Below are 144,179 nucleotides of genomic sequence, written 5' to 3'. Positions count from 1 at the left end.
GAAAAATAGCAACCATAAGCAAAATGAAGAAGAACTGTTTGAATTGCCTGTCAAAATTCATCAGAAAAAGAGATTTGACACAACATTGGAGAGAAGGTGGTCAAGAAATATTAGGGGGAACAAAGATACCTTTACATGTTGATTGTTAAAACCGAGATGAAAACCTTTCTTAAAAACAGATATAATTAGGTGATTATTTTTTTAGTGAATAAGTGAAAAAGCCAAATTATTTTTTTTTATTTAACAGATCTTCTATTTAGTTGTTTATTGTAAGGAAAGCAAGAATAGTTTTTTCATTTGCCTATATGGCTAACAAGCTCGGATGCAGATAACCAGAGCCCCTAAAAAGGATATCTCAGACAGCCACTAGGCGGCTCTGGTAGTAAATGACAAGGTGAAGCCCTTGTAAGGTTATGTGTACAGTATATGAAATGCTGATAACCTCACCAGAAGGAAACAATTATTTGAGGCCTGTATTTATTACATACGTTTGTAATGTTTGTTTCATGTTCAAAGTAATGCTCAAAGTATGATTTAACACTTAATACCACAATCATACTACAGCCTTCTGCATGTAAATTAAAAAAGAAATTATAACACATTAAACTTGCAAATCTAGATCTTGCCAAAACATATACATAAAAATGATTATGGTATGAATGTGTACCTTGATCTTAATGACCAACTGGCTAGTACTTCACCACCATTCCACATCATCAATTACCCTTCATAAACATAAATCAACTGGTGATGTTTTGTTGCTTGTCTTAGTAATGCATTACATGCTTTGTTTCATAGATCAGCTAGAATACTTTTAAGAAGCAAATGCTATTCTTGCAAAAATTTAAAACTATAACTCCAAGGAACTTATATACATAATTATTCACATATTATGCCTTGAATTACCTCAAAATCTTATCTGCTGCTTGCTAAGGTTAATACAGTAGGTTTTTGATCAACTTGGAGTAATATCGTTGTCAAATATGTATCATTAAACTGTTTAATAATCTACTGTAAAAGGATGTTTGAGAAGGAGAGCAAAAGGGTAATATAATAATAAATGGAAAATTGCAAGCAGCTCTGCAGGCTTCCAAGCAAGCTCCGTTGACATGCTCTAGTAAAGTAATGTCTTTAGGAAGATTATGGAATGCACAGTATATTTATTTGTGTTGTCACTAGAACGAAAGAGAAGAAATGCCAACAAATGTCCCTGTTATAAAATCCTGTAATATAGCAATGTAGATGTAATGTTGTTGTGTTTCGGTATTGTCAACTAACAAGTGCTTAAGATGATGCTTGCTGAAAGAGCTGGGAGCGTGCTTGGCCAGCAGTCTACACCTATCACGGGCAACCAGGAGGCTTCCAGGTAACCTTCAGTTCCTGGTGACAAGAAGAGGCAGTAGACTTGGGCAGACCTTGGCAGCTGGTTTCATCACTAATATTGGAGATTAAACCAACAAAGTGGACCACTTTAACTACCAGTAGTGGATATTAATTATTACCAGTGGGTAATTTATACAAGTTTCTTTGGTACAGCTAGGCCCACATTTTACAAGTAATTTCCACTGAGACAAGTGCTGATTCCATAAGTGCTGTAAGACGTCAACAGTCCAGTGGTTTTTCCTCACTGATGAAAGATGGTACCTCATGGTATTATTTGATTGCACTGCGTGTTGCCATCAGGCTCCATGTTCTGCCTACAAGCATTAGAATCCTTTACACGAGAGAACTTGAATTCCATTTCATGTGTACTTGATTGCTTCTTAACCCCTAGTGGAGTGCAAAACTGACTGAAGACTGAACCAGGGATAGAGGTTAGAGTGTGGAAATGGAAACTCTGATTAAGGTGCTACTCTGGGGCTTTTACATCTTGGTATACAGGTACTTGATGGGAAATGGAGCAGAGTTCTACTACCACAGCCTCAGTGCTGGTACTTGCTTTTTTTTTGCATTTTGCCTACTTTTTTTATTTCTAAATATGATGCTTTTTATTGTTCTTACTCTGCTCTTTCTAGCAAGGAAGAAATTAGCGTCTCCATGACAACCCCCTCATCTGCCCCACCTAAGGAAGAGCAAGGGAATGAATATCATAATGACCTCCTGCACTTTTAATAGTAAAAGATTGAGACTACAAGAGAAGTGTAGATTATCTGAAATCAGGGGACTTGATGGGTTTTATAGATATACATGGAGGATTCTCGGGTCACTTCATAGGGACCTTATGGGAACTCATGAGGGGAGTGAAGCGGATATTAATTCTACATATATAATTCTAACAGATACTGTATATGCTGTAGGTAAAATGGAAAATACTTTTAGTTTGCTGAAGCTCATGAAGGTTAAAAAGGCCTGTGGTATGTTATTGTTAAATTGTACACTTTCACCCAGTGTCGCATTTTCCCAAAGAGTCCACCCTTTCTTGAGATTTGGGACCCCTACTCCAGGATGACTTTTAGATGTTTAATGCAGTCAAAGGGTGGGCCAAACATGATGTCCATATCTAGGGCATTTCCAGGTTAGGTCATTCTCTTAGGTTAGATTTGACATGGTACGTAAGGAAAGAACAATAATAGACACAAACATACAAACCTAACATTCTCCACATACGAACAGCAATCCCAACTTCCTGCAAAAAGTCCTCCCTTGGGGCCCTGCATCTGCATGCTTAACAATCTTGTGGTATTAATCAAATGATGTACCAAAACCCCATGCCCTGACATTCTCTGAGTGAGATTACCTGCTTTAGTTAATGTATAAGATAATTTTTTGGCCTTTTACAATGTCAGAATAATTTCATACAGCCTTATCGGCACCATAGATGCAGAAGGAAGTTGCGATGGTGTTCTGGACCATGGGCCTTCTGAGGCACTTGGGCATTGGGATTCCAGCCCATGTTCACACATAGTGAGGTTACTGTCTCTTTGGCCAATCCAAAATCCTTTCAGGACATTTGGAGTGTAGTCAGCAGGGCCTGCAGTTCAGCTCACTGTGCCCCTCTGAATCCCAAGCTTCCTGAGACTAGTAGTGTCTCATTTTCAGAAGCCACAACCCATCCAGTTAGTCAATTCCCCTCATCGATCCACAAATTCAGTTTGGCATCTGACACGGTGCTCGCCTCAAGATGCTGTGAACTTCTTCTTCCATCTGCATAGGTTTCTCCTCTTCCATCATTAGATTGTTTGCATTGATACTGGTGTTTTTAACTACTTCTTCTACTACTAGACTAGTAGTAGAAGTTTTAACTACTTCTACTACTTCTATGCCTTTTCCCAGGAAAGTAGCTTCCCATCTCACCCATATTGCATCAGTTATGGTTCTCAGGCTGGTGTAAGTGGTTGGCACAGCAATTGGTGATTGGTGTGTAACACCACCTTCTGTCATCCACCAGGTCTTCAACAGTAATGACAGCCCATGCAGCACAATCAGCAGCAGCTGAACATCTTGGCCTTACATTGTAACATAGATGAAATGGAAGACCTTGGTCAGGAAGACCCAGTGCTGGAGCACTGGCCACTCTCTCTTAGAGTTCAAAGAACAAGTCTTCTCCCTCCTCTATTCAATTGAGAACTACAGTTCCAAGCTTTAACTCTGGTGATACAATGGCTGGGCCTTCTTGGTATCGTCTGGTATAAGCTGCTGAGAATAATTGAACAGTCCGAGGGCATTTCTTAGTCCTCTTGCTATGAAGGGCTTTGGATCCCAAAGTTGCATTAAGTCAAAAGGTTTGTAGAGACTTGTGTAAAAAGATTTGCGGCTCTGGTTTTTGCTGACATTTAGTGTAACTTATCCATCCGTCCATTTTCTAACCACATTATCCAGTAGTACAGGATAAGGTTGCTATACCAGCAAGCAACAGGCTCAAGGCAGGATTCAACCTGGATGGTTGAATCCATCAACAACAATCCATCACACACGGATACACACATGCACACACTCGCTTTAGAGCCAGTTTACCCAAAAGCCAATGAACTTACCAGTAAGTCTTTGTGGGAGAAAACTGGAGAACTTGGAGGAAACACAATGTGAACACTGGTAAACATACAAACTCTATGCAGATAGGACCCTAGGAATCGAGCTGGGGGCCAGGTACTACAAGGCAGCAATGCTAAACACTGTGACACTGTACCGCCAAAATAAGCTAAATAAAAAGATAAAAAACTTTGGGGCAGCAGTGAGACAACAAATGGCTGCTGTTTCAGAACACCTACATTGGAGAAGAAGTCTAAGGTTGGCTGACAGATTAATGATTTTAATATACTCTGCAGAGGGATATTAACAAGAATTAATGACTGCATTTCACCAGAAAAGGAGTTAAATTGATTTTAACCACTCAAGAAAAATTGACTGTATTTTTTTTTACTTAGAATGATTCTGATTTGGTTACTTTCTTGACATCCTGAGAAAAATGTTCAGCAAAGAAATTACAGGCAACTTCAGCCTGAAAGAGTGATAAGAGCGTTATAATGCTACCCCCATGAAAGCAAACTAATTAAGCGTATGACACCTTACAACTGAATCATCATAACATTACACAAATACAGTAGGTTCCAGAAATCCATTTGATTAATGTTGGAAAAATTCATTTATAAAGAAAAGAGGTGACTTATGACCAGGAAATGAGGCATTGTCAAGCGAAAAGGCAAAACAACAAAATGTTTATGACACATGGAAATTAAGAAGATTATTTTGTTTTTTTCCTGCAGAACAACCATAAATAAAAACAAATCCATTTACAGTATATATCCATAAAACAAAAGTAGAACTGGAACAAATGTAGGAGCTTGAAAGGGTGAACAACCTACAATCGAACATTTATCCAGAAGTGACCTCTCGTAATTCAAATACTTAGGTTACATTAGTCTGAATTCAAAGTGCACTGAAATGAAACACGTAAACAAGATCCATTAAAGTGATGCTAATAAAGGTGAGTAGAAACCCAAGACTACTTTTTGTATCAATTTCAAGTAAATTATTTGTGGAAAAACTATTTTATAAAATAAAAAAATATTTTAGAATAAAAGTAAAGTGGAGACTATGTATACAGCATACGTTATGTCAAATTTAATTTACATTTAAGCATTTCAGCTACTGTATAATCCTTTCCTAAAGCCAAACCCCAGCTAAGAACTGACTATATGTGTATAATTAAATGCAGATGGATATTTACAGTAGCTGTGATTCTTGTGCCAGCAACTCCTTTCACTTCATCTATGCATTTACTCTAAATACAGGAACTAATTATATATTTTTTTACATTTGTCTATTTAGAAGGAACCAAACAATGAACTTTAAACCCAGACAAGAACTCACTTCATCCACAAATGAGGTGTAATATGCAGCTGGGTCCCATTCGGCATCCATTTTGTAGACTACAGACCAGAAACGTAACTACTGTACAAGGGTAATTCAGGTGTCTCTTACTGTTATAAACTACATTACAGCAACAGTCATCATAATGCTTACTATAATGTCTCCACATACACTGTTTTCAACTGCATTTGCTAAAAGTCTTAAAACATGGTTTGGTTAATGAAACACTCCACCATATTCAACTCTCCTCTGCCACCTTAAATGCTTTCTGGCCCAGAGAAGAGAGATTTCCTCTCTCGGGTGTTAAAATATGAGCTATGAACTGCCTCCAAATATGTACTGTATATATTTTTTTATGCAGACAGTGCACTACGAATATTCTGCTGATGCTTGTATTATATCTTCCTGGAATTCTTTATGCTGTAGCCAAAGTCATCTGAAAACAATTATAGATGAATCAAATGGATGTGACGTTCCTGAGAAGAGTAGTAACCCTTTGCCTTCTAGGACATGGCCTGCACAAAAACAACACAATCAATAAACCTATTTCCTCACTATTAATATTATGCACAAAGCCTTACAAAATGTTTCCAACTCCTTCTTAAACTACCACATGTTCATTAATTATAAATGTTAGTAATTAACTGAAGTTTGGGAGGGACAAAAACAAGTTCATCTCACGCATTTCTAGATATATTAAACAAATGTCTTCCTTCACATTTTTCTCAAGCATCCCTCCTTCACGCCATCACTACCTTGCAGCTGCCCCTTGGTTAACTCCTCTCTGATTTGGGTTTGAGTCTCCTTATCTTGTGGCCAGGAGGCTGCCCATTAACCATGCGTGTTAAACCATAACTATCCAGTGCTATAATCCAAAAATTCACAAAACATCCGATTGTTGTCCATTCTTTCTGGCAAAATCCCTCCAACTCTGACTCTATCTTCTGCAAAGTCAGGACTTTGATTGGGCTGCCTAGTGAAATTAATTGTTGTTCTCGTCTTGTCAGACCACTCCCTATAGAACTGAAAGTAATGGAGCTTTGGATCATTTTCCTGCCAAAATGCATAATTATTAAGACTTAACACTTTAAGATTTTTGGACTCAAGCATGTTTTCCTTTAGGATGCTCCTATACTTCCTACCATGACAAGCTTCTTCATCCCTGCTGGTGCAAATCATCCCTCAGTGGTTCCAGTCCTGGTGACCCACACACCTGTTGGTTTTTGTTCCAACCAAGCCTTCTGTCAAACCATTCATTGACATTAAGGTGGGATGGAATGGAAACCAGCAGGTTTGTGAGCCACCAACTCTTGGATTTGCTCTAATATGATACTGCTACAATTGTGCTTAATGTACAGTATCAACATTGACTCCAATCTCAGTCACGAAACGTTGCAAATCATTCAAAGTCACCGTTGGCTTCACAGTGGCGTCTTGCACAGTTTTTCTGCTTGCCCGGGTGCTCAGTTTGGAAGGACAGCTTAATGTAGGTAGTGTCAGACATTCCTCTTCTTAATGATACATGTCAGACATCTCACATGGAAAATGAGTGACTTTAATTTTTTTTGGCAACTTTTTCCTGATTCTTCACTACTTTATACCCGACTTGATTCAAAATCTCCTTGGCCTTTTCGGTTAGTTTGTTGTATACAATAACTATCTGAACTGTGGCTTGAAATTCAAATTCAAAACACCTAATTGAGGGAACTTACTGAGACAGATGCATTACTCTGAAGGTAAACTGTTGTGATGACACACAAAGAGGATTACACTAATTGCATGACTTAAAATCTGTAAGCCTGTAAATACTGTTAATCTTTCGAACAAGCAACCGATTTACGGGTGACAGCAAAGCTGTTAAATACAGTACTACACAAAGGAGAATCTTCTAATTTTCTTCGAAATTTAACTTATTTACATGTCATGTCATTTGACAGTGTCAATGTCAAAGTGTTATGATGGGAAATTCAGAGAACAACAAAATATGGACATATTGGTGACAAGGTGACAGAGGTACAATAGATTTACAGAACACCGTAAGTGCCTGTAAAGTACACTGTTGTTTTGCTGTAAAAAAATGAAAATGGTTTTGTACATCAATGTATTTTTTCACATGGATTCTCACAAACCAGACTTTGAATAACCAGGATTTAAATAACAGGTGCTTATTTTTTTTACTGAAGATTTCCACAGACATATTAGGCAGGTTGACCAATTCATACTGTACTAAATTATTACTTAAATGTTTTAAGAAAAAACTATATCTACATTTAGGTACTCTTTTATACCTGAGCTGAAACTACACCCGTCAAGACCTTGAGATTGTTTACCAACTGAGATAAATTATCTATACGGCTCTCTATCGTCTTTGGTGTTAGTGTCCATGGACCTAGTTCAAGGACAATATGCCATTGTACATTCCCTGATTTTCTAGAGGCATTTGACACTTTAACATGTAAGGGGATAGGTCATCATCAGATACGTTAATCATTCATTTTCTCACTGGAGTAGTCGTGGCTTAGGATGTAGTACTGTATAAAGTGAGGCACCACACTTCGTCATAAAAGGCTTGTGCATCTTTTAGAATCTCTCTTCCAGCCCTGCCTCTCATATTCCACACTAACAATGATTCTAAGCATAGCCTTGATCTGGGGAGTTGTAGTTTGGCTTTGTTGCTGCTTGTGGCTGATTCTGGGGATCCGCAGAAGGTAAATACACTACTGGCTTTTTTGTGCATCTGGGTTTTGCACTATTGTGCTATACTTACACCACCAATATTCTGTAGTGTCTTATACTCAATGCTCAAAATTGCTTTGAAGTTTGTGGAAATAATATTTTACTTTGTTTTATTAATTTTTGAGTGCACCTAACGACAAAAAATACATCTTAGAGATTCACCACAGACTGTGTGTAGTGTTCATACAGTACCTTCAGCACAAAACCAGAGTTTTGAAACAACATATTTGCCATCAGCACAATTGAGCATTTCTCTTTTTTGGACTGCATGTGGCTCTTTTATTCTGTGACACATTTTTAATATGTTAAAACTGTGGGTGTGAGGAAAAAAAGACAACATTTAAACATATCAAACCCATCCCTTCATTGTGATAAACATGCTGTTTTCAAAACCTTTAGGTATTCTCCCATTCTTTCAGTTTCCTTTAAGGAACAGCCCAGCAGGGAAAACATGGGCAGAGGGTGACAGGGTGATTCAATTAAATCTGTTTAATTTGTCAGGCGTCCAGGAGAGCCCCCGGTAGAGAGTGGTCTCATTCCCTACCTTGGCTGTGCCCTCCAGTTTGGTGCCAACCCACTCGAGTTCCTTCGGAGCCGACAGAAGAAGTATGGGCACATCTTCACATGCAAAATCGCAGGCCAATATGTTCATTTCCTCACAGACCCTTTCTCATACCACTCTGTGATCCGCCAGGGTAGGCATCTGGACTGGAAGAAATTTCACTTTGCTGCCTCTGCCAAGGTAACAGATTGATACTTTAAATGTACCTTAACAGAGATTGTTTTTAATCATCAGGTTATTGTTCATAAAGAAGCACTGCATAAAATAAAATAGGTAAATAGGCTTTTTAAGAGAAGGGAATACCATTTATTACAAGAACAGACAAATTGACAGTGTTAGAATGCATCTAATCATGCACAAAAAGGACTTTTAAATAAACTAGATAACTGAGTATTTCAGAATGGTTTCAGAATAACTTGTATCTTTTAACATGTAACAAATACAAAATGTCAATAATAAATTCTGTTTAATTTTGTAAAAGCCAGATACAGTAGGTAGAAAAATCTCATATCTCCCATTTCTTTTATGAAGTCAATCTCTCTGAGTCAAGTCTCAGTGCAACTTAATAAAATAAAAATATAAAGAATGAGGAGTTTGATCACATTAATATTTATTTTTCCCAGGCTTTTGGGCATGAAAGCATGGATCCAAACGATGGCTTTACCACAGAAAACTTGCACCAGACGTTTATCAAGACACTGCAGGGGGATGCTTTGCAATCTCTGGTTGAGAACATGATGGAAAACCTCCAGTGTGTCATGCTGCAGTCAAGCACACTGAAAATGAACTCAAACGACTGGGTCACAGACGGGATCTTTGCCTTCTGCTACAAGGTGATGTTTGAGGCTGGCTATTTGACCCTGTTTGGCAAAGAGCTCAATCCTCAAGAAGACAAGAACCTTGCCCGACAGGAGGCTCAGAAGGCACTGGTACTGAACGCCCTTGAAAATTTCAAAGAGTTTGACAAGATCTTCCCAGCTCTTGTCGCCGGTCTGCCCATCCATGTTTTCAAAAGTGCTCACAGTGCAAGAGAGAACCTGGCGAAGACCCTCCTTCATGAAAACCTCAGCAAAAGGACGAATATGTCTGATTTAATTTCTCTCAGAATGATTCTGAATGACACCTTGTCCACCTTCAATGATATGAGTAAAGCCCGAACCCATGTAGCCCTGCTGTGGGCATCACAAGCCAACACATTGCCAGCCACTTTCTGGACTCTGTTCTATCTCATCAGGTACGTATTTTTTCAAGCTGGCGAATCTAAAGTAGACCAGAATAAGGAAGTGCTAAGTAGATACATACAGTAGTGTAGATTTGAACTTTGACAAATATATTTATTTTATTTTGCAATAGTGTCTCACTCATGTTTAACAGTCTGCAATTATGTTAGCAAAAAAAATAATGAATAATGTAAAAACTTGTGAATAATGGATAGAATTTCTAATATAGTATAGAAGAAAACATTGCTGGTTATATGAAGAGCTAACTAGACTTTCAGGATGCCTAACTTGCATAGACTCAATGCTACCTACAGTTTAATCTTCCACTCCTTCACAGGTGTCCTAAAGCAATGAAAGCTGCAAGTGATGAAGTGAAGAGGATACTGGAGGATTCTGGCCAGAGAGCAAGCATAGATGGCACCCATATCTTTTTAAACAGGACACAACTAGATAACATGCCTGTATTGGGTACGTCCAGCTTAATTAAAATGTGTATTTTAACCCACTGTAGTTTACAGTAAAATGTGAGACTACAAACTAATTCAATTTTAAAATGTGAAATGTTAGATTAACCTGATCTCTTCTGTTATTCATGATATTGTTTTTGCAGACAGCATCATCAAAGAATCGATGAGGCTATCCAGTGCATCCCTCAATGTCAGAATTGCCAAAAACAACTTTCTGCTGCACTTGGATAACAATGAATCCTACAGCATCCGGAAAGATGATGTGATAGCCCTTTATCCACAGTTACTGCACTTTGATCCAGAAATTTATGAAGATCCTCTGGTTTGTCCAAAATATTTGCTCTAAATATTTGCATAGATAAGGCTTACAATACTGTACCACTAATCTGAAATTTGCTTTGCCAATAGATCAATTGCACTGAATTGTTGTAGAAGCAAAATTTTATTGAATGAGGCTAAAAAAAACATCATCACACCTTGGAAGTTTGTGTGTTTTCTTTTATTTGTATGAGAGAGAGGTTAAAGAGAAAAAAGTTTTGGTTTATACTATCTGCCTCATGTAATAATATAGTTTCAGCTGAAAGCTAAACTCCAGATGGAGAGGTCAGGTGAAAGGGATGGTCATTGCCACTGAGGACTTGAGAGATGACAAAATGTTCTGCAGATGCAGTTCAGTAACAGTGGTCCTAATATGTTCATGTGACATTTTATTTTGCTACATGGTTTTTATGCATTTCTTTTCATTGTGTTGTGTAGTGTTTATCAAGGAGTTATGGCAGTGTTTTTTAGCTTTATATTTCAGTCTACTGTATATGAAACATTCATGAATATTTACCTTTTACTTAGCTGTACCTTTTACTTAGCCTAAACACTGTTTATGGATTATTTAATCACACGATAATATTGTTTTTTTTATTTATTTATCCACAGACATTTAAATATGACAGATACCTGGATGAAAATGGACAAGAGAAAACATCCTTTTGCAGGAATGGTCGCAAACTAAGATATTATTACATGCCCTTTGGATCTGGAGTGACAAAATGTCCTGGAAGGTTTTTTGCTGTTCATGAAATCAAGCAGTTCCTGTCTTTGTTGCTTTCCTACTTTGACATGGAGCTTTTAGATCCAAATGTGAAAATCCCTCCATTGGATCAGTCTCGTGCCGGACTGGGTATTTTACAGCCTACATACGATGTTGATTTTAGGTACAGACTGAAGGGTTTATAAAAAAGTGCTTATTTATTTCTGAAATGCAACTGTAAATACTGTATATTATGCTCATAACTGACCCATACTTGTGTACATAAAGTATATATACTGTATATCAACTTTAATATTTCTGTGTTATTGTTTTGAAAATAGAATTACAAGAGACTCATTACCATGCATTACACAACTCCTTCTCAGTAATATTATATTTTCATGTTATGATGTAGAATATCAAACTTTGAAGAAACATACATCAAACATGTATCAAAGTGAAAACTATTAAATCCAACAGGCACAGATGATTAAATTATACTGACATACATTGCTTTACCATTATGAAAAGTGCTTGGCCTTGCTGCTACTGACAGTATAAACAGATTCTGTGTTGTTCATTTGGCTCATTTACAAATGGTGATTCAGTGGTCGGGTTTATTCACTAGGAGACTATATAGCTCTCTATAGAGTTCACACGGGAAGTTATTTTGAGAGATAGAGTAAAGAGTTATGACAACAGGAGACAGGTAAGTACCAGCGATGCTGAACCCTCACTACAAGGAACAAGGCCAATTTTCAAATTGTATCTAAATATATGTTAAAGGCATGATAGTTTTAATATGAAGAGTATTTCAATCATCTGCTTTGGTCTTTATGTGTCAAGATTTTTTATCAAAATAGATATTGAAAAAGATTATTTTGAAATGTTTTAAAATATTATTTAAACCATATTTTGAGTGAGCCATGTCATTCAATGTTATCTACAATGGAAAAATTGTATTTTATTTTATAAAATTTTGTTATTAAATGGAAAATGCTTTTTTTTATTGTAACGCAACCTTACTGTTACAACTGCAGAAAATATACTGAGAATAATAAAGTAGTTTTTGGAACTTAAACAAAGGATATGCCTAAATTTATATGAGAGTTTTAATGTGTTAGAAATTATTTTACCATTTTTCCAATGACTTTTTTAAGTTAATAAACTATTCAAACAATATTTTAGTTATGATTCCATGATTTAAACCACGCCAGGCACTCCATTGTATGGAAATACATAAAAGAAGAATGTTAAAACATATATAAACATCCAACTTTTAATTAATTTCCATAGGATTGAGGCATTGTGTTACACTACCATTTGAGTGTCTTGTATAAACATTGGAAAATGCTTATTGAGATTAACATTTACAGTGTTGGAAAAATGTGCAAGTATGTGGTTTTAATATAAGAATGAGATTTTTTAGATTCAGTAAAATACCACAGTCTGAAAGCTTGTTTGGAGTACCTCTCCAAATGTATCAGAGCTGAAGTGACATACAATAGTCAGAAAAGTAAAATAAGGGCTTTATTACAAGGCCATGCAATTTTACTGGAATGCACAAGCTCTTGAACTCATTTTTACCCAATTTAAACCCAGTTAAACTGAGAAAAGCATTCTGACAGACATATTTTTCTTACCGCAATGTGCCACATGGTGTTTATTAAATTGATTGATTTAAATCTAAATTGAAACCAGGTTAGCTCATTTGGAGAGAGTAATGTGACTTGCTGGAATGAGCTAGTTGATCATTGTTGTTTTCCACCTTTTGATTCACAGATACCAAACATCATGTTTCTCTCTCCACTACTTATTTTGCTTTTCAGATGTACAGTTTTAATGTCTTATAGAATACTGCCCTGCACTTAATAGTAGTTATTAAACTATAACCTTTTCACTTAATTTCCTTAAATTCCCATTCCTGCTCTCATACAATGCTTGGGCTACTACTGCAACCAAGGATGTTGTTATGTAATCATGTGTTTAGAGTTTCACCACACATGTGCAATGGAAAACCATTCGAAATCAGCCAGTGGTCAGCAGCATCAACATATTCATATCATTTTAAGAAAGCAAACAGCATTGTTCAGCTAGATATTGTCTGACAAATAATTTCCTTAATAGGAAATCATCTAATATCCTCTGCATAAACAAAATAAATTCATATCCTTTGTTCAAACATTTTTCAACACAATAACATTCCACTGTATAATGTGGTGTGGAAAATTAGGATTTTCTTTATAGGTTTTTGGTTTTAGAATGCATTTTAGAATGTTGAGAATATTTTTTTCTTTCATTTTTGTTGTGTTAGATTTAGCATTGTGACAAATTGTTGAAATGAAAAATACCAATGGGAAAAGCATCTACTAAGTGAAACCCTGTTTGAGTTTGTCTCGGTGCTTTAATTTGTATTTTAACTGTTAGATCACATTCAATTCCTTATGAAGAGATAAGCTCCATTTGCTTTGTTGTGTAGAGGACATGGAGCCTCAGTTCAGTAAATGTTTTGCCATCTTGGTAGGAGCTGGTGAAGATTGCATATCATAGCTCCACTAATATTTACCAAATGCCTTTGGGAATGCCTGGTTACATCAAATAACAATGTGAGCCAGACTCAATGCAGACAAACTGTGCACAGACTGAAGTCTACAAGACGTTAACTTTGAGGCCAACATAAGCTGCTAAGCAGCACATTTACCTTGAGGGTTTCTCTTTCAAATTATTTCTACATAGCCTGACTTAACAAGGGCAACAAAGCGGTACAGTGGCACAGTGGTTAGCATTGCTGCCTCACAGCCTGGAGCCCTGGATTGAATTCTGGACCTAGGGTGCTATACTGTATGTTTGCAGTTTGTACGTTCTTCTGTGTTCACATGAGTTTCATCCGGATCCTCCAGTTTCCTTCCACAATCCAAAAGAAATACTGGTAGGTAAAAGAAATAATTGGCTTCTGGGAAAATTGGTCCTAGATGTGAGTATGAGCATTTCTTTGTGTTTGTGTGTGCCTTGTGAGGGACTCACTGCCCGTCCAAGGTGTATCCTGCCTCATGTTCATTGCTTGCCAGCATAGGCTCTGGTTCCCTTGCGACACTGCATTAGATAAAGTGGTCAGAAAATGGATGGATGGACAATGATTGCAACTGATTGCAATCAAATTGTTCTAAGTCTTTAGAAACAGGTGATTTCATTGTGTCTTATATGACCTGCTGAAGTTGGGCTCTACAGGAGAAGGGTGGAGCTCATTCAATGTCAGAGCAGTGAGGTGAGCACTATCTCTTCATGGCTTAAAGGTTTATTCTTTCTTAGAATGCCTGTCAGTGTGTGTTACTGTGTGCTGCAAATTGCATGGTTGTGGCAAATAGTTAAATAGTCTGGAAACTGCTTGGTAGACAGTAGTAAAAAAAAGGTTAACCCTTAAGGCTTATTCTCCCAGCTGAGGAACAAACTGTCTCACTGGAGGCAGCAGAGGGAGCTGGTGAGTGGATGCTGAATAAAAGACCACAGGAATGAACAGAAGTAGGAGAAAAAGCTGCAGGCAAAAAAGTTCCATAAGCAGAAGGGAATACAGCAGGGTAAAAGGTTCCTGCTCTTTCAGGGCTCCCATAGAAAAAATGCTTGGCACAGTTAACTGCAGAAGTGTAGCTGACACAGGAGCTCACTCAATGTCAGAGCAGTGAGATGAGCAGAGAGAAAGCATTAAATAGTTTGTTTCTGGAGCTAATTGAATGATTGGCCATCCGATTGAAAAAATGAAGGTGGCCTGGAAAGGCATCCCGTCCCAGCTGTGTTTGCACGGGTTCAGATCCTGAGACCTTGTGAAAATGTGCTGGTTGTCAGTGGCAACCCCCGGACTGGAAATGATCCTAGCCCAGGTGTAACAGTGAGAGTTTGAATGTTCTCTGTGTTCATGTTGGTTTTCAGTGGGTGCTCCAATGCCACCTCCCAAAGACGTGAATGGCTGCTCTAAATGGCTGCTCTTTTCCAGGGCTGGTAATTTCTAGTACTGTCAAGACTATGGGACTATAAGCAACAGAAACAGATGAGTAAAATGGCCTCTCATCTATGGCCAGTCTGATTAGATTCTGAATATATAATAAATATATGTAACCGGGTGATTACAGAGTGGATATTTGAAATCTGACACTGAAATTGGTAGCTGTCGCTTTAAGACACGCACGTATGAATGACGTCAGTGCGCCAGTAATTGTGGAAGTGGACATCGTAAAGTTGAGCTTGGTGTGTGGCTCTGTGTGATGTGAATGCAGAGAGCGTGTTAAAAGAAGACTGTGATATTCTGTGCGTCTTGGATTTAACGAGATTAAAGGAAATTGCCACTACCATATCTTTTCCTTTGTCTTTGTTATTTTAGTAGCACTTTGTGCATCCTGGTGTGTGTATATCTCCATGTATATCTATGTGAATCTTTCGGGTTAAAGGTTATACTGCATCAAATCTAAGTTCTGTAACAGAAAATAATACAACCACTCATTTTTATGATTTCATGCAGATCCAGAATAAAAAGAATCCCCATTTAAGTTTATTGTAGTACGGTGTGTTCTTTCCCGGGCTACATATATCTTAAAAATGTTTGCAGCTTTTCCAGAGAAATGAGCTCGCCAGAATACAACTAACCTCCTTGATGGAGATTCTTTTTTTGGCAGACCATGCTGCACGTAGGATTGGTATGATGACTGGAACCATATGCCATGTGGGATTTATTTATGACAAAAGCAATCATTTGATTTAGACATAAGGATACATTTCTTATATTTCAAATTTAATCTGAAGTCATTAAACATCCCAAGGTAGTATTCCCAAGATCAGGGATGGTAACTCCAGCCTACTCTGGACTTGCATTTTCTGTCCTGCTGAAATTTCTCTTTAACTAATTTTTGTGAATCAATAATTGAATTTGTTGGCACTCAATGACTGCTGTGTTACGCCAATCAGGTGTTGCACTCCAATATGAGGTGGTTCCCATTCCATATTTAATAATTCATAAGACTCTTAAAAATAAGAAATTAAACATGCTTTCATTTTTCTGTTAAGCCTCAGGTCTTGTATTAATTGCTGTCCACTGTCACTAGTCTTACTATATGGGTTACTTAGTGATAATGACCCCAAAAACATTAGGGTGGAATTCACCCCTCCACCACACACACAAAGAATTGATTTTTAGTTTTGAATGGACTTTGAATGAAAGTGATGTCATTAATGATTGGATGTGCCAGTTTAATAGATAGGTAATAGTTAGCAAACAAGAAGCAAGAGATAAATGCTGCTGTCTAGCAGAAAAGGTGAAGTCAGGGCAGAGAGGGTTTACTATAGGTAGAATTCCAAGCCATTCAGATTTTCTATCTGCCTACTTTTAAAATGATTGATTGTTCATTTTTTCAGGTATGCCAGATATATTATAATAGTGACACTATTGACCCACTGTGCAATCTTTCTTTCCCTCTCACTGTATAAGGATATACAGATGCAGCCATTCAAAACAAGCGGGGTATGCTGCGGTATAACGCGGTGGGCGTGTCGCATCATAACGTGGTATAATGCGTAATTTTGCGTCCTACCGCAAATTACCATATGCAAATTAGATTGTATTAATAGTATCCGGAGTCACCTTGTAAAACCGCCAGGAGGAGCTAATAAAGCTTAACCTCTCATGTACAGCATTTGAGCTTTTAAATTTAAACTGTGTATTACAGTATGTTAATCATCATACATTAAAAAGTTGGTATATTTTATGAAAGCAAGATTGCTCAGTTGGGCAAAAGTATACAACCTACCTTTATCATAAATATTTTAATTATGCAGAAATATTTTATGCATCAAAGTCTTTACCGAAGATATTACTAATAGTATTAATAATGAATGACCTTGGACAAGCTGTAAACTCAAAGTATTACCCTGGTCCACTTTCTTTGTAACCGTCTTTGTAAACAAAAAGACTATTTTTTCATTGACAAAAAGTAACACCACAGCTTTTTGTTGATCCAATCACGTATTCGTTTCCAATCATATAAAGTAAGTTTTGAGAATCTCCGATTCACCATGCCTTTCACATGCTCATAAACGATATTAATTTAGGAACCACATGTAAGACTTCGGTGCTTAAAATGTTTAGGGAGAAATGGAGTATTGGTGTGTATTTTTTCTTTAAAATACCAATAACAGCAACATACTGTACAGTTTACATAATATTGTAACGCATACGGCTGTCAGTGGTGTGTAAGAGCCGGCTTACCAGAGCGGTGACATCACCGCCCTTCCCTGTAATAGCAGGACTAGAGCCACTGGGCTGTAGAGAGATCTCTCTTTAGCTCAACAAGCTGGGTCCCTGTTGAGTGATGGCGGAGGCCCGTGTTCGTGTCCCCCCCGGAGCGGGGCTGACTTGTGTAGGCAGAAGGCAAGGGCACCCACCTGAACCCCCGTTGCGTTACAATATGTTTATGTTCCTAAATTAATATCGTTTATGACCTTTATGACCTTCGTTATGCTCCTCTGCGTTTTATGCTTAGCTACTAAAATTTCTCTTTAGTGGTAAAATTCCATATAAATATTCAATACTAAGCAGATTAAAATGTGCACAGTAAAGAGATTAAATGATAAAATCTTTTCACTAACGACCAATACACCACATTATTTTCCGTGTCGCATTAACGTTGGAATGTTTTTTTTACAAGTGTCAAAAGAACCGATACACAACCTGTCTCCACTATAACTCTTCGGTTTACAGAGAAATTCTGCCAGAGCCTCACAACATTGTCCAATAATACTCTTCTTGTGTCTAATTTTTACTTAAGCAGGATTTGAGCTACAGACCATAACAGACCAAAAAACAGAATCCACCTGCGATTCGGGTGTTTACAAAACATGTTTACAAAGAAAGTGAAATACAGTAATACTACCAGCTATATAGTTACATAGATTTAGATATTTATATCCTTAAATTAATATCATTATTAATTTCTTTAGATACGTGATTACATATTATATTCTTGATTATAAAACAGATAATTCTGTCCTGGAATCTGACTGGCTGACACCCTTCTGAAGCGGTACCATAATCTCTGGTATACGGACACCCCAGAAATTTGACTTCTTACTGTGTGATAAATTTTAAAGACTACTTCTTAGTGTAGATAAGAAAGCGTAGATAAAAAAGCTTGGATTCTCATGTATCTGATACAGGTATCTTTTAATACAGTCTTTGTTGTGCTCTTGAGGATCCTTGTGATATTTTGAGCTCTGGTTGAATGATAAGTGTCGCAGTTTAAATAATTTTTGTTGTTAGAAATTATGAAACGCTTTGTTAAAAGCAAGGGAGTTTTTATGTCCGTTATAGTAAAAGAAAATGCCTGACAAAGTAGGGCTTGGACAGTTTCCAAGTGCTTGTACAAATGTGCTAAAGAAATGAACAAAAAAAGTAATTTATTCCTTTATCATATTGGCTAGCTAATGTCCTGTCCTCGTTAGTTAGATCAACGAAATGTTGTGGTGTTTGTCAAAGAAAAAAATAAGTCTTTTTGTTTAAAATGACGGTTAGAAAGAATGTGGACCAGCGTAATACTTTGAGTTTACAGCTTGTCCAAAGTCATTCATTATTAATACTATTAGTAATATCTTCGGTAAAGGCTTTGATGCATAAAATATTTCTGCATAATTAAAATATTTATGATAAAGGTAGGTTGTGTACTTTTGCCCAACTGAGCAATCTTGCTTTTAATAAAATATACCAACTTTTTAATGTATGATGATTAACATACTGTAATACAGTTTAAATTTAAAAGCTCATGCTGTACATGAGAGGTTAAGCTTTATTGGCTCCTCCTGGCTGTTTTACAGTGTGATTCTGGATGCTTTCCGGTATGACATCAAATGACACGTTACACCGTGTGATACTGCGTGATACTGCGTTTTGATGCGACACACCCGTGAAGTGAAGTACCCCACGTGTTTTGAATGGCTGCATCTGTATTATGTAAACTGTATGTTGCTGGTATTGGTAGTTTAAAGAAAAACATACACACCTAAGTCCCTAAGTCATTCCCTAAGTCATATTATTTGTGATTGTTATCAAGTTGTGAATTTTGCAATGAAATTATAGTATTTTATGATAAAACAATGCAAACAAAGCATAATATCACTTTTTTAAATGCTGTACATAATTTCTTTGCACCACATTGGGTTTAGTAAATGTCACAGAGAAACTAAACGAAAATAAAAGGAAGAAACATATTTCAAATTACAAATTGTTATGGTAAGGTGACCCCTTGAACAAGAAATATTCCTACCTACCTCGTGTATGACTATGCCACCTAGCAAATACTAGCAGGGTGCTAGGCTCCCTATACTCTACCACAGGTTCTGTTTATCTCCCAGAATCACCAATGCATGCACAGACCAGCAACAGACTTTAGTAGTATTTCAGTGCCCTTTTTATTTTCTAAATAAGCTGGCCTGTTTCATTGCTCCTTGCCTCCTGGTATTTAAGGTCTCTGCACAGGACCTCCGTTCCACTGCCAATGTCTCAATTAGTTTGCAGTTCCAGGACCAATAGTTCCTCTCTTCTGTGGTCTGGCAGGCCACAGCTTTCCTTATGCTGTCTGTAATGTGTCGAGGGGCTCATACGAAGAGGAGCCCTCTGTTCAGGCTCAGATCATTTTATCCCTGCCATCAACCTCCTCCCAGGGAGTTTTCCACTGTCTCTGTCGGGGTCAGGTATGCCCAGTAGATTATCAGAAGGAAACGTGGTTTTTTTAGAACTATGATTATGCAGACCTTCAGGTGCCATGGACCCTATCACTTCCTTATTTGATTTCCTGCTCTCCCATCTGCCCAAGATTTGGTTCGAACTGGCTCAGCAACCCCTACACCTCTGTGCGTCAGGATCTCAGGTGTAGTAATTAATTCATGTCTGGACGACCAGTGTGTTCTTAAATGAAGGAACAGAGGAATTGTTCCTTGCCCTACTGTCGGCATTAAAAAACCTGAGGCTGGAAACTTTGGGTGGAGGCATGTATTTGACACAATCCTCTCCACTATCCAGCTTAATTAATCACAGCCTGTTCCTCATAATTCATGAAAATCTTGTACGGCCAGATACATACAAGAATGTTTCAAAAATTAAAAACACTTTGTAACTGTTTTTGCGTCATTGGAATGGCATCATTTTCTCTACATTGTGTTCTTGTTTTCCAACATACGTATTCTACTGACACACATTCTTCTTTATGCCATCCCAGTAATACTATTTCTCTTTACTGGAAAAAATAAACCATTTGTTGGGTCTTGTGAACACGACTGCAGTAAATCTTTAAACTTGGAGACCATCTGTCAAGAGTTCATATAACTGAAAATCAAATGAGCAATATTTGGATTTTAGGGATCATGTGCTGAGAACTGAAGTCTGTACAAACTGTCCAACGAGCTCTTTAAGTGTTTGCTTTTGTCTTATCAGCAAAAATAATGATTTCTGTTCTCCTTGTTTTCGAGTGATTCTGACATTCAAGCCAGCACTTGAAAAAATGTTCAAAGAAACTAACTACCAAATTATAGGCCAAGTAGACAACATTTGTTTGTAAGGTCAATATGAACATTTAAGGTTCAAGGCTTTGAAAATATTCAACTAATTTGCTTCAAACAGCATGTTTTTAAACAACTAACACTTAAGACATTTTCATAAGGTTTACTATGTTGTGCTGAAGTAACAGAACATCCCTTTAATATAAATATAAGGGTAGAAGCAGTTAAATGTTTTAACACAAAAATGATTGGGAGTGTTAAGGGCATGAAATCTGTGATGGCATCAGATGAATAATAATAAGATACAACAGAAGTGGTAACTTTCATTTCAAACTTTAGAAAAGGATACAATATTGACAGAGAGGGGAGACATTGCATCATTTTTAATTACTTGCATATTTAACCTGACTCATGTCTCCCGAATACATTTAGTATAAGTAATAAAATAAGACTTTCACTACATGTAACCCTGGTGAATGTGATCTCTTGTTGCCTATTGAAACACAAGGGTTTTGGTTCATTAGCCACAGAAAGTACTACTGAGCAGGTATTCAGATGTCATTCTACTGTACATCAGATTTGTCATTCTAGGTTTGGCAACACTTAGTTATTCCAAACTCAGTGGAACTCAAAAAGAAAAATAAAGCTGGAAATTAAACTAAAAATCCCCAAAACAAACACACATTCAATCATACTTCTCACGAACTGAGCAGAGCATGAACAAAACATCTCTGCTGCACTAGGTGCTGGATTCAAATAGGGTGAAGACATAACAAAGGGTTAAATCAGACATTGAGCAGCTTCACTTTATTATTTATTGTATTCTCTGCATTTGGAATAAATGCTGTTTCTTTTCCTCCAGGCTGTATAAATAATAGTTGACAGGTAGAGTGATCAGTTGCTTTATATTTTTATTTGACTTGTTCCAAGCACATAATGAAACTGATTACATAACAACCTGTACCAGGAAAGTGGTGGGAAAAGCACTGAACAGACCAGATGCTTGTTTTTTCCCTGTCATCACTGCGTATTACCCAGGAAGATGTGTTAATGTGCAATAAAACGAAAGACATGTGAATACATGCCACAATTTTTTACTAGAGTACTTACACTAGGTACCTTTCCAACGGTACTTTTGTTTTTGACTTGATGAATTTAAAAATTAAGTGCTTGCTTTTGTCTTATCAGCAAAAATAATTATTTATGTTCTCCTTGTTCTCGAGTGATTCTGACATTCATGCCAACACTTAAAATAAAAATTGTTTTGGCAATACAAATCCTTCATGCTATCTAATGAAAGGCTCCTGAAAATCCTCCTCAAGGCTTCTTCATTTTCTCCAGACTTTATTTTCCCCATTAGGATGTACAAAGTGACTGTGCCTGGATCCCTGGGCAAGGTCCTGCAAAACCAAGAATAGGAGACACTTCCTCACTCAGAGAGATGCGGTTCTGGTTGAAACTGATACACAGCTATCTTTAAGAAACAGTAAGATGAGATTCTTGGATCAAGAAACTACTAACTACCAAATAGGACAGATAGGCCAAGAAGACTGTCAATGTTATCACTAGGGACGTGTGAGAATAACTGGTTGGACCCTATGCGGTGCTGAGAGAGTAGTTTGAATGAGTTTGGGGTCCAAATCCCAGGAGCGAAAGGCAGAATACGAGGTCAAGGTAGGAAGGCTTGGTCAGGTTTCCAGAGTGTCAGGTTGAGAGTATTCAAATCCAAAAGACGCTAGACAGAGACGAAGTCGAAGCCAGAAATTGAACAGGGTTGGGTATCCAGAAGTCAGGTCAGAAAGATAACCAAATCCAAAAGACTCTAGACAGAGACGAAGTCGAAGCCAGAAATTGAACAGGGTCGGGTATCCAGAAGTCAGGTCAGAAAGGTACGCGCACAAGAGAAAGTCAAAAGTCGATCTCAACAGTGAGCGGGAACTGAGAGGAGTGAGAGGGTATAAATAGGAAAAGGCATGAGAAGTGATAATAGCTTAACTAGTGCGCAGGTGTTGACGGCGAGAGGTGCACGCGGGAATACAGTTCGTGACATAGACTCCTCGTTTATAACCTTTCTTATGTTTTTATGTAAAATGTGAGTTTGGGAGAGTCCTTTTTCCTGTGTTTAGATGTGACAGACAATTGAGTGATTTTCCTCTGAGACCACCTTTGCCTTTATTATGGCAGCCATTACAGAGACCTCACAAATTTCTCTCCTGCACGGCCCACAATCCACCTGGACCTATTAATACAAAGAATTCCAGTAACCACCACAGCAGAGTAACACCTTCTGGGCTTTTAGCCCATAGGCATCTCAGCTTTTTTCACACCACAGGGGAAGCTTTTCAGTTTGCTCAGATCGCAAACTTCAATAGTTTGATATGATAGATTGTAATGTGTAGCAGATTAGGAGAAAGACAATCCACACTAACTGCTGTATGCTCCATACCACAGTGACAAAGACAACTATCCCAATGTTTTTGAAAAATCAGCAAGAACCCAGTTAGAGCACTGTACTTACTACTTCCTGTTTCATTGGAATGGATGTGGCACAAATGCTGCCTTATTTGTGGGACAGCAACACAATGAATGAAAATGATCTAAAATCTGAATTAAAAGTGGCAACATATGTCAGAATTCAATATTTCATGGTGTTTTGTCAACATAAGTCATCTTGTGGCTAGCAGGGTACACACATACACTTTTGCTGTTCAGAAAGAGTTTCCCTCCAGGACAGATCTGCAGATACATACTTTACAATAACAGAAATAATAGAGACGCAGGGATGAAAAACCTAAGAAGAAACAAGAGGTTGACATCCATCCAAATCTCACATAATCTTAGGCAAAATTAGTTTCGAGATTAGTGTGGTGCAGGTAGTCAGTGCATAAACACTTATTAAACATATTAAACCTTTTAGGATAAGAAGAATACACAAGTTTAAAAAAATAATTAATATACTCCAGGTTCTTTATAACTATAATTTCTAAAAATAACATTAAATATAGCAAGAACATGGAACTGCCATTAAGGGTTTTTCAACAAGGAAAAGGCTTTTTAACACCACACTACTGTATGTCACGCAATAGACCTATCTATTTGTTTCTGAAAATTTATTGTGTATTCTCAATTTGTGCCAGGGATTGACATGGGATGGTCAGTCTTTTAAGAGCAGTTTATTATTAAATATTAGGCTTAAACACAAATAATCTCCTCTATCCTAGCCAGTTCTTTATTCCTAAATAATTACTATTACTCAATATATAATTTGTAAAAAAAAATGGATTTGGTATTTTCTTTATAGGCAAGAAGGCAAACCCCCTCAAGAAAATGGCTGGAACACTTTTCTTAGAGCTACCCTGGAATTTGAAGAAATCCCCTGGCTAGGTCATCGCTAACGACCTAGCGTGGTCCCAGCATGTAACTGGAGCTACAAAGAAGGCACAACAACACCTTTATTTCATCAGACAATTGAAAAACTTTGGACTGCCTTCAACTGTCCTTTTACAGGTGCGCTATTGTGCTATTGAGGATGTGCTAACATGTGGAATTACAGTGTGGTTTGGCAGCTCATTGTCTGACTGGAAGGCATTACAGGGGCTTGTCAGGTCAGCCCCGTCCATCGCTGGAGTACAGCTCCCCTCTATTTCAGACATTGTTACTACTCGCTGCCTCAGGAAGGCTGGAAGTATCACTAAGGACACCAGTCATCCTGGTTCCTCATTTTTCTCCCCCCTTCCCTCTGGTGAGCGTTATAGGAGCATAATGGCACGTATGTCCAGGTTCAGAGACGGTTTCTTCCCTCAAGCTGTCAGATTACTGAACTCTACCCCTGCCACTGGCTCACACTTAAGGTTTTTTTTGTTTTTTTCTCCAAGATGTATGTTATTTAACTTGTTGTTGTTCCTGGCCTGTTCTGTGTTTTTGGTGTTTCCTTGATGTCTTTGTATAGGAGCATACATGCAAATAAGCATTCATTGCACTTGTGCACATGACAATAAACTCTACTCTCTACCTCTTCCAGCAGCAACCTTAGTGTTTCCCAGGAGGTCTCCCATCCAGGTACTGAGCAGGCTCACACCTGCTAAGCTTCGGTGGCCTATCAGTTGTGAGTTGTAGGGTGATATGGCTGCTGGCTGGCACACAAACAGGAAGCAATAAATTGTGTGCCTTAAAATCTGTATATATTGTAAATCATTTGAACAAGAAACTGATTAAGGGACATAGCAAAGATGCTGATCGCATACAGTCTCCACTAATCTTTACGACGCTGTTGCACTTCTCTTTTGGGTTACTGTGTTACGCACTTACACTGTAGGTTCCTTGGCGAGTTTTTTGCCGTTCTCTGGCACTTCCGAGACATGCACAATAAAGAACAGACATCTGCAAAGCCCGTCCGTCTCAATCTCTGGTTTTCCACGGTGTAACAAGAATCGTCTAATTTTCTGTAAAAATCTAACTTGCATTCATACTATCAGTGTCATTGTCAAGTCATTGTTATGACTGGATTTTCCGATAGCAAAAAAAAATTGACAGGGAAAGAATACATTAGCAAAGCAGGACATGTGCCTGTAAAGTATTCTATTGTTTTGTTGTCAAATGAAAACAAAAGTTTGTCCATATATTTCTTTTTCATTCAGATTCATTCTATTCAACAATCATGTCCAACAGGCAAGTTGAACAAATCATGCTCAATTAGTATTTAAAAAATTTAAGGAAAACCTGTACCTACACAATAAAGTACTTATTAAAACCTGATCTGAAACTACACGGATCAAGACCTTGAGATTGTTTATCAGCTGAGATACATTATCTACAGTATATGTCTCTCTATCTTCTTTGGTGTTAGTGTCCATGGAATAGTTAACAAATAATAATAGACTGTACATTCCCCGACTTTCTAATAGCATTTGGCACCTTAACATGTAAGGTGATAATTCATCATCAGAAATGTTAATTATTCATCTCCTCACTGGAGTAGTCGTGGCTTAGCTTGTAGCATATAAATTGAGGCACCACACTTAGTCATAAAGAGCTTATACTGTACATCTATAGGTTCTCTTCCAGCCCAGCCTCTCGAATTCCACACTAACAATGATTCTAAGCCTAGTGGTGATCTGGGGAGTCTTGGTTTGGCTTTGTTGCTGCTTGTGGCTGATTCTGGGGATCCGCAGAAGGTAAACGCACTACTGTCTTATTTTGTACACCTGGGTTTTGCATCTTTGTACTATTACAAATTATTATAATTTATTATAATTATACACTAGAATTAGTGTCTAATTCTTAATGCTCATGTTTTTATATATGTGGAATAATATGTATTTTACTTCTTGTTTATTGACTTTCTAACTGCAGCTAAAGACCAAAAATACATATTAGATATTTATTACAGACTGTGGTGTAATATTTTTTTTTATTATTTTCTCTCCTTGAGCACAAAACCACAGCCTGTGTTGGTGTTTTTGAAACATCATAGTTGGCATCAGCACAATTCTGCATTTCTCTGTTTTGGACAGTAAGCGGGTTTTGTGTCACACCCAGTACACCTAGAGGGCGCTCTATTTTCCTCCTGTTCCTAGTTCCCTGTGATTATTCTTGTCTTTCTGGTGTGTCTTGTTGTGTAGCCTATTTATTTCCTGCTTCTGCTCTGCTACTGGCTCAGCATTGACGTTCGGATGTCCTGAGACCCGCCTAGCACCAGGTCGCCCCACGTCCGCTACCTGAGGGCATAGGTTTCTATATGGCATTTCCTGAACAGCTGAGCCCGGGCTAACCCCCGTCTCGCCACTACGCATAGGGTCTTTTACGCTCTCCTGTCATTCCATGGTTCGTCCCTTCCGACATCCGTGACATTTGGGTATTCTGTGACACATTGTATCATACTAAAATTGTGAAAATTAGCAAAAAAGACAATGTTTAGACTTATCAAGCCCAGCCCTTAGCTGTGATAAACATGCTGTTTTCAAAACACTTTGGAATTTTCCCATTCTTTCAGTTTCCTTTAAAGAACAGCCCGGCAGGGAAAACATGGGCAGAGGGTGACAGGGTTTTCCTATTAAATCTGTTTAATTTTTCAGGCGTCCAGGAGAGCCCCCATTAGAGAATGGTCTCATTCCCTACCTTGGCTGTGCCCTCCAGTTTGGTGCCAACCCACTCGAGTTCCTTCGGAGCCGACAGAAGAAGTATGGGCACATCTTCACATGCAAAATCGCAGGCCAATATGTTCATTTCCTCACAGACCCTTTCTCATACCACTCTGTGATCCGCCAGGGTAGGCATCTGGACTGGAAGAAATTTCACTTTGCTGCCTCTGCCAAGGTAACAGATTGATACTTTTAATGTACCTTAACAGAGATTGTTTTTAATCATCAGGTTATTGTTCATAAAGAAGCACTGCATAAAATAAAATAGGTAAATAGGCTTTTTAAGAAAAGGGAATACCATTTATTACAAGAACGGACAAATTGACAATGTTAGAATGCATCTAATCATACACAAAAAGGACTTTTAAATAAACTAGGTAACTGAGTATTTCAGAATAGTTTCAGAATAACCTGCATCTTTTAACATGTAACAAATACAGAATGTCAATAATACATTCTGTTTAATTTTGTAAAAGCCAGATAGGTAGAAAAATCTCATATCTCCCATTTCTTTTCTGAAGTCAATATTCTCTCTATATCGCAGTGCAACTTAATAAAATAAAAATATAAAGAATGAGGAGTTTGATCACATTAATATTTATTTTTTCCAGGCTTTTGGGCATGAAAGCATGGATCCAAACGATGGCTTTACCACAGAAAACTTGCACCAGACGTTTATCAAGACACTGCAGGGGGATGCTTTGCAATCTCTGGTTGAGAACATGATGGAAAACCTCCAGTGTGTCATGCTGCAGTCAAGCACACTGAAAATGAACTCAAACGACTGGGTCACAGACGGGATCTTTGCCTTCTGCTACAAGGTGATGTTTGAGGCTGGCTATTTGACCCTGTTTGGCAAAGAGCTCAATCCTCAAGAAGACAAGAACCTTGCCCGACAGGAGGCTCAGAAGGCACTGGTACTGAACGCCCTTGAAAATTTCAAAGAGTTTGACAAGATCTTCCCAGCTCTTGTCGCCGGTCTGCCCATCCATGTTTTCAAAAGTGCTCACAGTGCAAGAGAGAACCTGGCGAAGACCCTCCTTCATGAAAACCTCAGCAAAAGGACGAATATGTCTGATTTAATTTCTCTCAGAATGATTCTGAATGACACCTTGTCCACCTTCAATGATATGAGTAAAGCCCGAACCCATGTAGCCCTGCTGTGGGCATCACAAGCCAACACATTGCCAGCCACTTTCTGGACTCTGTTCTATCTCATCAGGTACGTATTTTTTCACACTGGTGAATAGTCTGTTATTATGTTAGCAAAAATAATAATGTAAAAACATGTAAATAATGAACTCCTAATACAGTATATTCAGAAAATCTCATTTACATCAGAAAGTGTCCATGAAACAAAGATGGCAATAACTTAATGCTGTCTTGTTATATCAAGAGCTAACTAGACTTTCAAGATGCCTAACTTGCATAGACTCAATGCTACCTACAGTTTAATCCTCCACTCCTTCACAGGTGTCCTAAAGCAATGAAAGCTGCAAGTGATGAAGTGAAGAGGATACTGGAGGATTCTGGCCAGAAAGCAAGCATAGATGGCACCCATATCTTTTTAAACAGGACACAACTAGATAATATGCCTGTATTGGGTACGTCCAGCTTAATTAAGATGATAACTTTATCTTAAAACACATAAAATATTTAGGCGTATATATAAGGTGGCATTCAAGATAAACTGTAGTTTGCAATACAATGTGAGACTGCAAAATAATTCAATTAAAAAATGTGGAATACAATTCAATAGATTAACTGTTCTCTTCTCTTATTCATAATATTTTTTTACAGACTGCATCATCAAAGAATCGATGAGGCTATCCAGTGCATCCCTTAATGTCAGAATTGCCAAAAACAACTTTCTGCTGCACTTGGATAACAATGAGTCCTACAGCATCCGGAAAGATGATGTGATAGCTCTTTATCCACAGCTACTGCACTTTGATCCAGAAATTTATGAAGATCCACTGGTTTGTTCAAAATACTTGCTCTAAATATTTATATAGATAGGACACACTGTAAGACGCTGCTAATCTGAAATATGTCTAGCCAATAGGTTGGTAGCACTCAATTGCTGTAGAAGCAGTATTGGTAATATCTGAATGCTTTTCTTGAATGAGGCTAAAAAATTGTCATCACACCTTCATAAACTTCATGTCAGCAGCCATATCACCCTGCAACTCACAACTGACAACCCACTGAAGCTTACCAGGTTTGAGCCTGTCCAGTACCAGATTGCTGCTTGAAGAGGTGTTAGTGGGGTCAGCAGGGGGCGCTCACCCTACGGTCTGTGTGGGTCCTAATGCCCCAGTATAGTGACAGGGAAACTATACTGTAAAAAGGCGCCGTCCTTCAAGAGACACAAAGCCAAGATCCTGACGGTCTGTGGTTATTAAAAATCCCAGGGCATTGCTCAAATGAGTAGGGGTGTTACTCCGACATCCTGGCCAAATTCCCTCTTATTATTATTATTATTATTATTTATTATTATTATTATTTTATAATTATGATTTGCCACATGTACAGTAATTGCTAGGCTGACACAATAAAAAGCAGATGAAAACTGTTCTGCATGCCTCAGTCCTTGGTTTCTCGCAGGAACAATAATAATATGGTTTTAGCTGAAGGCTAAACTCCAGATGGAGAGGTCAGGTGAAAGGCATAGACATCACCACTGAGGACTCGAGAGCTGACAATGATTCAGTAACAGGGGTCCTTATATGTTTAATTACATTTTATTTTGCTTCACAGTTTTTATACATTTTCTTTCATTGTGTTGTGTGGTGTTTATTTAGGAGTTATGGCTGTGGTTTTTTTAGCTTCATGTTTCAGTGTGTATAAAATATTGAGAAATATTTACCTTTTTCATAGCTGTATGGCACATTAAAAGAAGAAAACAAAACTGTCATAACCTAAATACTGTTTATGGATTATATAATCCCTTGGTAATATTGTTTTTATTTATACACAGACATTTAAATATGACAGATACCTGGATGAAAATGGACAAGAGAAAACATCCTTTTGCAGGAAAGGTCGTAAACTAAGATATTATTACATGCCCTTTGGATCTGGAGTGACAAAATGTCCTGGAAGGTTTTTTGCTGTTCATGAAATCAAGCAGTTCCTGTCTTCGTTGCTTTCCTACTTTGACATGGAGCTTTTAGATCCAAATGTGAAAATCCCTCCATTGGATCAGTCTCGTGCTGGACTCGGTATTTTACAGCCTACATATGATGTTGATTTTAGGTACAGACTGAAGGGTTTATAAAAAAGTGCTTGTTTATTTCTGAAATGCAACTGTAAATACTGTATATTATGCTCATAACTGACGTTATACATTGCTTTACCATTATGAAAAGTGCTTGGCCTTGCTGCTACTGACAGTACAGTATAAACAGATTCTGTGTGATACATTTGGCTCATTTACAAATGGAGCTTCAGTGGTTGGGTTTATTCACTAGTAGACTATATAGCTCTCTGTAAAGTTCACACGAGAAGTTATTTTGAGAGTAAAGAGTGCAAGTTATGACAACAGGAGACAGGTAAGGACCAGCGATACTGAACATTCACTACAAGGAACGGAGGCCAATTTTCAAGTTGTACAGTATGTGTTATAGGAATGATAGTTTAATATGAAGAGTCTTTGATTTATCTTTATCTGCTTTGGTCTTCATTTGGAAAGATTTGATCAAAATAAACAGTTATTTAAAAGGTGTATTTTGAAATCTTTGTAACGCCCCCGGGGTTCGCCGACGGAAAGAAACAGGCCAGAGGCTCTGGCACGGGTTGGCAGAACATTTATTAAAGACACTGAGGGAGAAATACACACACAGGGACTGGGGGGATACAGCACTGAACCTCACCTTCACAGACGCAAGAGGGAAGCGTCTCCAGCCCTCGTCCCACTATATACGGGCGGGTAGTCCCGCCTCTTAGCCACCGTTCCCAGCCTGCCTTGCGTGCGCATGGCTAAAGCGCCCCACGTGGGTACTACACATATATTATTTAAACCACATTTAGAATGAGTCATGTAATATTATTCTATGTTGTCTACAACTAAAATTGTTCTTTTAATTGTAACGCTACCTTACTGCCACGACTGCAGAAAATCTACTGAGAATAATAAAGTCGTTTTTGGAACTTGAACAGAGTATTTGACACAATTTATACAGTTGAGTTTTAACTTGATGAAAAAGAATTTGCCATTTTTTCAATACCCATTTTTTTACATGAATAAACCATTCTTTTCATGATTTAAAACATGCCATACATCCAATTTTATGGTAATACATAAAACGTGAATGTTAAAACATGTAACTTTTCATCTATTGCTATAAAATTGAGTGTCTGGCATTGTGTCACATTACCACTGGAGTATTGTACATTATGTAAACACTGGAAAACAATTATTCAGTTTATGTTAAGTGTTGAACAAATGTGTGAGAATGTGATTTTAATACAAAAATTAGAATTTTAGATACAGTAAATACCACAGTCTGAAACATCTGGAGGGGACCTCTAAACAAGCTACCTGTTACGACCACGCACGGCACCTAATTAACCGCTCTCTGATCCAAGATTTCCACCAAGTCTTCCTGAACCGACCATCTAGGGTGTCAGGAGCTGCCTTGAGGAGGGGGGTACTGTTACAACCACGCACGGCACCTAATTAATCTAATCATCTAATTTATCCCTCATACCTGTCCCCTTTGCTATTTAAACCTTCACTTCCCACTTGCCAATGCTCGGTATTGGAGTCACTCACCTTGGTGAGCACTTTGCTACAGCAAACTCTTTCCACGCACTTTATCCTGATAAACTCTCCTAGCCTTTTGACTTTTGGCTTTGGCTCTAGGATAATTGCTTTTCGGACCTCCCTTTCGGATCTGTTTGTTCCTCGAAACTGGACTAAGCACTGCATAGGGTTCTGCTTACTTGACAGCATCGGCCTCTAACACTACCAGAGCTGAAGTGATATAAAATAGTCATGAGATTTTACAGCTCATTACAAGGCCATGTGATTTTAGTGAAATGCACAAGCTGCAGAATGCATTTCAACCCAACTCAATTAAACAACTCAATTAAACAATTTTAACTTTAATTAAAAGTAAAGTTATTTTGAGAAACAGAGTAAAGAGTGCAAGTTATGACAACAAGAGACAGGTAAGGACCAGCGATACTGAACATTCACTACAAGGAACAGAGGCCAATTTTCAAGATTTACAGTTTAAATCCAGTAAAACTGAGAAAAGCATTTTGATTGGTTTAAATCTAAATATTAACCAGGTTAGCTCATTTGGAGTGAGAAATGTGACTTGTTGGAATGAGTTAGCAGGTTGTTGAGTTGATTTTTCCTTGTTTGATACACGGAATTCTGTGACACCAAATATCTCTCTTTGTGACTACTTATTTTGCTGTTCAGATGTACAGTTTTAATGGCTGACAGAATACTGCCACACCTTATTTCACACGTAATAGTAGTTATTAAACTATAACTGTTTCACTTAACTTAACTTAATTAGTTTTTGTGATTTGGTCTTGTTTGTTTTATCATTTGGCTGTTTTGTGATGTATATCAATAAGCGGCTGACCAAGCTAAGGTCAAAGGGTTTTCCTTTCACCATTGTTTCAGGTTCTGCACTGTATAAAATTCAAGGTGAACTGTTTTTTTGCATCCACCATACTGTATATATCTGTTTCCCCAAGATCCCATCTATCTAAATAGATGACTACTTGGCCATGGTTTCTTTTTTTGCTTGTGAAGTTAGTAAAGATGGAAAGCAATACACAATTCTTTGGATCGCAAATGTGTGCCCATGCCTACAGATTATTAGATTTCTTTTCAGGTTTTCAGTGAGGTTACTGAATTAAAAAGAGAAATTAATTTATTAAAATATTGCTTCGTCTCCCTAAAAATGAAATGTATTGTAACGCTTACGGCCGACAGGTACTGTGTAAGAGCCGGCGTACCAGAGCAGGTGACGTCACCGCCCTTCCCTGTGATAGCAGGACTACAGCTACTGGGCTGTAGAGAGATCTCTCTTTAGCTCACGGGGCTAGGTCGCTGCAGAGAGACGCGGAAGTCCCGGGTTCGAGCCCCGGACAGTGTGGGGCCGACCTGATGCGGCAAGGGCGCCCGCCTGAGCCCCCGTTGCGTTACAGTATTATTAAAGTTAAAAAATGAAAGTTAATCTATAGATCAGAAATGTGTTGGATATTTAATAATGCGTTAAACTCTGTTGAGTAATTAATAATATTGCTTGTTGTAAATAAAGTTGTATTGCTTAATAATATTAAAAATATTAGCGTGGAAAATATTAGCGTGGAATTCCCCCTTTCACCACACACACACAAAGAATTGATTTTTAGTTTTGATTGGACTTTGAATGAAAGTGATGTTGTTATTGATTGTATGTGCCAGTTTAATAGATAGGTAATAGCCAGCAAACAAGAACCAAGAGATAAATGCTGCTGTCTAGCAGAAAAGGTGAAGGCAGGGCAACAGAGGGTTTACTACAGTATAGGTAGAATTACAAGTCATTCAAGATTTTCTTTCTGCATCCTTTAAGTATGATCATTTCTGAATTTTTTAGAATTATGCTAGATATATTATAATGCTGACAGTACTGACACAGTGTGCAATCTTTCTTTCCCTCTCATTGTATAAAGATATGTATCCAACTTATACAGTATATACACAGCATCATACATACAGAAAAGAGAAGAGAGAAAACACAACTGTGAAGGCTGTGAAGCCTTCTTCTCTTTCCAGCACGGAATAAACCTATTACTTGTTCCTTTGCAGACTACGCACGCTGACGCAGCGACCCACCTGAACTACTTCCATCATACATACATACATACATACAGTGTATGAATCAACTTTTTTTATCCATTGGAGGTTTTTCCCCACAGATCTAATGAGATTTTCCCAGCTCTTGGTCCAGAACAAAATAAGCTCTTAATTTACTGAATGTTATAGTAAAAGACACAATAATTAAAATGAAAGCTTTTCCTGTCAAATATAATTTTGGGATTCCAATCAAGGTTTATTTTGCAAGAGAAAAAAAGTGGAGCAAATGTTTTGAAAGTAGTCACAATAATATCTTTCACATGTTTGTCTTTAAATCTTAATCCTACATAGTTGTTTTAACGAATATCCTTGCTCCATCCCCTGGAGTGTCGCTATCCCTGGAGTGTAGATACTTTGCTACTTCATATTGAATCAGAATAAAATGAACATTTTTGACTATTAAGTAAAAGCCAGTGTTACGTTCAGAAAACAGTACAGCACACCATAGCAGATTACATGGCAGACACTTCAGACATTATCCCCACTGACGCAAGTGTGTTGCAATATACTGTAGCAAATGAAGATCAAAAACTACTGGGGCTACACCATTCCAAACATAGTATTGGTATAATGGTTCACCAGACACCAAACCTTGACAAAGATTATTTGCAGGATGAGGACTTTGAATTATTGAACCAGAGTCATTTGCAGAACTACGTTCTGATGTGGATTTCATGCATTGTGGCAGTTTTTCTTATTTGAAGAATTTCAGGATTGAAAAACACTTAAATATCAAATAGACATGACAATACGTCTAACACAGTACATAATAAAAGTTAAGAGCAGATTTATACTGTAACATAGATGATAATCACGCAGACCATTAGTAATAGAAGCAATTTTGATTTTTAAGGACTTTATTTTCTTTTCATGAATAAATGCAGATAATCACAAAACAGAAAGCTTTACATTAATATATATATACTTAAAACAGTATATATGAACACACTTCATTAAGTTTAGACAAGGTAACAGTTACATAGCAACAATTTATCTTGCTCTGGTGCATTTTTTCCAAGTCATTTTTCATCACTTCCAAAACAGAACAAATCCCATTGTTTACCTTCACATGATAATCTATATCACAGTTCTTGAGGTACAGTCCTATGCCCCCTATTTTCCACAGAGTTTCTGCTTCCTCCTTCCCTTCTCTCCACAGATCTCTGAGGTAATAGTTCTCTCTAATAATAGACAGGGCCAGGCTACCCACTCCCCTGATTGTAACGTCAATGCCTTTGAACACCCCCATGTTCCTCACTCTCCACAGGGCGTCTTCCCCACTGTTCACCACAGCCCAAATCCTGTCAAACACGTCAGAAGGACGTTTGACAGGAGAGATGTCGTTTATAATGAAAGCAGAAGTCAGGGAAATGTGAACCTGAGATATACAGAGTAATATGGAGAAACACTAGTACTACGTGTACATAAACGCTGTTCATTCACCCAAGTCGCAGGAGTTAACAATGTCCTTGCTAGTTCCCAACTATTCCAGACAGCTTCCCATCTATCCTATCATGCACTCGCTCAGTTCCCCATCACCGCCTGATGAGGGTGCTACAATACACTGTCCAAATCTTTTTTTTGTATCAGTTAAGAATTAGGTGAATTCTAGTTAAGAATTAGGTGGTATATTTGCATAGTCTTAATGCCTTGTGATTCATTTTTTATTTCATGATGCATGAGGTTTCTGTGGGTGTTGTATTCTTCACCATTGCTCTCTGTTAGCTATGTTTCTGTGATTGCAATCACTTTATAATTGCCTGCTGATGCAGAAGTGTGCACTTCTTGCACTTGTGTTCCTAATACTCTTGGCATTTAGTTATAAGCACTTAATTACCTGTTTCTCTGATATTTTGTTTTCTTTATCGCTACTCTTGAACATTTTCTTAGGATTCTGCCTCTTCCACTCTAGTAAAAACATTTTTCGATTTCTCTATAGGTACTTGTCAAATATCTAGAACATGGTTGATAGATACAGTATTCATTTTTCTCTGCATGATACATGAAAAGGTATATTCTTGTGAGTCATACAGTTCTTCTGTTAGGTCCCTATCATCACCACTTATACGGTAGGTGCTTCAAGTTCAGGAATAAAACAATTATTTGCAATTAGTGAATAGTTAGCTGAATTTTAGATTTAAGAGTGATGTTTAATTATAGGTCTATGTAAATAAAATTATATTGATATGCTGTAGAATATTTAAACAGGTATAAAAAACATACTGTAGAGTAGACGTTTCTACTAGGCAACCAAGCCTAGATGTCTTGAAAATATTGAAAATATTGTCTGGTTCTTACTTTTTTCCCTGAAACTGCTTTAAAAGGTTCAGTATATAAAAATATAAGGGTATCAGTATCAGAAAATCACTTAAATAAACATTAAACGAATCTTGTGTAGCTCATTGCTGCCACCCTGTGTTAATGCTGCAGTTCTAAACTGATTATAAGTATACATATATACTTTTACTAATGCAAATTTCAAGTGTGTTTTTTGAGGAACATAGTCAGAGGATATAATTCCAAACTTGCTTCTATTAGAGAATTAGTATTTCTAATTAGTTTTCTTCTGAAGCAGATATTTAAATCAGTACTTTTAAATAAGCATCATTTTAATGCATGAACCTGTGTGGAAATTCATGTTGAAAACATCGAAATATCATTCATATTTCCAGTGAGAGACATGAAACATGAAGTGCATAAAATGCATATACAGTAGTAGATTTCTTGGGTTTCTTTCATTAGATTTCTTCATAGTATCATATACAGTAAGTGCTGTTGAATGTCATTAAAAGTATCTTTAATCTTTGATACCTTAATACAATTGGACGTGTAAAAGCTGCATTTTTGACAATTTTCAAAATCTTAGAACTTTATGTAATTCTTTTGAAACTGTGCATGAGTGTTATAAAGCCAGCATCCCCTATAGTGGCAACACAGTGCACTTGCATAATGTAAGTCCAGAGCAGAACCGTAATACATTGGCCACAAGACTGAAATCCACCAACGTACCACTTGTGGTGTTGTAAAACCTACTATGCATCTTACATAAGCCTTTCTTTTGAACGTTTGAATATTCGAAGCTTTCTGTAAGTCATGTAATTTCTGATTTTTATCAAATTGAGAATATGCAATGAAATTAAGGCATTTAATGATAGCTAAAACAAGGAAAACAAAGCATAATATCACTAGAAAATGCTGTACATACTTTTTTTGCACCACATTGAGTTTAATAAATGTCACAGAGAAACTGAACTAGAGGAACCACAAACATGAAAGGAAGAAACAAAATATTGCAAGATGGATTACAAAGTAACCACAATTCATGAAACTTTTGTATGGCCAAATACAAGGGTGTTTAAAAAATTAAAGGCACTTAATTACACGAAAAATCAGGCATCACTGGAATGGCATCATTTTTCTACATAGTGACCTTGTTTTGCAACATGTATTCTACTAATTTATACCTTCCCAGTAATACTATTTCTGTTTACTGTGTAAGGAAAAATTATACCACTTGTTGGGTCTTGCGGACACTGCTACAATAAATCTTTAAACTTGTCAAGAGTTCAGAAAACTGAAAATAAAAGTAGCAATATCTGGAGTATAAACTGTATCTAAGGTCCCATGTTGTTATTTTGCAACAGAACAACTTTTACCACTAATCCACTACATTTTATTCAAATACAGTAGCTTCTGAAGGTGGTTCTTTTCACTTTACAGTACATAGAACTCCAGACTCCATTTACTTAGCAAACATTAAGCAGTGCCTAAACTCACAGGGTAAGGTATTAGTGACTTTTATTGTGAAAGGTGGGATGAGATATTGACAGAGAGGGGAGCCATTGCATCATTTTTTGAATTACTTGGATGTTTAACTTGGATAATTCATGTTTCCTGAATACATTTAGTATTAGTAATAAAATAAGACTTTCACTACATATAACCCCGGTGAATGTGATCTTATGTTGCCTATTGAAACACAAGGGTCTTGGTTCACATCAATAAGCCACAGAAAGTACTACTAAGCAGGTACGTAGATGTCATCCTACTGTTCATCAGATTTGTCATTCTAGGTTGGGTAACACTTCGAATTTGTGGTTATGGGGCAAAAGATGATCTGGGAAGACAATGAGATTGGGGGGCAGCTCTCCTTTCTCATCAGTGGGGTACCAGGATGGAGGTTTGGGTATTCATGTAAATACCCAACCCAGTGGAACTTCAAAGGAAAAGTGAAGCTGGAAATCAAATTAAAAATCCCCAATACACACATGCATCCTCCTAACCAACTGAGCAGACCATAAACAACTATTGAACATTCAGACAGCAGAGATGACAAAACATGCACTAGGTGAAGAATTCAAATGGGACGAACACATTACATGGGGTTAAACTAGACACTGTAAGCCTTCACTTTAATAATGATTGTATTGTCTGCATTTGGATTGTGTGTTGTTTATGTTCCATCCTGTTGTATAAAGAATATAGGTAGAGTGATTAACTCATCTGGATTTTTTCCAGTTTGTTCCCAACACTTGAGCAACTGGAAAACTGATTAAACTGGCTAGATTTCCTATTTAATGTGCAATAATACAAAAGATGTGTGAATACACACTAACACACTACAGCAGTTTGCTATCTACCTAGCTTCGTTTCAAACAGTACCCTTATTTTTGACCTGAATATTTTCAGCATTGTTTACCAAATTACGACTCTCAAGGAGGACAGACAAATCAAAAACAATGTTTAAAAAGTATGTGCTTCTCCTTTTAGCCAGAATGTACTGCAACAGGTTACAATTAAAACAAAAAGTTGTATGATTGCTAATTTGACAATGTTAGAATTTCTTTTTGGTTTTTAGATTGTCTAATCTGTGAATGACAGCCACCTCAATACAACAAAAACAAGTCCGAAGATAAAGTAAAATTTTGTCTTAAATTCAAAGCTCCGTGAAGTCTCTCCCAAACAGCACAAACGATGAAACCCAACTAATTTGTTTATTAGTGCGTTTGTGCAGATTTGTGCCGATGAAAGTCGCTTCTGATATAGTGATTGAGCAATCACGTGATCATGTACAGTGATTTTTGCAGTATCCCAATTCTCGCACTGCGCCCTAAGCCTTTGCTCCAAGTCCGCACTTCTGTGACGTAAAGAAAGTGTGACGTGAAACACCCTTGCATAACGTCACTCTCAGGATACGCAGCTTAGGGTCAAAATGTTGTCTGCTGTTGATGCTTCTTTTCCAAAAGGCCAAGTGCAGATCATTTTTTAAAAAAACTTTTTAACTAGCTCGCAGTTTGATGAAATTGAATGGTGACGTCTCATGTTATAACCTATCAAAGCGGAGAGAAATTGCCATGGAGAATAAAATATTCACATGTTAGTAAAATGTATTTTTTTTTACAGTTTTAAAGTTCATAATATATTTTGAAAAAACATTTTGAAATTTCATTTCGTCACCCCAATTCGACTGATGAATATTTGTTTACCTGTGGTGTATTTTGTACACCGAATATTTAATAGTACGCGTATTTAACAGTATAAAGCTTTGAGATATTGCCAAGTTTACCTTATTTAGTTTACTTTGAATGAACGTGAATAAATGCGTTATGTTTCTCGTACTGTTATTTTTGTACTGGGACAGATTATATGAAATGTATTTAGTAATATAAAGCTTTGAATAAACACAGAGTGGTATTTTTCTTAGTTTACTTTGTCCGTTTTGAGTCGAGACTGCCCAGCATGAATGAACACGATGAACGCAGCCCACTGAAACTCAGCAGGTGTGAGCCTGGTCAGTACCTGGATGGAGGACCTCCTGGGAAAAACTAAGGTTGCTGCTGGAAGAGGTGTTAGTGGGGCCAGTAGGGGGTGGGGTGCTCACCCTAGGTGTTACGCCTAGGGTATGTGTGGGTCCTAATGCCCCAGTATAGTGATAGGGACACTATACTGTAAAAAGTTGCTGTCCTGTGGATGAGACGTAAAACCTGACTCTCTATGGTCTTTAAAAATCCCAGGGCATTTCTCAGAAAGAGTAGGGGTGTTACCCCAGCGTCCTGGCCAAATTTCCCCCTGGCCTTCACCAATCATGCCCTTCTAATAATCCCAATCTCTGAATTGGCTTCATCACTCTGTTCTCCTCCCCACTAATAGATGATATGTGGTGATCGTACTGGCGCACTATGGCTGCTGTCGCATCATCCAGGTGGGGCTGCACATTGGTGATGGAGGGGAGTCCCAGGTACATTTAAAGTGCTTTGAGTGGAGTCTCTAGAAAAGTGCTATATAAGTGTAAGGAATAATAGGGCAGTGCAGAATGAAAAATTCTTTTAAAAATCTGACATGGTGACATGCACTAAGCCATTGGAAAAGTAGCATCAACAAGAGACAGCATTTTGACCCTGAGCTGTGTAACCAGCGACTGACGACAGCGATAAAGTTAGCTCGAAGTTCGATATTCATTTTGAAACTGTATTAAAGTGATATATATATATACAGTATATAAATGCTCAATAGGTGTTCATGCGAACCACCTGGACATGACCATAGGAATAGAACAGCACAGAGACAAACTCAAAGTCTCCAATTATCCAGTCTGTAAGGACTGGGATTAAAGCTTGTTTTATTTCTGAAACCCTTTTTTTAATGACCAATTTTCATTCAGGTAAGGGTCAACTACTGTACATATGCGATACTGCTGACAGAAGGAAACATCCTCTTCTGTACTTCAAATCTTTTTTTTAAATAGCACCTATTATGTTCAAACCAAATGTTTCAAACAGAAGACTGATCTTTCACAGCCTTGCTTTGCTTTGTTAAACTTTTTCTGTGGATTTTTTAAATATGGCACCATTAGACAGGCAATGCACTGGGATGGGGGTGCTTTTCACGAGTCAATAGTGTCACGCCCTCTGCAGCCAGAGGGCGCTCCTTCTCTGTCCTGTCCCTAGTTTCCTGCCTGGCTGGCCTTCCGGTCCCTCTCTTTCCCTTGGGCTATATATTTCCGGGTCTTGCATTCTGCCCTCGCTCAGCATTGACGTTCGGATGTCCTGAGACCCGCCTAGCACCAGGTCGCCCCACATCCGCTACCTGAGGGCATAGGTTTCTATACGGCACTCCTGAGCTCTTTGCACTAACGAGCCTGGGCCTTTTTCCCGTTCCGCCGCTACGCATATGGGTCTTTTTCCGCTCTCCTGCTCTCCACGCTTAGTCCCTTTGGTCGTCCGTGACAAATAGCTTTTGCACAACCACAGTCACGATGTCTTAACCAAGTGTTTGACATACTAGGCTGGTCCCCTGACCTTTCACGGCCAGTGGCATAAAAATGACAAAGTGAAGGCTGTGAAGACATTTACAATACACTTTATGCACAATGTAGGTGTTTTCATAACTCTAGGAGGTTTCCTGAAAACGCTATTAATGTTAGCACGTCTTAATACTTCGTAGATGAGTCCTTTTTTTTAATCTGAAGAAGTAACCAGTTTCTCTTAAATAAATATGAAAATCAAAGGATGTTTAAAGTTTTGACATGTCTTTCGAGACGCGTATTTAAAAACTTTGGAATTAACTTCCTGTTTTTCCTGTAAAACCATTGTTTTGTATCTTTTTATTTGTAAACGCGAAAAAGAACTAAGATTTTTTTTAAGGGGCACAATGTACTAAACTGACCCAGGTACAGTTCGTAACACGTCTGCAAAACAGCATTGGAAACTCTACTCAGACCGCTGAAATATTGGACACATTTTTATTTTCACATAAGACAACTGAAAATATATCTAAGGTCTTAAAAAACAGTCACCATCCATGTCCTTGTATTTACAGTGCTCTTACTTGCAAACATAGCACGATTTTTTATGCATTTTTGGTCAATCCTTGGTGTAGAATACAGCGTGAGGGCACACCTTAACCTCTGAAGACACAGATCTGAGTATCTTTGTTAAGTCGTCGGATTTCTGCTAGCTGAAATCATGTCTTTTGCTGTATGCAATGTAATGACTCAGGACACGCTTGCTTGTCGTGCTCTGTGAAGTCGCTCTCCCACCAAACGGCACAATAACTGAAACCCACCTTATTTTGTTAGTGCGGCGTTTGTGCCTGTTTGTGGCGTTTAAATAATTGTAGCTTTTGTGCTGCTTTCATTACCGAGATATAAGGCTTTATTTTTTTCGGGTAATCACGTGACTGTCTACAAGGACATTTATAGGTACCAACACACTCGATGCTTTTAATTATTGGACGTGATGAAAACAACGGATGCAATCTTGCTTCTTATTATCTGTTGATGGTAATTAAAAACTGCTTAATGTAAAGTAAATTGGGAATCTGTCAATGAACGTTTACTTATTTAGTAGATTTATTTTTGTTCTACGTTAGCATAAAATGTGAACACTGTTTGAAAACAAGTCTATGGTGAATGTAACTACTCTCTGTACCTATAGGATTTACCTACTCTCACTACCCTGGTAAAGTCCAGCTGACTTTTGTCGTGAAACTAGACACTCCTCTATGTCATATTAATACCAGATCTTAACTTTGCCAACACATTTGTAGAAGAACAATTTTTCCATTACCATGGAAAATGAGGAGAAGTGGCCCAAGCCAACAACTAGACTGACTACCAGAAGGTAATATACTGGAAATACCCCATGAAGGATCAGAATGACCAGAACACAAACAAAACTGTCCAATTCCCTGTCGTGGGCCCTGAGTGTGGGGTACTATACAGTACCTGCAGAACCGAACCAGTTGGAGTATGCACACGGTACCCCAGAGGACACACTTTCTTACCAAGACGGAGTATGGAACAAGCTACCCAGCCATGGAGCTGAAGCTGATACTTTGCTTCCTTCAAGAAACAGCTGGATGAGATCCTCAGATCAGTAAGCTACAGTACTACCAAATGGGACAGACAGACTGAATAGCCTCCTCTTGTTTGTAAACTTTCTTATCTTTTAATGTAAAATCATTGACTATGGAAGCTTGGGGATGTCCTTTTCCTGTGTTTAGATGTGACAGAAAGCCTATTGAGTTATTTTCTTCTGAAACCACCTTTGCCTTGATTCTGGCAGCCATTACAGACAGCTCACAAGTTTCTCTCCCACCCAGCCCACACATCTGCCTGGACCAGAGTACCCATAGAATTCCAGTAACCATCACAGCAGAGTGACACCTTCAGGCTTACAGCCCAGTCACACTGATGTGGTGGAATCCCTCAGCTTTAAAACAAGCTTCAATAACCCGATATAATAAGATTGTAGGGTGTAATAGATTAGCAGAATACAATTCACACCAACTTCTGCTTCTACACCACAGTGACAATGACAACTGTCCCATTGTGTTAGAAAAATCAGCAAAGACCCAATTAGAGTATATTTCCTATTTCATTGAAATTATTTTTTTGCATTTTTTTATGAACTATATTTCTTTATTTTTATTTAGTTTATTCCACTTTATGATAAAAGGACATTTTCACTTCTTCCTTGTCACAGTTTAATCAACTTTATATTATTTACTTCAGTTGAGTTTATTTTTAATTTAAAATAACATTCGGTTGTAAGGTTACTGAAAATATTCTTTAATTTGCCTCAAACAACAAACTTTTAAACAACTAAGACATTTTCATAAGGTTTTGTAGGCTGTGTTGATGCAGGAGAAATTCAATACAAATATAATGTACAGGTAAAGCAGATTAATATTTTAACACCAAAAAGTATGGGGATGCCAAGGGCGTGCTCTCTTGTGAAGGTGTCAAGTATGATGAATAATAATTAAACCAAATTTAACAAAATTGAGTCATGGGGCTGGCAGGCACCAAGCTGGTTTTGGGGGTGGTGTTTGGAGATAAACTTTGCTCTACTGCTTACCACGGTCTGTCAAAATCAATAGCAGTTTGTTCTGAACCTCACCGTGACTGAATAGAACAAATTGGTACCATATACACATAATGGCTGTTGCCGTGGTCTACGTATTCACGATTTTACTGTCGATTATATTAACATGGTTCACGCTTTGTGTCAGAAAAAGGTAAGAGATGATTTGTGTATGTACTAAAAAGTTACTGTTCTTAAATACGCTAATGTTTAGTAAACGGAAGCTCCAGTTTTCCTCAAGGAAATTTTAACGCAGATTTTTAACCACGTTATAAATTGCTGTACAATGTTCCGTATTGTGCCTGTTTTTAAACTTTCTTAAACACTGTAACGTCTAGGTAGTGTGTATACTCTGAGATTAAATGTTTCTACTGTTACGTTTATAACGAGTGCTCTATATGTATAATTCTTAAAAACGATAATACATAGCTTTTGAGAAGCATTCTACAGTGCACCAACAGAGATGATAATTTTGCATTATTTGCATTTGCAGTACTATCCTTGTGCTCCGATTTCTTTCGTTTTAAAATACGCGTATATTTAAAGACTCGGACGTTTTTCGGTTGTTCTTGTACTGTACCAACTTGAAAAGATTCGCACATAGCTAAACTGCTCGAAATGTAAATACAACCCACAGATTACATTTGAATCTGCTCCACACTGACACGAACAATTACTAAAAGCACAAGAGCAGGCGACTAAAAACGAAAAGCTCTAGATTCTCGACGATTTCATTTAAGAAACAGTATTTGAAATATTCACAGTCGCTATCGACATAATGTAATGTCTTCAGCACCAGGTGATATTTGGTTTCGTGTATTATTTTAAGATAATATCAGATCTCTGAAAAATAAACTGGTGGTTTGTTTCTCACCTTGTTTTTTTTTAATTAGTCTTGTTTCTCATCATAGGCTTGATTGTGTGATGCAGCGCTTTTATTAGTGTTGCAAGATTAACATGAACTCTCTATACAGTACACCTACAGTACACGTAGAACTCAGTTCAAGCCATACTGTACAGTACACTTCATTTGTTGTATACAGGATGTTCATCAGGGAGAGTGATATAGTCCTCTTAATAGATCGATATATAAATAGATACATAGAAAACAAATAACAGTGTTTCTAACCAAACATAGCGTACTTAATAACTCAGCGGTATACAGTAGCACAGAGCTACATTGTGTTAACTACTGTACTGGTAGATGCCTTAGGTTAGTGATAATGTTTGTTTCAAAAGTGGTTTCATAACTGAGAAAAATATTTTTTTATAATTTTAAATGACAAACTTCTAATGATATATGTTGATACATGGACTGTTTTAATAAATTAGTTTAGTCAGTTCATTATTTAACTGTTTTATGCATCATAGAGCAAATTAGATTGTAATTCCCATAAGTGGGATTGTCAAAACTAAACTTGTACAGATTTCTTAAGTTGCCGTAAATGGTTACTTTCTTAGCATTATACTAATATGGCGTTTTGAAATGACAAAGTAGTGGTCATACACTTTTGAACGTTTTAACCTGCCTGAGGTTTTCTTTTACAAAGGAGGAAATTAGCAATAAACTGACAGTTAACTTGCTCAATGTCCTTAGACAACTAATGACTTATCTTACTTGGCATCTTTAACCCATGGAGATATGGCCCCTTAGGCAAGAGATAAACCCAACTACAAGCTTTTGCCTTGAGCTCAAACTGCAATGTATTCAACAGTGGGGGGTTACAGGTTAGCTGTACAACCAAGCTGGCCTCTTCATCTTCATTCTATAATGTGTCATTTTTACTGAGTTCTTTCATTCAGCTGAACCTAGTGTCAGGGAATATTCACAGTTCTTAATAAGTGTCTTAGCTCATGCACCTGGGCAATGATAGTGGCTGTTGTTGGGCGACTAACAAAGATCATTGTTGCTGACCCTCTTTTGCATATCCATAGAGGGCCGCTTAACAACAGGTAGCTTTCGCATGGCTTCAAGCCACAAATGCTTATTAGTGGGACAGCAGCAATGAGTGACAGTTATTTAAAATATGAGTTAAAAGCCCTGGGTAGTATAGTATAAACGTACACTACGGCTGTTTGAAAGAGGGTCCCTGCAAGACAGGTCTGCAGATATATACTTTGCAATCAGGAATGAGAGAAAAGCATGGAGGGAAAACTCAACAAGCAATAAACACTGTTGCAGAAAAAATACAAAAGCACAATACATAAACAAGGGATGGTATAAATTTAATATAATAACCTAAATTAAATATACAGAGAACATGAACCTTTCATTAAGGTTAATGCCATACACTGATCTGCTTGTTTTCAATCTGCTTAACTTATTTTGTATTCCGTACTTTTTCCTGACGTGGCATGATCATTATTTTAAAAGTAGCCTGATGATGTTATTATTCAATATATAAAGTAAATTATACAAATTTAAATGTACAAATAACATGGAATGGTATCACTATTTTTTATAGGCAAGTAGGTGAACCCCCTCTAGAAAATGGTTGGATCCCATTTCTTGGAGTTGCCCTGGAATTTCGACAAAATCCCCTGGAATTCCTCCGATCGAAGCAAAGGAAATATGGAGACAGTTTCACTTGTAAATTAGCTGGGAATTTCTTCACCTTCGTAATGGATCCGTTCTCATACAGTGCTGTGTTTCGGCAAGGGAAAAACCTTGATTTCCAGACATTTGCCATTGAAACATCAAGAAAGGTAACCTGAAGCAAACAGAATGTGAAGGTGGTATCAGTCTGTTCTGGTGTTGCCGTCTTGTAAAAGGTAGAAAGAATTTTAGATTTTGTGAAACAGAAGATTAGGTAAAACAGAGCACTCATTAGCTTGCATGCTTATTCTTTGCATGTCCTCAAAATAAATTATCTAGCTGAACAAAGGCTGGTGAACCTCCCCTCACCTCTTACCAAATTATTCACCATAGCAACAGCAGAGCCCTGGCAGAGTAGGAACACAGGGTCCTTCTCTTCAAGCCAATCTTACTTTCAAGGGACGAGAAGAAATGCAAGGACCGAATACAAACCACAGTGGATAGTTTACAATTAAAGTTTAAAATACACAGATGGATTAAAAAAAAAATATTTAAATGGCATCATTGTGTCATACCTTCATGAAGGCTCTCATGCTTTTGAAAAAAAAGGGATATCGAGTAATTCGCTTCACCCAGGTGACGCTACAGTATGTGATGATTTGACTTTGCGTCAAAACTGGTGTATTCAGTCATCTGTAATAGGTGACGTTGTTTTTATTCATTACACTTCATTTTATTCATTATTCATTTATTCAAGTTTTTATTCATTACGCTAGGCTAAACACAAAACTGGAAAAAAATAACATTCATTTTTTGCATCTCTTTTCTCTAACTTCCCGTATGAGAAGTATTCCTCCATTGGCATATTGGTATATTGTCCAGCTGTCCATATATATTTGGAATCTATATTTAAACATACTGTTAGAGATTTAGATGTACTGTACTTCTGCTTTTCTTGTTGGGAATAATTTTAATAATTATTTCAACAATAATAATACTTTTATAATAGATGTTGGATATTAAGGGAACATAATGACTGGACACTGTTTTCCAATAATGAGAAAAGTGTGACAAATAATACTTATTCAAAATATAAATTAAAATATCGTAATATGAAATAGAACAAAAATCTATATATGAGACCAGTATATTATCTTATACCACCACCTAATACTGATGGAACTATTTCAACTCATATCCTCATTTTCATAGTGCAGGACTGATGACAGCACTAGCACTGTTTATGTTATAAAATACCGGGAACAGCAGCAGTTGTTTGGGAAGTCCATAAAACTCAACATTCTTTTTAGGTTAGAACAAAAACAGAAACAATGACCACATGTTCGCTGAATAACACCAAAAGGAGAATTAAATAAATATTTTAACCATGATATCCTGTAACTGCAAAATTCTTTTATAAAGGACTGAAATCAAATGTAACTTAAAAGGAATTTTGCAAAAGTGATAATATCAGGCAAATGAGCAGATTGGCGCAGCGGAAGCGTGCTGGGCCCATAACCCAGAGGTTGATGGATCGAAACCATCCTCTGCTACGCACATTTTTTTACATCAATTTCCCTACGGGATTAATAAAGTATTATCTATCTATGTATCCACAAAGCAGAATTTTAATTCTATTATAAATCTCAAATGTGATGCTTTTCAACTGACAAGATGAACTCTACACTAGTTTCACCTGCCGTATGCCCACATACAGTACCCCCTGCTCTCTGCCTCTTCTTATCTGCTCTGTCTATTGCTCTCCTACACCTTGTCTCTTTGCAATTTTCCCTCTCTCTCTCACACCTGGAGAAGTCTCCACAGCTGAAACATAGTGTTTCTTTTCTTAACCTTTCAGCAGGGAATGAACCTTTAATACCAGATTTATTTTGTGTATCCCCCTCTACATTCTTGTTTTCCATAATTCATATTTTACATGCATTCTCCTCATTATTATTACAGTATGACATCAGGTGTATTGTCACTCTTTTCAGTTTTTCCAGATGTGATCATGATATCTTAAAAAAAAAGTTCTGGTTAATTTTAAACATGTCTAAACTTCACTTGAGCAATGAACATTCCTATATTTCTTATATTTTAAATAAACACATAACAGAAAGGGAAATGTGCATATTGCATATTCGATAAAAAACAAACACTTTGCTTGATTGAATATACAAATTTTGAGAAATTGTAAATATATCATTATATATCAAATGTATCATTGTAAATGTATCAGTGTTTACTATAACAGCATTAACCGATACATATGCTGTATCTTTACAGTTGCTTTATAACAAGTAGTCCATCCTATCAAAATGTGTCGAAGTAATTATTAAGACAAGTGGATAGTTTTATAAACTATAAAAAATATTATATTAGAAAGGAATATTATTGACATACAACCCTCAATATGTGGAAAATGTATAAACAAATCATTAATATAATTTCAAACATTATATAGATTTCGACCTAAAAATGTTTTTCACTTAAAACTTAGAGATAAAGGGAAGAATTCATATATGACATGAGATGCTTGAATTCCACTCTACATGTGTAAAGTGCAGACCTCGTTTATCCGTTGGAACACATGCGGTCAATATAATATTTAAGAAGAATGTCTGAGGAAACATGAATGCATAACATGAGAGTTTCTGTTCTGTCCACAGTGATGTCATGATTTCCTAATGCTGTATTTAAGGGTGTGTTCAATGCTGGGTAGACTTCAAGCTGCAATGTCCCAACAAACTGCTTCAGATGTTGTAGGAGCAGCACCAGTGCATTACTAAGAGAAAGCAGGGATGTACAGTTTGTTGTAAAAAGCAGTGTGTGGTAATAGTAAACAAGCTTGGTAGTAGTTCTTTAATGGTCTGCAGAGGCATATGTCCTCCTCAAGTGACACACTTGGGACTCACTAATGGCAGCCTAACAAGAACAGAATACAGGGCCAATATGCTCAAACCCGTCATGCAAGTGAATTGCTCTAGAAACAATTCGGATAACTTACTCTGGGATTCCACAGGGGGATGTAGCTTAATGAGTATGCCTTTGGACCCATGTCAGACAGGTTGTGGGTTCAAGGACCTGCTGCAGAGACTGCTGTGTTACTGCTGGGTGAGGTACTTTACCCCGGTTGTATAGGTGAAGACCAGCATTGCTTATACAACTGCACTTAGCACTTCAGAAACCATGATGAATCCTGGCCAAATGAGCTGCTGATATGGACTATATTTTTACCTCTGGCATTCCAGACAAACTTTATCGGTTAGAACATCTATGAGGTGCATACAGCTTGCGTTCATCAATGCTAACAGTTATCATACAAGTTATTAACTTTGCAGCTTGCACTTACATTCCTTATGTGACATTATGGAGACATATACTGTAGAATATGAAGACTCAGTTTCCATGCTCGGTTACTTTATTGGAGAAAACTAATTGTCTAAGTTTGTTTTCTCCTCAGGTGTTTGGTCATGCAGATTTCAATGATCCCATCTATAACAGAAATTACAAAGAAATACATGCCTTATTTCGGCAGACACTTCAAGGCCCAGCCTTGCATAACCTGACTTCTAGCATGATGGAAAACTTGCAAACCGTGATGTTGAGAAATAAGACCTCAGAATGGACAACGGAAGGGCTTCAGAGTTTTTCTTTCCGGATTATGTTTGAAGCTGGCTTTCGGACATTGTTCGGAAGAGAGGAAAAGCCCTCAGAAATGGAAAATATGGAGCCAAAAAAGTTCCAGATGACTACAGCTGTGGATAATTTCAATGTGTTTGACAGAGCATTTCCTGAAATAGCAGCAGGATTCCCAATCTACCTGCTCAAAAAAGCCTACACAGCAAGAGAGGCATTAACTGAAAGGCTTCAACACAAATACTTGAAAAAGAACCATGGTCTGTCAGCACTGATCGAACGAAGGATGAATCTTTTTGATCAGATGCCTTACCTTGATGAGCTGGGAAAAGCAAGAACACACACAGCCATGTTATGGGCATCGCAGGCTAATACCTTGCCTGCAACATTCTGGAGCCTGTATTACATGCTAAGGTAAAGGTGGTTTTCCTTATCATTCTTATGATAGGCATGATGTTACCATAGCTTAACTGTTGACCAGAATATACTCTGTGAGAGTTCTGCTTTTCTTGTGACTTCGTAAGATGTCCAACCAAAACGTCCACTATTTCTACACCACATGTACAAGAACAGTTGTTTCTTACCTTTAATGCTTGTGCCATGTATGTCCTGTTGTTGTTTTTTAAACATGACACCAAGATATCACCGTTTTCTCCAATTTCAGTGCTTGTAAAAGCCATGGGGGTTGTACTGCATTTACTGGAACTACTTAGTATAGTCAAGACAACCCAATTCTTGTGACTATTTTTACATCAGTACTGCGTTTGGCTACACTACAAGACTGTCCTTTTGGCCCCATTCTTTAAAATGAGATTAGCAAGCTGCACCATTGACAATTGCTATGCAGAGTAGCAGTATATTGCCAGTTCTCTGTTGTACAAATCCAAGAAAGCAGCTGGAAGAGATATATCTAAAATGGTCAGTGCTATTGATTGCAAAGGGGAAGCTTCCATTTTTGGCAATTAATTTGTTTTAAATATAATTATTAATTAGTTAATGATTGGCATTATCTTATCTGTAGAATTGTGATATACTGTATGTGAAAAGGAGTGAAGTCTGGAGTCCATTTGTTGTGAGATGAGAAATGTATTTTCCTGCCTGGACCCTTTCCTTCACTAAATTCACTTAAAAGGGAATCAAAACTGCAACCAAAGGTCTAAGTCATTTTGTTTTTAAGAGCGTTGTGTTTAAACACATAACTGTATGCATTTAAACAAACATCATGATCACGTTATGATTTGATTCACAGGTGAGCCTGCACTGATCTGAGAAATAAGAGCCTGCCAATAAATGAGCAAATGTAGAATTAATTTCCATTGTGTATGTTGTTTTAAACAAAAATGCATTAGAGAGAATTTTTCATTCCCAGAAATCTCTATACTGCTGGGACAGATGTTTAGTTACTGCTCTGGTTTAAAGTGCTTAGGTTGTACACCATGTTTGGAAATGTTGTCCTGCTGGAGACGTAAACATACTGTATCTTTAACGTTTATTTTAACTAAAGGTCACCAGAAGCCTTGAAAGTGGCTCAAACTGAAGTAGAGCGTGTGATTCAGGAATCGAATCAAAAGCTGGATAAGATGAAAAAAACAGTGGTCCTTTCTAAAGAACAGCTAGACAGCATGTCAGCCTTAGGTAAGTTTTTTACATGTACTAAAATGACAAATCAAACAAGTATCAATGTTATCCTTGGTCAGTGAGATCCTGTTTATTTTGTTAATTTAGCACAGTGGCTTCAATACCTAGTTTTAATACCATCTATACAGTAGAACTGTTTAAAATAAAGAGTCATACAAAACACAATTTTAGTACTTTGGTCTAATCCTAATTAATGCAATGTAGATGAAACATCATGAAAGTTTATTTGGTGTTATTTGCCTGGCTGAGACCATAACAGCCTGACTGTAAGGTCAGTCATAAGCCAGGGAGCTGCTGCAAGGGTAAAGAATGGGTGGAAACAGGAATGTGAACAAAGTTGTGCAAAAGGGTAGCTCAGGAGGTGAGATATTTACAGTATGAGCACATTCCAAATTTCTTCATATACAATGCAGAGTTCTTGATTAGACAATCTGCTAAAAGCTTTTATCAGAATTGCAGGATAAGACATTATTGAAACCGCAGGTTATAATCCAACATTTTGCCAGCCTTTGCAGCAGCCCCTGGTGTAAAGGGGTAGTGTGCACCTGACTTTGATATTCCATCCTTGCAATTAACAAACGTCTTTGCTGTTCCTGCAAGACTATGTTGTAGAAGTGGAAGCTGTGTTTGTCCTAAAACTTTTAAAATCAAGACTTTAAATTCTACTTTTTGGGATTGGGGTGTAATGGGGGCAATAACTGTGACACCACTATTCTAAGCATTCATATCCATCAAATGCATTAACAGTGGATTTCCTCCACAAATAAACAATGTAGCACAAACTGGAGGATACAAGAAAATGTGCATTTAAACCAATAACAAGAGGGACAACTGTACCCAAAGAGTTTTGGGGTAGGAATACGGAACAAACTACCCAGCCATGTTTTTGAAGCCTATACACTTGCTTCTAGTTGACATTCTTGAATCAATAAGAATAAGCTACAGGCTAGATATGCAGGATGGCCTCCTCTCATTTGTAACTGTTTTGATGTTCTAATTGTCCAAGGATACAATGTCAAATCACATTAAGTGAACAAAGCATACAGTATGCAGAATTTATATCAATCTGCCAATGTCTTTACATGCCTTTTAATTAGATTTATTGCATTTCTCATTTTAGGTAGCATTATAGATGAAGCATTGCGACTTTCAAGTGCATCAATAATGATCCGTGTGGTGACTGAAAATTTTGTTTTGAACATGGATTCTGGTAAAAATGTATCTATCCGTAAAGGAGATCGTATTGCAATGTTTCCTCAGATGATACACATGGATCCAGAGATCTATGAAAATCCCACGGTATGTCAGAAAGAGATACTGGTTATGCAAAGGCTAAGAAACACACAGCTATTCGAAATGAACTGCAAGAGGATGAAGCTGAACATTAATATCAGACAGATGAAGCTTTAGACTATATAGTTTAATAAAAGCTCATAACTGATGAGAAGCACAAAGCTTTTAAACTCCTGTGAAAGATTTGTTTTTCCCTTATGTAGTTATGATAGTCTTACTGCTGTACTGTATGTGCTAAATATCAGTATTGAAAAAAAATGAATATCTTTAAGAAGTAATTAAAGAATTTAGTTTTATCTGTTTTTTCCAACTACATTTTTAGTCTTTATATATTTATGAATAATTCAAAACTAAGAGAATATGAACAAGAATATGTAAAGGCTCATTCAATGCTGAATGGTAAAGAAAAGAATGACAACATTTTGGCCGTCCCTCTCTCCCTCATACCTGAAGAAGGCTTCACCTTTACCTGCTTTTTACCTTTCAGTGTGGAATGAATCTTTACATGTGCTGACGCAGCTGCCTGCTTGAACATGAACAAGAACGCGTTTCCTTGCAGCCTTACTGTACATAATCATAGCCTTACAGTATTTTGCTTGCACTGTTTGCAGTTGGGACCACAATTTTGAATTGTGGGAATTTTGTGTCAAGATGCAACAAATGTCTGTCTGCAAAACTCTCTTGGCGCATGCCTTACAAAATAAATATGAAAATGGATTATGTTGAGTCACTTTTGGCTTCATACAGCTCACAGTCTAGAGTGAGTAACTAGTCATGCAAGGCAATACATGTTTTTTACATTATAAGATGTTCCCATAAGGAATGAACAGGGTAGCTCCCCTTATGAACAATTGAAGAACATTGAGACATTGGCAATTACTTTATGTGTATGTACTGAGGTGGTGACATTTAAAAAACAACATTTCTGTGCATGTGCATGTTGTAATTACAGCTGTGACTATGCAGTATGTTTTATTTCCCATGATTAAGATTATTCTTTTTCCCACTAGGAATTCAAATTCAATAGGTTCCTGGATGAAAACGGACAAAAGAAGACATTTTTCTACAAAAATCAGAGAAAACTTAAAAATTTCCTCTTGCCATTTGGATCTGGTGTCAGTGAGTGCCCTGGACGCTTTTTTGCTGTTAACGAAATTAAACAGTTTTTGGCTCTAGTCCTTTTCTACTATGATATGGAGTTAAAAGACCCTGCTACTCCTGTTGATATAGACTGTTCCCGGGCTGGTCTAGGTATACTTCCTCCAAAGCATGATGTGTTTTTCAGATACAAGCTAAAAGACTGTATAAGTGAGTGAAAGTGCCACATGTGTTCATATTACTGTATTATGAAAAGAGATAACAATACAAAAAATGAAAAAAAAATGAAAATGAGATTGTGCTATTCAGACCTGTTTTCAGAATTATGTTGCATCATTTGCATATAATAGTCTGTAATGCATGAGAAAAGTTTGTAGGAATGTTAAATTGGTACTACTTTGAAATATTTTACATTAAGTATGACAGAAATAATCTGTTGTTGGTTAAAAAAATTGACTAAACACTAAAATGATGTAAAGATATTATATACAGCATATATATTTATTTTTGTTTGCAAAAATGGATACTGTCTCAGTAAAAGCTATTTTGTTCATTAATTTTATTTGTTGAAAATGTTCCTGCTTTTAAAATTCTAATCTATAGTTATTTATGCAACATACTGTACAGTTCTATTACTGTCTTTCTGTTCTTATTCTAACCTATTATATGTTTCAATTTCTGTTCTAAACCTGCAAAAGTTACTGTACCTGTATGTTCATAGCAAATATTATATATGGGTGAGGAGGTAAGAAAAGAAATGTTGAAGATGGAAAGAAAATAAAAATTGACCTCTTAATGCACAGATTGTCTGTCTTTTTTTGTGTATTATCATCTAAATTTGGCTGATTTACACTGGAAAGAGAATACCTTTGGACAGAAGCCTATTAACGCCACAGAGAAAAAAAAATGTATTACGTTTAATTAAACAATTGTGCATTTAAATAAGATGTTTATTATGTTATGCTTACAATACACAAGCTAGTGCATTTCGTTTGGCATTCCCGTATCTCTTTACATTAATTTCTGTGCAAACTGATACAGAAATACTGTTTTTTCTCTCTTCAAATGACACGCTTCCTGCATTTTGCATGCAATTTCAAGTGATAATATATTGGATGGAAGCATAGGCTTAAGGATTTTGAGGTATTGGAACTATCAACCAACAGTAATAGTAACAGAGCGGCAACAGTAGGCATACAGTATGTTTTACTGTCAAGTCATCATAAATATATTTTAGGTGGATAGCTGCGTCAGCATGCATAGGCTGCAAAGGAACAAGTAATAGGTTTATTCCCTGCTGAAAAAAAGAAGAAAGAGAACACAATGTTTCGGCCGTGGAGCCTCTTTCAGGTGTGCTTCTTCACACCTGAATAAAGCATGGAATAAACCTGTTACTTGTTCATAAATATATTTTATTCAGTGTTTGGCAAAAACCTACTTATGGTATTTTTCTGCAGTTTCACATGAAGAATGTTACTTGTTTGTAAGGCCATGTAATTTCTGTTTTTCATAGAAATGGTGAAAAAGACCAGCACAAAAACGAGTGTAACATTGTTCTGTTGTTAAAGACCCTGAATGCTACTTCGCATGGGACAATTTTACTGCATTTGTAATTATCGAATTGTGGTGGAAAATTATCTTGTTTAAAAGCAATAAGTATCTCTTTTAAATGAAAAATTATCTTGATTAAACGCAATACATATTTTTGTTTCCCCTTGGCACAAATAGGCTTTCATAGCCTTTGAGAATTTCTCCTTAAATAACTGCCTACAATAAGTGACTGCAAATAAAGCTTGTCTGCTAAGGATTTCTGGGTCTCTCCTAGAGATTGCTACCCACAACTAACCAGCAGTTTGCGTTTTGAAAAGGAATATTGTAATGAATGATTTAGAAAATCTCAATATTTAGAGGAATCTTCTCTACAACACAGCTGCAATTTCTGCTCTTATCTCATTGTTCTGCTGTGGTTATTACTGCTTTAGCAGCAGTGGCTGTGGAGTTAAACCCCAGGTGGAACTGTGTTGCTGTAGCTTTGAGCACAGTGCCCAGTGCTCTAGCCATTGCAGCTGTAGAAATGTACAGTATGTGTAAAAATAGGTAATTATAAGCTCCCGCAAGACAGACGATGCTTTGTCAATAATTCAGTGTGAAATTCTTGCTGTACAGCACATATCCAGAGTGGTTTCTCATCTTGGTAATGCTTGGGAAATACAAGGATTTAGGAAGGCCAGGGACTTTCTGGAAATTAATCTCACAGATTCTGGGAATCAGGGAGGAAGTCTGTTCTTGGTGTTGTGCTGTGATCCAGTGCCTGGCCATCACCAGTAAGAAGTAAATTCTATCTGAGGGACATTCTCATTCGTCTGAACCCACACAAGCCCTTTTAACTGCTGAAATTCATTTTGCTTCTCTCTGACATTTTCTCTCTTCATTTGCATTCCAATTAATGTCTTCAAAAGATGGTGTATCTCACAATCATGTACAAATCAAAAATCAAAACTGCTTTAACTGGCTTCCACGCAATTCACTTTAAAGGTCTGGAAATTCCAGTTCAAAGGTTTGTACTACTAAGTATTGTAATGAAGTGTAGACTACCAAAGATAACATTTAGCCCTGGGGTTGGGACATAGAAAAAGACTAATTAAGTTTAGTATTAAGTTCAGTAATAAAAACTGATCCAAACTACTAAGGCCATGGCATATTTCTAAAGGATTGATGTGGATGTGGAGAGAGATCTGCTTTGTTTAGACTGCCTTGATTCCAGCATTGTTATCACCAGGATGCAGATCCCTTTCCTTAGCTCTCTTCAACTCCCCACACCCTCCCTCTGTCATTTCATCCTGCAGCTCCTGCAGTTCACTCTGCCAGCTCCTCCTCCCCTTACTTCAAGGAGAGCTGCAATGCAATTTTTATATGTCGGGGTTGTCAAGAATCAGCACTGAGGAGTGCATTTCAAACCACAATGAAAGTAAAATGTGCACATTCTACTTGTAACTTGTCAAGCCTCCAATGTCCATCACGACATAGATGAAATTTTCAGGTGTGCGCAGCGCTATACAGTAGTCTGTGATTCAAAACGAGGCAACAAAAAAGCCGGTGATGTGTTGCAGCCTCATTACATTGTAAACAAACAAGTTTATGTTTGTTTACAAACTCTTTTAATCCGATATAATTATTGCCCTCGACTGCGAGACAGTTTTGCAGATAAATGGAACTTATTTGTAATCTCCGCATGCAGATCATGCTGGATTTCTGTGGTGAAATATCTATTGCGCAACCTGTACTTCGCTCATACGTCGCATCGCATTAGCCATTGCAGTGACTAGCGAGCAGGAAGCACATCGTGTCAGAATTCATGTGAACTCTTGCTCTCGCCCGTGGCGAGACCGGGGGTTTGCAACAACAACACGGCGACTTACAGGACTTTCACAAAGTTCACGATTTTGTGCTTAATTTGTAACATTTTTCTATATGGTGAACGAATATAGTTTGTTACCGAGATTTAATAACCGGTCTGCGAAATTAGGAGTACAGTGTCCCTTTCAGTCCCAAAGTCTACCTTGAGACCTTGAGAAGATCAAATAAGGTACTGCCATATTAATAATTAGAACCACAGAGAATTTGAAAATGACCTAAAACCCTAAAGGCTGTTTCAAGAGCATCCACAAGTCTTATTTCCATAACTTTTTTTTCTCTCTCTCTCATTATTTATCCGTTTTTTGATACAGCACCACGAAACCAGATCTCAAGCAAGCAGCAGGCTTTCGTCTGGCCTGTACAATATGGCAGTGTCCTGGTGTCACAGGAGAAAAAAAAATTCAAAACTCATGTACACTAGGACTTTTTATCTCCTGCCATAATCTGGCAGGGCACTGCCATAGTTACTAGGATGGGAAACCAGATTGCTCCTTTGTAAAGCAGAAGTGGCAGCCCTCTGGACTAGAATTTCCAGTTTAAACCTGTAGTATGGTGACAGGGGGCATTGCGCTGTAGGATAACTTCTCAGGGTTTGTACGGTCAGCTACTTCCTCCCTAATTAAATTGGAGGATCTTCCCTTTTAACTGATATGATGTGCTGTATAGTGGAGCTGCTGCAGTAATAACCACCACACAGCCTCCAGACAATTAACCGATACTTCTGCCTACCGTCCTCTCCAACAGGATCCGACCACTGACTACCCAGAAAAACTTTGCAGACGACCACACAGTGCGCCATCTAACCTATAGAATGTGCAGTGGTGGATGAAATTAGTTTCTTTTTTTTCTATACAGTATGTTAAGTGCTTTGGGACCTTTGGAAAGTACTATAAAAACATTATTAGTATTACTATATCACAGATTAAAGTTTTGTAGTGTGCATGGTTTATTTCCAATTGCTGTAAGAGGGAGCTAAAAGTGGAAACACATTTTCAAATATTTTAACAACTTCATTTTAACTTAAATCTATTTTTTTTTGCCGGCTTGTTCAATCTTAGATTCCAAGACTTACTATTTTAAATAGCAGACCTCATATAAAAACTAAGCCTGCGTTTTACGTTACTGACTTCAATATAACTAAAATCAAAGGCATTTTTTATTTATTGGTTACGTTCAGAGCCCAACATACCTTCAACACTACTGAGATGCATGTGCGTCTATTTAGTACATGTGACTTTAAGTCATTGTTCATAGGTGAAGTACGGGCTAGAAACTACAGAACATCATACAGGAAAAAGACAAGGAAGTCATTATTTTCTTTTCACATTAAGTAAAACTGTAGGCGTATTTAGAGGAATACCGATTTTTGGAATATCGTTACTTGGATTGTTTTGTTTTTTCACAAGTATCTGTTCAGAGAAAATACTTGTATAATTCTAAGGCTATTATGCCAGTGCACTGGGCTGGCTAAATTGTATTTCCCGCATTTGTATACACATCTACTTCATCAACATTTTCATTTTCGTTGAACGAACTTAATACACCTGAAACATCATACTGCGGTTTTTGTATGGCAGGTACAAATAATATTAAAGATTTAGCATAACGGAAGAAGAGGGTTATAGAATCAAGATAAACGCCTAGGATCTGAAAAATGATCCAATTAACATATTCGTCACGTTGATTAACCGAGCGCACATCATGGGGTAAAGTGTCATTGCTGATACCGGGAGACTGATCCACTAAGCCGGGGCTCTGCAAGGTCGCAGGATTCTGCGCATCGGCTGTGAGGACCCCCTTTTTAAATGTGCACGTAGTCCTTCCAGTGTGACCGGAAAGAGAGGCTGATATCACTGGTGTTGTATGTTCTAAGGGGTACCAGGAGGCAGATAAAAATTTAACATACGATTCGCATCCACAATTACAGTAGGTGAGTGCACAATGTTATTTTGTTACAAATTGGGCCACCAGATAGAATTGCAGTGGTTTAAAAAAAAACACTTTAATTTTTTTGCCCATGAATGAACTTCGGCCAAATGAATAACGGTGTCCGTGGGTTTAGAGCACTGCATATGTACAGTAAACGCACAGAAGAACAGAATGATGGAAAAGAAAAATGATCCCGTATGCAATATATAGCTATATAGATGTGACGCGCTGTATAATGGATAACCATAGTGTTCGGAAAATTACAAATACTGTAAATCCGTTCATTCGCTCATACAGTTGACGTCCTCTCACCAAAATAAACTAGAATATTCCCTGTGTTTACATTTTGTCGACATTTAACTTTCACTATAAATCAATACTTCATTCATATGGTAATATTGCCTATCCAGAGACTGTACACACGTATGCAGTATTTTGGTTCTTGGTGATGTTAGACTTTTCCCCCCAATACACATCTGCTGAAACGTAATGTGAGGTTAAAGGCCTTAATAACATGCCTCCAGTGTGCTACATATTTATCTTTTGAAACAGTATACTATAGTTACAGTAATTAGTAACCTGTATTTATACTTACATTCGAAAAGTGTGTTTAATTTTTTTCCAATTAACATGATAATAAATTAAAAGCTAACATGAATTTCGTTCAGGGATCTTGCTCTCGAAAATGTGGTCAGTGTAAGTTTGGAATAAATGCTTAAAAAACAGTGCCCAGTAAAATACACTATGGCTAACACACAGATTGTTTGTTTACTCTTATCTTGATATACTTAACTGTTCTTTGATAATATTGTTTAGATTTGTCCCTAGGACATTAATATCACTTGGGTAAATTAAACATGAGGAAGAGCAGTATTGGTGCCCATGTTACCTGAAATAACATGTGGTCACTTAAGCCCTTATTAATGTGAATATTGGTTACTAATGAGAACATTAGATTACATAAATTCATTTACAGTACAGTACATTAATTTAAACACCAAAAGTATAGAGAAAACAAATTGTGCCATTAGCTGAAATGGAATCTTTTTCTAGTCAGTGCCTTGTTGTTAATTTCATTTTACATGTAGGAGTTTTGCTAAGTTTGTATCCTAGGCTGTTAGGTTTTGGAACTTTCTCTGGCATCAAGGACATGGCCTAAGCTGAAAAATAACTTAAGTCATATGACAGACAACAGCACCGTAAGTGTTACATTTTATGTAAAAATGTATTTTCATGTTCTGGGTGTAGATGTGCAGTTTGAGATTTTGCATTTGTCCCTTTGAGCAAAGGAAAATTCCTGTGGACAACTTTGGAGTCCTTTCTCATGCAAAATAACCTAGTAACATACAGGACACTGAAGGGACATGGCTTAAATGTAGGGAAATGAGATGTTTTCTTAAATACGCTAATGCACCTAATTGTATGAGCATAGCTGTGGAGGATTATTTATTTATTGAGTACTAAGAAAATGAGAGAGAACCTTTTTCTACTTCCGAGTGTGATATGACATACTGTATGTGTCAATGCACGTAATCAAATGCAGAGGGTTAAATGCAGTATTTTGGGCTCTGGAACTTTTTGAGTGTGTCTTGTTTATTTTATTTAATAAATGTCTTTGTCATTAATAAATAGCTTTTGACAAACCTATTTCACAAGCACAGTATTGAGCTAACATATAACATCATGAAGCTATACAATTCTTTCTTATTATCAATTCTTATTCCAACCCGATAACAAGAATACGTTATGTCAACAAACAAAAGCTAGAGTTGGAAGCTCAGAGCTCATAGATAGTACAGTACCTTAACTCAGATTAAATTTGATGCTAATTGACCTAAATGTTTTGGGAATGAGGATGCTTCACCTACTGTACAAACCTATGCTTTCTACTTATTAGTTACAACTTGATAATTTGAGTTTTTTTGTAATATATATTTTTGCTGTATCTATATTTTAAAATTACTATGTCCATTTGTTTGATTTCATATGTTAGTAATATGATCTTAGTGAGAAACTCACGGTTCTTCCTGTTAACAATGATAACCAATCTAAAGAACTGCACGTGAGTACACTGGGATCAATTAATCTCCAAATGTCCACACTTGAGATCCATACCATACCTTAGTAAGTCGGTTTTAAAATATAAACTAACAAAATGACTAAAAGAGTTTGGTTACAGTTCCTGTTCAGGAAGCACTACAGAATAGCAGTGACTGGTTTAGATACCTTAATAGAAAGTCCTGGGTTCAGGTAGCCACTGTAAGACACAGCTGTTCCCTGATTTCTCCAGTCTGGATGAACAGGTGTACCAAATGTGTTCACTCTCTGTGTGCTCACTTCTACAGAAACAGGGTTAAGATCTTTGCTGCTAAGTCAGCTCACTGGGCTCATGTATGGTCAAAATAGGTTCTTCCTGTAATGAAATAAGATGGCACTTATTGTACTGAGAAATGATCAGTTACTGTATGGAGAAGTTGGCTCACTACGCTCATACTAGTGCATCTGACATTTGGATTTGGAAGGATTCAGACAGAAGACAAAGGAGTATTGGTTTAATTTAGGAAAAACTAAGAAAGATATCAACTAAAAAATTATAACTCTGAAGTTCTAGTTCACTGCTTAGATACACTGTACTGTATATTGTAAACCTGCCTTGATTTTGACATCTGACCCTGTAATTACTTTATGCAGGTTTTTAAGCTTCAAGATAATTGTATGAGAAACACCCTGTATTGTAAATAGCCATACAGTACTGCTAAATACAGTAGCATTTTAATAGTTGAGGGTAAATAGTGTTGGTTTGTATTACTGTGTTCTCTAACTACAATACTTTACAACTCGACTAGTGATTTAATAATAAGGCGTTAAGTTATAGCTTCTAATTCACCTATTTAGTCAAAACAATGGCAAAGTTTTCACCTTTACTTCAGAGAGATGAATGCCACAGATATACATTGTAAGAATGAACTCTGTAAGAGGTTTACAATAACTTTTTATTTATGTCAACTACACAGTCTAGGAACAAATGATGAAATTAATCCACGAACATTTGAACATTGTGGGCACTGAAGATTGTGAGAGATAACATTTTAAATGCTATCTCTTGCAATGCAAAACTGTTTTACCACTCGTGTAAGATACAGTTTGACAAAATTCCACATTAAAAGCAGTTCTGTACATTAATCTGTTCTAGGTGTAATAAGTCCACCATTGTGTGGTTAGTGGCCTATGTAGTATATCATTACTGGATTGTACTTTATCTATGGTGTACTGTAAGATACAGTTTGATAAAATTCCTCAGTTAAAGCAGTACTGTACATTAATCTGACCAACGTGTAATAGGCCCAACATTGTTTGGTTAGCACTACTGGATTGTACTTTATTTATGGTGTACATTAACGTTTTATTCTGTGTTCATGTCTTCAGTGAATTAAGGACAATTTAAAAACCCTGTGCTGATTGTTTTCTTTCAACATTAAGTTATACAGTAGTTTGTGTTTCCTGGCAGATTGGAATTGCATATTGTAATTACTGTTCTACCTTCTCCTTAAGGTGCCATTGGGAATGTGTAAGAAATGTGTAAAAAAATTCTCACTATGGCCTCTCTGTATTCTCACTATAGAAAGAAGTAAAAAGTGCAATTTTTAAATACTGTATGTTTTTAAATGAACTGAAAAATTAAAACTTTTCAGTCTTCCATAATACTGACCTTATCTCTTCTAAATCTGTTTTGAAGGCAATTAATTAGAAACAAGTGAACAATGTCTCTGTACCCATCATTGGAAGACATGAAGGTTGATAAATTCATGCAGGTGAGTTTTTGTGAATTGCCTTAAAATACAGTAGATGGTCATGTTGTGTTTTATACAGTATGGGTAAATGAACTGATGATGAGTTGTACAGTATACACTATGCCTTACACATAGGTACACATTGCCTTGAACAGAAGGACAAAAACTCACAATATGCAGTGCCTCACAATATTTTTTAGTTTTAAACCGGAGGTGTCAGAAAACCTGTAACATTCATGTTGAATATTTCAGTATCTCACTTTATCGAGATAATTTTTGTCATGGTCTTTTTTAATTGCCTTTTCTAGGCTCAAAGTTCATTTGCAGCCAGATCATCATTGCCTCCAGCATTGCCAGAAACATCTGATTTGAATTCGACTGATGTGGACAATGGTAAGACATGACGTGGTCTGTGCATATAAGCAAATAGTGTTACACATACTGTATGTATTTTTACTGTGGGGCATGGTGATTATACAGGCTTAGCAAAACATTTGTTCTCAGCATTCAAATTACAGAACCATTTATTTATGCTGGAGATTATCCCAGCCTTCTTATATACTGTAGTTTGGATTTATGTAAGTAAGGTAAGTAAGGCCAGTAAGGCCAGTAAGGCCAGCAGCCATATCACCCTGCAGCTCACAGCTGGCAACTCACTGAAGCTCAGCAGGTGTGAGCCTGGTTAGTACCTGGATGGGAGACCTCCTGGGAAAAACTAAGGTTGCTGCTGGAAGAGGTGTTAGTGGGGCCAGCAGGGGAGGCTCACCCTGCGGTCTATGTGGGTCCTAATGCCCCAGTACATTGACAGGGACACTATACCGTACAAAGGGGCTGTCCTTCAGATGAGACGTAAAACCAAGGTCCTGACTCTGTGGTCATTAAAAATCCCAGGGCGTTTCACGAAAAGAGTAGGGGTGTAACCCCGGCGTCCTGGCCAAATTTCCCATTGGCCCTTACCAATTATGGCCTCCTAATCATCCCCATCTATGAATTGGCTTCATTACTCTGTTCTCCCCACTAATAGCGTGTGGTGAGCGTTCTGGTGCACTATGGCTGCCGTCACATCATCCAGGTGGGGCTGCACATTGGTGGTGGAGGGGAGTCCCCATTACCTGTAAAGCACTTTGAGTGGAGTGTCCAGAAAAAGGCTACTGTATATAAGTGTAAGCAATTATTATTATTAAATCCACATTATTGCTTGCTATGTCAGTATTTTACCGTGTATTAAGATTTAGATCACCAGTTAAAACAGTTGTAATTACCTTATCATCTCAATATAAATTATTTGTTAATATTTAAAAGATTAATTTTTCCTAGAACATGAATCACATGAAGGGAATGCGAAAGGTTACACATTCTCAAAACCTTTTACTCACTGTGCTGTTACATTTGCCAAAAGATAAAGAAAAATGTCATGAAGGTCACAGAAAACTTCGATGTTTAGCTAAATGTTGCATTTTTTGTAGCTTTGCTCATGTGTTATACATTTTAGGTTGGTTTTTCCCCAGCTGGAGTAGTGTAAAAAGTTGACTGTTTGGAATGCCTGGGAAAACAGATGTCCGCCCACATTTGAGGGATAAAATAATTGCAAGTCTTTTGTGTGAATTACTCTCTAATGTGCTTGAGAGTTAGACTGTGAAAGTTCCAAATGATTTATAGTGTATCTTTATACTGTAGGTATTGTGAAAAGTCTGTATTGATGTTGCAATACATGTCCCATTAAGATACTTTAATATCATTATTTATTTTGCTCCAGGGCTTTATCCAAAGCTATATCCGGAACTCTCAGAATTCATGGGCCTTAATCTCAGTGATGATGCCCTGTGCCAGAAGCTTTCAGTGGTTCCCTCTGAAGTTAGTTCTGCGGTATGTGTCTGCTTTCGAATTTGTAGTGTTACTTTGTGCTGTACATTACTGTGCACTGATAAAGATCCCTATTAAATGAAATCATTCACATCACAAATTACAAATCAGTAGTTAATCCTTAACAGGTTTCCATTGTGTAGGGGGAAGCTTCAGCAGTCAGATAAAGGTGTACTGTGAAAAAGTGCATTTGCACTTGGAACTTGTAATAGGTTGACATTTTAAGTGAATCCAGACCTAAATATATTAACATCCGCCAACAGGGAACCTAACTGATTACATGTGTTAGTATAAAAAGAATCAAATAAGCTGTTGAATTATCAAGTAATGCTCAGTGTTTACAGTGCATGAGGCATATTGTTTGGTTTTAATGATTCAGCCAGGTATTCTGAGAGGCATGGCTTTCCTATAAGTATCCACCTGTTCAGGAGCTTGCCAGGATCTCACTCTGAGGAATGATATTTAGATACTAAAAATCCCTTTGAGCAGAGATGCACAACATCAAAACTAATGTGATTTGCGAGTTTAGAAATTGGAATGATTTGAAGTTACTGGTTCATCATGCACAATAAACTGTTGTTCTAGTAAAAGGGCTGTATGTTTCAAGCAGCACAGTAGAAAAACTTTCATAAAATTCTTATCATCATTCACCTAGAGTGACACAACAAAGGTTGCGTATATTTCCAATATAGTACCTCATAAAATGACATTTGAATTGAAATCATAATTCTGTCAACAAGCTTGTCTCATTTGTGAAAATACATTTTAGAAGCTTTAGAAGCTATGCAATGGAACCAGCATTTATTGTATATCCCATCAAAGTGTTTACACATGACCTGAAATATGTTGTAATGACATTTAATGAATGTATAAATGATTTACTGTTTCTGTTTTAATGAAGCTTCTTCTTTTTTCCCTGAAGCAAATAGCAGCCAGACCATCTGCAGTGAATTACATGACTGCACCGATTACAGGAAGTAATATTGGAATACGCAGAGCCGAAATCAAACAGGGAATCCGGGAAGTGATCTTATGTAAAGATGCAGAGGGAAAAATAGGGTTACGTCTGAAATCTGTGGATAATGTAGGTAAAACATATAAAAAGGTCATATTTAATTAAATACCTACTTAACCTACTTTGCACCTATTTTATTTAAAGTGTAGTTACTTCCTCCTATAATGTTTTTTTACAAATGAATGCTGACTCTTATGGTCAGAATTATTTTATAGATATTAAGTGTTTTTTCTAGTAAAATGTTTCAGAAGTATTTTATAATAATGATAATACTTTGTCTGATTTCTCAGAATCTACTCTGGAATCATGATTTCTCGGCCATCTATTAGATGCTATCAGCCATCCATTAGTCCAACAATTGATCCATCATATATTATAAATATGCATCATATAGCCCATTAAGATATACAAATAATATATCTGAAAATAAATGCAAGTGCTATAAAGGAACTTGTACAGTACAATTTAAAATGACTACAATAACTCTTAATAGTTTGTTAATTATTTTTACTTAAACTACTTTTTAATGTATGTTTAGATGTATATCAATGGATCAATTCACTCCTTTGTTTAGGTGGAAAATAAGACTTCCTTTACCATAGTATGCTTTTATCTAATAGATAATATATCTAATAGATAAAATAGATAATATAGGATCTCTGTTTAGCCAGATGACCTGATGTGTGCTGTATAGTGGACAGCATCTACAGTATCACTTTGGAGTACAGGGTGTATGTTCTGTTTCCCATCGCTTTGATTGATGTTTCTGAAACAGTAATAATGATGCTATGGATTGTTATAACTATATCAGTAATAAATAATAAATTATCTTAGTGAAAGGAAATTTAATTTAATATATTCAGTATGAAACTTTGGGTTATTTCCAGTTTTTGTAATTTAATCTTCACAGCAAGATAAGTTTCCAAACACACAGCTAATGTAGCTGAAAGATATTTAGGAACCAGAGTGGAAGCTCTGTTATGAAAGAGTCTGAATGCTTACCACAAAGCCCTGCCAAAAATCCAATAAGGGCCATGTCACAAAATAATCCAACAATTTCTGCTGTATGCAATGTTTACAAACGTTCTTCAGCTGTATGATGGATTAATTTGATTTAAATTTGTTTAATGCTAAAATTGGCAAAATGTAGGATTACGAAGCATAAAAAGATCTAATTGTGTTTTGTAAAATTCTTACAAACTATTAGGTTTACAATGTGTAAAAAGGGGAGCACTAGTCCCAGTTTCTCAGATTTGTTATTTAAACTCAGTAACAAAATAAATTAATTGACAGTATCGCAAAATTTTACAAATACTGAATTAAGTACAAAATCATGAAAACTGTGGAAGTGCAGTATGGTCACCATGATGTTGCAAACTGTTGGACTCACCATGGGAGAGGGGCGAGGGTTTCTGAGAATTGTGACAGGAAGTGGCCCTTCCTGCTCACTAGTCACTGTACTGACTAATATAATGCTAATATATGAGTGAATAAGTACAGGCTGTACAGCAGACATTTTCCTGCAGAGATAACAAGTAGCTTTTGTCGGCAAAACGGCCTTGAAGTCAAGCAATATTTCTGTTAGATTAAAAGAGATGTATTCACAAGCCTGCTTCTTTACGATGTATTAGGGCCATTTCATGTCACCGGATGTTTTGTTTTGTTCTGAATTACACACAATGATGGCAATATGGTGCTACACATACCTGGAAATTTGGGCTATTTTATGATGTAAACTGGAGGTTTTACATGTTACTGTGTACATTTTACTTTCATTGTTGTTTGAAATGCACTCATCAATGCCGATTCTTTGTAAGCCTGAAATATAAAAACAGAGTTGTAGTTCCCCTTTAAAATCCATCTGCGAAACCCTGTTCTTTTCTTATTAAGTTTTATTAAAAGGCAATGCTTTTATAGAGCTGTAGTAAGCAACAATTCTTCAAATTCTTCAAACTCAGAGCTTACATACAGTACATGCATGTTAACTTGATGAATGTGACATGTCATTGACCCCTGGAGGTTATAAAGCCGGCTGTTCAATGTTGTGCAGGGTGTGTTTGTTCAGCTGGTGCAAGCGAACACTCCGGCTGCCCTGGGTGGCTTGCGATTTGGGGACCAAGTGCTTCAGATCAATGGAGAGAACTGTGCTGGCTGGAACATGGACAAAGCTCACAAAGCGCTCAAGAATGCTGCTGCTGAAAGGATAGTGTTCATTGTCCGGGATAGGTAATGTTCCCATTTTTAAATTATTCATGTGCAAAAACAATTACTCTGCTTAAATATTGATACATGTGCCTCACTCTGCTTCCATTTCTCTCCCTGACAGACCATTTGAGCGAACCATCACTATGCATAAGGACAGTAATGGACAAGTGGGCTTTGTTTTCAAGAAGGGAAAGATAACCTTCATTGTAAAGGACAGCTCTGCAGCTCGAAATGGGCTTCTCACTGAGCACCACATTTGTGAGGTGAATGGCCAGAATGTCATTGGATTAAAGGTAATTAGAATAGTAAATTTTTCAGCTTGGTTGAAAAAATAGATGGGTAATACAAACTTGTTTGGAGGATTACATTCAGATATAACAGACAATCCCTTGGTATATGTGTTTTGTAATTTAGAAATGCAAGGACGTGTTCCCCTTTTATATCCACCAATCTGGAATATTCCTCAATGGTTCAGACTGACCTGGCATACCACTGTGTCCTCAGCACCAGCCTGGGGAAGATTAAGACCTTAGCATCCTCTAAATGTCAGAGTAGGTGCTAGAACTCAGTTGTGATGCAGGCATCCACTCAGACCATAGGCTAGAGATTAACTGCTCTTTTTTAAAGGCACTTTTACAGTAAGGTTTTTAAAAATGTGGAACACCTTGACACACTAGTTGACTTCTGGGTGCTCCTCTGCTGTATAGTGGAGCACAGAAGAAAGGAAGCTTAAGGTACAGTAAGCTGCTGCTTAAGTCTCCCTTTCTCATTTTCTAAGGTTGTTTAGAATAATCCTTTAGTTAAAACAGAGAAGAAAAATATTCACAGCTTCTATCATTAGCCTGCACAAGGAACTATGCATTTCAATGAATGGTAAAGTATAACGTACCATTTCAGTTGAAAATAATCTTAAAACAGTGAATATTTACAGGTAGGTTATTCACTGAAAGTGTGTTTTATAAGTAAGGAAGGTTAAAGCCCACAGGTCGACTCGAGCTGATCTGATTCAGCTCATCTTTGTTCTGTGAGCAAATTATCTGTACAACAGAAACCGAAAAATATTTTCCTCATCCCACAAAAGCGACCTCATCCACCCCCCGTCATCCCTAATTGTACTTACCGCATCACACACGACATGGATTCCCAGCCAAGGGAGAAGAGCTTTACTGTGTCAACAACAGCACACATTTCAGAGCCCCATATAAATTATATCAAGTTGGGCCAGGACCCAGTGAAGCCAGGAGAGGGAATGCAAAGGCATCTTTTTAGCTCTGGTCAGACCACCCAATATGACCCGTTGGGTCAGACCAAGCAGATGCGCTTCTGAATCTGGAGGACGACAAGATCAGAGTCATCAGGTGAGAACAGGGAATGTTGCTTTTTAAGAAAAATGAGAAAAGGGTAAGACACCTGTTTTCAGAAGTTAAAAACTAAAACAAAGATGCCGACTGTGCCCACTGAACATTGTGTACAGGTGACTAGGAACAGGTTTCATCTGATATTGAGTTTGAGCAGTCATATACACTCTGTGAAGAACATTTAGTGAGTCATTTTGATGATTAGGATTTTGGGAAGCAGAATTTACATCATCCTACTCTAGGAAATAGCTTTACTTGTTTCATTTAAAACTAGCAATAAATTGACCTGAATAGTCTTTGTTTTGTCAAATCAGACCAGTGCTGGGGACAGTTTTGAGAGATATTTTTGGAATTACAAATGTGCTATTAAGTCTTTATTTTAACTTTCAATAGGATTCTCAGATCTCGGATGTACTGAATTCAGCTGGAAGTGTAATAACAATAACTGTTATGCCATCATTCATCTTTGAGCATATGACAAAGAAGTAAGTATTCTTGAATACTAAAACCATATGCCTAAAACCATCCCAAATATTCATTAATTTCTGAATACTTTAGTTTAGGAGTCAACTGTAAAATGAGTTCTAAATATTTTTATTGTAGGGGTAACTTGGAAGATATAAAGTGATACATTATTATTATTATAATCATTATCTAGTGTGTAGTAGTAAATTAGTAATACATGTACCTTGCTAGCTTGTACAGTACATTACATTAAGTATGTTAAATGCATTATTTATGTGTGGTTTTCATAACAGGATGTCATCCAACATTGTGAAGAGCCTAATGGATCATGCTATTCCAGAGGTCTAAGGCTTGGCACGGGACGCAGAAATGATTAAGAAAATATGTGTTTTTCTGTACTTCAGCTGGCCTTCTCTGGTGCTTTCTACTTAGATACAGCTCACAAATCACTGCTGTATACTGTATAAGCCATGGTGGTACTCAGGACAAGAAAGTACCATTTAGCAGCCTCTACATAAAGCAGTTGTTTTGCAACATGCATTCACACATACAGTACTGTATATGTCTCACACTACTGAGATGAAACAAAAGTTCAGATCATTTGGCCTGTTTACAGAATTCTGTCTCAGACTTTTGTTCTGTATTTATACAGAAACTTGTCTGCATGAAGCAATGGATGTTGTGTTTTATTGCAAGACTTCACAGAAGTTATTTTGTTCATGTATTGTTAAGCTTTAATTTTAGATGTCTGTTTTACCAAGCTCGTAATTATGGGCTTCAATGTTAATTTATTTTCAGAAAAATTATTATTCACTTCTGTGTAGAACTAATGTGGGGTTTGTTGCTTTTCCTTTTAAGGTATTTTACCTGTGTGTGTGGGGGGCAATATATATTTTTAAGTTGTACTCTACATTTTAGTTTTGTTGCATTAAAAAGAAACAAATGTCCATGTTAAATAAATTATTGGAGAATATTTGTTTGAATGGATGTACTTTATAAACTTTTCGCATTCATAATATTATCAAGCTGTGGTGTTTTTTAAATAATTCTGGTCTTGAAAGATCATTTATTCATGTTACCTCGTAGTCTGTAGTCTGTTCTCTTCAAACACAGTACTGTAGCAAAGAATGTTTTATACATGTGTATCTTTCAATTACAGCAGGTACAGTAACTAAAGAATTCTGTAACTGCCAAGGATAGTTTTGTTGACAAGGAATATACAGTATCCGAGTCCTGTGTTTCTCTTGCGTTTTATGTTTTAAAGACCCTTAAACATTGAAAAAACATTGGTTACAAATAGGGGAAAAAATAGCAATATCTTTTTTTTTTCTATGTGAACTATTTTATTTGGAATAACAGGGCATAATCATAAGGAACCAAATGTTGTCCCCATTGTATGTAATGGTAGCATTAAAACATTGGGACTTAAATACTCTTCATATAAACATTTACATTCATGAGGTAATTCAAGCAGAAGTTCAAAACTGTGCTAATCAAATACTGTTTCCCCAGAGAGACAGCTGTATCCAGTATATTTCCCAGGTTTGTACACATCATTGCTTTATATTGCTTCCTGAAGCCAAAAGGCAGATTACTAACAGTTAAAACAATCTGCATAGAATTAAAAGAATAATTGTGCATTTTACTTCACTTAAGACAACAGCATGGTCATACTAAAAAAAAAAAAACATATGTATATTTTTAAAATGTAATACCTGAACTAAATGTGTAAGAGGTGGTCCACCGAAAGTATCTAGCTACAAATGCAAAAAATAATATCTAAAATACACTGGTAGCTTCTTATACAGTAAAATACATATAGGTTGAATGTCAGTAGTATACCACACAGGGGATACTCATAACCACTGTAGTGTGTGAAAGAAGCACATTTCCTTAAAATGATAGGATTGTCAGAGAAAGACTTGGACACGCTCATAAAATCTCAACCACCCCACAGATTCTGTTTTGAAACCAGAAATGACTAAGGTTTTATCTTATTCTCCAATGCAACATACATTTAAACAACGCATGCAGTATGCAGTGTGCAGATTACACAACATCCCTGTAATGTTTTTTGTATTCTCATGGATAACCACTGTATACAGGTAATTGAAATTGACTGCAACTTGAATTGAGATGTCTGCATGCTGTACAAAACAGTAGGCAAAATTCAAATGAATGCAAAATGTATTAAAGTTAGGATTAAGAGTGGCAAAGAGAAAGTCATCTTTGTATATCTTTCTATATACTGTACTATATAATACATTTTATGGACTGTTTTGTTTTGTCTCAAAAGGACTTAACTGATTCCTCACAAACCATGAAAAATGTATTCATGATTACATTGTGTACCGTATAAGTTTTCGTGCGGTTATATAAATTTGATGTCTGCTTCATTTCATGAAGCAGTAAGCAAGACTATTCATTGTAGTTTAAGTAAAGTTAAGTTGGAAAAAAAGGGGTTGCTTCATGGCTGAGCATTTTCAAAAAGCAAAAAGGCCCTAAAGCTGTCATGTTATAGGCAACAAGGCACATTGCAAGGTAAAAAACATGTATAGAACAGTAATATACAGAGATTACACAGGACACAGAACAATATCTACCAAAAATGCATCAACATGCAAATATATATAGACATGACAAAGCATTTTAGTGCAAAAGATTTATCAACAGTGCATGACAACTGCTTATTCCTTCTATGAGTGATCATATCTGAACATCGAAAACTTGTATCATGTAGAACAGATATGTGGAAAAGTATATACTGCTGAAACTACAGTACAGAGTTCTATATAGATTTGTACATTTGAAAAAAAAATTGCTTATGTTGAAATTCTAAATCTTGGACATTCCTGTTAGGTCTTGAGCAATTGTGAACATTAGAGGTAAAGGCACTTTGGAACATATCAGTATTGTGGTTTCCAGAAGATGATCTGCTTGTCTTCAGACCCAGTTATAATACTGCTGCACTGCTCATTCATCCACATCGCTGTCACAGCACCTGCCGAAGAACATTTAAACAAATTCAACGGAAAACAATTCATACGGTAGACCTAAAGCACTGAAGATAAAGTGTTTTAAGACTTTAAAAAAATACCCGTGTAGACTCATGTAGATATAAATTTGAATTTAGGTTTTTGGTGATGTATAAATAATATTGATTCTACACCTTCTCCCCAGGTTATGTCATTTGACTTAACAAACATTTCTGTTAGATATGTAAAACAAGTAGTGTGGTGAGTTCCTTCCATGGTAAATTAGCACACAGTCAACGTAAGGCAGTCACCACCATCCTCAGTCTCGGGAACTCATTCAGATTCATACCTGAATGCCCAGGAATTTTCTTTGTGACTTTTCCACTCATAAGGTCCCATACCAGGAGCTCTCCTGTCTGGCTACCAGACAGAACTGTGTTGCCATCCCAGCAGAAGCATCTGTAAAGATCACCAGTTTACAAGAGTCAGGCCACCACAGCTCATGGATCGCTAACACAGTGAAGTAAATTTGTACTTCACAAAAAACACAAAACCAGTTTCACAAAAAACAGCTCTAGGGCATGCAGAAGATTGGTTGTTTTCTTTGAAGGTTTTGATGATCGTTGTTTTTTTAAAGCGTCAAGTGAGTGTGCCTGTTTTGAAGGAAGGCCAAAGTGTTGAAAAGATCAAAGTTGTTTTGTTCACACTTGATTTTTTAAAATTGAGTCATGCTAACATCTGATAACAGCGAGATTTAAAAACTTGGAAAGATTTTAAAATAATGTAGTTATTCTTTTGGACTAAAAACGTAAGTAGAAATATAATATTCCAAATCAATAAATTCCTGGATGCCAAAACATTCGATTAAAAAATAAATGATATGTCCTGGATATATATTTTTGAAGGCGATGACACAATTTCACCTCTGCTGTGCCTCTGAGACCACTGACGAAATAAGCATGCCTGTTTGCACATCAATGACTTTCAAAGTTCTATCTTCTCCAGCGGTGAGGACATGCCTGCTGTCTGTAACAAAACACAAGCGTAAAGTGTTAAAATATTGTGGCCTCAATCTGAATGTAAAAATTAACATGGTTTTCAAACTGAGAGAGGGTTTTTTATAACTACAGTCACATCACATGATGAGATATAAAAAAACCCACTATAAGCACTTAAAAATTAACTTTGTCAAAATTTGCTGTCTTTTTAATTTGTGATCTTAAACTCTTATCAGCAGTATAACATCTGCTGAATTTTTGAAAGATCATGTCTTTCATGAGCAATCTTTTGCATACTATGGAAAACTTCAGATGAGGTTATTTTACATAGTAGACCACCAATTTGTTTTTTTTTATTTAGAATTTGGTATTGAAAAATCTCATCAGAGCCCTGAGACAGCCTGCTGCCCATGGAGAAGGAGTTTACAATCCACAACGCTGTTAAGGATGAAACTGGTTTGTAAGAGTCAGGGGATGTGATTATAGTTTTAACAAATGTTTAATCTCATCCTGTGATGGAATTTCTCAGGTTGTAATATAGAAAGGAGCAATACTGGGACTGCAACAGAAACCAGCATTCTACCATTGTATTGCTGTGAAGAAATATCTCATAATCTCAGCCAATTACGTTTGTGAATTATGTGATATTAGACAGTTTAAAAGAAGTTCTTATCAGCAACAGTATTTCTTGTAATGGTACAAAGCTGAGCTGATCTTTGGGCGATAAGAAAGGAAATAGTGGTAAACTATATTTACCTAAATCAAGCTGCCTTAACAGCAAATTAATATATGAAACAGCTGTATTGCTCAAAGATGCAATATACTAAAAGTCAATAAGTAAAACTAAAAAAATAATGATATACAGTACAAGATGAGAAGAACGTTTTTTATTTTCACTATTGGCCTTGATCTGTGTATGGTTAACTTTGTAATTGTAACTAATATAATTGTGTATTAATACGCCTGGATTCAGACAGTCCTTCTCTGCACTAGGAAAGTGCCCAATAAATTAACTTAGGATAAACACACATTAAGTTGTAAATTTAACTCCACATTTTTTTAAAAAAACTATAATTTATGAAAAGATGCATCAAGAAAATCACAGTGCTTGAATTTCAAATCCTACTTCAGCATCCCTTTTTTTCCTTTTTTATTTTTGGAGTGCAACAGTGAAAGTTCCAATTAGTCTTTACTACATTAGGAATAAAAGGGTCAAATCTGAGAAACTGCTTTTCAGAAAAAAAGGGCTCATTAAAACTTTGGATAATTTCAATAAGAAAGAAGTTGTAATGGGGTCCCAGCTAAATCTTTAAAGGTTTTCAATCAGCACCCAGGTTATACTGTGAAAACTTTTGTTGTTATCTTGAGTCAATGCCATTAGGTGACCCGACTGGAAATTGTGCAAAGACAGGGCCCCACCAGAAATGAGAATTCGTCAGCCAAGGCACTCCAATTAGCAAACAGACTACTATTACTTGTCAGGAGCTTGCAGTGATGTTAGTAAAAATGCCTTGCTCTTCTGATCAGTATTAATTCTCTTCTCAGGTTCTGTGGAATTTCTTATCAGTCATAAGGTGAAAGGCTATAAAGTTGGGTGTCTTCAAAAAGTACATTCTCACTGTTACATTCACACTCAAGGCTCTGTAGGAACTTCTGTTGGAGAGTGAAGCCTTAAAACAACTGGCAATTTCTGGGTGTTAAAAAGTAACAATTGCATTTTTAAAAAACAGGGCGGTGTGGTGGCTCTGTGGCTAAGGATCTGCGCCTGTGGCTTGAAGGTTGCCGGTTTGTATCCCGTGGCCGGCAGAGGAATCCTACTTCGTTGGGCCCCTGAGCAAGGCCCTTAACCCCAGCTGCTCCAGGGGCGCTGTATAAATGGCAGACCCTGCACTCTGACCCCAAGCTTCTCTCCCTGTCTGTGTGTCTCATGGAGAGCAAGTTGGGGTACTGTATGTGAAAAGACAAATTCCTAATACAAGAAATTGTATATGGCCAATAAAGTGATATTAAAAAGACAGTAACTAACCGATCAATAATACCAAGCTGTCCTTTGCACTTTAGAGACCGTTTGCTGATTTGTATTCTATGGATCTTTTCTATTCAGCGATGCAAACATAAAAGTGAATTAAAAATTACTATGAAGAGAAAATAAGGACTAAGTAGAACCCTGGTGCCTTTATACATTATTTCTTGCTTCAAAAGCGTGTAGTTTTAGAAGCAGACTATACTTCAGGAAAGGATAAGCCATCATTGGAAAGCTAGCTGTAGATTTATATCCCAGTGTGGGCTTTTCTAATAAGTTCTTATTTTAAGAAACATGGTTAAGAGTAAATTCCAAGATAAGAACTGCAACAAACAATACTTTTCTAAGTCAGGTGGATTGGTGTCTGACAATGTTGCAGTTTAACCTTTCAAAAAACTAAGCACGTTGATAAAATAACTCTTTTTATTTCTACCAGCAAAGTGTGAGGTTTAATTTAAGGTACATAAAAAATATGTATTACAGTTATATGAAGGGTAGTGAAAGTTTAAAGTGAATGTGTTCATTCTTGAGCTTCTAAGCAGATGTGTGTGTTTCTAGCCCAGGGGATTTTTTTTTTTTCATTGTGGACATACAGATGACTGCAGACCTTTTTAAGCTTATAACCAAGGGAAAAGTTACAGTATATTGGTAAACACACAAAGTCTCTTTTCACTGTCAGCAGAAAAAAAAAAAATTTAACAAACTTTAAAATAAGTAAGATGCAAAATGCTAACATACCAGGGCTGAAAGAGACAGCATTGATTTTTCCTGAGTGACAAACCACGTGATGTAGCAGCTCAAAGCTGGTGGCATCCCATATGCTCACAATGCCTTCTTTTGATCCAGATACCAGCATCGTACCCGCAGGGTTCAGGTTTATTGTGTTTACCTAACATATGATAGAACAAAAGGTGATGCAATTTAAATTTTGCAAAATAAAGTGTGAAAGAGTGAAGTGAAGTGATAGCTCAGATACTATGGCACTATTAAGGCCTACTGAGCTGCCTGTTAAGAATTTAAGCTCTGGACAAACAAGTGCGTCACGAAGCCTCCCTAACACTGCACACACACAACAAAATGAAAGCTGCACTTGCCTAGTATAAAAACTAGAACACATTTTGTGTTTTTGGATCCATACCATAAAACCAATGTACTTTGGTTCAATGCTGAACTGACACATTAAGATGTCACAATACTGAAGAACAGCAGGTCAATTTAAAGACTGTTTCTTGCCACAGCCTACCAGTAGCCAATAAGATGTCAATGAATATACTCCCCTCAGTTTAAAAGAAGATGGCAAATTAAATGAAATGAATGTAAGAAATGAAAGCTTTGATCATTTAATAACATATTTGCAAAGAAAATTAATAAAATGAAAACATTGTTTGATCTTTCATTTCATTGCACAGAATTGTACTTATTTCCTGCTGCATGTTCTAACTAATTTAGAGAAACTTCATTTCCTGTTTTAACAAGAAGACACTAGAAAATGTTAGAATCATACAATATGTGGTTTTACAGTAGTGGAAAACAACCCAAATCAGATCTAAGTTAGCATGAACAACTAGAGCTCCAGTTTTTTCAGACTCCTTTGTAAAACTGAAAGATTGTATCTTTCTAAATCAGCCAAATCTGTTGCCAAATCAAGTTAAAAACACAAACCAAAACAGGCAAATGAAGGAGATGTTCTGTCCTACTTAAAAATAATCTTTCTCAGCAATGGTATATTTCTGATTCATTGATATACAACATACTTACACCTGCATCGTGTTCTAGTTCGGCCAAAAGCTCAAACTGACTCCTTTTATTGCTTGAGAAATCTGAAGGAACACACTTCCATACCTGAAACAGAAAACAAGATGCATTACTTAACCACATCAGACACAGTGAGGATCAATATACCATAAATAACAAATGTAACTGAAGTATATACTTATCTGATAACCTGATATTTTAAGCATTGCCTCACTACCATCATATAATATTGAGCTCATGGGTCCACATTTACTGGCAAAACCTTAAGCACAGACAGACTTTATCTGCCTTCATCTCCAGCAATAATGGATATACAGTAATCTATCTGTCTGTAAGTGCTGAGTGTTAACAAGTACCGTTTGATAAACTATACGTAGTTTACGGTTATATAATTTCTTATTAAGTTCATGTAACGGAGCAGCTACTGCATTAAAGGATTTTATTGTTTGGGAGTGTATGGAAAAAGGTTTTATTATGATAAATGAACATTAAGGTTATGGTTTTAGGGTGATCTAAAAAGATATCGGTGCAGGGGCGTGCATCCAGGTTAAGTGCAAGCATTTGCAACGAGGTTGCAACAGATCACACTGTGGAACTGCTGCTGGTTAAAGACTCTTTAAAAAGTATAAAGGAGGCTCACAATGAACAGTCATCTCTAGATGTTGCAGGTGGATAGATGGGAGAAGTTTTGATAAGTGAAGTGAGATACATGGTTGGTTTCTGGTTCTGGTTGGCAAGAACAAGGAGCAAGTTTGCTCCATATACTTACAGATGCAGCCATTCAAAATGCACGGGCGATACCGCATTATTTTCCGGTACGCTGTACGCAGTCTACCGCGAGTTACCGGTAAATACCGCAAGTTACCGGTAAATACCGCTAGCAAAATAATAGTATCCGGAATTTCCGCAAGGTGGAGCTAATAAAGCTCAACCTCTCATGTTTGAGCTGTAGCCATCAAAGTCTTTAACGAAGATATTACTTATAGTATTAATAATAAATGACCTTGGACAAGCTGTAAACTCATAGTATTGCCCTGGTCCACATTATTTTTTTAATTGACCGTCTTTGTAAAAGTAACACCACAGCATTTCGCAATCACGCATTTTTTTCCAATCATGCAAAGTACAGTAATTTTTGAGAATCGATTCACCATGCCTTTCACATGCTCATAAAAGAGATTTAGGAACATAAACATATTACCGTATGCAAACTGTACTGTATACAGTATGTATATGTATATTTAATGTCTTAACTGTGCCCGTTTATGTATTGAATATTTATATGGAATTTTACCACTGAAGGGAAATCTTAGTGCCTGAGCATAAAAAGAATAGGAGCATACTGCAACGCGTGTGAAGGCCATAAACGATATTAATTTTGGAACATAAACATACAGTATATGGCTGGTCACGGTACTTTAAAGAAAACATACACGAAACATGGTTTCATTATGACCAGAATCGGTCTTTTTTAACTTTTTTAACGATATTTTTAACTTGATTTACAGTATTTGAGAGGTATGTCTTGACACCGATACTACGTAAATACTGCTCACGTACTGTATATGTTTCTAGGTTTATATTATGCATTTCATACGGTCAAATTACTTTTGAGCAACTGATAAGAAGCGCGAAACGGTATGCCCAGGGCGTTTTAGTTTCGTTTTGTGCGGGGACTGCTTTAACTATATCGCCGTGGATTGATTAGAGATATCAAGTACATACAAGTCATTTTTTAAATGTAGTTCGTCTTGTAAAAATGTTACGAGAACATCATCTGTCAACAATTACACAGGTTCTGTTTCCATATTGCGGATTTTGGTAACGTAATATTATTTTCTAATTTCACGTTGTGAATATATGATTTGGGCAAACAGAGCCGCAAAGAAGTACATTATGGGTTGTTGTTTTTTTTTGCAGTTTTATCTAGAACAAGCGATGCTTAAACCTTTGTCTGATTCTTGTGAAACTATCCACACGACAGTTACCTACAGTAGGAGTTGACTTCAGTGATGTCACTGATGGGATGTTTCTAAAAATCCATCATCTGTAAAACGTCTTCTCTAGTTGTCCTGCATATGTATTCGCTAATGAAGCTGTGTGTTCTGAGCCTGGTTCTCTACATTTCTGTATGAACCAGCTTAGAGGGCTAAAGACAGCTTGTGTTTAAATTGAGTGTAAGGTAATTTATGCTTCTAAAGTCATGGTCAGCATTTATTATTGTACTGTGCTGTAAACTTGTTCTGTGCCTAATTACATTATTTTATAGCTTTATCAAATCTGTACATTGTCTGTCGATAATGTTTCTGTAGTGCTTTTTCAGCCCTCTGCATGTGACCGCGCTGGTGGCGCTGTGGGTTAGTTTCCTGACTCCCATGTCACACGGTCTGTGATTGAATCCCATGTAACTATGACTTTATTTTTTAACAAACATTTCTTTGAAAAAATGAAACGTTTCCCTTGGTCAGAGATTAAATAAAACCTCACTCGCACCAAACAAATTTATATTTCTAAATATCACAACATGATCGAATTTAAGTCTTTTTAATAACAATGAATAGTCACCTATGCATTACAAAATAAACATTTATAATGATTTGAATCGCGTTTTGATTTAAATCGTAAACGCGTGTTTAAATATATCTGTTTAAAGGCGATATACTGTATAAAAGCGCTGATTCTTATGGAATGTGTTCCGCTGGGGATTCAAAAAATTTATTTTTTTAATCGCGTATCTAAGGAAAATTGCAGCACGGGCACAGCAAAGACGTTTACTGTAAGTCTTTCTACGACAGACCAACGGACCACGAGTGCCCCTGTCGGTCAACCAATCACGTACCGCGGTACCGAGCGTCATCTTGCGTCACAATGCGCGACGCCACCTGCGGTACGTGTCTGTAACACGCACTTTGAATGGCTGCATCTGTATGGAAGGGAAGACCAGAATAGCTGAAGCATGGTTTTAAGGTACTTCAACAGGAGTGTTTAGCTCTTCCCAAGGGTTTGTTCCAAAGGAGAGGTCCTTACAGTCATCAGTGGAGATGTAGCTCTCGGGTGGAAGGTGTGTCTACTGCTAGGTTCGATGGATGGCAATAAAACTGCATGTAAGTAAACTGGGTAGACAGATACATTTGTAGTAGACCCAACTGTTGTTGTGTTAGGTTTCAGTTAAGATTAGCATCCCTGCCCAAACAGGATTAGCCAGGTGAAATTCAACTACTACGGATTATGATTACTACTGGTTAAGGTTAAACTGTGAGTTAAAGGTTAGGTTTCTAGTTTGATTTTAGAAAGCGGGGGAGGTAAGACAGGGTTGAGTTTTAATTTCAGTTACAAATCTTGGAGGGGGTTTGGATAATCAGGCCCTCTAGACCACATGACTGTGGGAAGAAGACGTCATCCATGTGGCATAATTTCATTATATCAAATAGAGGCAACTGCAAGAGTTCCCTCAAGTGCAAGTATGCTGCTTTCGACTGTCCGGGCACCCTATGGTTCTCTCTGGCGATTGGTTGCTTGAGTAAAAGAAGCCCTGTCTTAGTGGGGTATTGAGAGTTTTCCCTGTGACGAGAAACCTGGTTAAACTACAATCCTGAAGAGAGCTATACAAAGAGAAAACAGCTTTAGTTATATGAGTGTTGAGTAACTGGTTAACCAGTTAGTAGAGGCTTATGGTTTACAGATTATGCTAATAAACACAACTTTCCCTAGGGCCCAGTGAAACTCGAGGTGTCACCTAAGGCTGGGAATCGGGGCCTGGAGTTAGCCTGTGCCTGGGTTTTAATTAGAAGACTCTAGGTAATCGACACCTGAAGACAACGAAGCCCAGGGCTTTAGAAGAATAATCCAGGTCAATAAAGATGCCACAATTCAAATTCACGGAGCTGGGAAACCACTAGTTTTGGGCTGTGAGTGCCGAGGAAAGGTTACCATGGTGCTCAGTCTGGTTACGAGCAGGGATTCACCCCACAGTTCAACAAATAGGTTCATTGACCACTCAGTCATCCTAACAAGAGAAAATTAGGAATTCTAATGGAATAACTAATTTAAGACACCAAATGTAAAACCTTATTTCTAGAACTCCATACGGTCACAGCAAATGCTTAATCCCTGTTTGAGTAATTTACTGCCACAAAGTTTACCAGACAAATTTTATTAGATTAAAAAAATTAATAAAATTGCTCATTGATATCTTTCCCAATCTCAAACAGTAAGACTAATGCATGCCTGTGTCTTTCCCAGGGTTGATTACGTATTGTAGTGTGCTTCCTGGCATATCCAAACTTGTTCTTAAGTTGCAGCATGTTCAGAACTCAGCTGCTTGGATATCAGCTAAAACTTAAATGTAATATTACCTATCGGAGCTTCCTTGATCTGACTCCCTGTTTTCAGAAGACATTTCAAAATACTGCTACTCACTGTTAAGGGCTTGAAGCGTTTGGCTCCTGACCAAATCAGTCAACTGTAAATTCTCTGTACATCGTACATATTTTTGTACTATTTGGACTCTAGCCATCTTTCATTTTTCAATGAGGCTTCAAACTCTGGGAAATGATACATTCTGCTCTCTTGCTCCAAGACCATAGAATGACCATTTACAGCCTTGCACATCAGTCAGCACTTTCCAACTTTTTTAAAACCTTGTTGTTATACTCTGACCTTTAATTCTGTTTGAAATACTGTGTATGCTGTGTTTGTGTATACCAGCCGTTACACTTTTTTGCATCATGAAAGGTGCTATAAAAACAATATTATTATAAATCAAATAACTATATTGCTGGAGTTTAGAGGTGGTTATATTATTTTTATGCAAGTATTTGTCTCTATGAGCAAGCATATACTGTAGTAAATCCTTACCCCTAATGTCTTACTCAAAATTCAAAATACAATTATGGACCAAGAAATATCCCAGTCACTTAGTGAACTACATATTAGCATAGTAATAAAGACCTTGTATTTACCTTTGTCACAATAAAGCAATTTTCTTATGTTTGATGAAAATGCAAATCTATACTGCATATAATTTACTCATTTATCACTTGCATAATGTTATTTACTTTTTAAACAGACATGCAAGAAAAAAGAAAAAAGAGAAAAGACAAAAACATGACCCTACTTAATAAAGACCAGCTCCTATTAGAGTGATTGAAGGCTACCAGTCTGTGGGAAACTGTCTGGAGAATGCCTTAATCAGCAGGTCGGTTCAGATGAACCAGTGAACTGAGAGATAAAGGTCAAATACAGGAAGGCTACATGTCCAGGGATCTGTATTTTTGCTGTACATCCTCTGATTTTGTTTGGTATCTACAATATGTTTAAAATACTTGATTGAGTTGCACCTGGCCGTTGCCACTGTATACATTTTAATCTTCAAAGACTTTTGAGTGCACCAACACTCATATATTAAACTAATCTACTCTTCATCATGAAACAGCATTGGTTTTCCCAAGCTTCACAACACTTACATATTGCTTGCTGTCGTCTCAAGAAAATATGAATTTTCACTGAGAAAAAAATAATTCTAGTTACGGCCTTCGCAAGAGAAATAGGAATGTATTTGTAATTTTATATCAAGAGAGCCTAACACACCAATTATTATGTAGAAGCACAAAGTCTTTGCTTAAGTATATAAAAAGGTAGTTAATCACAAGGGAAGCATGCCAGCAGCCATGCCACCCTGCCACTCACAACTGGCAGCCCACTGAAGCTAAGCAGGTGTGAGCCTGGCCAGTACCTGGATGGGAGACCTCCTGGGAAAAACTAAGGTTGCTGCTGGAAGAGGTGTTAGTGAGGCCAGCAGGGGGCGCTCACCCTGTGGTCCATGTGGATCCTAATGCCCCAGTATAGTGATGGGGACACTATACTGTAAACAAGCGCCGTCTTTTGGATGAGACGTAAAACCGAGGTCCTGACTCGCTGTGGTCATTAAAAATCCCAGGGTGTCTCTCGAAAAGAGTAGGGGTGTAACCCCGGCGTCCTGGCCAAATTTCCCATGCCTCCTAATAATCCCCCTCTATGAATTGGCTACATTACTTTGTTCTCTCTCCCCCCCCACTCCGACTCCCACTTGGTCGCGTTTAATGGCAACGTCAGCTCAAAGATTTGGTTCAAACCACCAAATGGAGACGGGTGTGCCGACCACCGGACCCTGCTGATGTGGGATTAATGCTAGGATGAGAGAATCATGAGGGAAGTATAACTGAACAGATTAATATAAAATATAAAAGTTGTGCTTCCCAGGGCAGATGTCAAATTCCATCAAATACCTGCCTTTACTGTGGAGTCCCAGGAGGCTGTATACAGCTGATTCTCACACCAGCAAATTTTGCTTATAGCGTCATCATGTCCCATGATTGTGTCTTGTCGTCTTCCATAAGCAATGGAATAAAAATACCTAAAAGGCAAAAGAGGTACTAAGCAATTGAGGAACAAGAAAAGGTTAACTGCATGCAGAAAAAGTAAAGCGGAAACAATGTTTCGTTTGTTGAGCTCTTTTTGAGGTGTCAATTGTCAATCATGTATATACATATGACAGCTGGAGAAGGCTAAACAGTTAGATGCATTTCTTCTATTTTGCAGCATGGAATTAACCTTTTACTTGTTCCTTTCCAGCCAGAGCATGATGACGCATGATGACACAAACTTCTTCTAAGCTGTTCAGTTGTATTTAATGATTCATTGCACTTTATAGGACTGCCAGATTCCTGATGCGAACTCATCATATGATTCATTTTACTGTAGAAAGCCAGATATAAAAAAAACCCTAAATGACGAAGGTTACGTGGATTGTATGATTTTTCAACTTACACATTGTTATCCCATGAGGAGCACACAACAACTGTATCATCTGGGAGCACCAAGCAAGATGACAGTGCCTGAGAATGAATAAACTGCACTTTAGAAAAGCAAGTGCTTAAAGGCAGCAAAATGCATGTATATATCTGTACACAAAATTGAGTCTTAAGCTCATTAATAAAATCATTGAGCTAACTAGGTAAAAATGTAATGTACTACTCTAGGATGAAGATGCACTAAATCTTACAGTGCACGAACATTTACACAAACATCATAAGAGGAGTAGCAATATGAACTGCAGAACATATATTACTTTATAAGGCAAAAGCAACTTAATGAAGTATCTTTCAAATGATGTTCAAGTGCTTTATCTTGAGTATAAGTATAATATTTGGTAAGTCTGCCTAAGTGATCCAAACAGAATAAGGACAATTACAAAGGTGTTTGAAACTGACCATATTAGAGAAAGACATGCTCCTTTGCAATAAACCTGCTTCTTTGGAAAACATCTTTAGGGTAGAATCTGTGGGTTTAAAGCAACACAAGATACTATTTTACTAACATCAAGTCTTTAGGTGTTCCATGCACTGCTCCTGGAATCAATGTTTCCAGTATCATAGACAGATAATACAGATGTGATAGTGATTTGCATTACTCCACTATTTCACAAAACTGTTGTATTTGGCTCAAAGGGGGAGTCCAGAGACACACAATTAGCAAATGAGAACAGTCTCACAAACCTTGTGAAGTTGTGAAAACTGATGATCCATTGCGAGTTACTGCTATCCCTGTAACTGCCCTATAACAAAAAATAAATAATCACATGCTATACAATGACACCTACTCTATGCAGGTGTGGTTTTCTTCAGTTTTGTGGAGTAAAACCAAGCTCGAAAAGCATGTCTGCAGCCTAAAAGTACGTGCTTACTGACACATGATTTAAACACAGCCTCTTCCGCAGCACCGACTGAAACGACTTGCAAGACATTAGCAGGAAACCGCCAAACTATAATCCAGCCACAATTGTAACAACTTCCTCTATAGCAGACAGCTTGGAATTCAAAATAAGTGAGCACGTTACTTTAGTTGCATTTAAAGGGACACAACTAATTTGCTTTATACAGCCTGTATACATGTAACTCACATTCATAGTCTAATCATTTTATATTCAAATCACAGTCTAAAATTGTTTATTCAAATGAAAACATGCTACTGATAATACTAAAATTAAATGTGGAAATTAAACAAAAGGCACTTATTATTAAACCTAATGATAAAGCAATAATAATAAATATCTACAGTATATATTAATATAGAAACTACATTGCTTATTTAGACAAACATACAGTACATGCATATATACAGTGCCTACAGAAAGTATACAAATACCCTTTCCAAAGTGACACATTTTGTGGCCTAACAGCCTGGAATCAAGACACATTAAATCAGAACGTATTTTACCCATATTTATAACACAACCTCCAAGTGAAAAACAAATGTTCAAACATTCTGAAAAGTAATTACAAATGAAAACCTAGAAAAATGGGTTGGATAAGTGAAGCACCTTTTGGAAGGACAGCAATAATTCTGTTTGGATAGGCTTTATCCTATCCTTTGGATAGGATGTATTAATGTAGCACAACTACATTTGGCAATGTACTGTATGCCCATTGCTCCTTCCAGAAGTGTTCAGAACACTACTGAAGGATCAAAACAGAGCAAGCAGCTCAGGAGTCAGACCATAGACAACCCAGGCCATCCATCTTCAGGGAGTTCAAATTCATCAAGAAATGTCTGACAACTGGATCTCCGAGTATAAAACTTCTGTACTTAGATTATAATTCCCAAGAGCTGAACTATTATTCCAAACATGTTATGTAATTTACTACAGAAAATGCGTATTTACAGTACTTGTCTGTGAGAATTATAAATATGATTATCTATATGAGACTGATATGACCCATGAGGTAAACCATACCATGTCAGAGTCATTATATTTTAACTCTGACATTATTAATTCTTATCTTTGAAATCTCATCCTTGGGAGAATGATCCAACCTTTGTATCATAGCAGATCAATTCACAAATATGTTCTGTTGTTTTTGTTGGTTTGTTATGAACATTGTGGTGTTGTATCAATTAATTGTATATTGTACATTTAGAATCCATGTGCAAGACAAGTTATTGTGTTTGATTCCTAACAGTCGTGAAAGAACTCTTGTTCCAATTTCTAATTGTTTCAGTACATTAAAAACACTCTAATCACCATATCACATTACTACTAGCTGTTTGGAAACCTGCTGTTATGTTTTTTGCTCTATTAAGCCAGCAGCCATATCACTCTGCAATTCACAAATGGCAGCCCACTGAAGCTAAGAAGGTGTGAGCCTGGTCATTACCTACATGGGAGACCTCCTGGGTAAAACTAAGGTTGCTGCTGGAAGAGGTGTTAGTGGGGCCAGCAGGGGGCGCTTCCCATTGGCCCTTACCAATCATGGCCTCCTAATAATCCCCATCTATGAACTGACTTCATTACTCTGCTCTCCTCCCCACTGATAGCTGATGTGTGGGGAGCGTTCTGGCGCACTATGGCTGCCGTCGCATCATCTAGGTGGATGCTGCACATTGGTGGTTGTGGAGGGGAGTCCCCATTACCTGTAAAGCGGTTTGAGTGGAGTGTCCAGAAGAGCGCTATATAAGTGTAAGCAATTATAATAATTAATAATAATAATAATAAGTATTATTATTATTATTATCATTATTATTATTAAGAACATGCTTATTTTCCTTCAACACAAATACACTGCTCTCATAACAACATAACATGAGACATAATAATAAAAACTTACTCCTTATGGATTTTATGGCTGGACACAATCATCAGCTTACAGATATTGTTCCATGCAAGCTTCCTGCTTTCTTCTGTCAAATCTTCAAAGGAGGAATCTTCACTCACAGCTGCTAAGAGAATTATAGGTTCAAGTACTTAATGTGCACAATTGTGTTAATCGATGGCCTAATTACAGTATCTACGCTACCTTTCACATGGATATTATAACATTAACCATTAATCTGCTATCTGCTTTACTGTGAAGCTGTCTTATGGAGAAAGAGGGAACTGTCTCCACCTCTTCCTTCAACAGGAGTGTGTAACAATGTGTCTTACCTGGGGACAGCTCATTCAGGGAGGCGCTCTGGCTAGGTGTCCTCGACATACTTTGAAACTTGGGTGTTATCCTCTGAGGGTGCGGAGTGGTGAACAACTGCTTGGGCGTTTGTCCAAATTCCAAAATCTGGGTCTGCATTGCTATTTTCTGATCAGTATCTTCGATACTACCAAATAAAAAAAAATACAGTATGAATACATTCTATGAATGCCACACCAAATAGAAACATAGTTAATGAAGAAAATGTATTTGACCATATTTTCTTTTAAATTGCTGGTATTTCTATATTAATCACAAGAATATACAGTATTAATGTTTCGTATGTATCCTGTCGTGAATTACTGTTCCATCCAGGTTGGAGTCTTGCCTTGCTTCAGTGACACCATGATGCACTGTAAAGTGGCTTTCTGCTATTGGATGGATGGAAGGTATTCACATATAAAGCACTGTTGTCTTTTCCTTTTTTATCAGTCTATGACCAAAGACCCTGGGGAAACTAAATCCTGGCTAAACCTGCTCGTCCTTTTTGTTTTGTTTTTTAAATGTAAACACAATGTAGTAATAGCAGCAAAACAAAACATAATCTGTACTAGAACAAGTAATAGGTTTATTCCATGCTGAAAAAAAGAAGAAAGAGATCACAACGTTTCGGAAAGGCTCCACGGCCGAAACGTTGTGTTCTCTTTCTTCTTTTTTTCACCATGGAATAAATCTATTACTTGTTCTTTGCAGCCTACGCATGCTGACGCAGCTCCCCACCTGAACTACTATAATCTGTACTCTGTTTCTAGATTTCATATCACAGAGCTCGGGTTTCCTGAAACGTCTGTAGTCTACAGTGAAAACTCCAACCCTGATAAGGTGTCTGGAACAAATTCAATTTTATTACATTCCTGGAAGATTAGAAAAATATGATATAATACTATTGAATACACTTGCCCATATCTCTTTTACTACTACAACTGGCAGTAACACATACTAAAGTACCATTTGTTTGTTCACATATAACCAATATAGTTCCCATATATGTCTGAATCCCTACGGAAACATTTATGGAATTACCTGTCACAGTCCATGCATCCTTCATATGTCAAAGGATGAAACACTAAAATGAAACAAATGAAGAAATGGAAGGGTTATTTTCAGCTACAGTATATCCCCATCCTTCATGGTTTTGCTAATACTATATGGAATTGGATAGAGAACTGGCATGGTTTATTGAAATTATTTCAGGAATTTAAGTCATTTGTTTTCTTAATTTTCTTAAAATAAAAGTTTAATTGGTACATATTTTGTGTTCTAAATTTCTCCTGAAAACCTCTCACAACTTAAGAAATATCACGGGTTTGTGGTTTCTTTCTTTTTTACTAGCAGAAAAACCATGACCTTGTTATTTAACATGAAAATTCAGTGATTATGTGAAGTGGGTCAACTTCTAACATGATGTTTGGTGTGAAAGAAAAAATCCTCAACACTATTTTGTAAAAGCTCTGCTTCAGTGAAGCAAAATCACAGTATCTTAACTATGATAAGCACTATGGAATATGACAGTAATGTAATTTCCACAAAAAGGATGTGCATGATGTTACAGTATATTATGTTGTATAGTGTTTATGAAGGAGTTTTGACAATGTTTATCTTTTTATGTAAAATTTACTGTTCATAAAAACAAATTAAAAAGCAACTTGCAAAATAATTCATACACTTTGTTCTCATTGCTTTACAATGAATCGGGAGTCTAGTCTGGCATACAGTACGTGTTTGAAAATAAGTTTACTCTGTCAAGGTTAGGTGTCTTGTTAGACATGGTCAGCAATCTTTCAAGATTTCAAGATCAAGGCAGGTGGTGTTTTGTTCTTATGACAAACTACAAGGTACATGTTAAATCCAAAGCAACCCTGTTGCACATACAATTATGTGCGGCAATGGCATTGCTGCTTTTCTGCTTGTATCCGAAGATCAGATCAATCCACTCATGAAGGTGCTCAGAGACATACTGGCTCTCTAAAGCTTTTCGACATTTCTGAAGGAAATCATCTGCATCTGAAAGAGGAGAAGGAATACTTTCATTGCTCTGTACTTAGCTCTGTTCCCAGTGCTAGAAGGATTAATGCAACAGTTTTTCATGTGAGAATGTTAACACTTGGGATTTTGAATGGTGCAGGAACCCGAGAAGTGGCAGGTCACTGTGTCGCTGGATAAATGAGAGCTCTCACTACAGGATCTCTGCCGAATCCCAGTCACAGTCGGCTAGTGACAAGCCCCAGGCATGAGCTAGGATCAGAGAGCTCATCCCCCACACATGAAAGCGCCTTTACTACTTGAGCTACTCAAGCGCAGTTTGACAAAATCTCTTTCCATTATTTTATGGAATTAAAATTAAACTTCATGTAAAAGGAGGTTTAAATTGTGCTTCTGGTCTCCACTGCTTTACACTGATATTTTTGGTTTAAGAATTCAATTAGCAGTAGTTGAAGATCTGAGTGTTTCTCAATTGAGGCCCAGCGAAGCTGTTAAAAGTCGAACTGATTTATCCAGATTGTTGTAGTGAATTACTGTATTTTAAAATTAGTCAAGCTCTTTCCAATGACTGGCAAGTTATCAAAACCTTCAGGTGTATATATGATAAAAACAAGTTTAAACAAATCCAGGCAGACAGCTTTCCATAACTTTCTTCAGAATTTTGGAACTGTTACCATGATCTTGGAGGAGAACAACTACAACAAGCTACAACACGAGCACCTAACATTTCTAACAACATGCAACACACAAACACACTTAACAACACACAAATTTCTAAAAACATCCCATCTTTTGCAGTGTAGATGTTGAAATGCAGACAAATTGTGAATTCAGAAACCAAAGCTTCATCTACAGATAAGACCTGATATTAATCACAAATACCTCATTCGTTATAGCAAGCCTTTGATTGATGACCTGAATAGATCCTCACTATCAAAACTCAGAAGCACAAATAATACCCAGTGATGGCATTATTCTGATTCTTAATCACTTCCCACTGACTCAAATTTTTAAGATTCGTGCTAGCATATACAACATTGCAAGACCTGTTTTAAGATCTCTTTCTCTCCGTATCCTTATCAAACATTTTAAACATTCTGATAAGAAATGATTGTGGTTTTAGCTTCTGCGGCTAAACATACTTAATGTTTCAACTAAATTAATGTCATCCCTTCTTGTATCTCACAATGTAAAATGTTGAGATAGAACTCGCTACTTAAGAAAGGCTTACGTATTTATGTTGACATGTAATTTACATCTCCCAGATATCGCCGAGAAGGAATTAAAAAGGCAAAACAATTCTAGTTAGTTAAAAGCACAAAAAATTAAATGAAGGGACAGGACAACACATAAGTAAGTTCTAATTTAAAACATTGTGCTCAATTTTGGTCACTGCACTCTAGAAAACATATAAATGTTCTGGAATCAGTCCAGAGAACAGTAACCGGATACACTCTAGGGCTTAAAGGAATGTTCTACACTGAATGAATGAAGGAACAGAACTTTTTTATTCATAAACAGAGAAGGGACTGATACAAGTATTCAATATCCTCTAAGGCACTGACAAAGTCCACCCAGCAGATTTCTTCCGAATGAATAGTGCTACATGAGTCTGAGGACACAAGCTGAAATTATGTGGAAGAGCATTTACAACTAAGAACGGGGTCACTTTTTTACACAGAGGGTTGTGGAAGTATTAGCACAAGTTACCCAGCCATGATGTTGAAGTCGATACCCTGGTTTCTTTATTTCTAATTACCACATGGGCTTAATGAGCTGAATGGCCTCCTCTCATTTGTAACCTTACTTATGTCCACAAACACATCTGAAAAGTAACTGTGTAATACTGGGCTCCCCAATTTTGGTCCTTGAGAAATGTAGACATTGCAGGTCTCTTAAAATCATCAGTGGCACAAAAGCTCAAAAAGAGGGTTAGAATAGGTCAATTGAAGTTTAAAAAATATTAATTCACTGGCCCTGTACATGTCAGATCCTGCTGGTGTGCTAAAGAGACCTGCAAAACCTGCCTGACTGCTGTTCTTGGGACGCCGACTTGGGAGAGCCGATTAGCTCAACAGAATGGAGACGGTCTCTCTACTGATGTTAGTGATGTCTCAATGCCTTTACCTGATGCCCAAGGAGGAAGCAAGACATCTCCCACCATCTTTCCGCCTTGCCTCTTCCCCAGGTTCAGGCTCAGGCTGTTCACCAAGAAACTGGAATCACTCCCGTAAAACTCAGGAATCAACTACAAATCAGTATTAATAACAGTCACAACAATCATTTCATTTATGAGCACTTTTCAAGAAACCCAGAGCACTGAAGATTCAGTCAGGACCGCTAATTGGACAAGGGTTGCCACAAGCACACGATGAGTTACAGCTGGCGTTTACTTCTCTAAACAATGACGCTATGTTTAATCTTCTCCTGTGCAATACTAATTCGTGACTGAAAAATTACAGACTTCTTTAATGGTCCAGGAGATTTTAAGTAAGAATTGACCTGTCTATCAGTTAAGCTTCAGATTACAGTTGTAATATACTGTATAATTGTCTGTTTCTGGAAGGAAATAAAAGTGGAGTCAAGAAATTTTACATTTCCAAAGCACTATAATACCTACATATTTGTACAAAACATATTATATTTGTCATTATTCAATTGTGCTGGAAAATCTTAACTTGATATCTCAATTCCGGTACTTTAGATGATTATCAAAGAGCAGTCAGTAAATTTGTATACTTTTTACAAATGTTTTTACAATCTGTACACTAACAAAATCATTTTCTACTTCAATGTTTGCTTCTTACAGAGCAGAAAAATAATTCATTAAAACTGTAAGTAATCATGAACCTGTAAACAATCCTGATCCATCAAATCAGCATTGTAAACAAAATGTAAAATATCAAAATTACTCATACCTTTTACCTTTCTTTATTAGTGTTGCATTTAAACTAAAACAACAGCAATACTGTTCTGTGTAAATTTTAGTTTTAAAATACTGTCAAATATAAAAGTATACTGACATCTGCTGGACAAGTATGGAATTACTAAAAGTAATCACTAAAAGTCACAAGGCCTATCCTAAACTTGAAGAAAAAAGCACCAGACAAACACTAATTGTTAATCAATATCATTTATCTAAATTTATCAGTATGTACTCAAGCTAATTTGTTTTATAACCCACAATATGCAAGAGTTGGCCTTTTGGAAGCAAAGGTATTTGAGAAAACTTTTACCTCTTTAAAGTCAGTTGCTCCTTCTAAGCAGTTTTTCCAAGTTTCGGCTATACTGAATAAATAGCATTAACATGAAATTAATTTAGATAATGTCTAAATGTCTATGCACCAATATTTAAAGATGAGTATAACAGCAAGAACCTATGTTTACTGAAATGTACACACTGTGAAAAAGCAGATATACTGTTTCAGACATCCTCACCAACAACATTTTTTTAGATTTCTATAAGGCATATAAACATCAACATATCTACTGTACATACAGGTAACTGTGAAAAAGCATCACTGCTGTTAACAAAACGTGGCTATAAGAGGGTGTAAGTACCACAGCAAACCCTAGAACGAAGTAGTTTAAGTCTAGCATTAGGTTTTCACTGTTTAAAACTTTATGCTGAAATGATGCACGCTACAGAGATGCAAGTGTTTAATTTTAAAGTAATCTACAAAAGACATTTTTTAAATCAGGTCAGCAACTAGGTAAACAAAACTACAACAAATAAGAACAATGAAATATGAACATAAAAAACCTTGATGAGACAAAGACAAATGCAGGGACAATAAATTACTCAAGCAAAGCAGACTGAACATTTAGCATACCTGTTAAACATTCTGTCTGCATGGTCATACCGCCCATTCTGTAAACACAGCATGTGCTCGGGGGCTATGAAAAACAACAAATGAATGAGAAATGACAATTTTTTAAACTGTTAACATGTTCAGTTTCTGATTATCTGGATTTCTGCAAAAGGTCTACTTAGAAATAACATACATCACAAGAATCAACATTGATCTTAATGTAGACGTTACCATCATGGATAGTAGTTCAAGTGGGTAGCTACATCAGTACAAAGGAACAAGTAAAGGTTTATTCCATGCTGAAAAGAGAGGAAAAGAAAGACAACATTTCGGCTGTGGAGCCTTCTTTAGGTGTGAGAGAGAGATTAGAAAACGCTCTGGGTTTTTCCTTTCTCTCTCACACCTGAAGAAGGCTCCACAGCAGAAACGCTTCATTTCTTTTCTTCTCTGTTCAGCGTGGAATAAACCTTTACTTGTTCCATCATGGATGGTAACCGAGTTTGGTCAGCCAGGAGTTTAATCTTCACCATATGGATTAGTTGAAAAACATCATGACACCATCAAGAGATAACAGAGGACCTCAGAAAACAGGAGGAGATTCTCATTTGCCTGGAGAGGATTCCATAACAATTTCTAGTTTTGTATTGCCCCTTATCAGATAAGATACACAGGACCAGTCCTGCCTAAATCTCCCCAAGAGCAGCCTGGATAATCATTCAGAAAATCACAAAGACCCTTAGAGTAACATCTAAGGATCTGCAGGTCTCTCACTGTGGCTAATGCCATGATCATGCCTCATCCATCAGGAAAAGACAGAACAGGAATGGTTTTCATGGGAGGATAGCCAGGAAAAAACCACTGAAAAACAACACTGCCACCTGCCTCACATTCACCAAAGTGCAGCTGGAGGACCCATAAAATTCCTGGAATAATGTTCTCTGGAAATGTTTTGTGTGGCAAAAACTAATGAATGCCCTGCAGCACAAGAACCTCATTTTGACCATCTAACATTGCCAGGACCTGGACAGCCTGCCATGTTTGTTTGAATTAACATTCTCCAGAATGTGAGGTAATCCATTCATCAGCTGAAGCTGAGCAGATAGTGGGTGATATAATGTCATGTCATGTCATTTACCAAACAGCTTTATACCATATGATATCGCGGGAAGCTGGAGCCTACCCGGCAAGCAATGAGCGCAAGGCAAGGTACACCCTGGACAGGGCGCCAGTCCATTGCAGGGCCAGTGCAAGCCAATCATACATGAGGACAGTTTGGAGGCCACGGTAAATGCTGGGGGGGGAATTTGGCCTGGGATAACTCCCTACTCTTATCGAGAAATGCCAGGGGATCTTTAATGACCACTGAGAGTCAGGACCTTAGTTTAACGTCTCATTCAAAAGACAGGGGTTATATAACGATCTTAAATATATAATCAGAACTACAACAGAATGGGGGAAAAAGAAAGTTTGCATTTTTGGACATAAACAGAAATGATCTGGCACGAACTGTAGCAAGCTCTTCCTATAAGGAAACCCTCAAATGTCAACAACATGACTCGTCTGTAAAAAGGAATGGGCCAAAATTCATAATAAACTAATACAAGACACTGACATATAGTTAGAGGAAACATCCAGTGACCTTACTGAGTTTAAGGGTTCACATACAAGTATTCAAACAAGTACTGTATATTTACTGTCAGATTATTTTTTCAAAATTAGATAATCCAAATACAGTATATCTTATATCATTGTGGTTTATGTTTAATCACCTTATCTTAACCTTTAACTTAGACTTTCAAGAAGACCTTATTACATTTTAGGTCTAAGATAAATGAGAATACTGACCAACCTAGGGGTTTCACAGTCTTTTTCTCTGCCCTATAGGATGGGCCTATGTCATCCACCACTGCAGAGTGATATGTATCCACCAGTTGAGTGATATGATGGAGCCATTAGGTTCCAACAGCCACACAGCACGTCAGGAAGAAAAATGAGAAAATATTTCACCAGTTCAGTTAAGGGGGGACTTCAGGGAGGCCAGATTGTAGAAGACTATAGTGGAACAGAGTACCACGGTTCACACCTGTACTCTTACAGTGTTTTAGGATTTTTAATAAACCAGTTGCCAGGATCTTGGTTTAATGACATATCCAGGGGACAGCTCCACCTACAACTCAGTGTCCCTGGTCATTGTACTGGGGCACTGTTTTCTAGATGTTGGTCCACAGGGAACAGCGTCACCTACTGGTCTACCAGCGTCATTTTCAGGATCAACCTGATTTTTCTTAGAGGGCTCCTATTCCAGTACTAACTATGCCCAGCCTTTCTTAGCTTTTGAAAGTAAGTGGTAAAAATGCAAGCAAAAGAAATGAGGAATAAGCAACGAAATGTGAGGATCATAAGGATACACGTACCCACTCTCACAAGGTAGAAGAGCACATAACCAGGTGAAGAATAATGGCTTCCATACATGAACTTTGGCTCTGGCATATCTCTGTAACGGACCTGGACAAAAAGAAAAACACAGCTAAGTGCACTGCTTTGCAAAGGCCTCGGGTGCCTTAAACACAATCAAGAGTCAAAATCTGTATATATTATCACAACAATTCATTTAATGACAAGTGATATATACAAACTTAATTGTGTGGGAAAAGAAATCAAGTCTGTGACTCAGCAATCACACTGATCAGGATCTTCAAAAACTGGATCAGAGAAACTCAAGATACATGAGCAGATAATACAGAGTGAGTGTTGCAGAAAGTAATCCGTCCCCTTTACCAAAAAAAAAATCTAGGTGACTCTTTATCAGATGTTTCTCAACATTAACTTCATTCGTTGCTCTGTACACATTCATGCTAAAAGGCCTAAATATGGTTTGAAAACAAATCTATGGCAATCTTTAACTGAAAATGTAGATATTTTGTGTTTTCACAAAAGCATGAAAATCAATTAGTGAAAAGAGTAAGACAATGAAAAATGCCTAACCCACTTGGCACAGCAATTGATATATACTGTAGGTACCAGCATATTGTATAACTAATCCCGCAATGTGAAAACTATCACTTGACACTTTTGTTATTTTCTATATATGTTTACGTTAAACTGCTGCTATAATCAATTCTTTGGTCAATAACAATTATACCTGTGTAATTCTTAATCAGCAAATCACATTTGTAATGTAATTGTATTTTTAACCATAGATGACCCTTTGCACACTTTTTTATTTGCAATAATGTAATTCAAATTATTGAATAGTATGCTTATACTATATTTCAAGAAACTTCATGATTGAAACAGCAGATATGGTCCACATACAGTACATCATTAGCCAAATTTCCATAAACTTTTACGGAACAAAGCTGCATTTTGCAAACAAAAGAACTCTACTTGAGACAGCAGCAGTATAATTTAATTATATTTAAATGAAAGTATACATGGCACACTAATTATTAGCTGTATATAGCAATGCCTTACCAAGCTTAATTCAAAGTTATATATTACTTTTCACACCAAACTATTATCATGCTGTCATATTCTCATATTTAAAACCATAGTGGATGATCCCAGAGGCAGGTGACCTCCCTTGGTAACTTCAAATATGTGGTAAAAGCACAATGGTACAAAGATTTTAGGATCCTGCAAATTCTTGCTCAATGACTTCAATTCTACAAAGGAAAATTGCAGTTACAATTATGGATTATTAAAATAAATGTTTCACCGATTCATTTCTTTGAATAATTGATACGGTATTGTTTTATTCATAGCTGCAGTGACTTCAATTAAATCTCACAAGCTGTCATGTGTCCTGATGTTTGTTAATTTTCAAGATGTTACATTTTACATGTTTGTGATATACAAAAACCCAAGGCAGAACAAAATGTGAAAGTCTTCATAGAGAAAATGTACAGTATATTCACGAGAATATTAAAAATAAAATGAACCTTGTGCCTCAAGCAGAGACTGATCCAGACTCCGACTCATAAGGTTGATATACAGTGGTGTGAAAAAGTGTTTGCCCCCTTCCTAATTTCTTATTTTTTTGCATGTTTGTCATACTGAAATGTTTCAGATCATCAAACAAATTGAAATATTAGACAAAGATAACACAAGTAAACACAAAATGCAGTTTTTAAATGAAAGTTTTTATTATTAAAGGAAAAAAAAATCCAAACCTACATGGCCCTGTGTGAAAAAGTGATTGCCCCCTAAACCTAATAACTGGTTGGGCCACCCTTAGCAGCAACAACTGCAATCAAGCGTTTGCGATAACTGGCAATGAGTCTTTTACAGCGCTGTGGAGGAATTTTGGCCCACTCATCTTTGCAGAATTGTTGTAATTCAGCCACATTGGAGGGTTTTCAAGCCTTAACCGCTTTTTTAAAGGTCAAGCCACAACATCTCAATCGGATTCAGGTCAGGACTTTGACTGGGCCACTCCAAAGTCTTCATTTTGTTTTTCTTAAGCCATTCAGAGGTGGACTTGCTGGTGTGTTTTGGATCATTGTCCTGCTGCAGAACCCAAGTGCGCTTCAGCTTGAGGTCACGAACAGATGGCCGACATTCTCCTTCAGGTTTTTTTGGTAGACAGCAGAATTCATGGTTCCATTTACCACAGCAAGTCTTCTAGGTCCTGAAGCAGCAAAACAGCCCCAGACCATCACACTACCACGACCATATTTTACTGTTGGTATGATGTTCCTTTTCTGAAATGCTGTGTTACTTTTACGCCAGATGTAATGGGACACACACCTTCCAAAAAGTTCAACTTTTGTCTCGTCAGTCCACAGAGTATTTTCCCAAAAGTCTTGGGGATCATCAAGATGTTTTCTGGCAAAACTGAGACGAGCCTTTATGTTCTTTTTGCTCAGCAGTTGTTTTCGTCTTGGAACTCTGCCATGCAGGCCATTTTTGCCCAGTCTCTTTCTTATGGTGGAGTCATGAACACTGACCTTAACTGAGGCAAGTGAAGCCTGCAGTTCTTTGGATGTTGTGGGGTTTTTTCTGACCTCTTAGATGAGTCGTCGCTGCGCTAATTTTGGTCGGTCGGCCACTCCTGGGAAGGTTCACCACTGTTCCATGTTTTTGCCATTTGTGGATAATGGCTCTCACTGTGGTTCGCTGGAGTCCCAAAGCTTTAGAAATGGCATAATAACCTTTTCCAGACTGATAAATCTCAATTACTCTGTTTCTCATTTGTTCCTGAATTTGTTTGGATCGCAGCATGATGTCTAGCTTTTGAGGATCTTTTGGTCTACTTCACTTTGTCAGGCAGGTCCTATTTAAGTGATTTCTTGATTGAGAACAGGTGTGGCAGTAATCAGGCCTGGGTGTGGCTAGAGGAATTGAACTCAGCTTTCCAAAGATGTGATAAACCACAGTTGATTTATGTTTTATCAGGGGGGGCAATCACTTTTTCACACAGGGCCATGTAGGTTTGGATTTTTTTTTTCCCTTAATAATAAAAACCTTAATTTAAAAACTGCATTTTGTGTTTACTTGTGTTATCTTTGTCTAATATTTCAATTTGTTTGATGATCTGAAACATTTCAGTGTGACAAACATGCAAAAAAATAAGAAATCAGGAAGGGGGCAAACACTTTTTCACACCACTGTATGTATCTCACCCCTTGAAAAAGCATGGGAAAACTTTACAAATCCACTATGTTAGAGACTTAGCCTTAACCCTTACACTAAACCCATGTTTAAGATATGGATCAGGGTTTGTATAAAGATGGATTATGTGTTTAAAATTAAACTACTGACATCAGGAAGAATAAAGGGTTTATACAGCTTGGACCTCACCACTCACCTGATCTTAAGCACCATTCAAGTGATGAACTTAAATGTGTGTGAGTGAAATGAGTAAACAGGTCTGTGTACCTGTGGTTGCTAACATGGGGGTTTCATGTTAGGACAGTTAGACGTTTTAATATTTAATTAATTGTAGCACTTATGTTTTCTGTTATGTATATTCTTATGTATGATTCTTTTTAATATTATGTAAGGCAGGGTTGCTTCAGTACAGAAGGAAGCATAGATTGTTAATATTACTTATATCATGAATTTGATATTACGATTATAGCAATATCAAGATTAAATCTTTAAATCGTTTCTATAAATCTATACTATACAGTACATTCTTAAAACTGAACCTACCTTAAGAACAGTTAAATATACCCTAAGAACAGTTCAATACCAAAAAAGAGACTTGTGTATAATTCTTTCCAGTATAATGACTTAAATCACAATCGTCAATTTGAGTTTTTTTAAATATTGTATCCAAACTGGTCTTTCTGTGAAGTTAACCCTAAGCACACCTAAGCGAGGCTCCTGACAGTGGGTTAGGATGGAAGCTCACTGCTGCAGTCTTGGAGCCGCTTAAAAGAACACTTACCAACAACCGCTCCAGTCTTTCTTTATTCAGCGCGCCAATGGGCTTGCTCAAGTCTCGAAACGTGTCAGGATTCATCAAATCTAGTGAAAGGAAACAAACGACAGCTTCACAAAAAAGACTGAATTTCCAAAAAGGCATTTGAAATTATTTTGAACAACAATTTTACACTTCCTGGATGAAAGAACAGAAAGAAAATGAATACGAAACACCATAAAAGATTAAATACAACATTTAAATTTTATAGATTTTGAAGTACAAAAAACATTATATAAAAATGTCATTTTTATTGCTTTCTCTAATGTAGTTCAGCAAGTTTAGAAAGTGAGATTTTAGAAAATGGCTTTCTGAGAATGAAGAGATGAAACCATTCCGTGGTCAGGACCAATCTTATTTTTTGCTTTAAAAACAACAAACCTTTATTCACCACAATTCAAACAGCCTGTCACTGTCTGATGGGAGAAAACGGAAATGTCTGGAGTTTCAGTCACAGGGCTCCAGACTGCTACTGAAAAGGTCGCAAATGGCGACAAAAATAAGAATTTGCGACAATAATTTAAAGTCTAGTCGCCATTAGCGATAGACACCAAAATATTGTTATTTTGTGTGCATATGTGGTCAAATTTCATCTGGTGATGAGGTGTTACTTAATTACATCTTTAGAGTGCAGGCTTTTATGTCTCTTCATTACAGCACAATGTTAAAAGGTTAAAAGGTACAGTAGCAAGCTAAGAAGCTACACACCAGAACACTACTGCAAACTGCAAAAGTTCCACACACTGGCTGATCTGCTATCAATGGCGAATCATAAAATGACAGACTTTTTTTTTTCCAGTCTGATGCATCTCCTTCCCGGTGGATCTTCGACCACTGCAATGGATCCTCAAAATTCATCCAGAGAACTTAATGTGAGCAAAGAAGACAGTGCATCTGAACAACCGTCTACTGTAAATCGAGCAATTAATCCGTCGACAGGTCTGAACGGCATTTCAGAACTTCGTGGCTTTGGGAATTTGCCTCAGCACTGTGGCATGTTAGGCACTGTGCCTCAGACAGAACAAATCTGACCTGTGAATTCTGTTCCTCTTGTTTGCCAATAACTACACCACATTTTTTTAATTGCATTCTGCTTGCCCATCTTGTCTGTTCTGTTTTCTGTACGTTTTTTGATTCCTTCACCTTTTTCTGTGCAGTTTCTTTTGTAGACTGACAGCAACTTGTTTTTCTCCTAGGACTCTGGTTTAGAGCAGTATTAACAGGCTGAAAGGTCTTGTGAATGCAGCAGGTCTAAACAGGTTATAAGAATACATCATTCGATATTTTGAAAAGGACATGGTTTACATTTTGTGCTGACACCAACCAGTAACAAAGGCCATGGGAATTCTTCAGTTCTGAGAACTGCTTTGCAGTCATCCACGCCTTTATTCCCCTTACTGGATGCACATTCACTCGAGTTATTGGATATGTGAGTTGTAATACGTACACCTTTATCTATCATATCTTAGTCGCAGTAATTTTGCATTCAATGCAAACCTACTGAAAACAGGTGAAAAGGTTAAGAAACACTATTCAGTCTACACTGTTACTCTGATAGTCACAATTATCATAATTTCTTTCTGCTCAGTGAGTCACCGCTGACGAGCATACCGGTCAAAAGTATTTGTGACTCTCATTGCAAACATTCACATCCTCAGAACACTTTTAAATATTACCTTAGTTAAATCATGTCTAAATTCATGGAACAAATATGTTTGCTTATGTGTTTTGCTTGTTTTTCCTTTATTCCATTATGCAAACATCCTCTCGCAGAGCTCCAATACAAACATAGTAGATATGACTGAAAAAATACCCTCCTAAATTTAGGTTTGAATTTAACACACAAGCTTATCTTCTTATAAATCTATGTTCCCTTCCATTTTCAATCTGCTTATCCTGGTGTTGGTTACAGTGGCAGCATGACAAGAGGCAGAACCAGGCAACTTTATCCTCACCTACAGATGTCCACTTTCCAAAATAAAGAAGTGTCCCACTAGTGTGTCCCGTTTTGGCTACAAGGTTTCTGCCAAGTGTGACTGGCCCGAAAGAATTTGGGTGGGATTATCCTGGAGGTTAGGCCCCCCTCAACTGGCTCATTTTAGTCTGGAGAAGCGACTATCCGAAACAGCTAAGTTACTCAGCCTGTCTTAAGAGAAAAAGGCCACCAACAGCCCTGCAAAGATACCTTATGTTCCCGTGAATCTGTCCTTTCAGAAGTTACTATTACAACTTGGATCAAATTGTATACTGAGACCTTCAGCTGAGAACTGCATGCCCATTTTTATCCTGAAACAATTACAAAACCCCACCTATCCACTGGCCAAATGTACACTCCCACACGCCATCACACACCAACCCACTAAGGACAGCTGCTCCTCCCTCACCTCAGAAAAACGATCCACTTTTGTCCGGGAGAGAACCATGACGTCCTATTTGGAGAAGGTTCTCATCATCCCCGATACTTCAAACTTCTGTAAGGTGAGCTACGTAAAGAGCAAGACTTCAATGTTGTCCATCTCAGAGTGAGTGTGGGTAAGCAATCCACAGGCTGAACCCAAGCCTGGTTTGTTTGGAGAAGAATCTGGATGAGATCCTCACATCCATTACAGCAGCTACTAACAACCAAATGGGCTAGATGGGCCAAATGGCCTCTAATCATTTATAACCTTTCTTTTGTTCTGAAGAATCTTGCCCAAGCCTGCTGCCTTACTAGTATGAAGACAGTTTATCACTGTAGTGATCTTACTGAATATTTCTAGGCCAGCCTCCTCATAGGAAGGCACCTTGATTGGTTTGAGGAGTTCCTCACAGTATTTTCTTGTATTTCTTTATTAACTTCAGTATTTCCCAACTATAGTATTGACCCATTATAAGGCCCTGAATGAACACAGCCCTGTGGGCTTCTCACCCATTCAGAGGCACTGCTTGGAACTTTGCCTTGATAGATTCTCTTCCTCCAATGTCCGCTACTCCACAACACAATACAAGGCCGCAACACAGTGGGAAATAAACCACCCTCAATACAGACGTTTGGTTCCAGAGTCAAAGCTATGGTTGGAAGTGAGTTTGAATATTTCTAATTGTTACCTTCCACCCGGGCCCTCAACCTCTGGGGTTACCTTCCTGAACCCTTCCCTCCAAAAATGAGGTATTCCATACCCAATGGTCAGTCTCCATTGCCATGACTCGGTCATAATCCATCCCTCTTGCTGCCACACTGCCGTTGTCCTGAGCCTAGGCCTTTGTCTTATGGGTGGTAAACCCACAGTCTTACTGCATGGAGCTGTGTTTTGCTCTCAGTCCCTGACAGGCTACGTGGGTGATCCGTTGAGCTAAGCTGGCGAATACCTGATCAGACCACATAGCTATGGGGTTCACCGGACTACGCAAGGCACTCCACCACTGCAAGGTAATAATTCTCAGAAGAGCTTCCTCTTAGTATGCGAGGAAGTAGCCCAGACCACTGAGCTGTTTTATGATATTCTAAAAACAACAGATTTACAGAATGGACACGTCTTAAGACTGGGTTTATAGCTCATTCTATAATGATTATTCTCAGAAACTCTAAGACACAAATGGATCATTTAGAAAGTCCCAGGAATATGGAAATTCCATCTGTAAGTAGATTTTACTATACAGTATATAGCTGTTTATGTCACTTACCGAGTTCTGCACTGTTGTAATCAGCTATTACCCATGGAAAGACAGGATACTGTGAAAGATCATTGCAGCTCCTATCTGCCAGATTGTTGAGGTGTAAGAGGTACTGGTAATTGCTGATATGTCCTCTCTGCCACTGTAGCATGTAGCTCTCGGCAGTGTGTTCCACCATGTGGTTTTCTGGTGAGACAATGTTCAGTCATGTAACAATGTGATAAAGTAGGTATTTCGCCAAATGTTGTGTACAGTAGCTACAGGAGCTACACTCAAGACTTACTGTAGCTTGCAAAAGTATATTCCATGTAAAATTAGATTTAAAAAAAAAATGAATTGAAAACAGAAACCTTTTCTTTACAAAAAGGGCTGTGAAGATCTAGAACAAACTACCATGCAATAGTTTTAAGACAACTCCCCAACATCTTTCAAGATGAGATAAGTATATCATTATTAAGCAAAGTGAATTTGTCCTTATTTAACATTCGCGATACAAATTAGAATTCATTTCAAATGACATACCACCCTTGCAAAACGTACTGTATACAGTACACAGTTACTGTACAGACGTTTTCACTGGACCACACATGAACTGACCTAGAAAAGTAGCAATGTAGTAGTAAAGTTCATCTCTGTCACTGGTTTTGTAAAACTTCAAATATATGTCTGAACAGAGATCATTTTCAGTGCAAAAGACTTCAAGTCCCTGAAAAGAAAAAGAGGAAATGAATTAAAAAAGAAAACAGACACGCGAAAGCAAAACCAAGCAGCGTGCATTTAGTTCTGTAAGTACTTTGATAAATGATACTCTGATTTTGGTTGAGTGATAGCTCTTTTGTCGTTAATCCCAAAATTTGAAAGACTTTTACTGTACTGTACATACAATAGTTCTAGTGACCTTGTCTCCATAATAATAGATGAGTCACTGCCACCCAGTGTAGAATGCCTAAATATAGCATTGCTGCCTCACAGCACTACAGCTTCGGGTTCAATTCCCAGGGTGCAATCTGTGTGTGTGGAGTTTGTACGTTCTCCCTGTGCCTGTGTGGGTTTCCTCCGGGTGCTCTGGTTTCCACCCACAGTCCAAAGACACACAAAAGCAGGTTAAGTGGCTTCTAGGGAAACTGGCTCTGGCGTGAGTGTGAGCGTGTTTGTGTCTCTGTGTCCCCTGCAGTGGACTGGTGTCCTGTCTAGGGTGTATCCATCCTTGCAGCCATTGCTTGTCGGGATGGGCTCTGGCTCCCTCACAATTCTATATTGGATAAAGCGGTTAGAAAATGGATGGATGTCTAAATATATCCAACACATAAAACATAATGCTGTTGTTACAGGTATACAAAGGCGTGTTGCTGTGCCCAGTTCTCCATTCATTTGCTTCTATACTAAATATAGAGACAGTGAGAGGTTTATTCAAATTGGGCCCAGATTAACTCAAAGCTCCACCTAGCAATCACAAATTACAAATCAGTGACTGATGGAAAGTTTCCACGGAGCTGAAAAAAGAAGCATTAAGCAAAACGCAAAGGGTTTGAAGAAACTGATTGCCTTGCTACTTTCTGTGAAATAGATACTTAAAATTAATTAGTTTCTGTGAGAAATAGGCATCACTCCAGATTAAGATACAAACATATGGTAATTCACACAGCAACCAAATTGTTATTATTTCTGACATATCCACTGAACGATTCAGAATGCAACATGATGGTTCCACAAAAGCAATCTGATGGAAATGTGTCTGCATGCAACATCAATCAATATACAGTAGATGCTTCCTAGTTACAGCAAAAGTATACACTGATGTTTAGTCAGATTTAATGCAGACTGTATATACACTCACCAATGGTCTCAGACCATGTCTTCTCTTGTAGATGCGCCTCACACTGTGAAGCTTAATTTGTACCACAGGTTCCTAAAGGTAAACATGGCAACATTTTATTTATTTTATTATTCATTTTATTATTATTATTATTATTATTATCATTATCATTATTTAATATAGTTCAGGTGGGTATCTGCGTCAGCATGTGTAGTCTGCAAAGGAACAAGTAATACTGTAGGTTTATTCCATGCTGAAAAGAGAAGAGAGAAAACACAACATTTCGGCTATGAAGCCAAAGGCCAAAGGCTTCACAGCCAAAACGTTGTGTTTTCTCTCTTCTTTTTTCAGCATGGAATAAACCTAACATTTAATATACATTTATTTCAAGACACCGAAGGGCCAGAAGTGTCCATTCACAATTAAATACAATGCTTCAGGCAAACCTAAACCGATGTGTATACATTTATAAGTGCTTAAACAATTAACAGCCAAAATCTTAACAAATGGAAATTGAGTAAAAGTGGTCTTTAAACAAGCCTAAATAGTTGACATTAAGAGAATATAATGTTACAAACAAGTGAAAGCCATTTGGCCCATCTAGGTCATTTAATTGTAAAAAATTATTTTGTCTGGTAAAATGAGCCAATCCTGTTTTTTTTAATTTATTTTGAGGCACGTTTATTATAGTTTATTTCTTTAGTCTGTACTGATTGCTATGTTTTAATTTAGCATCCATCCCACTGAAACACTAGACTTCCTTTCTACTTGAAGATTTTTTTTATTTTTAGAAATACAGTAACATCATATACAGTAAATGCTACCCACACACACTACAGATCATACATTTTGATCTTTAAGCAAAACATGGTTTTCAATTTAGGAGATCAAAGGGATTTTTATAACTTATTTTAAATCTCTGACAACGATTGCATTTATTTCATCATTGAATGCATCTTCCCTGGCCTGAACAGATATTCTCCTTTTTAAAAAATCACAAGAGTATAAGACAGGAGACACAGTAGCATTGCAATTAGTGCTGCTGCCTCACAGCAGCTCCTCAAGTCTTAGGTCCTGGGGTTTAATTCTGGACTGACACCTTGTCTCTGGAGTTTGCATGTTCTCTCACATTCAGCTGAATGGCACAGCTGCCTAGTACCCTGTGCTTCTGTGATAGGCTCTGAGTAGACTCTCACCAGGAATACGGCTTTTTGCTAGTAAGGTACTGTAATTAATAAGCCCACTGGGCAGAATTTTTAATTGCATTATCGGAAAATATTTCCATCAAGGATTCTTCAGAAACCAAAGAATTAACTTTGGAAAATATACGATTATGTGAAAGAAACATCTACACTTTCACTATACACTGTTGTTGGTTGCTAATAAAAAATAATACATTTTTGCAACATTACCCCTTGTTTTTCAATAGTACAAAGATCAATTTTAGCCATCTGTACCATTCATAACAAAGGTTGGAAAGCTTTTTCAAGGCACTGTATTTTGGGAAAATGTTTCTAATATTACATCAATACCTTTTTTCCTACCATTTTATTGGTACTTTGCAGCAGCATTTGCTAAAAGTAAATCTTAATGGTTATTTGTGGCCTCCTAATTTCTTCGTATGAATACCAAAACATCCATGACAAGATGCGAGCCATATGAAAATTGCCATTTAATAACCATAGCAGAATTGGCTCAGTTGTAACATATAAAACATATTTTCAATTTGACATCCACCCAGAGACAGAATCTGAGTCTTACTGTAATTACATAATGCTTCAGTCACCACAATAAAAGCACTGGCCTGAATAATTAAAGAAGTAACTAGAAAACGCATTTAGCAATTTAACTCCATCCCACAAATGAGCAGTAAAGTCAAAGGCTTGGCTAGGCATACTTTGTCAATTGCCTTCCCAGAACTCTCCTGGATTCCCTTTCCTTTTATACAGAGAAATAACATGAAACCACAGATTAGAGCAGGGAGTCTCCACATCTGATCCAGTCAAATGCCTCTGCTGTGCAATTTAATTTCCCGATGAACAATTTCAGATTTTCCATTTTAATGTAATTAATGGTTTATTACAAGACAAGAAAAAGTTTTAGAATGATTTCATACAAATGAAGGTGTTTTATATAAATTAAGGCTGTCTCTTCCAGGGTGGACCCTTCCCTGCGCCTGTTGCTTGCTGGGATAAGCTCAGGCTCCCCTGTGACCAGGAAGTGCTTACAAAATGGATGGAAGGACAGAACATGACAACTAGCATTGTGAATGGCCCCTTTATAACTAAGAATGGTCTATTTACAAAAAGGCTACAGTCCATCTGTTCTTGTGCATAAAAAATCTTTTTTTTCAGCACAAGAAAATGACTCACTGGATAACCGCAGAGTGGCTGAAAGTAGAGGTTTTCATCAGTTATACACACGTGTCCTGGGTTGGTCACCAGCGGATTCACCATTTCAGCCTTGCATTCCATGTGAGGCTTCTCAGAAACACTCTGAAAGCTCAAGACAAAAGGACAAGAAAAAATATGACTTTTTTAAGAAGTATTTTATACAAATTAAGGTGTGTTTCCTCTAATGTTTCCTCAAAAGTTTCTTTTTTCTTCTGAGTCTAATAACATAATAATTTAACATTTTTAATTTAATAGAACTAAAATGCTCAGTATTTTGTTTCAAGATGAGTTTATGTACATTCTTTTCCAAACAGGATTAGACTGTTTAAATTTAATCCCTATCATCACTGCTGAAGAGATCAAGCACTCCTTAAACCAGCTAGCTCATCCTTCCTCATGACAAAAGGAATGTATAAAAAACAAAACAATACCTGTTCTTGTCAAAAGATGTTCTAGATAACCGTGACTGCAGATTGGCAGCAATCTAAAAAACAAATACAATTTATTTTTTCTACAGCAGTAATGAAATCATTTTAAAATGTAGCTATCACTCTTACACAAAACCCCAAAACAAGTGATGTACAAACACTGAAAATCTTCATCTGGTTTTACAGCTTAAAGATATAAAAATGGAATGTCTCAGGCTATGAACATACTGGTTTAGACTTACCTAAAATATAAGGGACCTCATGGGGAATAAGGTCCATGAGCATGAATTACTCTTATTCTTATTTTCAAATATGTATAATGTCGATGCATGTTTATATACGTGGATTTAAAGGATGGAAAATGGAAAAAGTCCTTGTGCTACAAAAATAAGACCATTATCTCACTTATGTCTCAGTGTACAGTACCTTATCCCTTACTTGAGAACTATCACTTTCACTTAATACTCAAAGACAAGGGATGTAAGCCAAAAAAGCATATGCTCAATTAGAAATGTACACTTTACAAAAGCACTTCCTTTTATTCTTCCGTAAATGAGCTATACTTGCATTAGCAAAGTCTTTTTTTCTTAATAAACCACTGGCTATCTGTCCTACATGAAGATGTTAGCTTTATCAAATAGTCTGCTACACAATCTGGTCATGGTATGCTTTCTATAATGCCTTTACTTGTTTGATTGCTGGGCTCCTTCCCAGATATTCTCCATCCAACTGGTTTTGCGCCGTAATCTTTTAGAAATGAATACTGCATTTCTTCATGTATCTGTTTACCATGTGTTTAAAGCATTTCTTCTAGCCTAATCTGGTGCATTAGCCTTGACTTAGTTGTAAGCAGATCACCTTCTTTTGAGAGCACAAAATATGATATCGGTATGACATGGCTAACCGAACAGAGCTGATGGGAAGTGATCATATGGTAGCTTCAAAGCTTGCAGCGCCAGCTTAGCAGAGAACACTTATGTGATGTCCTCCATATCCTCTCACTTGATACGTAAAATCTTCCTTTGCAGATACGACATCAGCACTTTAAGTGCCTCTTGTATGTTGTCTGTGTTTCAGCCCCGTGAAGTAGGAACAATGATGCAATGTAGACAGTCTCGGATTGGTTTCAGAGTTGATGTTGCAAATCTCAAAAACCTGCTTCCTCACTTGGCCAAAGGCTGCAACCTGCAGATTTCCTGTGATAGTGCATTTGTCAATATCCGCATTCTGGAAATGATCATTCTTAAGCTGTGAAAAGTGCTTCCGTGCTCTCCAGACACTCATACTGAATCTGAATTGCTGACATGGGGTATTTGCACTGGGAGCTTGCTGATGAAGACCTTTGGCCTTTACAATATAAGTGTTCCTGCACACTAAATCCTTAAACTCTTTAAATCTTTAAAGCCTGAATAACATTGAACTGCTAAGACCCTTGCTGGAGTTGAGGCCGTAAAGAGGGATACTTTTGGTTTGAGATTATGGCACATCCATTACTAAGGGATTTCTCTTTATATAACATGATGAAGACAACACAGGATACCGACACTCTCCATGAGATCTTACTGCTGCATTGTACAACTTAAAATAACATCCTTTGATTTGAATCATATACTTTAAACTATATGTCATGTCATGATACCAGGCTGGTGACCTATTTACTACAACTGCTGCAATCTGTCACTTTTTGCATCTAAAATATTTTCGTTTTAAATTTAAATGTCGTATCTTATTTTACAGTACTAACACATCAGGATAAATGGCTGGTATGACATGATCTCAATAAGAGCTGTATATTATCTCATAATCATCATAACATTCTGCAAAGACAGTGACTCACCATGGCAGTTTGATCTCCCAGCTTGTCAAGACAGGATGCTCTATGCATCTACGAAAACAAAATATTGGCCATTAACAGAACAAGGAGTGAAACATCTACCAACTCAACACAAAATAATTGTCAAGGTGGCAACAGTTTGAATACATGTGAATACCTTCAGAAAAAGAAAAAAATACTAGCACACAACCTATTGTTTTTCATACTACCTCTTTTTTTAGTAGTACTGCATTTAAGCAGTAGTTGCAGCAGACGTTAAAGAAATTCTCAACACTAACACAACAATCCTCCTTTACTGACTTGTGATTCCAACAGGAATTTCCCTCATTGTTGTAACTACTCTAAATGGAAACTACTACAAGAAATACATACCTGAAGCAACGTTTGTGCCACATCTTCTGTTTTGCTTGAAACTTCAAGTTGAAATATGAAGGCTCTTTCTCCCTAAGTTCACATAAAAAGATATATTTGTAACTGGAGCATTGATTTGCATAGTAGAGTTCTAAACATTAACATTATAACATTAGGTGAATTACCTCTGAATTACCACAGAGAACAATATGAGAAAAAATTAACAACATAGTTTCCTGTTATCAAACAACACAGTAAGCTAATCTGCACAAATTTGGCTACAAATGTGCAATTAAACATGCAAGGAAATGTTCTTTGTACCTCTTACTGTTTTCCTCATTTAAATCTGCATAAATACAAAACTATAAGGCTTTATACTGACATAAGATTTTTATGAAAATTCTGGGCAAAAGAAAAGTTTCCCTTTGAAAGCGACACTAAGTTTAAAAATTAAGTTGTGCTTGCATTAATAATTATGAATAATGAAGAATAATTATCAAACTTTGATAATTCATATGAAAGAGAAATGGGCACGACAGCATGAGTATTTAGATCTTTTGCTGTGCAAGCATTCATTTTTGTGCACAAAGCTGAGTGACCTCTATCTGTGAGCAATAAAAGCAGTTCATATAATTTCAGAATAAATGTATGTATGTAAGGCTCCTCAGTCAAGCACTACATTGGAAGCAAAAATTCAACCATGAAGGTGATTTCAAAACAACTGAGGGATAAAGCTGTATAAAGGTAGCAGGACAAGGGTAAAAAAAAAACATTTCAAAGACCTTTAATATCTCTTTGAGCACAGTGAAGTCGATCATTGAGAAATGAATGAAACCCAAGCACTGCCTAGATTAGTCTATCCCTCGAAACCAAGCAGCCAGGCAAGGAGGAAACTGGTTAGAGATGTCACTATGAGGCCAATAACAACTTTCAAAAAGCTACAGAGTTCAGTGACTGAGTTGGGAGAAAATATCAAAGGATCAACAATATTCCTATCTTTCTACAAAGTACACTCGTTTGGAACTGAAAACTTCACATGAAGTTTGCAAAAAAAGGCCTAGGTCATAATGCAAAAAATGTGGCAGGAGGGGTTGTGGTCAGACAAGACAAAATTAAAAGCTTTTTTGTTTAAATGCGTTACATCTACTACAAACCCAAAGTACTGCACCACTAAGTCAGCACAATCCCTATTGCCAAGCATAGTGGTGGCAGAATTGTTACAGTTCTATTTGTCATCAGCACAGATTGGGAAGCTTATCAAGACCAATAGAAACCTAGATGGAGCAAAGTACTGACAAATCTTAGAACAAAACAGGCTTCAGACCTAAAACTGGAACAAAAAATTCACCTTTGAATTTTTGAATGTCTTACTGTACATGTAAGAACATCTAAGTTTTTGATTGGTTCTAAGACAATCCTGAATTGAGCTCCACTGAATCGGTGGAAGGACTTCAAAACTGCTGTCCATAGGTGATCCCCAAACAACTCGATAGATCTTGAGCAAATCTCCCAATAAGAATGGGTAAAAATTGCACCAGGCTGGTGTGCAAAGTTTGCAGAGACTCACTCACAAAGTCTTGTGGCTGTAATTGCTGCCAAAGGTGCTTTCACTAAATAATGAATTCAAAGCTCTGAATACTTATACAATCAGCATATTTCTATTTTAGAACAGGTCACTGTGAAGAGAGTTTAGTAAGAGAGGGGGGCAAGTGACCCAGGGAGGAAGAGAAGGAATGACGAAGAGATCTAGAAAAAGATTTGGAGGAAGGCATAGTGGGTCGCAGCAGTTTCTATTTTTATTTCTATTTTATTTTAGTTTTTGCTGACATTTATCTGACCCTTAGAAGTCTTCAGTTTTCAGCATTCAGGTTTCAAATAAAATATTAATATGAAAAAAAACATATGGATCATTATGTAATTTCACAGAATGGGTCACCAAAGAAAGGGTCACAATACTTTTACATTGGCATACTGTAGTAGCATCTACATTTTAAAATGTAGGTTTTTTTCCCCTACTTAAAATATGTATATCATTGTTTTGTCCTCACATTTTCAAATAAATTAGCTAACGTTCTCTTCTGCAATAAAAAGAATCAGGTGCACTCGGGACTTGGCAGGTGGGATTCAGCCCAGGGCCCTATTGCTTGCCTCACAGTAAAAAACACTGCAGCCAGCTACATGCCCACGGACATGAATATTATTAGTGGGACATCAGACTCCTGAGATTCCGTTCCAGAAGGAAAGTGTGAAAAGAAAAGGTCTGAGAACAGTGTGTATACTGTTTCCACAGGCTCTCATGGTTTACTTGGATTCAGGGTGGCAGTGGAGAATCAGGTTAAACAACACTCAGCGTCCCAAACTTAGGGTGATGAAGAAGAAATAACTCTGGCATCCCTAAACACATAATTACACTTCCTAATCAATCATCCCTTGAAAGGAGCATTCTCCAACTAGAGCTGTATCATGCTTGATTTATCCAAGTCCCGACAAACTGAAATTTTATGTAGTTCAGGGGATCGTGGAAATTATTTGAGGTGGTGTAAGAACTATTTTCACATTTCCAGTAAGTGAAAACAAGGAAATAATTGAGTGTTTTATTTCCCAGGGTAATAAGATTCAGGTTTTCCTTCTTGTTTTAAGAATTTTTAAGTTTTAAGAAAGATACCACCTGCCTTACCTGTCTCACTCAGAAGAGTACAAAGATTTGCATATCTAGTTAACCAACCTTCACTATGTAGACTTGCCTAAATGCATTGTAGGCTAACTGCTATGAATCGAGGATTTCACAACGATATATGAAAATGAACTATTACCTGTTGAGATTTTATGGTCAGGGATTTACAGCTGTAAGTGGAGAGTTTTTGTCGTGTATTTGTACTAACACACTGTACATTCATATTAATGGGCACTGAGACAGACAATAAGATGGGGTGGCACTGTGAATGGGGCTGTATTAAACAGGACAATTTGCATACTGGTGTAAAACTGTTCAAAAGGATAAATAAGAGAAGTTAAAGGAAGATAAAAAGGGAATCAACTGTACTAGAATTTACTATTGTAAGGAACCTATTAACCAAGCCAAAAGAATCAAAAGAATAAAAAGCTATATTCCTACAATTAACTATATACACTGTTTCAAACTGTATTTGTCTATAGCATAAATTTATGTTTCCAAAAAATTGTGTCCAAATACGTACAATACTGGTCTGTGGTAACAAGTTTTCTTAAAGAGATTGTTTATAACACTCAGCAGTAGTACTAGAAAAGATCACACTTACTCTTTCAATCTTATAAGGAGCTACAATATTGTCTTCTTTAATGAGGTAAACCTAAAATAAGAAAACATGCTTTAGCTCACAATCAGCATCTTGAAAGAACATTGTTCAAATTAGTCCCATGGCATGCAGTTCAAAACAGTGGTGTGCATCTTGCCAAGAAACATTTTGTGGTGTAACATCATAAAAGGGTACAGCTTCCTATCATTAAAAGTAACCACACACAAGTCAAAGTATATTTTTAAGCTGTGTTTCTTCTATTCCAAGAAAGAAGCTGTTCTTCTGGTAGGGACAGACAAAAAATACTATCTATATACACTGAAACCATTGAACAGTATTTGCAGAATCATGAAATAGAGGAGATCTGTTTACTGATGTGACAAAAAGGGTTATTTTGCGACTGTGCCACAAATGGAAAAACTACTTATATTTTATAGATATACAACAGTTCTAAAAGCAAGTGTATATTTCCAAAACCAGTCTTTATTTGAAAGTGGAAAAGTTTTCTGCAGCATTCTCAGGCTTTATGTGCCTCATGCAGTTAGTATATAGATTATAACTTGTATTATAGCTTATAATATATAATATGAGATATAACACTTGTGTATTACATCCAATAAAAAAGCTCAAGGCATAAACCAATTAAATTGTCCACATTATTTCAGAAACTCATTTCAAGAAAAACTATAAAATGCACATACATTTTCAGACTTGCAAATGTTATCTTACCTGTCGGCACACAACAAGTAATCCACTGAAATTAATTCTGAAAAACAAAAAAATATTGATTGATGTTTTAAAATGATGACAAAGTGCAGATGAACTAAAAGCATTCACAAGATACTTACTCGTTGAAAGGATTTTGATCACTATCTTCGATTGCTTCAATTTTGCTACAGTCTCTAAGAGGTATCTAACAAACAAAAAAAATATTTTAAAAACTAAGTGGATATATTTAACACACACCATTTGGAGGAAATGTTAAGCATACTGTACCTTTAAAATAGGTTCAGCTACCGGTTCTGGCTCAAAGATTAGAGATTTTGAACAGATTTTGAGAGATCCTCGAATTGGCCTGGAAACAAATATATTGGACAATAAATTTAACTTTAAAGAAAGAAAAAATGGAAAAAAACTTGTATGAATGATTTTTGAAAGCATTTTTTTTCAATAACTTCATGAATGGCTTCATCCATTTAGCATGTGAAGTTGATTGTATAGTTTATTAATATTACTTTAGTAAAGTCATATTATTGTTGGGAATGCACATCAAAGAGAGAATTCCAGCTTACTGTGCTTAACCTTACAGGGATATTTGTGTATACTGGGTACTACCAGTGACAATAAATTGTAACCATGTTTCTTTGTTATAGAGCTGTACAAGAAAGCAAAATGTACAGTAAGGTTTCAAACCACTGACCATCTGTCAATTATGTGATCCCCTCACTTTTACCACAGCATTGCTCATTTAAACATAACAAGGCCAGCATGCTTATTACCATGTGAAATGCTCTAGAGTTACAGGTCCATTCATAATATAATACAGAAGAGAAAGCTTTTGGCATAGAAGACACTGTTCATTTCAATTACCTTTTCTGGGCTGTAATATTGCTAGTCACATGGTGCGCTGAGTGCTGTTCAAAATAATATTCCTCCAGATCAAGTAGTAACAGGGAAAACCTGAGAAAAAAAACAAAAACAGTTTAAATCAAATATTTTTTGAAAAACTAGTTTATTTCCACCACCCACTGCAGATGATCTGTGTTTATCAAAGGTTCTGGATTCTTCACAAACACTGGCAAACAAAGTCCATAATAAAGCCAATGATAAAATCTAATAAGGATTTTAAAGATTAGATTATTACTGAAAAGTCTAAGATGCTCTTTTTCTTGCGCTTAAAATAGTAGGTAAATAGTAGGTAAATGTGAGGCACATGAGAAATGTCTGGTGAGTTATTTGTATTCTCTAGCACAGTTCCAGTGAAGTGGACTCAAACAGTCTATATTATTTATAATTAACAACACAATGTAAGCACAACATGACACCAGTTAGACTACAACACATAGTATAAGTCAATTCATTCCAGCGGCCTACAGACATAAGATTCTAGAATTCTACCCTTGCAATCTGAAAACAGTATTTACATAAACGGGCATAAGAAAACAAATGAGCATTCGAAAACAGAACTAAATCTCCCTTCCTTCAAGGAAGCCAAAAGAGAATGGGAAGTAATCTCTTTATTCTAAAAATGCAAACCAAACTAAGAGAGAATATTTTTTCAGAGGGAGGATTCCATAATACAGGAAACCAGAATTTCCTAAAATAAAAATACAGCAATGTTCAAATTACATAGCCAGAATCTGGCAAGAAACAAGGTCTTCTTGTCTGGCACGTTTTAAAGTAGAGGAGGGTGACAGTGAAGTTACTTCTCTCTGTATCTTCTCCTCTGTATTCCTTCTTCCCTTTATCTGTATTCATGCTGTGCCCTATAGTTGCTGAATGCTCTAATGACTTGCCATTTAGTTCATTAACCAGAGTAAAACACCTGAAACCCCATTGATCACATGTTTACCTGCCTCTTTGGCAGCTAAACAAACACCTCAGATACCCAATGCATTTTTGTTTTTTTGAGTAAGGCCTTGAGTAGTGCAATCAGGATGTGAACTGTAGCTAAACTTGGATAACACTGGCCTACAGCATAATAATATCTTAACCTAGGGAAATCTGGGACATTAACCTTCAAATTTGCATACAAATGATAATCTAAGTATTGTCACAAACCTTAGTCACCACACTGCCAGATTGCAATTTCTTATTTCATACACTAAGGGAGTTGGGTAACCACTTGCAAACAGTGTCACTTTGACTGGAAACAGGGAAGATGTTCTAGTATGAAGATTGTTCTGAAAATTCTTTATACAATTTTCTTGTCATGTAAATGAACAGCTTTTAATAATTGTTTCCTTCTTTGGCTGTATTTTGCTGAGAATGTCCCGCAAACCCTATCAATGTGACTGGCAATATGCCTCTGCATATGGCATGCTCCATTAAATTGTATTGCACTCAGACATTTTCTTCTAGTTTGAAGTGAAGAAAGATTCCTTTACTGAAACTGGAATGATACTTACACACAGAGTGCATATCCACTTACACAAGGTCCCACAGTAATGATCAACGATTAATTTTACTTTTTCACAGCAGACGGATATGAATACAAAACACAATTGGCACCCCTCCCTTGCCCTTAGCTGCCCAAGAGGAAATTGGACAAAAGTGGAAGAAGCACAGTACATTTATGAACTAAGAATTAAACAGCATCGCACAATCAATTGTAAACTGTTATATATATTTACTGATGGAAAAAAGAAACTCAACACCTCCTCCTCCACACTCTGGCCCTCCCGTCTGCGTGGAACAGGCTGAAGAGTGACTCGTCCGTGAAGAGGACCTGATGCCACTACTGACGAGTCCATCGCAGCCTCTGTCTGGCCCAAGCAAGTCGGGTGTGACGTGTAGGAGGTGTGAGCAGAGGCCTCTGACAGGTCGCCTTGCTCAAAGGCAGCAGCATGGAGCCTCACTGTCCTGTCACTGATGCGGGCATTGTGTCTGCCGGCAGTTTCAGCAGCAGTACGGGTGGCAGATCTGAAGCGATCTCTCAGGGCGACCAGATCTTGGACTGTCATCTGTCCTGCCAGTTTGCTGAAACCTTCACTGCAGTTGGGATACAGTGGAGCGGTTTACTCCATATTGTCTGGCAACGCTGGCACATGACATGTCTGCCTGCAGTATGTCAATCGCCCTCTCCCTTGCTTCTGGTGACATTCGAGCCATTATGGAATGCACAGAAAACTGACTAAGTGTGGCCTTTTTCTTAGGCCTAAGTGACCTTCTTAGGCCTTCTTAGTGCCCTAAGCTTTGATATAAGGCCTTTTTAAAGGTGACCTGATCAGGCATTGTTCCATCTGCACCTCGTTGGGTAAAAGTTCACCTAACAAGCTTTCATGTGATTGGCAAGTTGCAATGCCTCACTGCACAAGCTGTATTGCTGCTCAAATGGCTTAAAACAAATTGACAACTTTTTGTTAAAGTACATAAGGTATAACTAAAGTATTCTCATTCCAGAAAATATTGCGTTTCTTTTTTCCATCAGTATATACAATACATTGATTTAAGCCTATTCAATCCCAATTTATACATCAATACAGTAATGAACATTATTTTACAAAGCACTTTTCATTATAAATGATCACAGTATACTAAAAAGAGAAAACAGTTTAATAGAAAGACTCAAGAAAATGGCACCAATATTCTGAAATCATATAATCTACACAAATGCCAATTTAATTAATGAATTAAGAGTGATTAAAGGCATGATTTAAAAACAGAAACTTAGAATTACTGATCTCACAGAGAAAGTATGCCAAAGTCTAGGTACAGTAGGTGCACAGTAGGCAAAGGCATTATCACCTGCAGTGTACAGTCCTATAAATGGGAAAAACAAGAGACCAGAATCAGAGAGTGCAGCTAAGGATGTAATTTATTAAGGCGTCAGAAACATAAGAGGTAATGATCCCCTCCTAACATAAGGGGGAAAGTCAAGATAAAGAAGTATTTGTAACGTTTTTTTTTTCCCCCCAGTGTGGCAAGTATGCCACTGTAGCAGCTGGATCTGGGTGAAACAAAATCATGGACTTGTTCATCCACATCAGGCATCGACACAACAGGACTAAAATGAGCAAAGGCAGAGGAAAGATATCTGAGTGATACGCTGGGCAAACAGCAGATCAAAAGTTCGAAGGGTCATAGAAGTCATCAACATTTTCAGTTAAACACACAGCTCCATAAATAGACATGCTTAGACAATCAGAGTTTTGCAGCTGATGCAGAGAGCTTAGTAACTGAGATCACATTACATCACGGATCAGCTGCAAAAAATACTTAAGGGTTTAAGGTTAATTCTTGTTGAACAATAAAAGAAATAAAATCTGTATTTGTAATGAACGCCTGACAAATTCACATACATACAATATACATCAAACTAGATATCCTTACCGTATGTACAGTACAACTACAAGATATTGAAATTAAGAGTACTTAGGCTACTATTAGGCTGCCATTTATTCCAAGGCTACAGCATTATTTCAAAATGTTAAACAAAACGTATTAACCTTTAAAACTCTTAAAAATTAGTCACTGTTTTTGAGACAAGTAACACACACAAATACTGATGAAATACAATTCAGTATCTGCCATCATAATGTCATTGTTTACAACTGTCCTTTCTACAGCTTAGCACATTTTAATGTCTAGATTTCTGTAGACGTTTAAGTGTAAGAACATTTTAAAAATTACAATAGTTTGCGTATTGGGGTGCAAACACAGAATCTTAAGATGCATCAGACACATTTTAGATTCAGTGTCATGTTACAGTACATTAATTTAGGAATTACATATTTGACTATAGTGATTGAATAAGAAAGGAAAGCAAAGCTGAAAAGCGTTTAAGACTACACCAAGGAAATTGCAGGTGCTGTAACATCTGTCACAAAATTTGAAAACAAAAGTCAAATTAAAAACATGAAAAACGTGTTCCCATCATTCGAGATGACATGGTGCAAAAACAATCACTGTATACGTACACAAAACAGCATACCAATTAATTGAGAAGCTGGAAATCGATTCCTTTTAAGTATACAGACGAGAAAAAATAACAATTTCATAAAAATGGGAAAGAAAACAGAATTATACAGTTATAACTGTAACAAACTGTTTAACTAGCCTCTGATTTCTAAATAACACCGAATCAACCATTAAAACCCTATACGCAATTTAAAATAATCTGAGATCAAACTAAACATTTTAGAGTCTATGCAAAATTATAATTAAATCAATAGCTGGACTGATACCTCATCTCATCTCAGTCATGCTAAAGTTGCTCAGTGACCTCAAGACCGAGAAACTATTGTTTAAGTACTGTAAGCATCTGTGACCGGACTTAACAACGCGTTCCTTGCAAGCTTGCCGGAATGAAATCATTGTGTACCGTAAAAAAGCCGAACATTTTCTGAAAATAAGACACACATAAAGCAAACGCGAAATAGGATAAGTGGCCTAGTCACAGCTCACAAATCCAGGAGGCTCGGTTAATTTACGTCTGAAGTAAAAGCGCTCTGAACAGGAAGCTCTGACAAGACGCTGCCGGTCTGTCTCCATCAAAACATGCGAGGAGAACGATGTATTTCTACAATGTTATTTATTCAGCCACTTCATATATTCTGTGAGGTGCACCGGGTTACATGTTTTCCAGCTCACGTTCATGATAAAATCACAAACCTTTCTTTGGATCGTTCTTTCTTCTGTATAAAAGCCATTGCATACACCCCGTGGCATTTGTGAGTCAAACACAGGATGTGCAGGGTAAACAAGGAAACAGACAGCGAAACCCAGTAGCAGCTTAGGGTGGGCAATCCGTCTGCAATACCAGTTAAAAAGACAACGTACTGTACACAGAGCAAGAAATATCGGACCTATATCCGTGTCAGTATTTTACAGAAGATTTCATACATATCACTGATTGACATGGTTTCTAAATACTTTGAGGTTTTGAGGTTCCCATTATTGTTTTGTTGTGTTTGGAAGTGCTTTTTAGTACTTCCTTTTGTAGGTTACATATCAATGTTCACCTTAAAGTAGACATACTGTAGGGTAACATTATTGGTGATTTCCTGCTCCAGGTGTAAAGTTATAGAAAATGAACGTGTCTGCATGAACATTTAGAATGTCATGTGTAAATAAAATAAATCCTTATGAATTAATGCAAATGCTCCAAAGGGTTCTATAAGAAATCTGGGAAAGATACTGCACAATTCAAGAGCTAAAGAGTACCTTAAGATGTCCTGCAGGACTATGAGGGGACATCATTCAAATATTCAAAATCCTCAAATAAATGGACATAGTCAACCCGGTGAACTTCTTCAAAATGAACTGTGAAACACAAACCAGTGAACACAATTAGCTTTTAACTATCAAAAAGGCAGGTGGGCCGTATTTGTAATCTGTCTTAGGTTCTTGAATATCAAGATGAATATATTAGGTATATATTTTTATTTTATAATGTGACAGATTGCAGGAAATGTTGAAGAGAAATGGAAAGAGGAAAGAACCCTTACCCTCTAGTGGCACAAAATTACAAACTAACTAAGCTTATGGCAGCATAGTGGCACAGTGGTTATCTGCTGTCTGTGCTACCTGCGTGGAGTGTGCGTTTTCTCCATGAGTGCATGGGTGTCCTCCAGGTACTCCTGTTGTTTCCCACAGTCCAAAAACATGCTGATAGGTTTCAGGGAGAACTGCCTGTGTTTGTGTCTGAGTGTGTCCTGAGATGGACTGGAGTACTGTCCTGGATGTATCCTGCCTTGTGCCTGTTGCTTGCTGGGATAGGTTCCGGTTCCCCTGCAACTCTGGATTGGATGAAGTGGTTAGAAAATGGACAGGTAAAGTAAACTTTCATTAACTTTCATTGTACTGTATGTTGTCTATCTGTAATAAAGCATAAATCCAATGAAGCCTGTGGAGCAAAAGCTGTAACCACTTTAGGAAGTATTTTTTTGATTTCATGATTTGTTGTGATCCGGGTAATAAAGGTTTGGACAAAAATCTTTATGATAAATCTGCTAAATCTTATGATTTGTGCATTTCATTTTTGTGCACTTGGGACAGACACATGTTAAACATTTTATTTACTGGGCATATTGATTAATATAACATAGTAAAATAATCCTTTAAAAATTGTGTTGCAATTTAGATACAGTAATAGTAAACATTTAATCAAGACTGTGTATTTCAGCTAACTGAATACTTCAGTGTTCACATATGTCTATGAGAAAACCTTAAATCATAATAAAGTTAAACAAGATGATACATTATATAAAATAATTGCAGAATATAAAATAAAATATTGAAAATATAAAATATGCAGAAGCTTCCACTTTATTTCTCTTTCCACATAGAGGTGTAATTCGTGTAATTCATGAATTATGTAAAACATGAAAGCAGTATTTTGGTTTGCATAAGACAGCTTGTCACCAATTTGAATAAATAAAAAATAATAACATTCTTTATTTGGTGTATCGATCACTGGCAGGAAAATAATCAACTAATATGTTTTGTTTTGTGTTGTTTTAAACAAATGCAATTTAATTGTAACAAGATCAAACAAAATTGATAGATGACTACAGTCTGACCTTAGAAAGTAGAGTAGATTTTCTGTGTTTTACCGTGAATGAAATCAAGAAAATACAATAATACAATAAAATACTCACAGACTTGTGCTCATGAGAATTCTAGCCATACATAGAGCAGAAGGAAAGAAATGTTTTGATGTCACAATACTGTCTCTTAAGCCAAACATACAGTATATTGTATTTGCAAGTAAAACACATGAACAAGCTTCTGTAAGATTGGAAAATGTAAAAATAAATTTTAAAGCTTTCTTTGGCACTTTTTCCTGACTGTTATGCACCTGTATGCCTGACAGTCACTCAGTTTGTGTAATATGTGAAGTTAACATTTTCAGTTTGTTGCAGGCTTACACTTATGCCTGTATTTCTGAAACTATAAATTATTGATTATAATAGATTGAACTCTCCGTTTATGTGACAATCAGATGTGCTCCGGTCTGAGTGCACAACTCTTGTAATGATGAGCAGTAGTTTGAAATTTTAATTTACTAAATTTTTGTTAGCACTGGTTCTTAAAGAAAGCACTGGTGATTATTTCACATAGCTGTAGTTACAGAAAATCTCTCTTTCCAACAAGTTAAATTGGAAAAAAGGGCATTAAACCGTAAAGTCCATGGGCCTCCATTTGGTGAACTCTCAGTTAATTAAGATTGAAGAGGCTTACATTGTCTGTAATTCTGTAAAATTAATTTAAAAGTCATGATTATATTTACATGTCATGATAAACCTGATTTGAGTAGTATACTGAAAACAGCAAAAAACATATGTAATCAATGTAAGGCAATACAGTAGGTAATCAATGTAAGGGGAGATTATATAGCAGACTATATTATGTGCTATAATTTGAAAACGTCACATTTCAAAACCTAAATATGTCCACGATTTCCATCCGTTAGCATTTCCTATTTAGAAATTTGTTTATGGAGTATCATTGCTCATATTTTAATGCTTCATTTTCACTGGTTCCTTTTTCTTAATCTAAGCCAGTCACAGTCTATACTGTACCTTTCTTTCTCTATTTTTCATTCAGCTTTATTTAGCAAAAAAAGGGTTTAATTAAAGTTGCATGCAGGGCTCTCGTTTCAAACACACATACCTGTATTAACAAGAAAAACTCATCAACAACAGTGTTTAACAGCCTTCTGCCTTCGACTGAAGTGTTGTATAATTATAAATCAGCTGTTCTTAACAAATTCACACCAGGTGGCAGCAGCAGTTTACATTTGAGAAAAAGTAAAGATCACACTTTTGCCATCAGGTATGAATATGAAAGACGGCAAAATGAAGTCTTAGAAACTTTGTATGAATGTTTTCTTTCAGTAAAATCTTTTTTGCTTTAATGGCAAGGATTGTGTTGCATTCAAAATGAAAAATTGTCATTGTCCCATTTGCAGTAGGCCCATTGTGGGACTTTTTGTTACGAAGCGTTTTTCAGGACCCTGTGCAGACGATAGAATCCGGAAGGGAGTGCATCAAACACGAGGAATAGACGGCGAGGAACTGGGCAGGTTGACTAATATTGGGGCATGACGACGGTGCACCAGGCTCGGGGGGGCGTGGTCCAGGCGAACAAGTCAGAGGGAGTCCAGGTGGGAAAACCTGGAAATCCAGATGAGACGACAACAAGACAAAGTTAAAAACCGGAACAGGATCCGGTGCTGGGAGAGGGAATAAAAATGGGGATAACGGGACCAGGCACTCTGTGCCCCGGACTCAGCTGGGTCAGGGCGCCGATAGGAGCCCTATGCCCTCAAGCCGCGGGCGTCGGGCGACTTGGTGGTAGGCGGGCCTCCGGGTGTCCGTCTTTCAATGCAGAGCCCAGAATAGAGTGAGCATCTGGCTTTTATGGAGGGGCTGGATTGAAGACAGGTGCACATTATCAACTACAATAAGATAAGATAAGATCACTTTATTAGCCCTATACAATTTCTTGCATTAGGAATTCGTCTTTTCACATACCCCAGCTTGCTCTTCATGAGACACAGACACACAGACAGGGAGAGAAGCCTGGGGTCAGAGCACAGGGTCAGCCATTGTACAGCGCCCCTGGAGCAGTTGGGGTTAAGGGCCTTGCTCAGGGGACCAACAGAGTAGGATTCCTCTGCCGGCCGCGGTATTTGTGAAAGAGACGGCGCGCCCTTAAGAAGAGGGATTACAATTGTGACACTTTTGTGCTTTTTCTAAAAGTATTCTTAAATATATCATGATTTATGCAGAGATTGATGTGTTTATCATTTCCAGGCTGGCCTTAGATACCATACTTGGCGTCTGAAGTTTGGAAATGATGAGATACAAATGATTTTCTCTCTCAGAACCATACTGTGTCATTTTAAAATTAACTGAATGCCATGAGATATTATGGTTGTACATACCGGTAGGAACAGATGTCTGTTGATGAACAGTGTGATTCTTTAAGAACCATTACAAAATTAAATGACGACAGACTCCCACAACCCACAACTTTGTTTCCCTGCAAAGGGAGGAATAAAAAGTTAAAATGTGCCTTCAGTTCCTGGTTTATATGCACTTTGTCATAGGTACTGATTTACAGTATGCTTCAAGGTTGAATCTGAAGAAGTCCATTAGGCTGACATAGTCAATGGTTTGAGGTTTTGAACACCTAAATCAGGTCTCATTGAATCTTCTCTGTTCAAGACTAAAAATACTAAATTCTCAGAGCAGGTCATTCTTTTAAGCCTGGAAATGCATCTGGTAACTAATTTCTGTGCTGCATCTGGAGCAGCAGTAGCAGCGGAGCGGTAGCACTGTGGCTAAGGATCTGTGCCTGTGGCTGGAAGGTTGCTGGTTCAAATCCCACAGCTGGCAGAGGAATCATACTCTGTTGAGTCCCTGAGCAAGGCCCTTAACCCCAGCTGCTCCAGGGGTTCTATACAATGGCTGACCCTGTGCTCTGACCCCAAACTTTTCTCCCAGTCTGTGTCTCATGGAGACAAATTCCTAATGGAAGAAATTGTATATGGTTAATAAAGTGATCTTATCTTATCTATTTTGTAATAGGATCAAGATCAATTGAATCTTGAGTTTTTTCAAAATCATTTTGACTTTCCTTTGCCACCTCTGTAGTGTTGGCTAATCCTCCTATTATGGTATCATCTGTGAACTTGACCAATTAACTAAATGTTGTAGAATTTAGATAATAGATATACTCTAAATTAAGGGGAGCAGTGGTAATCATAGAGACCTCTTAATATAATCTATTATCTAGTTCTCTAGTTACATAAAATGTGTCTCCAGACACATTTATTTCCCTGAATCTGTACTATCTGTATGCTAGTTTTCTCTATTCATTCACAATAGGTAGGAACAGAATTGTATTATAAAAAGACACTTCCTACAGTACAGTTTGTGTATTACATATTTGTTATTCAATTCAGTTACTGTTGCACACATTTTACATTAGCATAAGAAAGGAAACAAATAAGAAGAAGCTGTTCAGTCCATCTAACCCATTTATAGTAGTAGTTAGTTGCTAAATGATCCAGTCATTTCTTGAAAGAAGCCAGGGTATCGGCTTGTACTTAACAGTATGCAGTTTCCACTTGTATGTCCTCTGTTTTAGGATTTATTTTTTTATTTTGAAAAAGTCTACTACTGTAGGTTGACACCTGCAATATGGCTTTTTGTGAACTTTATGTTTTGAAATTAGAAGGAATGTGCTGTGATATGTGCCATTAGTGAACTATGAAATTAAATATACTGGGAATAGAAATCACCACCCCTTTCAAAATGTATACTGTACCTTTTGTTGTACTCTGAAAATAAAATTAAATTAGGCGTTTTCCATTTTTATTTACACACGGTAACCCACATTAGCCAAGTGAACATAAAATTCTAAAACATTCTGAAAATTAATTAATATTACAACAGTAAAATACCTTATTTGGATAAGTGAACACCCCCCTTACAATTGCATTTGTAAACTTTCTCAGGTATAACCAATCACCTTACACATCACACAAACTAATTGGCTCCCACCTGTGATCAATTGTGGTGATTTTGATTAGTTCAGAATAAAAGCAGCTGTTTCTAAAGGATTCCACTGCTTGGGAGTGCGTTTCAAAGCAAAGAATCCACTATGGGCGGAAAAGGTGCTTTCAAAAGAACTTCAAGATAGTTGTGGAAAGGCACAAGTCAGGAGATGGGTATAAAAAGATTTCAAAGGCTTTCTGTATCCCATGGAGCACAGTCAAGACCATCATTAAGAAGTGGAAGGTGTATGGCACCACCCAGACCTTGCCTTGATCAGGCCGTCCCTACAAACTGGATGACCGAGCAAGAAGGAGACTGAAAAGAGAAGCTATCAAGAGGCCGATGGCAACTTAAAGGCCTGTAGCTCGTTTAATGGCAAAAACTGGTAATTGTGTGCATGTAACAAAATATCACAAGCACTCCAAAAATCTGGTCTGTATGGGAGGGTGGGAAGAAAAAAGCCACTCCTTAAAAGCCACATCAATTCTTGTTTGTTTTGCTAAAAAGCACCTTAAAGGTGCTATGGTCAGATGAGTCCAAAATCGAACTTTTTGGCTGGAATGCAAAATGGTACGTCTGGCGAAAACCCAATACATCTTACCATCCAAAGAACACCATTCCTACAGTAAAGCACGGCGGTGGCAGTATCCTGTTGTGGGGGTGTTTCTCTTCGGCTGGGGCACTTGTCAGGATAGAAGGGAAGATGGAAGGTGCAAAATACAGGCAAATTCTTGAAGAAAACCTGCAGTCCTCAGCCAGGAAGTTGAAAATGGGAAGATGGTTCACCTTTCAACATGATAATGACCCAAATCACACCGCTAAAGCAACTGTATAGTGGCCGAAGGACAGGACAGTGAATGTCCTTGAGTGGCCTATTCAGAGCCCCAACCTAAATCCCATCGAAAATCTTGGAATGACTTGAAGAGGGCAGTGCATCAACGGTCACCACGCAGTTTGACTGAGCTTGAACAATTCTGTAAGGAGGAATGGGCAAATATTCCTCCCTCTAGGTGTGCAAAGTTGGTAGAGATGTATCCAAACAGACTCAAGGCTGTAATTCAAGCAAAAGATGCTTCCACAAAGTATTAACTCAGGGGGGTGTTCTCTTATCCAACCCAGTTATTCTACTTTTTTTCAGAAGTTTTGCATTCTTTTTTCACTTGGGTGCTGCAAGGTACAATTTGTAAATAAAACGGGAAAAAGTCTGATTTTATTTGTCTTTTTTGGAGCTTTAGGGCAACAAAAGGTGAACATTTTGAAAGGGGGTGGTGACTATCTATACCCACTGTATATAACCGAATTATGTCATTTTCTGAATCCAGCAGTATAAGCAAAGAAAAAAGCATTGTAATGAGGGTAGGAATGAAATAATTTTTGTGGTATATTTTAAGGGAGTGTGACCTGAGTAATTAGTTGATTATTGTTTGAGTTGTTCACATTGTCCCCACCCTGTCTCCTTGGTGATCAATCTTCCACAAACTATGAAGGACTTTGCACCCCTCACTGAAATATGACATATTGACTCAATTACAAAACCCTTGTTGAAAACAATGCTGTGTCTATTACTGATAGTCAACACAAACATTTGAGAAAGCGAGCATTTTCCACAATGAAATAATAATTGGAGGACAAAAAGCCAAGGAAATTATACGGCAGTTTCTGGGAGATGTTCAGTTCTCAGCTATCCGTTATCATTTGCTCTCAGCAATTTTCTCTTTAACAAATATTTTCATTTCACGCTTTTTTAAAGTTTCCATGTTGCTGTTATATGAAGATTAGCAGAATGCAAATGCACTTCCAGTTTGTGTTGTTTTGAATTGCACTCTTTTGCTTACAGGGAATATTGAGGGAACAAGCAAAATGAACCACAAGGTGGTTTCTCTGATGAAAGCTACATAAAAGTTTGGCTATACAGTAAGTTTAATTTCTTGAATAATTCAGGGTGACAAAGCATTTTTATAATACGAAGGTACAGTATAGGCCTATACACTACATACATTTCCTAATGAGTCCATATCTGTAGACTCATTCTATGTGTTGTGGAGCCATGTCCCACTTTTCCTTAGTTATAATTTTCTATGCTTATTTTCTTTTCACAGATCTTTTCCTGTCAGTTAAGACTATATGTTAATTGTTAAATCAATTTAAATTATCAATGCACTGCACTACTCTTTTTCTACAATTATATTGATCTAAGAAATTTGCAGCACCTAAAAAACCCAAAAAGAATGCAAAGTATTTAAACTGCAAATCATACCTTTTGTAACGAAGTGGGAGGTAAATCAATACATTCCATGGTCTGTTTCTCCTTACTTTTGCATCATTACAGCTAACTTTCCATGCCATTAACTTGTAGAATATGTATATCATTTAGACTGGTCAGTTTGGAATGGCAACTTCTATATTTATGCACTTGATATATACTTTTTAAATCAACAAAGTCATTGTGCCTTTTAATGTATGATATATATATATAGGAAATTATATGTTATTTGCTTTTTAAAGCATTTAACATTTTACAGTAAAGGATAATCAATATAAAGGGAAATTATATGTTGCAATATTCAAGATGTAAAGGAACACCACAAGGATCTATGTTTTAAAAGCCAGCATTTTTCCAATTCTTCAAGTTTTTGATCCCTGTATTGCAGTGATGAATTCATGATTGCTTCATCTTTCACTGGTACATAGAAGACAAATTAAATAATATCAATTTACATTGTACTTCTGAGGGCTAATAAAAAGTAGAGACAACTCTGGTCTTAATGACATTTTTCTCACTAAACCATATAATTAATCTCTTAAATTCTTTTACTGCCTGGAAATAAATTTTGAATAGATTTCTTACAATGACTTAGCATCAGTAGATGACCATTCCTCAAAATGAAAACTACTGTACAAGCTGATATTATCTATAAGGCTGGAAAGTTTTGTTCTTGGGGAACATGAATGCTTCAGTGGTTTTTAATAATGAGAATTTTGTCCAAAGCATCAATAACAGCTTTGTAATGCTGAAGTCTGCTCCAGAAAACCACCCATCCAGGCACACAAGGGTCCATAAATTGATCTCTCCAGGATGAGAACTATAAGAAATAAACAAATAGGTGCAGCACTGGAAGAACTGTGGAATTACCAGTGTTAACAAAAACTGGTACAGCTTCTAGATCAGTTGTGTCAAACATAACTCAACTGTTGCCTGGGCCAGCCAGAAGTGATTTAAATGTACTTCAAGCAGACGATACACACCATAAATTATTGAAATAAGAGGCAAAACCATTATATACTGTTCCTTGTAAGTGTTTTTCAGCAATAACTCTCTTTAAAATTAAAGTAGCAATCAATGTATCTAGAAGGAACAGGTAAAGGTTTATTTCATGCTTTCAGCATGGAATAAACCTTCATCTATCCTCTTGCAGCCTACATCCCTTGCATGCTGATGCAGCTACTGTACGTACTAGAACTTCTTATTTGTATCTAGATGTCAGTTTAGCAAAATGTAATCATTACCCATATTTTAAATATCATAGCGATGATTACTGTACACTGTGTGAATCTGTTGTGTTCAATAGAATTTTGTCGGCACATCTCATTCAGCAACTAACAAAAATAAATGAGCAAATATATGTATCCACCATTCCGAAATTTTCAGGTGGAACTGTACACACTGATCTCAAAGTGTCCATTTTTTCCATCCATTTTTGTGCAAAGACATGCCCTTGTCACAGTAGATCTGTGACATCATGAAACAGGGGCACTGCTTTTGGATAGAAGCAGAGAACAACAGGAGTGCTGCATATCCAAGACAGATACAGCAACATAACTAAGGGCAATAGCAATAAATTATCACAACCCAAAGCATGATCTTTTTTTTTGCCTTGCTTCATACTACAAACCACACATGCTAGGTGGGTCAAATAGTCCCTATCATTTGAAAACATTCCTGTGTTGTGGTATGATGTTCTTCTCATGTTTCATAATAATAAATGAAATACAAACAAAAATATATTGGATAATATAGAAATAATAGAAAAATATATTCAGTAGGATGTATCCAGCTTTGCTCCAGTTGCTTGCTGGGAACTGCAGCTCTGAATTGAACGAAGTGGCTAGAAAATGGATGAATATTTCAAGCTGCTATTGAAAACAATTCTTTGGGAACAGTAATAATTTACTCTTTTTACAGTGTCTATCACATTAATAACTTACTGCTTCTACACTCAGTGTTCTGCGTTTAGGTTTTTCAGAGGATAATGAGGCTCTGTAATGTTTGGTATGGTATCGTTTTTTAAATGATTAATCTACAAGAAACAAAATTCCAATGTTTTCACTCCAACATGCTATACTTTGTTTAGACGACCAACTTCTGTTCAGTTACTGTACATCACTCACACCTGTTCATCCTATCGCAAAAATACCAGTTTTGAATACTTGCATGAAACACCAGATGGCAGTAATACTTAATGTTTCATAAGCAACATGCTCGGTACAGAGAAATTATGGATTCCTTGTAGCAGTTGTGCATCTTTCTTTATCATGTAATTTAACAATAAAACAAAATTGACTATATTAAAATCAGCATCCCTGTTACATCTTCCAACTGTCATAATTGGTCAAAGGTCTGTACGAATTTAAATGAAGGAAAGGAAGAAAACCACTATCTGAAAGCCACATATTTCTGGTAATTTTATGTTTGAGATTTTATGGATTTTTAAAACTATTGTATTTGCACATCACTACCCAGTAGTATACTTGCATATTTTCTTTAAAAAGTAACAAACTGTTCAGGAGAATAGTATTTTAAATTCTCTACCTGATCTGTTGCACTGTGGGGCTGCTCGTGCATAATGGCAGCAGCTCATCACCCGGGTGTTTGTGTTTCATTTCAGTGGTGGATGAAATGCGTCCCTTCCTATACAGTATGTAATAAAGTTTCTCATGATTCCTTGCGTTTATTATAGCACTTGTCATCCCGAAGTATCCCAAAATCAAAGCACTTTACGTATCGGATGAATTCCACTGAAACACCTGTGACAAATGGCAGCCGTTATACTACAGAACAGAGCAGGTGGAGAAGTGGAAAATTATTTCACCGGCTGAATTGAGGGGGAATTTACTGTAGGAAAGCCAGGTTTGGCCAGCCCCAAGGCAGAACTTAGCAAGCACACTGGGGGGTGCTTTGAGATGTATAGTGTTACATAAATGCATTGTTTTCATTATTATAATTGTCCCTTATGATTTTTTTTATCTTGTAAACATAAAATGTTACAATTTTTGCCACAATTAATAATCATCTAGCACACGTTAGATATATTTCTAATTCAACAAAGTCAGAATGCTCTTTTAAAAATACTTACCAGAAATTGAATGTTATTTGCCTTTTAATTTAAATTTGGTTGTTTTCTTTTCCTTCTATTATGTAAATATTGTCATAGTAATCAGGTGTTCTAGTTAGACCCATATTTTTATTTAATCTTCCATGGTTACCTATTCTGATGTACAGTAATAGGTTTTTAAAGTAAAGGGTAATGAATAAGCAACTTGAGGGTAAATGTACAGTACTATGCTACAGTATATAGTGTACCAGATCTATTTTGTTTACCTGTAACCATCAACGGAAGTTATTGTTATTTAGGTAGATATTACTCTTATTTTCTGATGTACAATATAAGAACGTACAGTTCAAATGTTACAAACGAGAGATCATTGGGCTCATCAAGTCTGGTAGTTTCACAGTGTGTGAGCTCGGATGGAGCCGCAGATGTCGCCGGTTTAAATCGATATTTCTCTCGAGGGAGATAGAAGATCGGCGTTGAGGTCACTGTGAGAAAGAATATAATTCTCTTTTCAGACGAGTTTGCAAGGCTCGAGAGACGGGTGTAAACTGATTAATTCTACATAGCGAAAAAATCCCGTCCTAGCTCAAGAACGATATATAAATTTCTAAAACAACCAACAACACGTCTACGTGGGCATCTTATATAGCTGCTCCTCTGAGCGGGAGGAGCTGCTGGCCGTTAATTAATGATTGCGTTCCCACACGGCTGTCCAGGGGGTGAGAAGCGAACCAAATTCCTGGTCCTTTGAGTCCCTCTAGTGGTGACTAGCGGGATTTCAATTCGCTGTGTCAGTAGTAAAAAAGTAATTGATTAATTAAGATTTCATCTTGCTGTTTCCTGAAATAAACCAGTGCATCGTCTGCAAAATCATGGCTAGGTAACTTAAAACTGTAAAAACGCACGTCTTACATGATTTTAGGACATACTGTTTATGTCAGAAATATGATTGTTCAATGGAATATATTTTTGAAAACAAAACCGGTGGTTTTAAAAGCTATCTTAGATGTTAGGCAAGTACAATCTGTTATAGCTCAATCTACTGTACCTCTCACACATTACCATTCTTTCTGCAACTGAAGTTCTGTACTCAGTATTAATTTTAAGGCTGCTTTGTTTAATCGTGTTGTTCTTTTGTTTGCATGATGAAATTCCTGTTACAATCAAATTAGAATTCATGGGTTTTACGAGGAAGGTTTCTAGCAATGCAGTTTTAAAGTATACCTTAAATATGATCTAATAGTAGTTAAGTGATGATTTTTGCATGTCTAAAAACGGTCCCACAATTTGTATTCTACATTGCAACACATGTTGCATTCTGTATTTAGTATAGCACATGTGGCACTCTCATAAAAAGGTTGCTCCCACAACAAATACTGTTTGCTTTAAGCAACATAGATCATTTTAACAGGAGTTTTCATTCATTAGTGGATTAAACCATGCAAATGTTAACTATTATTTGCTTTTTTATTAATTATACAAAAATTAACAGTACCTGAGAAAAATGTTATCAGAAATAAAAATCTTTATTTTTGTCCCTAAAATCTTATTTTCTAGAAGGTCAGTACAGCCATTTCACCTAACTGAATATTGCAAGGTGGGAGAAAATGACTCCATATATAAAGAAAAGTGACACACTCTGCAGAATGTGCTGTTTAAAATTTATGCTTTTCAATTCACCTCAAGTTGATTAAACAATTTCACCAGCTGAAAGGAGATCGTAAATTCTCTATAAATACCAAGCTCTGCAATATTATACCAACTTATTCTTTTTTCTTCACATATATATCTGCTATGTAAGGTCTGTCAACTAGAATTTTATATTTAACCATTTATTTATAGCAATATCAGGATCCATTTTAATATTTTCACATATTCGCATTGTATGCCTAAAGAACGTACTGTATTTACAAAGCGGTTTGCCCCATGTTTGTACAAGCTTAAGAGGAAAATATTCTCCTATTGGGTATAGACAAAATGATTTGAATTTCATGTAATGTACAGTATGAGTTGTTTTAGGTTGATATTATACAATATTATAAAGTTGTTATTTTTATTCAGTGTTATTTTAATTAAGATATGCTAAGAGTTAATATTAATATTTGGGATATGCAAATATATACAGTCGGCACTGTTGTCGCTGTTCCACTTAAAACACTAGTCAGGGTGACTTTCATACAGTATGAGCAACATTGAATGAATTGTATGAACCAATCATTCACGTTACAATATTAATTTTGATCACACTTTAAATACAATATAACATTTACTGTAAGTTAATATTTTTTAATATTACGCAGCCATATCAGGTTGCAACTCACAACTGGCAACCCATTGAAGCTCAGCAGGTGCTAGCCTGGCCAGTACCTGGATGGGAGACCTCCTGGGAAAGCTAAGGCTGTTGCTGGAAGAGGTGTTAGTGGGGCCAGTGGGGGGCACTCAACCTGTGGGCTATGTGGGTTCTAATGCCCCAGTATAGTGACGGGGACACTATACTGTAAGAAAAGGCACTGTGCTTTGGATGAAGTGTCAAACCAAGGTCCTGATTTTCTGTGGTCATTACAAATCCCAGAGTGTGTCTTGAAAAGAGCAGGGGCATCCTGGCCAAATTTCCCAATCATGGCCTCCTAATAATCCCCATTAATATATTGGCTTCATCACTCTGATAGCTTGTGTGTTGTGAAAGTAATGGCACACTATGGCTGCTGTTGCATCATCCAGGTGGAGGCTGCTGGTAGTGGTGGAGGGGAGTCCCCATTATCTGTAAAGTGCTTTAAGTGGAGTGTCCAGAAAAGCACTATATAAGTGTAAGCAATTATTATTATCATTAATATTTTTAATCAAACCATGAATGATCAAACTGAACAGTTTTAGGATGATGGAAGTTAAATGGCAGCAAACTTTGCAAAGAAAAAATAAAAACTTATTTTGATTACTTAATCAATCCAGTCACAATGAGTTCTATTCAATGTTCTCACTTTACGTTTTACATTATTTTTCCTGACATTTTTTTCTCCTGACATTCATCCTCCATCTTGTTCGGTCAAGGGTCATTATTTCTCTGGAGCTAATATCAATGTTGCATGTCTTCATGTTGGCTTTCACCATATCTTTGAAATGCTTCTTCTCTCCTGGCCTCCATTGTCAATGGTCAATGATGCCATTGTCTTGGCAAAGCATGTTCTAGGAGAGTCTGGAGATTGACTTAACCCAACTGAGTTGATGGCGAATGACCATAACACCAGTGCTGGTTGGGAGAGCACACTAAAGTTGGAGCATCATATCTCCAGTAATCTCAGGTCACAAATGTAGTACAGTATGTCTTTCTAGATAGTCATTGTCTACATGAGGGACCTGATGTTCCCAAATATTAATATTTTTTATATATTATTTTAACATATTGTAGCAAATTCAGGTTCTTGGGCTTGTGCCCTCACCGCTCCCACCCCAGTTCGTCTCTCACTACATGGGCTCAAACCCGGGTCTCTGGCGTCACCACTCAGCAGGAGTCTTTCCGGCTGAGCTAAAGAAGACCTTCCTCAGCCCTGGCGGCCAACATCCCTGTTATGCGCAGGGGTGCATTCTTTACAATATTGAGATGTGTTCTCTGGGTGATACAGTATATAAAATGGGATATACTCTAAATAGGCAGGTCCCTCATACTGTATATACTTCCCTTTTCATAAATAGAAACTACCAATTTTCCAAACTGTGATTTCAATTACACATTGATTACAATTTTCGAAAAACACAGTGCACTTGCTATTTTCTCAGCTTTTCTATCACGCTCCAGAAGATATCCCACAGGGTTTCACATTGAAAGTTTAATACTGGTTAATCATTATTAAATATAACAGTGATAAAACAAATGAAGTAATTCCTGAGCATTAGTTGGGGCCCTGTAGATGACCCACTATTTAATAATGAATTCCAATAAAATTTAATTTGGAAAATTTGTACTGTACTTTCCTATGAAGGAAACTCTTGTAAATCAGGACACATTAATGACAATGAGGTCAAGTGGTGGTGCAGGAATGGCTCATGTACCAACCAAAATCATTTTATTATGAAGGCATCCATAGTTTTGTGAAGCGGTAGTAAATGTGGATCTGCAAGGCACTACAGTATGTTAAAATATATAACTTGCCCACCTTGCATTTGTTGGATAGTCAAACTCCACTTTAATTCCTTTTTTTACTTCACTTATTCAAACGCAAATGTTCTAATTTTATTTTTTTAAGAAATATTTGACCAACTCTGTTAACATAAGAGGTGTTAAACCTAAAATTACACTTGCTCAATCATTCCAATAAGGAACAGATCTCCAAGCCTGGATCTTGTAAGATTTTCATTTTACTTCTATGTATTAATTATTAATTATTAACCATAGTAATAAAGGTAAATATCTTAGTTGGTGTAAGGCTTAAACCACAAGCATATTAACATTAAATGAGCAAGAATGGTCAAGTATTCTCTTGTCTTAAACATTTTTTACATTCTTATGTTCTAAATTCCAGTCCATCTTTCATTTCCTAATGTGTAGGGTATTCATGTGTAGATTTACTAATTTATTGTCTTACTTTAAGGTTATGAATTTTTGAAGAAAACCATAAGCTGTGCGAAAGTGTTAAACTATGAGTGACCCTGACTGTCATTGGAAAATAAATCTGTTTCTAGAGTCATCAAAGGTGATGCAGAAACTGCATTTCTTCAGCCCAGGGAAAAATGTGTCACTGAGGATAGATGAGTTTTATATGGGTTTGTATTGTCTTACCTTATATTTTGATGGATTGACTTTGGAGGTTATGTAAAATATGAGATACATTTTTAAATTCAGGTATAAGTAGTTGGAAATATCTTACTGGAAAAATTCTCATGATGTTAAAATCTTTTGACCTTGCAGAGCTGATACCACACAGCCACATCATGATTAGATAGTTATTACCTAAGGTTACAGTATTGAAGCTTTATTTGACCTTTTTGTTGAAAACATAGAAAAGGTTGGTTCAAATAACTTAAGTCACTAGATAAAGAGCTATCCCAAAGAGACCAAAACTCATTGTTAGTGCTCTCTGCTATCCCCCAGCATTGACTCTATGTCAGATCAACCGAGCACTTCTCAAGTCATTTAGCTGCTATCTGCCAACTATCTCAACCCTGACATCGCATCACTGAACAGAAAGATGATGTAGTTTTCCCTGCAGTTTGCTGAAGGCTTTCAATGAGACTTAAAACACCTCTCTTCTCTGAGGAATAAACAGTATACACAGAAAAAATAGTACAGAAGCACATGAACTACAAAACTCCCCAGATGTTCAGTACATAACCAAATATTAACACTTGCCATGTTCTTCAGTAGACAGATCATTTCTAATTTTGTGTTGAACCACATTTTACAGGTAGTCTTACCAGGGAAATGTGAGGAAACATATAATCCATTGGACATTACACGTCCTTTGGGAACAATTTTAGTAATCTCTGTAATCACTCATGTTCATATGTTCTTGTTTTATTGTTCTAAAGCCTGTTTTTTTCTTGACTACTATGTACAGTAATTGGTATGTGTAGTTTTCCAGGTTTGTCCACTGAAACAACATTGAGCTCAAATAAATTGGTTATTCCAAGATGTTGGACAAAGAGATATAGGCAATCACCAATCCCCTACAGTATATGTGTAGATTATTAAATAATAATGGATTTTAGACCTGAGTCACTATACATGAGGTTAAAACAATTGGATTTTATCTAGATATTTGTGTGTAGATCTTTTGTAATTATTATATTTAAAATTGTGTTGTGGATGGTTTTATTGTAATAGCAATGTAATTCAGTGTTCTTAATGACTGTTTTTTTAAGAACCTGTAAAAGTGCTGAATAAACAATAAACAATTGAAGAAGTGGTTAAATCCTAAAGGAGGTTACAAATTTGAGCCTTTTTTTCTTAACCAATAAAAGAAATGCATTATTTTAAAAAAACTCATCAAGAAATCTATAAGAAATTCTAGTGAGCATAAGCTAATATGGGTCAGTATTTTGGTGTGTTTTATATGTAAAGTATATTTTATAGTTGTTAGAAAAAGTTGGTGGTTACTCTAATACAGACATTTTTAAATACAATTAAATGTACTTTATAAAATAGAAATAGAAAATGTATTTTATAAAATAAATAAAGTTTCATATTTGTATAAAAACTTTCTTTTTCAGATCAAGTCCTGTGACTTTCAGCTGTACAACACACATCCTCAAGTTGCTTGTGTAATATTCTGGTGAAGTGAGATTTTGACAGTTTGTGTTTGAACAACTTCAAAATGCAAAACTGTACTGTCAATGGAAAGCCCTACATGTCCACAGTCGAAAACAGTAAATATGAAGTGTGTAGAATTTGTCACAGTCACTCCCGTTGGAGCACTGGATAACATGCTAGTAGCTCTGTAGCAACTGGCAGAGTCTGTACTCATCCTGCCGATCAGCTGGTTGCCGTGACTACATGCTCTGACAGAAAAAACAATTCCACCTGCACGTAACTAATCATCCCTTACCTCATTACCAACAGGATATTTATGACCAGTCTTCATGTCACATCCTCAGTCAATCTTAGAGTTTCACTGTGAAGTCTTGGTGAAGTTCTTAATCTCTTTGTTTCTCCAGTGTTTTGACTCTGCTTTCTTGGACCCCTGCTTTGGATTCTGCCTTGTGCCTGGTCTTGGCTAAGAACTTAGCTTGTTTCTACTACTTCACTTATTGATTTCCCTGTATGCTTTTGCCCCATGTTATCCTGGCTACAAACTTTGCTTGCGTGTCCGACTACAGTTTTGGGCTGTGTTTCTCTGTGTGTTTGCCAACCAGTCTGTCTGCCTGTCAACGTCTGGTTTGTTTTCCTCGCTTACACTGGGTTCTCCTTATTGCCACAGATTGGTGCTCTGAGCCATGTTAAAGCAGCAGTATTACAGAATTAAATACCTCTTAGCAACACTCCACAAAATATTGTCTACATGCAGAGGACAAAAAAGTCAGTGGCTGGGTTTCAGAAGCATACACAAGCAGATTAATTTTATTACATTTGCTTACTGGTGGGTGATGGGCTGACCATAATTTAAGAGGTGATGGGCACTCATGCAGAGTCAAGTGCTAAGATTAAGAAGAACAGTTATGAAATCTTTAGTTGGGTAGTCCTCTTTGGCCTACTGAAGTATATGTACTGACACAAAAGGTGTAGCTGGAGAATTACTCCGGTGAGAAGCTAGGTTTTGACAGGATCCACCTAGGTATGTGAGCTGCTTATTCATTACTGAAGAGTGTGTGATAGGATATGGCACTTTTCAGACAAGCAGAAAAGAAGGAAAGACATAAAATCTTCCATTTTTGTTGTAGAAACAAAAAGAGGGAGTATATTTAAAAGATCAAATGTAATGGAGGTGATATTGAAAGTAATATTAAGAGAATTAATACACTTCCCAACTGGAAACAGAAAAAAATGTGCGGGGAGCATTCCTGGCCAATACATTAGTTTATGCCTTGAGCTCAAGGGGATGAAGAGGGTGATTAAAAGAGCAACAGTTCTTTATTAGAAGGAATTGGAATTGCATTGATGTCTGACTTTGGAGTTCATTTAATGAGTTTCTGGAAGTCGAAACAAGAGAAGAAAGCAGGAATAGTGAGGAAAATTGGTTTAGTTCATACTGGAGCAGTGAGACTTATATTCAATCCCTATACTTGGGAAGCCATGAGCGTAGGACTCATATAATGGGTTAAGGGTGGCTCTCAGAAACCCAAGAGCTTAAGGCAGTGGTTCTCAAACTGTTGTACGCGTACCGGCAGTGGTAAGCGGAGTGCCGCCAGGTGGTACGCCAAATGACCCTGGAACTGTGTCGTGTGCGCTGAAAAATCGGGACGGGTTTTCATATTTTGTATTTTAATACGTGTCGAATAGGCAGCCTACGTACTACGATACAGTGCACGCTAATACTTCAGTGGACACAAGAGATACTCTGTAATTCTATACCACTCTATAGGAATGCGTGCTACGGACGCAAGTGACCAATTGTATTTAAAAAAGCTACTGTATCTCCAGCAAATAAGGAGGGAGGAGAATGTGCGTGATTTTGGAACAATGCCAACGTTGTAAACACAGGAATGCATAGAAATACATGCTACGAACGCTGGTAATCTTGTGAGCACAGGAAAGTGTGATAGATAACACGCTTAGTTAAGTTAATTTGTTAATTTGAGAAAAATACACCGAGCGTCTCTGTGTTTCGCTCCCATGCGCATGAAATAAAAACTTTAAATAAATACGGAAATAAAAACGGAAACGCGGAAAAATGCAAGCTTGCGGATTGCTAAAGCAGGTAAGCCCCACACTATTTTTGAAGAACCTTATTTACTGTTGGCAAAAGAACTGACACGTATTATGTGTGGAGAAAAAGCTGCTAAACAGCTGTACCTGCTGCCCCCCCCCGAAAGACACAGTCACTCATAGAATTATTGAAATGAAGGATGATATAAAAAGTACGCTGATAGAGCGCATTAAGATGAGCAGATGTTTTCACTGCAATTAGATGAGTCTGTAGTCGATTTGGCCAATTTGCTCGTTTACGTTAGATACGAGTTTGAGGGTGTGTCCCATGAGGACTTTCTGTTCTGTAAGCCTCTACCCACAGGAACTACAGGAGAGCACATATTTCAGCTTCTGGATGAATTTATCGAAGAGAATGGCATCGACTGGATAAAATGTGTTGGAGTTTGTACAGACGGTGCTAGAGCGATGACAAGCCGACATAACGGTGTAGTTGCATGAATTAGAGAGGTTGCACCAGAAATTAATGGACGCATTGCAACATCCACCGCAAGACCTTTGCCGTCAAGAAAATGCCTGACGATTTAAAATCTGTTAGACTCTGTTGTGAATTGTATCAAGGTTCGAAAAATTAATTCACATCTGCTTTGCTCGACTAAACAGGCTCACCCCTCTCACTGAAATGGTGCATTTTTATTAGTTGTTGTTACTGTTTTTTTTCTGTAAAACACTTTGAGAAGCCACCTTTAAAGGCGCTATATCAGATAAAGTTTATTATTATAATAATATTTATTATATGTATGTGTGAGTGTGTGTGCACGCGCACTCATGTTGGTCATTGAGAATTTCTGGGGTTCCTATGAGATGATGACTTGTAGGTGGTACTTGGATGCTTTGGTTGGATCAGGGGTGGTGCTTGGTCCAAAAAGTTTGAGAACCACTGGCTTAAGGTGTTGCTCTCCTCAAGGGTGGCTCAGAGAAAGGATGAACCAGAGGAGGATGAACTTAAGATTGCTCTCCTCAATGGTCAGCAGGGTAGTATTTATTACTATAGATAAGGGGTGGACAAGGTTTTTTGGCTCAAGGGCCACATAAAATTTTGAGCTGTATAGAGGGCCACTTCAGGCTGCTGTTACTGTCACGCCCTCTACAGCTAGAGGGCGCTCCTACCCTGTCCTGTCCCTAGTTTCCTGTGCTTTGCTTGTCCTTCCGGTGTGTCTCTATCTGGGGCTATATATTTCCGGGTCACGCTTTCCTCCTCGCTCAGCATTGAGGTTCGGATGTCCTGAGACCCGCCTAGCACTAGGTCGCCCCACGTCCGTGGCCTGAGGGCATAGGTTTCTATACAGCATTTCCTGAACAGCTGAGCCCGGGCTAAGCCCTTTTCCGCCGCTACACATAGGGTCTTTTTTCGCTCTCCTTCCATTCCACGGTTTGTCCCTTCCAACATCCGTGACAGTTACAGATAGCCTACAGTATGTCCTATGTAAGTTTAAAATCTAGCATAGGCTTATTAGTTCAAGGTTAACGATAACCTGAGAGAAAAAATAATAAATATAAAAAAATAAAAACTACGTTTGTGAAAAAGAGTTTCTGGCTTAGAGGTAAATAGCTGTATCGTTACACCAAGCTTTTTAAACATAGACAACTCAATGGTATTAAAATTAGTGATATACAGTATAAAGAGCTTTAAAAAGAGTGAATTAGAAGACATAATGTTAACTAAAATAGAGCCACTCTGGATTGAATCCAGAGTCCAATGGAGGAAACATAGAGGCTCAATTAAATTACTTAGAATAGAGGCCAAAATGACATTACCTCATAAGGCTGGCTGACGAAGTGAGAAAGGTATGGGAATAGACTGGAAATCACAACTTTATGGAAAATCAGTGGGTGAACTGCAGTGGCCTGAGTATAATTTCTTATAGAGGAGAGGCCAGGTATGTCAAACTCATTTGATGTGGTGGGCAAGATTTGATTCAAATGTACTTCAAATTGGCCATATGTCATAAATTTATAAAGTTATACATTTATTTATAAATGTATAACTTTATAAATATATTACGTTTTATAAAATTCCTACATTTATAAAGTTATAAATTTATTACATAGTATTATTTATCTGTAGTGTTTTGTATTTTTGATTTTATTTTACAATGAAATACCTCCCTTTAAAACACAATGTTTAGATGCCAACTGTGCAAACCTTTTACTAACCTCTCAGTACGGGATGCTTTTATTATTAATGGTAATTATTTAAAATCTCAGATGTGATTATTGTACACCACATAACTCTTTGATCTCTAACAAAATGAATATTGTCAGGACATCACTTTCAACAAATGGCAAAATTAATAAAAATCTATATACTGTATGTAATTTGTTGCTACAAAAAAGTGTGCATATACTGTAAATATCTGTTTTTGGCTGGATGAAACCAGTATTGCTACCTATCATAGTTGCTTCTCTTGAGATCTCTCTTACTTCAGTGATTTTTGTTATTGAGCTTCCTCCTTATTTGTAACATCATTTCTCTAAAAGCATGAAATCAGTGCTTCAGGTGATACAAGAGCAAACAAAATAAGCAAAGAATTGTCCAGACTGTTAAACTAGAAGGGACAGAAATGATTGAACAAGGCAAGACATTCGAACTTAGCTACTGTATGTTATGGATATTAAGACTAGTTACATATTTTGTCTACTTAACTTTTGTTCTATATTAAATAAGGTACTGTAGGCTTAATTATCAAGAAACATGCAATACTCTTCTTATTTTGAAAATTCACCCCCAATGTAACAATGAGTAACAAATAATAATGAAATTGGCAGAGTTTGTTTTTTTAAGTCTGGAAACAGAATAGGCAAATGGCAAATGTAAAGGGACATTGTGTGACAAAACATAAACTCAGAAAATGCATACCACTATTTTTTTAAATATCAGTGTAGAGATTGTGTGTTTCCTGGCACAATTGTGTGAATAAATTGTGTGAATTTACCTTGGCTTTTAGGAATAAATTGACAAAATAACAAGGGTTCCGTGCAAGGATTCACCACACCCATTATTAATACAAAAAATGTACATAAATGTACACGTACATTGTACATAAATGTAATGTAAAAATGGCAGCTCATTATGTGAGTTAAAAATCTATAGCAGATATCAAGAAGAGATACATAAACAAGGTTATGTGTTTAGTTCAGCATCGGGTACACTAAATCCTTATCTTTTCTAAATCTCATTTACATACTTAACATTCATATACACAGTAAATACTATTACTCAGTAATGACATCAGTAATGTTGACTATTGGACAATACTCATCCTCATGGATGGAATACTCATGGATTCGTAACTCCTGCGCATAAGGACCCATCACAGGGCTCATCGCAGTGTTGTCCAATCCGTGCTCTGCAGGCTCAATGCTCTTCCACTCCTGGTGTAGCTTAAGGTATCAGGGAATAAGAGAGGTATCCTGCAGTAACTCCCAAAATGTTATGTAAGTCCCATAATATTATGTTAAAAACCTCCTTATTAGATAATACAATAACACCATGTACAGTTTCAAACCAATGGTGGTTTATAACATCACTTTATTGGCTATATACAATTTTTTGTATTAGGAATTTGTCTTTTTCTCATACCCCAACTTGCTCTCCATGAGACACACAGACAGGGAGAGAAGCCTGGGGTCAGAGCGCAGGGTCAGCCATTTATATGGCACCCCTGAAGCAGTTGGGGTTAAGGGCCTTGCTCAGGGGGCCAACAAAGTAGGATTCCTCTGTCTGCTGCGGGATATGAACTGGCAACCTTCCAGCCACAGGCGCAGATCCTTAGCCACAGAGCCACCGCACGTACCCTTGTTTAGTTGCTGAGTCACTGTGAAGTCCTGTGTCATTTCCCCCCCTCTTTTCATGGGAAGCCATACCCATGTCAAACTAGTTCTATGACATCCTGAAACTGCAGAGCAATTGGATTGGGGTGGAGAAACACAGGGAGAGCTGTGTATGTGAGTCTGATACAGCCACACCAAGGGTACCTGCTTCGTGTGTGTTGCTGTTCAAGCTTAGACAAGGACCAGATTGAATCCAGTCCAAGGGCTCTGATCACAACTGCTACATGAGCCAAACAAATAGGCTTGGCATGCCAGACCCGGTCTACAGCCAACAAGCTTTACACTCCTCCTCCTATATTCCGTTGGAATAGTCAGTGATGTCACAGTAATGGGATAGTGACTGAGGTTTTGAGGAGAGGTCACTGGCAAACTTGGGTTTTCTCTGTAGATGCTAAGCTAAACGGGGAGAGGGGCTGGATACTTGATGCTGCTGAGTCCAGAATTTGGAAAACTACTAATACTGTGGATAGTGTGCCAGTAACAATTACTGTAGGTTCGGCAAATGAGCAGCAATATGGAGCATTAAGGAGAAGAAAATTGTCTTGACACTACTATGGATATCAGCTGGGGTATGTGGGGACAAAGAGAAGGCACCTGAATGCTTGATTCTTTAGGTGAAATAAAAGTGAAAAGACCAGCACCAGAACTGGAAGGTTCCTGGATAAGATTTGTTGGGGCTAGAATTACAAGCTGGGGTTTTGCCACATTCAAAGCAGAGAAATCATTACTCATG

At 37.1% G+C, this 144,179-nt stretch overlaps 5 protein-coding genes across 7 annotated transcripts; 4 read left to right on the top strand and 1 right to left on the bottom strand.

Annotated features, from left to right (window-relative positions):
• The first annotated feature begins 7,884 nt into the window (after positions 1-7,884).
• On the top strand, positions 7,885-12,364 carry LOC148831811 (cytochrome P450 7A1-like). Its single transcript, XM_088919742.1, has 6 exons — positions 7,885-8,018; positions 8,548-8,788; positions 9,232-9,842; positions 10,166-10,296; positions 10,439-10,617; positions 11,226-12,364. The coding sequence occupies exons 1-6, from the start codon at positions 7,936-7,938 to the stop codon at positions 11,523-11,525; spliced, it is 1,545 nt and encodes a 514-aa protein (XP_088775868.1). The 5' UTR covers positions 7,885-7,935; the 3' UTR covers positions 11,526-12,364.
• Positions 12,365-25,941: 13,577 nt separating this feature from the next.
• LOC148831810 (cytochrome P450 7A1-like) lies at positions 25,942-30,270 on the top strand. The gene is made up of 6 exons (XM_088919743.1): positions 25,942-26,024; positions 26,925-27,165; positions 27,602-28,212; positions 28,464-28,594; positions 28,791-28,969; positions 29,971-30,270. Exons 1-6 carry the CDS (start codon positions 25,942-25,944, stop codon positions 30,268-30,270), a joined length of 1,545 nt encoding a protein of 514 aa, XP_088775869.1.
• A 13,280-nt stretch (positions 30,271-43,550) lies between these two features.
• LOC148831809 (cytochrome P450 7A1-like) lies at positions 43,551-54,724 on the top strand. Its single transcript, XM_088918806.1, has 6 exons — positions 43,551-43,875; positions 46,187-46,427; positions 49,721-50,310; positions 51,401-51,531; positions 52,655-52,833; positions 53,838-54,724. The coding sequence occupies exons 1-6, from the start codon at positions 43,796-43,798 to the stop codon at positions 54,141-54,143; spliced, it is 1,527 nt and encodes a 508-aa protein (XP_088774932.1). The 5' UTR covers positions 43,551-43,795; the 3' UTR covers positions 54,144-54,724.
• Positions 54,725-59,155: 4,431 nt separating this feature from the next.
• sdcbp (syndecan binding protein (syntenin)) lies at positions 59,156-70,986 on the top strand. The gene is made up of 9 exons (XM_088918558.1): positions 59,156-59,272; positions 63,008-63,083; positions 63,371-63,455; positions 64,819-64,928; positions 65,848-66,009; positions 67,991-68,166; positions 68,267-68,438; positions 69,897-69,988; positions 70,262-70,986. The coding sequence occupies exons 2-9, from the start codon at positions 63,033-63,035 to the stop codon at positions 70,314-70,316; spliced, it is 903 nt and encodes a 300-aa protein (XP_088774684.1). The 5' UTR covers positions 59,156-59,272; positions 63,008-63,032; the 3' UTR covers positions 70,317-70,986.
• A 301-nt stretch (positions 70,987-71,287) lies between these two features.
• On the bottom strand, positions 71,288-120,101 carry nsmaf (neutral sphingomyelinase (N-SMase) activation associated factor). Of its 3 annotated transcripts, none has more exons than XR_016091257.1 (31): positions 120,027-120,101; positions 115,284-115,373; positions 114,690-114,768; positions 114,542-114,606; positions 114,423-114,459; positions 113,697-113,747; positions 110,440-110,511; positions 110,071-110,118; positions 108,237-108,289; positions 107,785-107,914; positions 105,434-105,505; positions 104,194-104,302; positions 103,606-103,782; positions 99,910-99,989; positions 95,930-96,020; positions 93,537-93,600; positions 92,940-92,991; positions 91,831-91,951; positions 89,593-89,724; positions 88,744-88,786; positions 87,681-87,847; positions 87,364-87,475; positions 85,255-85,313; positions 84,970-85,037; positions 84,527-84,594; positions 83,990-84,113; positions 77,723-77,806; positions 76,703-76,853; positions 73,867-73,965; positions 73,293-73,402; positions 71,288-72,969 (listed from the first exon to the last, which is right to left on the bottom strand). XR_016091257.1 is itself a non-coding variant. In XM_088919285.1 (31 exons), exons 1-31 carry the CDS (start codon positions 120,062-120,064, stop codon positions 72,875-72,877), a joined length of 2,745 nt encoding a protein of 914 aa, XP_088775411.1. In that variant the 5' UTR covers positions 120,065-120,101; the 3' UTR covers positions 71,288-72,874. The 3 variants fall into 3 exon arrangements, 2 of the variants coding, with proteins under 2 accessions (XP_088775411.1, XP_088775412.1); XM_088919285.1 differs by having other exon boundaries at positions 73,867-73,969; XM_088919286.1 differs by having other exon boundaries at positions 73,867-73,969; positions 87,364-87,472.
• Positions 120,102-144,179: the final 24,078 nt, after the last annotated feature.

The sequence above is a fragment of the Atractosteus spatula genome, chromosome 6, assembly GCF_055471065.1.
Source record: "Atractosteus spatula isolate fAtrSpa1 chromosome 6, fAtrSpa1.hap1, whole genome shotgun sequence".
In the NCBI taxonomy this organism is placed as follows: Eukaryota; Metazoa; Chordata; class Actinopteri; order Semionotiformes; family Lepisosteidae; genus Atractosteus; species Atractosteus spatula.
The sequence above is the reverse complement of the archived record's forward strand: the minus strand, read 5'-3'. Positions and strand labels throughout refer to the sequence as shown.

What these genes read in the sequence shown, in the direction of transcription:
- LOC148831809 (XM_088918806.1), top strand. Translation starts at nt 43,796, where the DNA reads ATGGCTGTTGCCGTGGTCTACGTATTCACGATTTTACTGTCGATTATA. An exon ending in AGCCTGTATTACATGCTAAG is followed by an intron (nt 50,311 to 51,400) that starts GTAAAGGTGGTT and finishes TTTTAACTAAAG; the next exon opens with GTCACCAGAAGCCTTGAAAG. An exon ending in AGATCTATGAAAATCCCACG is followed by an intron (nt 52,834 to 53,837) that starts GTATGTCAGAAA and finishes TTTTCCCACTAG; the next exon opens with GAATTCAAATTCAATAGGTT.
- nsmaf (XM_088919285.1), bottom strand. Translation starts at nt 120,064, where the DNA reads ATGGCTTTTATACAGAAGAAAGAACGATCCAAAGAAAG. An exon ending in CTCCTTATAAGATTGAAAGA is followed by an intron (nt 110,512 to 113,696) that starts GTAAGTGTGATC and finishes ATGTGAACTTAG; the next exon opens with GGAGAAAGAGCCTTCATATT. An exon ending in GTCTCAGAGGCACAGCAGAG is followed by an intron (nt 73,403 to 73,866) that starts GTGAAATTGTGT and finishes TGATCTTTACAG; the next exon opens with ATGCTTCTGCTGGGATGGCA.
- LOC148831811 (XM_088919742.1), top strand. Translation starts at nt 7,936, where the DNA reads ATGATTCTAAGCATAGCCTTGATCTGGGGAGTTGTAGTTTGGCTTTGT. An exon ending in ACTTTGCTGCCTCTGCCAAG is followed by an intron (nt 8,789 to 9,231) that starts GTAACAGATTGA and finishes TATTTTTCCCAG; the next exon opens with GCTTTTGGGCATGAAAGCAT. An exon ending in AAATTTATGAAGATCCTCTG is followed by an intron (nt 10,618 to 11,225) that starts GTTTGTCCAAAA and finishes ATTTATCCACAG; the next exon opens with ACATTTAAATATGACAGATA.
- sdcbp (XM_088918558.1), top strand. Translation starts at nt 63,033, where the DNA reads ATGTCTCTGTACCCATCATTGGAAGACATGAAGGTTGATAAATTCATG. An exon ending in AGAATGTCATTGGATTAAAG is followed by an intron (nt 68,439 to 69,896) that starts GTAATTAGAATA and finishes AACTTTCAATAG; the next exon opens with GATTCTCAGATCTCGGATGT. An exon ending in TTTGAGCATATGACAAAGAA is followed by an intron (nt 69,989 to 70,261) that starts GTAAGTATTCTT and finishes TTTTCATAACAG; the next exon opens with GATGTCATCCAACATTGTGA.
- LOC148831810 (XM_088919743.1), top strand. Translation starts at nt 25,942, where the DNA reads ATGATTCTAAGCCTAGTGGTGATCTGGGGAGTCTTGGTTTGGCTTTGT. An exon ending in ACTTTGCTGCCTCTGCCAAG is followed by an intron (nt 27,166 to 27,601) that starts GTAACAGATTGA and finishes TATTTTTTCCAG; the next exon opens with GCTTTTGGGCATGAAAGCAT. An exon ending in ACTCTGTTCTATCTCATCAG is followed by an intron (nt 28,213 to 28,463) that starts GTACGTATTTTT and finishes ACTCCTTCACAG; the next exon opens with GTGTCCTAAAGCAATGAAAG.